This window comes from Xiphophorus hellerii, chromosome 3 (assembly GCF_003331165.1).
Source record: "Xiphophorus hellerii strain 12219 chromosome 3, Xiphophorus_hellerii-4.1, whole genome shotgun sequence".
NCBI lineage: Eukaryota > Metazoa > Chordata > Actinopteri > Cyprinodontiformes > Poeciliidae > Xiphophorus > Xiphophorus hellerii.
The window spans coordinates 21,485,381-21,607,276 of record NC_045674.1 but is presented as its reverse complement, the minus strand read 5'-3'; the positions used below and the strand labels follow the sequence as shown (position 1 = coordinate 21,607,276).

The 121,896-nt window shown below is 37.4% G+C and overlaps 5 protein-coding genes and 1 long non-coding RNA gene across 20 annotated transcripts; 2 read left to right on the top strand and 4 right to left on the bottom strand.

The window, feature by feature from the left end:
- The first annotated feature begins 397 nt into the window (after positions 1–397).
- Positions 398–15,255, top strand: mboat1 (membrane bound O-acyltransferase domain containing 1). Its single transcript, XM_032558214.1, has 13 exons — positions 398–636; positions 1,850–1,995; positions 2,156–2,233; positions 3,855–3,950; positions 7,369–7,424; positions 7,653–7,707; positions 8,640–8,832; positions 9,218–9,410; positions 9,636–9,739; positions 10,660–10,724; positions 10,833–10,965; positions 11,074–11,225; positions 12,473–15,255. Exons 1-13 carry the CDS (start codon positions 547–549, stop codon positions 12,657–12,659), a joined length of 1,548 nt encoding a protein of 515 aa, XP_032414105.1. The 5' UTR covers positions 398–546; the 3' UTR covers positions 12,660–15,255.
- Positions 9,350–44,460, bottom strand: LOC116717109 (transmembrane protein 65-like). 4 transcript variants are annotated; one of them, XM_032558217.1, is made up of 9 exons: positions 44,307–44,439; positions 44,108–44,210; positions 43,496–43,842; positions 31,969–32,013; positions 28,223–28,290; positions 27,564–27,618; positions 26,726–26,768; positions 20,277–20,382; positions 16,557–19,606 (listed from the first exon to the last, which is right to left on the bottom strand). In XM_032558217.1, exons 3-9 carry the CDS (start codon positions 43,806–43,808, stop codon positions 19,463–19,465), a joined length of 774 nt encoding a protein of 257 aa, XP_032414108.1. In that variant the 5' UTR covers positions 43,809–43,842; positions 44,108–44,210; positions 44,307–44,439; the 3' UTR covers positions 16,557–19,462. The 4 variants fall into 4 exon arrangements, with proteins under 4 accessions (XP_032414109.1, XP_032414108.1, XP_032414107.1 ...); XM_032558216.1 differs by having other exon boundaries at positions 44,118–44,210; positions 44,307–44,437; XM_032558218.1 differs by lacking the exon at positions 16,557–19,606 and adding an exon at positions 9,350–9,451 and having other exon boundaries at positions 44,118–44,460.
- Positions 44,461–45,287: 827 nt separating this feature from the next.
- Positions 45,288–91,626, bottom strand: LOC116717322 (protein MTSS 1-like). 11 transcript variants are annotated; one of them, XM_032558595.1, is made up of 18 exons: positions 91,121–91,626; positions 88,268–88,315; positions 87,829–87,890; positions 81,177–81,250; positions 62,934–63,018; positions 61,619–61,710; positions 61,349–61,423; positions 60,084–60,095; positions 54,980–55,137; positions 54,750–54,857; positions 54,517–54,614; positions 53,008–53,272; positions 51,928–52,038; positions 50,469–50,711; positions 50,075–50,281; positions 48,899–49,061; positions 48,512–48,805; positions 45,288–47,870 (listed from the first exon to the last, which is right to left on the bottom strand). In XM_032558595.1, the coding sequence occupies exons 1-18, from the start codon at positions 91,190–91,192 to the stop codon at positions 47,416–47,418; spliced, it is 2,622 nt and encodes an 873-aa protein (XP_032414486.1). In that variant the 5' UTR covers positions 91,193–91,626; the 3' UTR covers positions 45,288–47,415. The 11 variants fall into 11 exon arrangements, with proteins under 11 accessions (XP_032414486.1, XP_032414493.1, XP_032414488.1 ...); XM_032558602.1 differs by having other exon boundaries at positions 53,008–53,137; XM_032558597.1 differs by having other exon boundaries at positions 60,084–60,092.
- Positions 91,627–93,542: 1,916 nt separating this feature from the next.
- On the bottom strand, positions 93,543–98,787 carry mal2 (mal, T cell differentiation protein 2). Its single transcript, XM_032559584.1, has 4 exons — positions 98,493–98,787; positions 97,013–97,183; positions 95,030–95,230; positions 93,543–94,521 (listed from the first exon to the last, which is right to left on the bottom strand). Exons 1-4 carry the CDS (start codon positions 98,607–98,609, stop codon positions 94,450–94,452), a joined length of 561 nt encoding a protein of 186 aa, XP_032415475.1. The 5' UTR covers positions 98,610–98,787; the 3' UTR covers positions 93,543–94,449.
- Positions 95,246–97,718, top strand: LOC116717907 (uncharacterized). Its single transcript, XR_004338835.1, has 2 exons — positions 95,246–95,822; positions 97,001–97,718. It is a non-coding gene; the product is annotated as an uncharacterized LOC116717907 (long non-coding RNA).
- A 2,050-nt stretch (positions 98,788–100,837) lies between the features above and the next one.
- colec10 (collectin sub-family member 10 (C-type lectin)) lies at positions 100,838–114,619 on the bottom strand. 2 transcript variants are annotated; one of them, XM_032556457.1, is made up of 7 exons: positions 114,342–114,619; positions 111,818–111,889; positions 105,509–105,580; positions 103,063–103,116; positions 102,720–102,815; positions 102,111–102,322; positions 100,838–101,983 (listed from the first exon to the last, which is right to left on the bottom strand). In XM_032556457.1, the coding sequence occupies exons 1-7, from the start codon at positions 114,439–114,441 to the stop codon at positions 101,747–101,749; spliced, it is 843 nt and encodes a 280-aa protein (XP_032412348.1). In that variant the 5' UTR covers positions 114,442–114,619; the 3' UTR covers positions 100,838–101,746. The 2 variants fall into 2 exon arrangements, with proteins under 2 accessions (XP_032412348.1, XP_032412355.1); XM_032556464.1 differs by lacking the exon at positions 114,342–114,619 and adding an exon at positions 112,862–112,963.
- Positions 114,620–121,896: the final 7,277 nt, after the last annotated feature.

Genomic DNA, 121,896 nt, shown 5'->3' with positions numbered 1-121,896 from the left:
AATTTTAGATTTCATATTTACCTTTTTTTTGTGGGATTTCCAAGCACAAAACATAGCTTCTTATCTGTCGAAACTTGAGATAAAATTTTGTTTCCACATTACATCATTATTGTTATTTATCCTTCCTGTTGTCAGGGCTCGGAATATCACCGGAAGTCATGTTAGAGATTTACCGTTCCGTTTAAAGTAACACATAAAACGGGATAATAAGCTGTATTGTAAAAGAAACTTTGCTGATAATTATATTTAACTAAAGCGTTGCACCTCGAAGATACAGAATGTGGAAAAGGGTTCAATGGCTTTTATTTTGAAATCACTAACCAGAACAAGTGTCATCTCTTATTAAGCAGGAAAAAATAGGAGGAGGAGGAGGAGAGTCCGAGGGATTGTCTTTACTGTTAACCGGACTGGTTTGGCTTGTTACACGCCCTCTAAGGCAGAGCATGTATCTCATTCACTGACAAAATCACGGAGGTTTTTATTTTTAAAGAAGGACTGAAAGAACAGCCGCCAATTTGTTGCGCCGTGACTGAAAAACTTCACAGGATGAGCGAACGGGAGGACGCAATATTTAAAACTACCGGTTGCAAGTGGCTGCTGCCTGTCAGTGGATACTTGGGCTTATCTCTGGACCAGGTAGGACAAATCGGACTTGAGTCAAACTTTATACCTCAGAGGGACGTTTTTATGAATTAAAACTGACGACACAACATCAGTTCTCTTCTAATGTACGTCATGACGTGATATTTAATATATGGGCCGGAATCAAATCAAAACAGGTGCTGATCTGTCGAAATTAGGAAGCATAAATATCCAACCTCTTATCGCAGGCTGACGTTACAGGTAATTATGGGGCATGCCTCCAGGTTTCCTACATGGGCAGCCAGACACTAATAACATTAAAAACAAAAATACCATCAGTTTATTTTATTCTATTTTTTATATAGTGTTGTTATTTTCTCACCATATATCGTGGATCAGGGGCCAGGAGTTAATATCAAAGACTGAAAGATATAATTACTTCAGGCATGTCCTCTCCTCTGTTTTATTCATGTCCAGTGTGATCCATAATCCTGACTCTTTGTAAAATGAATACTTCTTAGATCTGGAATCTCCAACCAGTCTCCTTTTGTCTTCATATTGAATTAAATCTGTCTAGAGCCGCAAAACATAATTGACCCTTAAAAAAACCCATTTTTTTTCTTAGGGTTATGTTTTTTGTTGTCTAGTGAAGTTAAAGTCTAAAGTTAAGTGTGTTTAAAATTTGTAGGTTTTGGAACAAAGGATAAAAAACAACTTAATTGATGGATGGGTAGATGTCCTCCACAAGCCTGGTTGATCCTTAAAAGCACAATTTCCAGATGCATGAAGCTGCCATGTTCGTCTGGTAAAACAATTATATACAAATATAAACAACGTGGGTTAGTTCAGCCATCATAGGTTGACTACTATGGAAAAAGTTGTTTTCTGTGTCCTACTAGAGGAAATCACTTTGAGGTGAAATGTGTGCATGAATCCCAGAACCAAGGCAAAGGACCTTGTGATGATGTCGGCTTTAGCTGGTTGGTTAGTGTCATCCAGACTAAAACCAGACTGGCTGGCATAATTAACTCTTAGAGTACATGTAAGTGGCCACATGTATTATTGTAAAGTAGACTTTTGATGGATAGCCTATCCAATACTGCATCTAAGATAATTTTTAATACAGTGATAATGATTTGGATTTGACATATTGTGCAGCCTCATTTTCAGGGGTTTATGATGAACCCCAATTTACTGGAGCATTTGACCACTCTAGACTCATTCTTTCATTTTTTTGAACCCCTCCCTCCCACCACTCCCAATCCAGGTGAACTTCCTGGCCTGCCAGCTGTTTGCTTTGCTTGCTGCCTTCTGGTTTCGTCTCTACCTCAGTCCTAACCATGCGAGCCCCATGGTCCGGCATGCTGTCGCCACACTCCTAGGAATCGCTTTTCTCCTCTTCTGCTTCGGATGGTACGGTGTGACACTGTCCCACGCCGTCTCCCATTTATGTCCTTTTATTTACAAATCAGTCCATTCAAACATAATGATGTCATCATGAATACAGATCTGAAATTCAACACTTGTAGTCAGTTTACATATCTCCTTTGATTGTGTGTGTTCTTTCCTGCAGGTATTCTACCCATATCCTCGCTGTGGTGGCTGTTAACTATTTTCTCATCATTAAAGCTGACATCAACAATGTACACAGGCAAGGGTTTTTCTTTATACCGCTAAGTGAACTTGTCAGGACTCACCTGTCTTGTGGTTTTAGGAAAACAGCGTATCTGGACCCGACAAACATGTCTAACTTGTCATTTCGACACATGGATGGCAGATCTGCTTCCTAGAACTCTATTTTCAGAGTTGGTGTAACAGCCCTAGCTATTAAGGTTCTTGTTGATTTCAGGTTAATCTTGTCAGACTAGATCAGTCCCTCCCAGAAACCAAACCAATTACAGGTGGGCTTACTTTGGACTTACAATGATGGCAATTATCTATCTTGCAGAAAATTGTTAGAGTTGTTTTTGTCTTGCTTGAACGAAACCACTTCCTTCTATGCATTCTGACAGTGCAGTCAGTCGCGTAATCCACCACGTCAGTCGCGTTGTCGTTAAAACCTCAAGCCAACGAGGAGCACGCCAGATGCAAGGCAGCCTGATATTCCTGACTAATAAGGACAGTCTGTGTGCAAAAATTTTTGTTTTTTATGTGCTACATACATATTTTTCCATGCATCTGGCTGAATGGCTCTGCTGTTTACATTCCTCAAGCATTGTTTCAATCTTGTTTTCATGAACCAAGTCCTATGAATGAGGTAAGACAAGTTGTGTTATTCGCATGTGCAAGGAATTCCTGCCGGCAGAGTGGCAAAAAGATCAACTTTACCCTGTTGACTCTATACAAAAGCTTTTGAAACCCAAAATTGAGCTTCCCCTTCACTGGTTCAAGATAAAGTGAAAGAATACATCAAGCCAAACTTTGAACTGCCGTTACATGTTCAATATTTCAGATTGTTTTTTAAGGTTGTTGTGGAAAATGTATACATTTTCTATGATGGTTGCTTTTTTCTCTCTCCATACTTTTGGAGTTTTAAAACTTTTTATGTGACTGTGTATAAATTGCCACACAATCAAAGATCTCCAGCTGAGTTTTATCATATTTTTTTTCTCATACAATAAAGATGGAGGTTTGTAGCTGCCTCACATACATGTTTCCTGTGACTTTGGCAATATTGCTCACTGGATTCCTCAAAAGGTTTAAAAACTGTGATTTCACCCCACTGTTTAAAAGGTGAAACTGCAGATGTAAGTTTTGGGGATTTAAAATATAAAAACCTCAGAACTTCTTGATCAAAGCTTTTCTTCACATGTTTTGGTTACACCGTCCATATCAATCAAACATAATTTTTATTTTGTAAAACATTTAGAAAACCACGCCTTCCTTTCACTTGACAGTTCTCTTTACTTTGTGGTGGGTTTAAAGTTTAAATCCCAAGAAAATGCACTGAAGTTTGTGATTGAAATGGGAAACTCACAGAAATTGTATGGTGTACTCATGTGGCAATCATCGTATCCTATCCAGTAAGTTGTCAGGATTTCCTAATATTGCTCACAACTTCTTGAAAGCTTTATGAGCAAAAAAAAAAAAGATTTTCCAAGAAGTTTCAAAAAATACGCCAGCACTGAGAAATTGTGAGTCATCTAATGACTCACATGAGTCATTAGATGGTGAAAAACGCTTCAGTTACACCTATACTCATTCAACAAGGATATTCTGAATGGATTACTGCATTACTTATTTTTTCTCTCTGCCCTCACACACACCCACAGGTACTCCATGGTGACCGCTATGGGCTATCTGACAGCGTGCCACGTGAGCAGAGTCTTCATCTACAGCTACGGCATACTTTCCACGGACTTCTCCGGGTAAGGACAGAATAAATCCTCACCTGCGCTTCACCACGCCCACTCGATGACGGCGTGGTCGGACGTTCGGTTGTAGAGCTGCTCCTTTGTTATCGGTTAACATTTCCAAACAGTGAGCTTCCACTGTTGCCACATCCTTGTGTCAATATAGCAACACTGATTTGAATACAACAGGAAGCGCTGCTCACAGGTGACACTGCCCACCCGGTTAACTGTACGTTAGTGTGGTTTTTGATTTTATTCTGCGTGTTTTCTTCGTTGTGTTCAGGAATGGAATCAAACAGGAAAGTGAGATCTGATTGCCTTTTGCAGAAGATGGGAGCAGTGATCAAATCAATTCTTAATTGTATGAACCGGAGCTTTTAAGTTGGTTTCACATGAGTATTGTGAAGTGGTCCAGTCCTGGATAAATACACGCATTCAATACAAAGCACACATTAGTTGGATTTAACATCAGTTCTGCATTATGTCATTTAAAACATTAACTCCAGCATTTTCAGCATACTGTTACTTTATTTGTTTGATTGAATGAAGGGAATAGCGTACTGTGTTCCCCAGTCTTTTTGTTTAGTTGCACTGTGGATGAATTAGTTGGCAGCTTCACTTGTCCTCCATGTGACTTTGCTTCCAGTCAGGCCTGTGAGCCAGATTGTCCTACAGTCATATATTGAATTAGGGATTCAACTCAGTGTCAGGCTTTTTTTTAATAGCCAGTATGAAAGAGTGGAAATCTCGACATGTATCCACTGCCTGTCCAGATGTTCAGACATGAACAGACATGAACACATGTTCATGTGTTAGAATGGCCTAATCGGAGTCCTATCCTTTATCCAACTGAAAATATTTGGCAAAGCAATCAAATTGATCTACTTTGTTTAAAAAAACAAATGGACAAAAACATAGTTTATAGATAAGCATGTCTGTTAGTGAAGCACCCAAAATGTGGCATTGACACTGAAAACAAATGCATGCCACACATTTCAGATTTTTAATTGTAACAAAAAAAAATGTCCTTTCCACTCGTCTACTATAAACTATTTAGTTTTGGTCCCACTGAAATACATAAAATTTTGAATGTGGTAAAGGTGTAAAAGGTTAATACCTGTACAAAGCGCGGTGAAATAAAATTATGTTGTGTTTGTCTACGTTAGTGTTTTCTGCAGGGAGAAATTCTGTTTGATTTGGATTCACCTCCCAAGTTTGAGCAGACAACTATTTGCTCATGGACTTTTCCATATGCTAATAATTGTACAGTCTGCAGGTAAAACCCAGTCTGTGGGCCACAGCAGTGGAGCAGAGAGCATGCTGCTGGGTGGGACTCTGATAATGTTTCTTTTACAGCCCCTCTAGACCAACTCCTGATGAGCTGTCACTGCCAGCTACATGGCCTGCCTCCTTCCTTCTACAGCTTTCCATGCACACAATGCAGTCCACTCAGAGAGAGGAATGAGAGTGTGTTTAAGGGTGTGTTTGTGCATCAGGGGGGAGAGAGATGTTGTGTACAGTGAATGTGTGTTTGTGAATAACATGGCACCACATTCCTGTGTGTATGTGAACAAAGCAAAAGGTGTTGGAGAATTGAAGTCTTGGACATATAGCAACTGAAGCTGAGGGCAGAAAACACAGTTGTTCTGGTGCTGTAGAAACTTTAGAATGTGCTTTTTCACATTCAAGCTAAAAAGTGAAGGTAGATACTTCAGCCAAACTCCGAGGTTCAGAATAAATAGCAGTGGATTAATAAGTGACCCGATTTGCCTCTGCTGGAACAGGACGCATCAATTCACCAGAGAAGGCACTCTCTGTAGCCTCCCACAGCAAACTCCAGCTGAGAGAGTGCTTCAGTATCAGAAAATTACACTCTATCAGAACAAAATCCTGCTGTAAAGGCAGCCACACTGTTATGATTTCTGTCTTTAGAGTTGTGCTGTTATTTTGTGTACTTTTGCTGATGTTTAAGAGCACAATTCCAAAATTTCCCACAGAATCATAGAATTAAACAGTGATCTGATCCCCCTGCTCATGAGAGAAATGTGTTGTTTTGTTATAAAAGTGTCTTGGGCTGTAGTTGTAGTTGTAAAATGGCCAATATAAACATCAGGATCTTCCTACTGCCAGGCTCTGCCTCTGCAGTTCTCACAGTTTACACCAAATAATGATTTAGACAATGCTTCATAATTGTAAAAGTTGACTTCACTGACAAGTCAGTGCATAGATGTAATGAGGTTCAAAGCCTGTCATAGTACATCTGCTGTATGTAATTCCAGTGCCTTCTTGTTGAGTAGATACTAATGTGGCTGATTTGTTTTCCTTCAACTCCAAGTACTCTGTGTATCAAAGTTAGGGCCTGCTACACTTACTTGTAACCCTGCTTTAAAAATAAACTAATCTTTAGCTGTGGTAACACTTTAAAACGGTTTTATTCAGTTTACTGGGATGTATTTGTATTTAAAATGTTCAGACAGGTAAACAGGCCCACAGCATCCCAGATCCTTCCTCTTATCTAACAGTAGGTGTGTGGTGTTTTTCCACATTCTTTGTTTCATGTCAAAGCAGACATTTTTAGTTAAATCTTAAGAGTTTAAGAAGCTCCATATGTTTACATTTGTGATAGCAACATAAGGTTTGTTTTCTAGCATCACTCTAAAACAGCTGTTTGGCATGTAGATAGTGTCTGATGGTTGTTATGGAGACTAGGTAACCCGATCGACTTTTTATGACAGCTATCCAACTGGGAAATTTGGGGATTTTTTTCAACATACCATCTCATCATGCTTACTGTTCTGTGTCCAATGGTCGATAGTGTTAGGTTGGCACTCCAGACAGATTCTCTGTCCATCACAGGTCAAAGTAGAAGCAAAGTTAAATGTATTTAAAGACATACTAACTATTATGCCACATGTGTTTTTATGCCATTTTAACTCTAACCCAACCCTAATTAGAGGTTGACATTTTCTAGAATGTTCAGTCTAAGAGGATACCACTGAAAGATTAATATTTTTTAAACCTTTCCCACAGCTTGTTTGTGTAAAAGGACTGTATCTTTATGTGATCTGCATTATTTAGATGTTTTACACTTTTGGCAGCATTCCTGCAATTTTCTGTTTGAGCCTATTTTCTATATTATGCAGTTGTCTTTAGATTTTTCAAAGCTGCTTTGATATATATTTTTTTCCTCCTGCCACCCACATGTAAAACCAGTCATCCTGGCCCATTCAGCGCAGTATTTTACCATTTATTTCCCAGGTTTTAACACTGCATACAATTCTGTTCATCTTTTGCTCGGTCTGTGTTTCTATGTAATTTTATGTCTATGTTTTCATGTAATTTGTAAACTGTATTTCACAAGCTGCTTTAGAAGTGACTGAATCTCCAGAACCTAATTTATTAATATACTGGTGCTCCTCCTTTTTCTGAATAGACCTCTGATGATTGTAACCCAGAAGATAACCATGCTGGCTTTCCATCTACACGACGGTAAGACATCCGAATATATCCACAAAAATACAAACAGGAGCTCGACAAATGCTGGACAGACATGTTTTAAGTCAGTAAAAAACTCCATGGATAATAACTTTGGAGCTGTTTGAAACAGGAAAAGACATATTTGTGATGTTAGCAATAATTTAATTCTAATTTGAATGTGGCTACAGTTTATGACGGAGAGAAGCACGGATCTAGATTTGTGTTATTTTATTATTTCAGGGATGTGTAAGAAAAGTGAACAGCTGACATTGGAGCAGAAGCATGTGGCTGTACGGTAGGTTTTTCACAAAAGATTGTTTCAGTTGCTTTTGCACACACTCTCTTGTCAAGCATCAATGAAAACAATAGGAAGGAGATCTGTTTTTTAAAAACTAGAGGATTGTATCTGAACTAACACCTTGTTAAAAGAATAAAAAAACTTTTTTTTTTTCCTTTAGCAGCCAAGGACAATGACATGGCCGTGAAATCATGGTGAATAGCTTGTTCTTAAAAGCAGCATGCTGGAAACCTAGAACAGAGACATCATTTTGCATGAAACATTTGACGTTTTCCTGCATGTGAAATGACTGAATTGCTGTCATCAAACCACGCATGCCAATTACATAAAAACCAAGTAAAACCCCCCAAAATAACTCGAAACAAAAAGTGTTCCAATCACATGCATCTTCAGTTTTTGTTACTTTCTACAGTTTACAACCTGACCTTAATTCTATTTTAATGTGACCTCTGTGACCAGCAAGTAGACTGTTGTGCTATCTGAAGTGTGCCAGTGTAAGTTCAGTTCACTTTGCGATTGTTTTTGTTTTTATTTGAAATCAGCATGCACTTCGCATTTCACACTCGAGCTGAAGAAAATTCATTAGGCATTTCAAAAACTATCCCATCAACCTTTAACTGTTTCACCTACTGGCATGTTGTGGGGATTTTACGTGACAGACCAACACAAAGTAATTCATAACTGAGAAGTGGAAGGAAAATGTTGATGCTGACATGTGATGGACATTAAATTCTGCAGACTGTTGTGCGATTTTGTATTTTTGTATGCGGAAATGTTCACGTAGCACATGTATTATTATAATAGTAATTGCGCAGCATTTGACCTAAAGTGCAAAGTTAAAACATAAGCAGATTATCTGCCTAGATTTTTTATTTTTTTATTTTTTAGGAAAATATAATTTACATCAATTGAATTTGCTTTCCCTGCAGTGTGAGGCCGTCTCTTATCGAGTATCTGAGTTACAATCTGAACTTCCTGAGTGTCTTGGTCGGGCCCTGCAGCAACTACAAGGACTACATCGATTTCATAGAGGGCAAACACATCAGCTGGAGGCTAAAGCAGCACTCTGGAACATGTAACGGGCAAAATGGTTATGACAAGACGCCCGACCCATCTCCTCTTGTAAGCTCATTAACCCATATTTGACTGGCAGCCTGCTGTTGTAGCGTGAGAAAGTGTTGCTGAAATGTAAACTGAGAAAAATATTTGTTTGTTGATTTGCAATGTTTTTCCATTTAATTTTAGGAATTAAAAAATAGAGATTTGTCTTCGTATTCTTCCATAACCAGCTATTTTTTTTAGTTTAGTTTTTTTTGTCAGTGCAGTGTCTGTTTAATATTACTTTTCACATCAAACTTTGTTGTGTTTCACCCAGTATGACATGAAGAACATACACATTATTCTGTAAGCACATTATACATTAGTTTTTCAGAAAACAATAAGAAATAAACTTTAGGTGTAAAGGTGATATCCTGGACCTACATTCTTTTCCCCCTTTTTTTTCCAGAACGCAGTCTGTCGAAAGCTGCTGGTCTGCTGCGGCTGCATGTTCTTCTTCCTCGTCATCACTCGGTCGTTGCCGATTACTTACAACGTAGACGACCACTTTGTTGGCCACGCCTCCTTCCTCAGCAGGCTCACCTACGCGTTCTTCTCCATACAAGCAGCGAGACCCAAGTTCTACTTTGCCTGGACGCTTGGTAAGCTCTGCACCGCCTCTTGAGTGAACAGGGATTTAAATCTGAAACATAGACAAATACATTAGATCATGAAAGTGAGTAATATTATTGTTTATTTGAAAACTGTTCTGGCAACAGTAGTTGGAACAGTAGTGTATCCCGTCTGCTCCTAACAGCATTGTTTGATAGGTAGTTTTATTTCTTAATCCTTAATTATTTCACAAATATGTTTGTATGTGTTTTCAGCTGATGCAGTAAACAATGCAGCAGGTTATGGTTTCCTGGGGATGGATGGGAGTGGAAAACCCTGCTGGGATCTCGTCTCCAATCTCAACATCATAGGGATTGAGGTAGCCTGGGTTTTTAGTACCACATTCCATCTTTTCATTATTTAATGTGTGATGATGATGATGATACAACTTGTTAATTCGGTAACTTTTTGAACATAAGAATTGGTTTCAGGAGTTTTAGGGGGGTTATGTTTGATAATCCATGGAAGGTCAAATTAATAAACGTAGATTCAAATATATACATCTTAAACTCTGACACTTTATGGTGTAATCAAGTAGTCTCTGGCAAAATTCTGGCTGATTGTTTGGGCTCTCTTCTCAGAAACAGTGGAGCTCATTTAACTCTGGCATTGTTCTGGCACAGACTGAGCTTTTGGCCTTTGGAAGGTAGTTTTTATGCAGGTCTGGGATCACTGTGCTGTGCAATTCTGCCCTAGTGTTTGCTGTTTGACCCAAACAGCCACCCTCAGTGGAAATGAAATTGGCAATGGTGTTTAGGAATAAGTCATCATATACCAACTGCATTGATGAAAACCCCTCAAATCGACAGATGGATAGTTGGAACTTGGACACCGTTGTGTGTTCCAGCAGGACAATGATCCGAAACACATGTAAACTGGTTTTAGGAACAGAAAGCTTCTGGAATAGCCAGGAGCTCAAACATGAGGGCTCTGTGTCTGTTCCAAGGAAGCAACATATTGAAGCTCTGCTAATTCTGATGAAAAGAGGTCAAACATTCAATCAGAATGATTCTTGATGTTTGTTAAGGACTACAGTGACATCTGGTTTCTCTGCAACCTGCTAAGGGATGGCTATCCAAAAGTTAGCAGAGGTTCATGGATATATTTGATGATTTTTGTGTCATTTTCACACTGTTCATTTATTGTTTAAAAACACTGAAGTTGTATGACGAACCAGAAGCCTCAAATGGATCAATTAAAGTGCAAAATGAACGCAATACTGATGCTGATTCTTTTCAGACAGCAACCAGCTTTAAGACCTTCATAGACAACTGGAATATTCAAACAGGGATTTGGCTCAAAACGTGAGTACAGATGATAATAACACTCACACCCATTCACACTCTTCAAAGACAGAACCTAGAATAGATGTTCACTTAAGATGTGCATCTCACGTTCTACCTGTTTTTCAGGGTGTGTTATGACCGAGCTGCCAAACACCGCTTGGCATTGACTTTCATCCTGTCTGCCTTGTGGCACGGTGTTTATCCAGGCTACTACTTCACCTTCATCACTGCTATTCCCATTACCATAGCAGCAAGGGCTGTATGTAAACCTCCTTCTCTGGAATTTCAACACTGAAAGCTAAAAGAAATGAGCTACCAGAAAATTAACTTATCCTTAATTTTTTAAAAATCTGTCTCTCTGCAACAGATACGGAGGTCTATTAGGCACCACTTCATCGGCTCCAGAGTCCTGAAGCTCGGTTATGACATTGTAACTTGGGCAGCGACCCAACTAGCCATCTGCTACACTGTCATGCCTTTTCTCCTCCTTTCAGTAGAACACACTATAGTTTACTACAGGTAGGTGCTCCTTGCTGCTGCAGAGCTTCTCTCTGAATCAACAGTGCCTTGAAAAATGATTCCCCTATTGAACCTTTCCACATTTTCACACACAGGAAAAATATTAAAAAGTGTGCCATACCTATGAACTCTGACCAGCTTCTCTATCCTCATTTACCAAAAAAGCATGATGCTTCTGTGAAGTCATTGTTGCCTTCACAGAACGCCCGGTCTCCCGTTCAAATGTATTTCACTGCATTTTAACTATATTTAACAAGTAGATAACATCTGATGGCAACTGATTGCACTGGACTTTGTTTAGTGGGAGCAGAGACAGTGGGTCAGAATACATATGCATCCCACAGCAATCAGATCTGTATCTGTAAACATTTGGAAAAATCCAAGCATGAAAGTAAACGCCTGTCTTTGCACGTATTTCATATCTGAGAATTTGTTGGGTTTTTTTGCAAAAGGATGGGGAAAAAGTCTGTAATTTGTTTCTAAATTATTCAAAAACATGATGTGCTTGAATATCTGTTTCTGGAAAGCTTGGCCAAACTGTTTGGTATATGCAGTTTCAGACGCATGGATTCATTTGGTGGCTTTTCATGGTGTAGAGACTAATTTTTGTAGCAATGTTACTGTATATCTCCTAAATCAGAGTTCCAGTGCCTCTTAGGAATTTTCCACAGTGGCTCTGAAAAAGTTTGATTAAAACTGATAAAGAAACAAATGCAGGTTTTAGATACTTTTCAGTTTTTACATGGAATAATTATGTTTCATTTCTACTGCAGAATGATACTGAAAGTATCATTTTTCTTTTGATCTGTTTTTCTTGCTATTGGGATGGAAACTATGTGCAAATATCATCGTCCCATTTAAGAAGATGTTGCTTTTAGAAAACGTTAGATGTCTTTCTTTATTTTAAAATCTAAAAATAGGAATGAAATATCCATCCATCCATTTTCTTCCGCTTATCCGGGCTCGGGTCACGGGGGTAGCAGCTTAAGAAGCTGCTAGGAATGAAATATTTCTTTAAAAATGACAACACATTTCCTGTGTGGTCGATATTTATCAAAAATCATAAGTTTTCTCTTTTTTAGAAAAGGTCATGTAACATTTCCATCTCTAAACCAGTTTTATTTAGCTTTATTGAGGAAAAAATTTTCTTTTGATTGAAAATGTTCTAAAATGTTGTGCTCACACACCGGATAAATGCCAATATTTGACGAGTCATACACAGTTTCCTTTTTTTCCTTTTCCCCCAGATCTATGTACTTCCATGTCCACATCATCAGTATTCTGACTGCAGTCATCCTGCATCAGAAACATAAACCCAGAGAACCCTCTGCCACCAACAAACCGTCTCCCCCCGCCTCCTCCTCTTCCTCAGCAGCTGCGTGCTCAGCTCAGTGCCAGCCTGTTCACTCCAACAATAACGGCAAAGTAAACTGAAAGTCCCGTCCTCACGAGGTTTTTTTTAACCAGGCTCGGATCTTCCTAGGAGTGTGTTCTGCCTGCTCAAAGTGTGAAAAGTATATGCTATTTATTATTTTTGCTGCAATACAGACGATTGAGGCTGCATCTCTGATGTATGCAATAAGACCCTTCAGCCATGTTGGAGGACTGGGAGAAGCTCGGAGACCGTAAGGGCAAAGCGAAAGCTGAAGGAATATTTCTCCGATGCCACCTCTGCCACAGCGACTGCCTTCCCTCCCGCCCTCTCCACCCACATTGACACCAGCGCGCCTGCTTCAACCGCAAAAACACAGAGGTGGAAAGAGAAACGGAGCTCTCTTTCCTCTTGGTCCATTCTATCCCTCCATCCCCCTTCGACTGGTGGGACGGGAGCCAGCGCAGTGGGAGAGTGGCAAATACCAGAACCCGCACACACACACAGACTCATCTATAAACGGACACGAGGAAGCAAATATGCACATGCTCCTCCGACATGCTTGCACTCGGTCACACTCTGAAGGCACACAAAGGCCGCCCTTGTGAGTTCACAAAAGAGCGTGCAAAGAGGGCAACAGGGCTGTGGCCGCTACGCCTACTTTACTTTACCCAGAAGATGTTGTAGATTTGTGCGGGTGAGTGTGAGTGAATGGCGATTTGGCCAAAGTCACATGCCAACAGCTTCTGTCAGCGACAATGTGGGTCAGTATTACTCTCACTGCCTATAGACTGGGATGAAAACTACAGGAAATACTCAATGCAACACAATTCTGTATGTAAGTCGGTAAATCAGGAGCTTGGGTTTTTTTTTGTTGCCGCAGCAAACATGACTAGAAAAGCTGATGCATATCTGAAACAGGAGATTTAATTGTGAATCACTAGGTTAATGGATGTGATTTATCCCTTTAGGTTGCATCTCTTTCTGTTCAGAAGTAGTGTGAATTTAATAGTGACATCGTTCTTAACGTGCCTATCATGCGTTCGGGGCTGGATACCTGTAACTATGGTAGAAAGGAACTGGATAGAAAGTTGGGTTAAACTAGAAGAGACGTGCTAAGACTTTTTATGGCCAGGGCGTAAACACTGGGATCCAAGAAATGGACAATACGGAAAAGAGGACAATTTGCTTTTAAACTGATTTTCCCTGGTAGGACATGCCAATTGAACAGAGACATCTGGTGGCTGGTGGCACCATCTAGTCTGATCTTAATTAAACAGTAAGAGGATTTTAGCTGAAACGGACGAAGCACAGTTCTTTAAGCACACTTCACCTGCTAGGAATCCTAAAAATGTGTAATTCTTAAATTAATGTTCGATTTGTTTGAGTTCTGCTTCCACTTTGGCACATTTGAAACCTCGGTTTGTGTTTTGATCACAGAGGAGTTATGAGTTTGGCACTGGGGATGTGTTTGGTCCTAGTAGATCTCTGTATGACAAGAATAAAACAAAAGTGCCTTATTCCTGCTATATGGGAACTCTTTTATGACGCGATTTGCTTTTGAACAACTTTTTACCCTTTGGGCAGATGTGCATTGTGGTTGTCCTTGTTTTTGCCTGATTTAATGACTGATTTTCCCTTCTTACCCCCCTTTATGTATACATCTTTGGAGCCGAGGACTGAAAATTGATGTGTGTTTCTAAGCATCCTGTTTCCAGTAAGAATGATCCTGACAGGTCCCTCTTTCCGCCTCCCAGTAAAATCAATGATGCAGGGAATCATGGAAATTCTGGGGCGGGATCAAATTTGAACAGTCTAGCACGATTCATCCCTGGTGTCAGCAGCAAGCAGTGGGAGCCAACCCTCTGCTTCCTGCACTTTCATGAAGCAATAGAAAACGTGTTTGAGGTGTGACTGACAGGTTTTATATATTATTTTTTTAATCTGGTGAAACTCCTCCTCTCTAATGCTCTGCTCTCTGCTCCAATCAAATCAAGATTTGCATTAAAAGAATAAACCCTGCAGGGGAAATATATTCAACATTTTTAACTAAGGTTTAAATGTAATGGCTGAAAAAAAAAAATCTATTCGGTTTCTTATTAAATGTCTTCGGTATATTAATATTAATGATAATAACAATATTGATTATGTTAACCTTTAAATGCACATCAGTGCCCCGGACAGCTTATGAAGTTGCACCGATTGTGGTTTTCTGAGAGAGTTTTTAATATTTAGACGTTGGTCTGGTGATACAGTGTTAAAGGCTGATTGCATGCAGACTCATTTGAGAAATGCCGGGCATGTAAGATGAAGCTTTCCCCGAGCATGGCAACCTTTATGTTTATTGTTGCTAAAAATGACACCGTGCTGTTTTGTCTACATGTGGGTGAAGCAAGACTGGAGCAGGGAAAGGTGTGGCACATATACAATATGAGTGCGTTGTCAGAATGAGCAGCTATTTGAATGATTTAACACTGTTAATGAAGATCTGTTTTGTTTGCAGACTTCTTATCTGTATGCACTGACTGTCTGTCGATTGGTTTTATTTTCTCATGGCGCCGCTGCTCCATTTTAGTATTGTTTGTTTAGAGGAGAGTGAGTGGTTAAACATTATTCTTAAAGTGAAATAAAGTTTCAGTGAACAACGATGAAAATAAGCATCATTTTGTATCGTCTCTATTTCAGCACAAAGTCAAAATCCTCTCCACGCATTGCTTCTCCCAAGCCGGTAGCCTCCCAGGATATCCTCAGGGTGGCTCCCTCCCCGTCCCTTGTGTCGCTTCTCTTTCCCTCTTTGAAACTGTCTTGGGTAGGTGTGTGAGTGTGTGAGTGCGTGGGCGTGTGTGTGCTGTGTTTTGATCTTCCCTGCGCTTATAGAAATCTCAAAACAACCAGAGAAAACACAGAGGAGTAATCACAACAACAAACATGATCATTTCGTTTTAAAACTGCTGCATTACAAAGCTAAATAATTATTAATAGAAAAATGTATACAGTAAAACAAGACTTTATAGATAAAGCGTTTATTCTCTGTGCAAGAAAGCCCATCAGATTAAAAACAAACTAAGCTGCCTCGATTCATCTAAAATAAGCATCAAGCTGGATAATTAAGTGTGTGTGTCTGTATTAATAGTACGATCTGTTTTAGAAGCCAGATTTTCAATGATGCTTGGGTAGCTGTGTGATAAAAACCGCTGTCAAGTAGAATAACAAACAAGTTGAAATGCAAACCATTAAGACTCGACCTTGATCTGGCAAAACAGATCAATCTTTTTATCTTTATTTGCTTCTGTATTAAATAAACACTCTCACATGGTATATTGGCACCCAGACAAGATATTTTCACCTTTTTCCCCAACTTCCCGAGTTGGATAACTTTTTACTAACTGGCACTGTATGATAATGTGACTGTAATATTACTGTCCCATAGAATCATATCAGACTATATGTAGGGTTCTTTTGGAACAAACTGGGCCGATCTGAATTAAATTCTGACCTGCATAGCCGTACATTACTCGGGTACATTAATATGTGTATAGGTTTATGTCTGGTTGGTGCCCAATTGATTTTATTTTTTAGGGGAGATTTTATTACAATCCATAGAAGGGCCCAGAAAATCTTTAGGAACCACTGAGCTAGGTAACTAAACTGGCACTAGAACTTCCATGTCCTGGACCTGGAGTCTCTAAATACAGCAAAACTAGTCTCTCTTCTGATTGGCCAATTTGATTGGTAAATGTCCAATCAGTTCTAGAAGACTATCAAAACCTGTACTCCTTACTGGCATTTTACTTGAAAATTTGTGCTTTTAAATGCAAATGGATAAAATCTATACTCATACATCATCTTGATCAACTTAAAGACTCAGATTTTTGTCTTATTGTATAATTTCCCCCTCTTAATCATATTTTCTTTGTCCCTGGGACAGGATCAAGAACAGAACTCACCAGGTAAAGAAATTGATGGATTGATATTTTTCTTTTAATACATATATACACAGCAGACTTTACAGGGGAACCTTGGACATGTAAGATACGTCGTCTTAACAGAAATAAATAATTTGTATGAAAAGCTATAAAATAATCACATCTTATGTTCTTGAAAATATTTCCACTGCCCAAAATAAAATCAAATGTTTAATCAGGGTTATGCAAAAATCTTCTCTTTAAAGTAAAGTAACGGCAACTGTTACAGAATTTCCTGAAGTTAAATTGTAATGTAAGAAAATATTTTCAGCCAAATTCATTACCTTCTTTTATGGTTTACTGAAAAAAGGTATCACCCTCAGGCCATTAGACCAACCAGAAAAACATGTAGTTTAAGTTTAAAACCAAACATTTCAGAGTAAACAAGTCCACTAAGTCAGCCAGCGCACAACATAAAACAAAAATATTATTTTCTAACATGCATCATTAGTGCAGCCATTAACCATTGTGCTGTCTTTTTTTTTTTTTTGTTCTTGCTTGATACAACATTTTGGCTGATTTTAAACTAAAAACACCATATTTTAAAATGATGTATACGATCAGGGGCCACAAAAAGTATGGAGCAAAAACTCCCTCCTTTACATGTTAGAGTTCTGGCTGATTAAATTCCCTCATCATTCATATCTCACGACCAACCCGAGAGGATACACACTTATCTACGCATGCAAAATGGGAATGTATAAACTACATAAATATTTATATTTCTCTGTACATTTTGTCTATTCTTATAACTTGTCAGGATTTGTATTATACACACAGTACAAACCTGAAACAGTCATATACACTGACTGTTTATTTTGTTGTTTTAAGACAGCATTTAGTCCGTTCAATCAAGGCCAGCTCAAATCTCCTGCTTAGAAGAAAAATGCATTTTGTGCGTGAACACTCCAGATTCTGGATGTATTTTTTTTTCTTCCAGGAAAAAATAACACAATATAAATATTTAAAGAAAAATAAATAAAGTTTTTAGCAGAACTACTGTGCTGTATGAAAGTATTTACCCCCTTACAAATAGCTTCAAATATCTTCTCGTTTGGTCAAATTATTTATATCCAGTCACATTTTGAGGGATATAAATATTTGGATGCCACCTCATCCAAATCTGGTTAATATTGGTACTTTGACTAGGCTATTCCAGAATTGTCCTTTTGTTTCTTTGTTTCTTTTTTGCTTGTTTTATTTTTGAGTGGTTCTAAAGTGGACCTGCTGATGTGCTTTGGATAAATACCCCGCTATATAAAATTAAAATTTGTTTTATCTCAAGGCTACAAACCAATGGCCTGACATTCTCTGTCAAGATTCTATAGACAGTAAGGAAAAATCTTCTATTGATAGTAAAGGGGGAAAAAAATCCTGGTTCCATTAATTACAGCACGCTGCCCAGTTCCTGAAGCAGCAATGCAGCCCCAGACCATCACACTACCATCCTTAACTTTGTAAATCTTTCAAGACTGGTAAATGTTAGTGTCATCATTTCTCTTCAGTTGTTTAGATCAGGGCATGAAGTGTTGATTCTAAAGACCTAATGGTCAAATTTAACCACTCAGACACGTTTTATGTAAGTGATTTGTTGATTTTAGAAGTCTGACAGTGTCTGAGTAAATTGTCCTCAACTTTGCAAAAAAAAAAAAAAAAGTTAGTTAAAATTAATTTATGATGAGACAAGGTAGAGATGACTTATTTCACAGGAAGCAAGCTTGGTTATGATAGATTTTTACATTAAATAAATGTCATCATCATTTGAAACAACCGTCTGCCTTTACTCAGAAAAGTAAAGGCAGAATTTGACTTGTTGAAAATTAAGTACGCCAAAAAACAAAAGCTGGAAAATCTCTGTAAGGGGGCAAATATTTTTTACAGCTCTGTATTTGGTTGCTTCCTTCAATTTCAACTTACAGAGATTAACATCATGTGCAAAAAAAACAACCTGTTGAATATCTGGTTAGTTAACTTTAAGCTGAGGGAAATGATAATCGACATCAGATCAACTGCGCAGGTGGAAAACCATGAGTCGGACTGGTGAAGAGAAAACAGTCGTGCGTTGGCCAGCAGAGGGCAGCAGAGCTCAAATTATGACGGAGGTACGGGAGGAAACAGCAGGTTAGTGCAGTTAAACTCCAGGCTGTTTCTGTTCAGCTGAGGGAGATAAATGAAATAGTTTTGGAGCCATATTCGAGATAGACATAAGCTCACCTCGGTTAGCTCACCTCTTTACTTCAACACACTCTTAAAACTGCCTCTTAAAGGCTTTCCAAAGGTTGTACTTAGCTAGTGCGCATGGATTACTGCTTTAGCAAGTCATAAAAAAAACAGTGAAATTATATGAGATGTTTAACTGTAACAGAGATGTGGACTAATTTGCTGATTGGGAAACGTAAGATGTACCAAAAGCACAATGCTAACAGAAAGAAACTAAATGAGTTGACGATGATTGGATGCAAAAATATATAACAAAGCTTATGTTGGAATATGTTTAAGTAGTGTTATGTGTCTTTAAACTGGCTGCAAACTCTGCTGCTGCAATGTTTTAAACTGTCATCCAACTTTCAGTCAGCCGAGCTGCCATCTCATGATATAAAGTCTGTGCTTAATAATGAAGTGATTTAGCAGACTTAAAGTAGCGGTGAGGGTCTGTATTAGTAGGTGTTATGATCTAGCAGCCTTCCAGTCTGGACTCTTACAACACATAACCAGCCTCCTGTGCTTTCGTCAAATATATCATGTAAAATTCTCCTCAGAATACTCTGATAGTTTGGTTCTTGAGAAGTGTCTGGAGAACAGTCTGTTCTCATACACTCCAGACGGCGAGGACAGACCAGTCAGTCTCACAAACAGACAGGTTTTCTTCGGGACTACAAAGAGTATCCGTCTTGAATTGGTCAGTTTTTGCTGCTCCTTGTCGGAGCAGGTGGGATTTCATCTTTTGTCTCTGTCTGTCCTTCCTTCTTCTCATCATCGTCAGAAAAGAAAAGAAGAGGAAACATGCCGAGAATGCAGCCGATACCCACACCGATGGCTTTACCCTGCAGACAAGAGGCAAAACCTAATAAAGTGTCAAAGCAATCTACTTTGTGTCCAAAAATGGGACACTTTATAAAACTATTACAAAAATTCAGTATTAATTTATTTTCCACTTTTGTTGCATTGAATCTTAACAGTGTCTGACCAATCTAGAGTTTTTCATATTTTGTAAATCTTTTTTTACACTTTTAGGACTTTTTTGACCAAAAAAGTCAGTTTTTCTTTTTTAAGAATAAATACCGACAACATGCAATATTTTCCCCCAAACCCCCCCCTCTAAAGTATAATATTTTTGATGTGGGTGTTTCAGCCTTGACTAGATTCAAAATGAATAACACTGATTTTTATGCATTATTTTTTGAGTAATGAGAGTGAGAACCACAAACCAACACTCTTTGATTACTATATATTATACTTCGTGACTCAAAATTGTAATAAAACTGTAATTAAAAAGAATCTAAATTGTTTTTCGCTTTCACTGTATTACATCTTTTCAATATTTTCAGTCCTTTCCAAAGATAAAAGTTTTTCCATATTTTGTAAATCCTAAAGAGCCTGATTTGTTTGAAGGAGAAAAGTCCCCAAAATTTGCAATATTTTCCAAACATAAACTCTAAAGTCTAATATTTCTTGATGTGGGGGTTTTAATAAAAGGGACTTTGGCGTACAAACCGTGTGACAGCTGACCCTGGTCTGCCACATATCCGCCTGCTTCGGACTCAGCTCGGGAATCTGCATGCCGAGTCGAGATGCCAAGGCCTCCACGTAACCTGCCAGCCTAAAGAGAAGGAAAAAAGGAAACTTGAAGGATTTTGTAGTAATAATGCCATTCCCTCCTTGTAATTCTCACCGTGACCATAACCTGTCAGGAACACAGCTGGATGTCAACATGAGGAAGAAATCAGAAAAGAAGTCTGGAGAGTATTAATAAATTCATTTTGGTGTGTTGAATTACTTGGCGGAGAAAAACCTGATTGGAACAAATTAAAATATGCAAGACATAAAAATCACTCAGAACTGTTAACGGCGTTATTAGTTTCATCTGGTGTGAAGCACTAAATCATTTTGTGTTGAGATGTAAATAATGAAACTCCTACACTCAACAGGTTTTCTGTATTTATGCATCTGAAACATGGCGCTGGATGTTTATTGCTAAAATGTGTTGAGGTTGTGGAAAGAAAAAAAATAAATAAAGGTCATAGTTGATCTAGTTTGGTTATTTTTATGAAAAAATGATGAGATTTTCTCCAGAATTTTGCATTTCAGTTTTTACAATGAGTTTTCTCAACAGACAAAATATCAAGATAACAATACCTGACTGAAAACCCAAATCTCTGTCATCCTGAGCTCAGGTGTCTGTTTTGTTTTGGCTTTTGCTACCAGTCAGATGTGTCAAACACAACAACAGTCAAACACACAGGAAAAAAAGGGACACAGGTTTGTGTTCATGAGGTCCCACAATTCACATTGAGTGTCAGGACACAAATGGGAGTCTGAAGTGAAAGAGAGAGCTCTGCAGTAAAACTTATGACAAGTCAAAAATCAGGTCAAGATTTAAAACTGGGAGAAATTCCTGAATCTCAACCAGAAAAACAGTGAAACTACAGTTTAAAACTTCCAGGAATCTTTAATGAGGGACATTTCTGTCAGATGTTTAAGTAGCTGTGTGGGACGTTTATCCAGAACCTTTTAGTTGCAGGAGAATTTCGGAGGTTCTCTGCATAGAAATGTTGAAGGATTGAAGTAACTCAGAAACCGCTCAGAGAAAGGCTAGTGACAGTTAAGTCCAAGAAAATGAAATGAGTAAAAGCTATTTTCTGATCAAGCCTAACCTTTTCAGCTTAAATGTGCGATCATATGCCAACATGCATGCATACCAAAACACAGTAACAGAAACACAATAGCAGATCATTATTACCAAATTTATGGACAGCCACCATGTGTGACGGAATCTGGGCTTTAGATGCAGCAGTTTGTGTGTGAGGAAAGAAATCTGAGTGAATATTCTGACATACTGTTACTGTGGGGTTGAATCAGTGACTGGGACTAATGGATTCTCAGTTCACTGCTCACACAAATAAGCTGCAGCCGGAGCTGTCGAGCTGGAGGACTGATAGCAGCGAGCGGTGCGTCTGACAAGACGATAGCGGAGCCTCGCGGTGGCCATTGGTGCTGAGACAGGACTGTGAGAGCCACCGAGTTTCATCAAGTTATGTAGAAATATTTGAGAGATTAAATTTTAGGACTGATTTTGTACCATTTTGTTCCATAAATGCAAACTCGTTCTTTAAATCTCCACAACCCCACAACAAATCGGGCATTTTTGCACAATCAAATTCAGTCCAATACGCCACACACTTGCTTGAGCAGAAGTCAGGGGGGTAAAAGAAACGCTCAGGAGATGAAATACAACAGCAATACCTACACTGATCATGAGATGATGACATTTCCTGAATGCTTTTGCTGAGAATCATCCATCAACATGAGAGGTTGTTCACAGAAGCAAAAAGCAGCTTGAAAACTGGAGAGACTATATAATAAATCCTAATATTTCCCATTAACGGTGTTATTATCAGAGACAGAAGTGAGGGAACTGCACCTGCAGAGGTCCAAAGGTGGTTTCTAGTTGCATCATGGCTGTTCTGACATATCTCACTTGGAGTTCATTCATCCTCAGAATTTTTTCCTCAGATTAAACTCAGGTAAAATAACTGCAAGTAATGAAAACAGCATCCATACATTGATTATACATCAGCTCATCCTTGCAGGATTACAGGTAGTGATGGGTAAATGAGGCGTCATGAAGCGTTTCGACCCAGAGCAAAACTGTATTGATACTGCGTCACTGAATGCTGACACCTGCTGGACATTAAAAATCCCTACAGTCAACGTAGTTGACGGACTGATTTGATGACCTAGTCTATAAAATAAGATTTAAGTCATTGTATTTTATTGTATATTATATATTGTATTATGTCATATCTTCAGTTAAATTCAAAATATATTTGATATTCTTAGATACAGTCAATAAATAATGTGAACAGGTACCATAAAGTGAAAATTTAAGTGAACTTGTTTGGAATGAGGATGCTTGTGGACTAAAAAAAAAAAGTTTTTCCAACATTTTGAAATTTAATCTGTTACACTTTTTTTGACACAACTTCTCCTGCTGTAGAAAAAATGAAGTAAACCATACATTTATGTGAAATAATTTATAAAAAGCAACTGAGTAATTTGTAGAATGGCTGTATACCTGAGTTTATCCTAGGTGTATCTGGGACTTCATTCTCATGTTTGGCCCTATCATGCCTCAGCATTGAGGAGGTGGATTTATTTAAATAAGACAGTTCTGTCAAACATATGCAACACTTAACCTGCAGAACATAACATGAAAGTAAACTAAGAGTCAATTTCAGCTGAATTTGGATGCAGATAAATCAAGTAGAAACTGAAAAGAACCGGATGAAACAACAACGAAGTGAGAACCAATAGCTTATTTTCTGATGTAAGATCAAAATGGTCCCAAACTACAAAACCTTTCATTTGCCTTGAGGCTCCATAGTTGACGCTGTACCATAAAAGATCAAGAGTTCTTTTGGCAAATGCATCCCGCTGACAGATTTGCTTCCTTATAAACACAGTTTGTCGCGCCAGTGTAATTTCGAAACAGTTCCCGTATCGGTCATGTGACTTGCTGAAAGCAATACGCGCACCGACACGGGATTTTGTCTATGGGCTTGACGCATGTGCCGATGCATCGGTGTTGCCGGACACATCACTCATTACAGGGTTCCTGGTGCCCATCTCTAACGGTCATTGGGTAAGAGGCGACAGGTCACCAGTCCATCGGAGGGCAACACACACACTCCCACCTAAGGGCAATTTGTAGAGATCAATAACCTAACAGTGATGTCTTTGGACTGTGGGCAGAGGCTGGAGTATCCAGAGAGAACCCACAGATGCACAGAGAGAACACCATGCAGAAAGACCCCAGACCAGGATTCAAACTCAAGACCGTAATGCTGCAAGGCAATAGTGCTAACTGAGCAGGACTATTTTTTATTTATTAACTGAGCTAATCATTAAACTAGATAAGTGACATCACCAATAAAGTGTTAATATTAATATAAAAATTGTGCCATATCTTTCCCAACAATGTGCCTCCATGTCAAGATAATTTATACTTAAAGATTTTCTTCCTTTTTTTTAACTCAAAAGATAAATACTATATATCAAGGGACCAATAAACTTTAATACATAAAACATGACCACCCTTTATCAACTGCTACACAGAAATAAAATCTTAGAAATGGAACAACTTTGTTGTTTATGTATGCCACGTCATCTATCTACTTTTTGTGACTCAGAATGATAAAACATTTTCAGCATCAGGTCAGTGAGTGGATGGACTATGAAATGAAACAGAAAGTTAATGTATCTGGGTCAAGAAAGAAGCCACTGGCTCCCACTTGTTCCCCAGAGTTTACTAATGGGAGCCCTGAGTTTTCATCTCGTTTTGTCAGCCTTGGCTGAGTGCAATAATGCTTTGCTGTCTGGACTGTCTGCCCCAGAACGCCACTGATGCATTGGGTCCATAAGAAATGCAAAGAGAAAGAGAAGCTAGGAGGTAACAGGAGGCAGCATCGCTACCAATGAGCTCGAATGGTCAGAATGACTCATGAGCGAAATTATAGAGTATTAGTGGAGTAATTTCTGCCATCTGTCAATGGAAACATGCACTGAGGAGATGGAAACATGAGGTCTATACGAACAAATCAGAACATATGTGGATTAGAGTAGCACAGATTGCTCACCACAGGTCCCAACACAAATGAAAACATACAGAAACAGACAAGTCACTGTCAGAGGAAAACAGGTAATGAAGGATGTGACCACTAATTACTGACACTTGTTTCTGTTCCTGTAACTGTGGTTTAACTCAGAGTGTGAAGCTGACATAAAGTATTATTTTCATTTTCAGTGAAAACTGTTTTTACAAATCTTAAACATCATTATATTCCACAGATTATCTGCTTATTTACCAAGATAAATGTAATAAAACAGGGAGTTTAAAATCACACCAGACACTTTCTGGTTTTGCAGGTAAAAAACTGAAACCCAGCAGCTTTGTCCAAATATGCAGTATTTCATTCCATCTGTTGATTACTTCATTTAGAATAATTAAATGAAGTAATTATCCTTCAGGTGAAAGAAGTTTCAACTCATCACAAGTATGTTGACTGACAAAATGTCAACTATGACCCGTTTTACATTCAGCTAGTGACGGGTTTATCTCCACAGGGAATATTAACAGAGATTATATTTACAGTTAGTGATGCTAACCATACTTCCCAATATAAGATGCTAGACTTCTTTCTAACTGCAGAGCTGTGTAGCACCAACTGCTCTCCTTCACTCCAACACACAGAGTGTGACATCAACTCTGATCATATATTCATAATATAAATAACTGCAAATCAGTTACAACATAAATGCTGCTTAAGACACCATTGAAAAAAAAACCCAGTATCTCGTAATATGGTGCATGTCCACATTTTAGGATGCACAAAAAAACAAATAGAGCCGTAATATGTCCTGTACAAGAGAAATGAGACATGCTGTCATAATTTTTAATTCCTTTGACATAACCTGTAGGATTTTACAGTGATATTTTCAGAGCTCAGAGGGACAGCTCTGTAAATGTATCCTTTTGTTGAGAAAATGTTTGCTTTGCAAACAAATACATTTTCAATTTGTGCAGAAAGAATAGTGTTTTGTTCTTATATGCAATCTGATAAACTCAGTATTGACAGGTCAAAGGTTTATAAAATCAATGACTGGAAATTTACCACAGTATCTCTGATCACTGTAACCCCACACTTTACTGCTGGTGTAAATTGTCAGCTTACAGAATGAAAGAAACTATTGTCTTTCACATTTGTGTTTCTAAGTAAATTATGTCCAGCCATTTAAGAGCAGTAGCAAGCAGTGCAGGCAAAAGAGGAAAAATGTTAAATAGTAAGAAGTGAGGCGAAAAAGAATAAAAGAAAAAGCCATTTATAATATATTTATCTCCAATGTTTGTATGTGCAAGTTAAATGCACAGGAATCATTTTACACCTGATCAGCTATGCCATCAGTGTCTAATGACATTGAACTCAGTTGGACTTTTTTGTTCTTGGTTCAGTGGCTCAACTTGGCCCCTTTCTGAGCTGCTATTAAAGGACGAGTGACTCAGAGGAGCTAAAGTGAAGATCTTCTGTTAGTCAGAAGCCCACACTTGAAACCTGCTGTTATTGAAACAAAAGCAGCCTGTTAGGCAAATGAATTGAAGTGTTTAAAGCAGTCCACTGAGAAACTGATAAAAAGCCTTCACACTCACTGACACAAATCCATCAAAACTGGAACAGAAAAATGAACTCAGGCAGGTCCCATCAAGTCTCACCTTGACAAACTGACCACCCAAACTCTGTCTGTCATATGATTGAATGGCAGCAAAGCCGTGCCTGTCCACTGAGAGTCTCAGACAAGTCGACTAATATATCAAGCTGACAGGTATAAAATGCAACAGCATGACCCATATCCTCACATTGACTTCAACTGTTGTATTTTTTAAATAAGAATAAATAAACACAAGGAGACTGTTGATGCCTCAACCATTAATGTTTTATGATGGTGCATGGTCTAATGTTGCCTCTTGAAGGCGCTAAAAATATTAGGAAGCTCAGTTGGCATAAGGAAATGCAAACAATGAGCTTCTTACATTGATGGACCTTGACAGAGAGAAACACGAGTCTATAAGAGTTCTTCTGAAATTCTGTATCCATATCATTCTTTTTTTGGCATTCCTATTCACAAATGACCTTTTCTGAGTATACAGTAAATACTTTTTAAGTGTTTTGCATATTTCTTTTTGTGATGCATTATAAATATATTTTCTTTTCATTAGGCATGTTAAAAAAAGAATCCATATTTGTGCCATAATCTTCAAACAAAGCATAAATGTTTGCACTAGCCCTGATTAATGATGCCGTTTATACCACCTAATGCACTTAATATTTAATGAAGCTTTGTTCAGTATACTCTCATCTGTGTCGTGCGTGCATATGTACAAGTCTTACCCCAGTCCTGCCAGATCAGATACCAGGTTGCCAAGAGCAGCAGCTGCAAAAAATGCGAGGAGAGAGGAGTAATTACAGAATAGTTATACGCTGACGGCAGGTAAAAGGTGCAGCGTTTCTCCTGGCAATGTCATTAAAACATGCTAATGAAACTGAGGTTGTGAGTTCAAGATAAACAATTACTATTGATTCTCTAGACACTTTGAGAAAACAAAATATAAACCATTTCATTTTCACAAAACAAGTATCATAAAACATTCATATGGTCTAAACCTTAGGAATAATTTGAGCAAAATATTGAAATAATTTATGAAACAGATTCAAACATGAATTGAATTGTTTCTAAGCATCTAATTTTATCTCTACTAGTGCAGAAAGAAATCAACAACCTCGATTTAGAGGATGTTAAGGTGAACAAATTTGTTCTGTAGCTTTAACATTACTGTGGAAGTGAGAAATAAAGTCTGTTCCTTTGCTTGTTGTCGTCTCAGCTGCTTATGACCCTGAATGTCGAGGATTACCAAACTTGGAACAACAGAAACACAGAAACCCTCAGCGGGAAAGACAAAAGATCAGTGGATCAATTGCTGCTGTAGCAACAACTTCAAACATCAACTCCACAAAGAGATCTTAGATACTTGGATCACGACTTTGAGCGAAGGTACAATGCTATAGACAGAATATCACTATAGAAGTATCTGAGAAGTCGTCTTGTTCCCAGAACAGATCTTTCTGAAAGGGGCTAACTTTATCTAAACATATAATGTCTGATAAATTTTGAAAAAAGTTAACATTTTTATGATGAAAGAACATAAAGAAGATCAAGCAAATCTTTTACCTGCCATAGTTGAAATGCCAAGAACCACACCGATGGATAACTCAATCTGTGTGCCCTGAAAAAACAATAACACGGGTTACTGGAGGGATTATTTATTTTCTTTATAAGGTAAGCCATAAGCTTTCAGATTTGTACAGCATATCTCTGACACAACCTTAAACTTTAAATAGCTTTTTTGAATATCGTTTTAGAATAGGATGCGAAGTTTCAGTCTCAGTAAGTAGCTTAAAGAAAAATAAGGCCTTCAGGCCACATTCATTTCCTTCAGTATGAACTAACGTATAAAACTCAGGAGGATCCAAATGCAGTCCAACTTTAGGTTTACTTTTTCTCAAAAAGTGGAAAATACACAAAATATGCATTTTTATTATCATGTCTTCCATTTATATTTTTATGAGCTACATTTAGAATAAGAAATAATAAGAAAACAACTTTCTGTACCACCGTCCCCTGTGATGATCAAACACACCCCCAGAGAGAAATTCAAAAACCAACTAAAGCTCTTTTTCTGCTCACTCAGCAGGAATATGTTTGCTCAACAGAAATGTACTTACCTAACGTTAGTGAATCTGTAAACTCCATGCATCCATGCTTAGTAAACACATTGTTCATTTAAACATAAATATGCCTTGGGACTATTTAAGAAAGCCGACACTTACAGCAACAATCATGATGCAGTTGTCCAAGAATCCAAATCCTACAAAGGGGATGGCATTATGCAGCAGGACTGGGAAGCAAACAAAAAACTATTAGCAGACAAAATCTGGCACAAAGAGACACATTTGGTCATTTCAATCTTTTCCTGTATTATGCTTCAGCAGTCTTGGTCAAGTCGTAGTGACTTTGGGTACAAAACAAGAGCTGCCTGTCATCAACCAAGTTGCATTGGGCCCTTCTAATTTGTACATATCTGGAGACATTTCATACAATTGATGACTGAACGTTTTCTAGCATCTTTTCCATCTCTATTGTAAAGAAATGTGTTTATGGGACTCCAGCAAATCATATTCAGCTGAAGGAAAATCATTTAGGTTTGTTGGGCACAAAATCAAAGTAGGTTGAGATCACGGACAAAACAATATTGACATCATATATTAATATTTTGTGATTTTTATTGGAATAATGATAAAAGTGACAGTAGAAGGTATTAAGAAATGATCAATCTTTATATGTATCACTGAAAATAAGGGGAGGTGAGAGTAGAAGGCAGCAGCTGATCTGGGAAGAGGCTGAGGAGTACTGGGGAGCCAAGTAGAGTCAGGCACAGCTGCAAGTAATTAACAGGATGAGGATGAGGTGGGAGGAAGGATGCATTCACTGCCGACCGGAAAAATACAGAGCAGCCTTAAACTGTGACAGTAAACCTGCATATTCAATCCCAATGCAAGTCTGACAAAACCTCACCAAACATTTCACAAACTGCAAGTTCAACTTATCTACAGTGGAATAAGTCTTTTTAAACTGGACCTGAATTTGTTTTTCAAAAGAAAAACAAAACAGTATACTAGATGATGCAGCTTCATTGTCAGCAGGGCAAAAAATATGTTTTTGTAAGAGCACAATCCATCAATAATGCAGACAGATTCATGTTCTGAAGGCACTGTGAAATGAGATTTGAAGAGGTCACAACCCACTTTGAGTTAGCTTATTATGATTCAAGTTTAAGCGACTGTAGTTAAGGTACCTCACCCTATGAAATCCAACTGCTGAAACAATAACACCAGTAATCCACATCATCTGTACAGCTTGGCGGAGCACAGATGACACACTCTCCGTGAGGATTTTATGACTTAAAGGTTAACCTCTTCTGGTACTGTAACATATCTGCTTGTTAATTGTGTTGATGAATTTTTGGAAACATTTTTCCTTTTTATGACTGATGTGAATTGATTTCAGCTTGTGACCTTTTGTTGAATACGACCATCAGGCTGAACTTCATTCATTCCGTCCACCTTACTTTTTTTCCTGATTATCCATATTAGTAGTTTCTGGTAGAGGAGCAATCACTGAAAACTCGATATTTGATCTCTCTCACCAAATCCTTTCTAGCAGAGAAGAAATCCAGACATTAAATATGAGATTGTAGGAGATCCAAAAGGAGATTCATAATATGCAATATACATAAACATAATTCCATCATTATTTGACAGACTGATTCTTATTTCTGAAGCTAATATAATAAAAGCTTAAACATGTCATCATATTGATATTTCAACATTTTAGGTCTATTTATTGCACCCAAGTCAAGTCCTGGAGAGCTTTAATCCTGAGTTTCCACATCAGCATTCATCGCTGCAAAGGCCTGGTCACGAGACATTCATCTGATTCAGGTGTGTTGAAGAAATGAATCTAAAAGCTGCAGGACATAGGTCTAAGGTTGGACTTGGCGCTCCAAGTCCAATCTAAATCTGTTGCTGCTGTTACAAAAACAAAGAGCTCACAAAGAACTCCCTAAAGTGAAAAAAACTGATGAAAGAATCAAACACACAAAAGCCTGCTGCGGTGAATTATGATGGAAGCTGTGCCTGACGCTGATGTGTTAAGACAGCAGGTCGAATCACTGAGCTGCTCAGCAAAGTGCCTCAGCAGGGAAAAGGGTTATTTTGGCAAAGCACAACTCCAGGCATGAAGAGATATTTATCACACGGAGGAAATATATTGAGACATGAAAAATTTGTTTTTGCCCCTGCAGCTTATTGAAACAATGTTTCATTTCTCTTGAAGTGATTGAGGTAAAAACAATGAGCTGTGCAAACCTGCATATATTTACAATATGATAATATTGTGATATGTGAGGAAAAATTTAAAATTACATAAACATTTTTCTAATAATACATTATCTTCTTAAGAGATTAATTCAGCATTATGGAGATGCTCTAATAGAAGTCTTTATCTGTATGTTGGGTTTCAGTTTAATTGAAGAGCCATTGCAGATCTGAGACAACAAGTGTGGTGAGGAAAGATGGCTTTAATAAACAGAACAAATCAGAAACATTGGGACGTGGACAACCATGGGACATGGGATGACTGAACCAACTGAATATACATGTATACTAGGGTGTCTGATTACTGAATGTAGCACAATGGCTAAAGGAACAGATGAGGAACAGGTGTGGTAATGTGTGAAAGCCAGGCTCTGAGGGAAAGTATGGAGTGAATCAGGGAACATAGAAAAACAGAACACACGAATGATATGTAGATATACACCTAGCAATATCACTTAAAACAAACCTTAAATAAAATGGATCAAAATTACAAAACAAAAAAAACTCTTAAGTCCTAAAGATTGCGACACTAATTAGTATTAGAGGGGTTTCCAAGCTTTTTATCAACCAATTTAAAGGGAACAAACATGCTGCCGGGTGTTTTGGTATTGTTATGTGCTCCTTAATCAATATCCATGTTAAATGTAAAGGCTACGAGAGCATTTACAAACCATTTCATGCTTCATTTTTCAGTGAGCACAGCTTCCCAGATTTTAAAAAAGTTTAATGTTGATGGGACTGTAGATAATCTCACAAGAGATAGATGCCAAAAAACATGGAGTGGGCTCAGATTGGTATTAGGGTTGGTTTGCTGAATCTTGAAACAGGGAACCTTTAATCTTTAGAGCATAATGGAATATCAGGACTGCCAGGGCACCTTGGAATGAAGCTTGCTGCCTAGTTTCAGAAAGCTTAATCTCAGTCATAGCTCATGGATCCTTTAACAATTATCCCACAAATTCAGCTAAAAGCACCCAGTCACTGCTGAAAAAAAACATTTAACTAATCTCAAACAGCCCTTCAATTGTCCTGATTTTACCCCTACTGAGCACCTGTCTCATTTCAGAGATAGGTGATCACCAATATGTTCTCTGACAAATGTAAGATGGGCCTTTGATTTACATTTGGTCAGCAACTCTCCCATGGATTCCAATTTCTGCCAGTCTCTTTCTTACTGATGAATTATGAACACTGGCCTTACTTGGTGACACTGATGTCTGCAGAGCTTTAGAAGCTATGCAGGGTTACTTTGTGATCTTCTTGATGAGTCATCAAAGTCCTCTTGGGATAGTTTTAGTAGGCCCGCTACTCCTGGGAAGGTTTACCACTGTTTTATATCTTATCTGTTTGTTAAAAATGGCTCTCACTCTGGTTTGCTGGAGTTCCCAGGCTTCAGAAATGACGTTGTGTCTCATCTTTTCCTGAATTTATTCAGATCAATGTATAATTTGTTGCTTTTTTACATAGTTTTGCCTACTTTATGCTCTTAGAGACTTTGAAAAAAATCAGTTAATCACAATTAATTCATGATTTAACGAGGAGGCAGTTGAAGGCTGACTTAGAAGAGCTCATTATGTAAACAAATTCATAAATCACCACATTCTGCATGATCTTCAGAGGAAAGAGAGGAATAGACTTACCATATCTCAACTGGGCTGAAGTAGGTGGTGCGATTTCCAGCTGCCCTGAAAAAAGATGAATGAAAAGAAATGTTACAAAAGTATCTTGGAACATCCCAGCATGAATGATATGTTTAAAGTTCAAATGATAAAATCGATCAATAAGGACCGTCTGGACACAAAGAAAAATAGCAAGAGACGGTGGGAATAACATTTAGCAAGATGCCAGAGGAGATGGAAAGCAGTCAGAGGAAATCGGAAACAGCTTTCGATCATTGTCACTTCACCCAAGACAAACATGGGTGTGAGGACAAAGGCAATATCATTGATATTTCTGTTACCAACAAGGCCTTGGAGACAGAACCTGCTATCAGATATGACAAGTGTTTGTGAAGGAAAGTGGTGACAAACGGACACAGATAAAAGATGAGAAGACAGAAGGTTCTCTGGCCTAACTTAGCTGAAAATAAAACTAAGCTGAGAGTCTAATTACAGTTTTTATGTGCTGTGGCAATTAAGCTGAAGACAGGATGACAATAATGTCTTGTGACCTGTATATGGGCTGAGAGACTGTAGGATAAGCTCCAGGTTTATCCTGCAGACTGTGAAGGAACACATGATGAGCTATAAAACCAAAGACAATTACATGAGTTTAAGGCTGATCACACACGGCAAGATCATTTCCTTTGCAGGTTGCTTGAAATTGGATTCCCTGCCATGAGGTCAGACGATATGTAAGTTCACATAATGAAGTCTATGGCATCACTCTCCGGTCTTATTTTACCTCTGTAGGTAAGGTCAGATAGAGGGAGAGTTTATTTAAGGGAATGAAGTCAAATGAACACCCAGCAGAGTATTCCTCAGCCTCTGCTACTACAACCGAGTGTGTGAATTCACAGATACACTCGCAGTCTCCAGATGCTGTCTGCACTGATATAGGAAAGAGAGCAGATAGGAGGAAGACTATTACCGCTGAGTATCGACTGGAAGTAGCGAACTGCAACAGCCAGGTGACCAATTACAGGAAACACCAATGGGAGTTTGGCCACCGGAGCCTCCAGTTTCCCACCAGGGTGTGGTGGCATCAATCCCTTCAGCCAGCCTTCCTGTTCACATCTACCTTTCCTGCTCCATCTTCTCCACCTCCTCTCCTCATTCCTGTTCACTTCTCTCCCGACTCAAATTACAATGCTCTCATGTTGCTCTAGCAAAGACAGAGAACTGAAGGTCCATTTCAAATGTACAAACGAAGTTCATCATCTTTGCTCACATGTGCTGTTGCCTCCAGCTTCGACAGCTTGCGCAAAATGAAGTATTGCTCATTTCAAAATTCCCTCTGGAGCGTTCTTTCAGCTAATCAACTATTATCTCCGGTCGCAGGTTGTGGAAAACCCTTGCAGCTTAATAAGCATCAATTATTCCACAACAGCAGAAGAACAAATTGACACTGATGAAAGTAATTTCCACAGAGCCAGTATTGTTTTGTACCAGAAACCATAGCCAAGACTTTATTTCTCGTTTAGCAACTATTGAAGTATTAAATAAAACCTTCCTATGGTGCACCTAACCCATCAACAACATAGCTGCTGTTTCAGATTCCTAACTTTTCTCACTGATACAGAAATATACCCTCTGCTCTCTCAAATACAGCAAAAATAAGATTACATGTCTGTCCTAAAAAAAACAAGTTATTTAGTCTTAAAGTACATGATTTTCATTCTGTTGAAACATTTTACAGAACATTGTAAAGGACAATTTTCCATAATTAAAAGGAGCTTGAATTCTGCTCTAGGTTTCATCTTGCCATTCATCAACTCTAATCTGGCTGACATTGCTGTATATTGCCCCCACAGCTCCTCTTGTTCTCAGAGTATTGATTGCTTGTGGGCTTGTATCCCCAAGAGCTATTGTCCAGAGTGACTTCAAATTCAGCTGACCTGAGTGGTGAAAACATTTAATGGGCTGTGATGAGCTGCTAATCAGGAGCAGGGCAACCAGGTTTTACTCTTAACTTCAGCAGTACTACAGGACCTACAACGCCTACTGATGACAGTGTTTACAGATAAACACAAAACAGGTGCAGATTTGTTGTTTTTGATGTTTGTGTCACCAGTTTGTTTAATCCAATTATTTGTTTCACCTTCTTGTTTTATGCTTTTGCTGCTCTGTTGCTCTCTGTGTGATTCAACCACCAACACTGAACTGTATTTCTTTTGTTAAAAAAGAAAAAAAACAAAACAATGAAAAAGTCACACTTTGCTGACACTTTTCGGCCTTGACAAATGGCTCATTACAGACTTTGCTGCTTGGTACTGGTACAGCATGAAAGTGAAGTGTGAAAAGAGTTTTGGAAAATGGAGATACGTCTGAGGCAACCAAGAACCAAAGCAAGGCTCAGCTTTGATGAGTGAAACTCTGTCAGCTCACACTGAGCATCCTGCGCCTCAGTAAAAATGAAAAAATATGGGTGGTGAGATTTTCTGCCAATTCAGGTATTAGTGTCACAGAGGCAGAAACAAGAAAAGCTGCAATTGCATTTTTTATTACAAGCTATTCAAACTGGCACAATATTTCTTGTTTCTGTGTTTGTGTGTGATTCAATATTGCAAATGTGAATTTAAGAGACACCTTTGTTCTTTGTTTCAGAAATATATGGCATTTAAGAGAGTTTGATTATCTGAGATGGTGTTGTGCGAGTCCTTAAACATGCTGTATAAATTAGTGTCGCCTAATTGAAATTATATTGATGTGTGTTCGATTTTGCGTGTGTGTGTGGGCGTGTGTGTGCCAGGGTTCAAAAGAAAAGGAACAATAGAAGGTTAAAACCATCCATCAAATGCCCAGTCCCTGTTATTCCCCCTGCGATGTCGAAGACAGGAACTGGAAATTAAACACAAAAAGGATCTTGTGGACATGGCATTCACTAACAAATTTAAAATGTAAGGAAAAAATCAGCATCAAATTTGGATTTATTAGGCCTGATAGGAAGGGATGAGATATACATATAAAATTATCATAAAATGACAAATACTGACAGCCACTGTTATTAACTGAAGAAGTGGAGTCCAGACAAGCTAGATGTTGAAATGAAATTTTCTTTGATATGACTGAGCATTGAGTTGTAGTTAAGAAAAACAACTTTATTATTTTGGTGCCATTTTAGGCACCTTAAACAGAACAAAGGCAAACAGCCATCAAGTTTTAATGACCCACCTGATAAATGGCAAACTAAAGCAATGGAAAGGAGAGGCAAGTGTTATCAAAAAGCTGGCAATAGTCAACCATGTGCTGTTTTAACCTTAACATCGACTAGAGCAATTGTACTTGAACCATTTTCCCTGCTACAAAATGTGTCTCCATATTCTTATTCTGACACAATGACACTCAAAAACACAAGCAAATCCACAAAAAATTTTGTTCTACTCTTCACAATGGCAGGTGGACAAGGTGCTTCACATATACTGTTCTCAGTAGCTGCTGTCATGATCAGATAAAGGATAAAAAGTACTGCTGCTTTCAATACATTTTTTTCAGTCAAACACCATTCTTTCCCAGATCCAAACTTTCAGTCTTCAGTCTATCTTTAGCCAAATTTCAAAGTATAAATTCAGTGTATATCATCACTATGGACAAAGGTTTTATCTATTAAAAAGGGACATTGCAATTGATAAACATGAGTATTTTACCCCCTCATGTAAATGTACCAGATGAAGTCATAAGAGCTCATTTCCCCATGCAGTCCCTGGCAGGTTAGATTAAAACATCAACTCATAGTTACCACATTATCAGATATGGAATTTTAAAAAACATATTTTAAAAACTGATAGACTGAGAAGGTATCTACTGTAAGTGTGCAGTATTTAACACCTGCACAGTTTTTTTTTTCTCATGCTGTACATTTTAAATTCTGGTTTTATATTTTCACTCTTGTGTGAAAACTGCATGGTTCATCTTGCCTTTCCATTTGCTGCTGGTACACTTGAATTCAGGCTATTGTAGGCCATTTAGGTGAAGGTTATTTCTAATCTATTCTATTTTTCAATTCTCTATTTTTGTCAAACTAATCCAGATCTAGGAACAAATTGCATCTATGCTTTTCCAAACCTTGTAGGAAACCTAATAGCAAGTTTGAAGTTGTTTTTTTTTCCTCATAATTTCATCCCTGATTTTTTCCAGGTACAAAATAAAATACCATTTGCCATGTACCATACATTAAATCGGACCTGCCCGCTTTGCCAACCAGTGATTAGCAATATTACTCTTTAATCAGAAATACTCAGTAGCACTAAAGAGCTTCCAGTAAATATTATCTTCCAGCAAAAAGTACTGGACACTCATGTACTGACTGTAGCTTGATTTGGTACCGGTTTTAAAATATGGCACATTCATATTAAAGAATCTAAATCTAAAGTAAATTAAATTAATTTAGCATTGATTATTCTTGTTGTTAATTTTTTAGAATTTTCTCACTAACATCTGTGTCAAAAAGTCAAAACTTTACTTTATGAAACAATGAATAAAATCCTAGGACTAAATGTGTTTTGTCAGAGGTCAAGTTCATCTACAAAGAAAAAATAAGATGATCCATCATCGCCTTCTGACCTCAATACTGAGTGGACAGGTTCATTTAAACAAAAGCCACCTTGAATATCAAACAGCTCCTGCTCTACATAATAATACCAATACCTGAGCTTAAGCCGTGGCTCTGTCATATAATTCATTCCTCCATCTACCTAAACACTGGGGTCTGTGGACATATAGGATTGCTTAAGGTTGGCAAGACATTGAAAATCTTGTTTTTAGTCCTTATCAAGTTTTGCTTAAAGAAAGACACTAGAAGTCACCTTTAGTTAGTGTGTCTAATTAGTCCACATTTAGAGATTTTATGTGTACAAGTTTTAATCTTTCACTTTTTTTAATCACAATTTCTCTTTAGGTATTTTTCATGTCAATTTAAAATACATTTGTTCAGAGGGAACCTGGCAAACTTCTTAAAGAAACATACAAGATAAATGTAACAGTTTGAATAGTTTACTAAGATTTGGTAATAAATTGCATAGCAGGAAAAAACAGAATCTGGTCTGATCCTGGGTGAGGATGCCATACAGCAACTTTGCCTGTATTTGAACACCCAGAGTGAAAAATTATGACACAAAGCACAGCCAAATATTACTGGGTTCACAGCAAATGCTTAACACTCTTATGGACTAATTAAACAAGAAACTTGGGGATGTTTTCAACAGAAATTCTCTGAGCAAGAACTTTAAAAAATAAAATTCTTCCTTTACAATTCTAAACACTGCTAAGTGTAACATAACTGTAATAAAATTTAAAACGTTTTGGTGTGGTTTTATCACAGAAACGGCTAAACTAACAAAACCCACAGGAGAGTAACTGAGCTGACTTCCTGGTAGGTGAGTGATTTAAAAGAATCGGTCTTGTTTTTTTCTGGGAGCCAAACATGATAGCAACATCTTTATAGTGTGTGTAGATGTGTAGGAGTGTTAGTCACTTCCACATTAATGGGGAGGTAATCTGATTGTCCATCAGTCACAGTCAGTTATATGTCAGCGTACACTCTCATACTGCAGCACTGTCTCTGTGAAGTATTATGACGATAACAAAGTGTGAGCTGAGGCAGTATGGCACATGAAAATGCTCTTAGAAAAGAAGGTTATCTTGTGGAAGGAGATGAGAACTCCTTGCTTCTCTGTTCACCTCAAAAGATAAAAATTTTTTTAATCCATCTGAAGCTGTAATTTATAACAGAGAAACAATATAAAAATATCGAAACAAATGCAGAATTAATTTCTTTTACATTTCCACTGTCGCTATATGCATTCACATGCATGAAAGTGAAAAGAACGTTGAAAATAACATTAAAATGTTATTTTCAAAAGATACTTTTACTCTGACAAATGAGCCTCATCTAACCACATATTCTAATTTAATGAGTATCTCTGCAATACCTACTTTATCTAGAACTTAAACATCTTAATGTGTTGAGAAAACATTAATGCAATTAAATCAAAATGACTTCTGATAAAAGAATTTCATTATCTAGCAGTTATCAGTGATAGGGAAGAGTTGAGCTACGATTGGACTGGAGGCTTCCTTCATTTCTTTGAACTAAAATATTCATCACTTCCTCATTTCATATGAATATCCAAGTCTCAGGACTATTTGATTAGTTCTTGTTGGTACTTATTCACACACTAAGCACTTCTGAGGACTCAAACACACTAAAAGGTATTGTGTGGGTTTAGCATGGTTGATGTTTATTTTTGGGCATTTAAAAGGATGTTTAAGAAGAAATTCAATGTTATATTGATGCTAAATTTAGATGAGTTTTTTTTTACTCCAAGATTGCATCCAATTGTTCTTTGACAAATATTTTAAAGCTCAACTTTTGTTCCAATTTACCCGTCTTGATGTTGGACAAATATGTACCCACTCCAAAGAATAAAAATAAACCAAGTAAGTTTATATAAATTGATTGATGGCCTGCAATCAAAACAGTCTGAGGATCAGCATCTTCTGCAACTATTGGGTTAAATTTTGTCTGCAAAAGGTAAATAATTCAAAGTGCAAACCTCTGACAGTCTAAATGCCACCAGCTCTATATATGTGACCTTTAACACGAATAGCCTTTTTTCTGGCCTTTCTTTTCCCCAATGAACCAATCTATAGTCCTCAAAAGCCTCTGGGTTCAGGGAAGATTTGAAAAGTGGAACGTATGAAATACCACAGTTTATTTCAGTGCAAAGTAAAATGCTCAGTCTTTCCAACAGCCATATTAAAACGCAACATTTAAAATAAAGAAAAATAGTGAAGGTTTATTTAACTAATTAAATAATTAAATAATACAGTTGTATGCAGGTTTTACAACTTGTGGTTAAATCTGAAAGGTCCTGATTTAGTTTCTTAAGAAATGTAAAACATAAAATAGAAAAAAATTCTGCAGATGGATTGATTCAGATGGTGCTTTTGTCTCAAAATAAAAATGTAGAAATTATCAGATTGTCCCGATTTATGCCATAAAGCATATGTCCCAAAACTGCATCCATGTGTATGTTGATGGTTGATGCATTTAAAGACTTAAAATGGTGGGAGTTCTTTGTTATGATGCATTCACTGCACATGAAAAAGTCTACTTTTCAGTCAGAATACTCCACCTCACATGTCAGAGGTTTTGGAGGAAAACTGACTGATCCAATTTCTGCACAATTGATTGTAAAATTCAATTTATAACTATTGATTTGCACAGAACACACTCAAATTTGCCCACCATCATCATGACTCCCCCATAGCACGCCGTATTAATTCACTGTCATGTACTGAGTAATGTCAACAAGCTTCTGCTGTGTGCAGGTATCTAAGCTAAAATATAAAGTCTTGAATCTCCTGCAGCCGCTGCATGAAAAGATGAAAGATGATGGATGCTGATGAGTTTGTCAAAAAAAATGAATATCTTCCTGCCAATGCAGCAGCCACAGCGAGTCAACCAGCCCAGCAATCACTGATTCAGCTGATCTGTAGCCTGTATACATAGCAGGTAAGAGAATCCTGCAGAGTCTTTATAGCATGAAGGTGAGGACGTCAGCGAATTCCCGGCGGGCAGGGCTAAAAGGTGAAAGAGGAGGACAGGAAATGTCCTCTGCATGTTGCCACCTCAGTGACTGTTCACAAAGAGTTGTGTCTAAACATAATAATAGAAGGTTAAGTGGAAGGAAAAGTGTAGTATCAAATGGTTTATAAGGGATTAACCACAGCATGGGAGCAAAACATATACAAGACTCTGTGACCGGCTCACAGTGGTGTTGCTCACAGTAAACAGAAATAAAGGCTTGAAAACATCACTGTGTGTAATTATTTTAAATAACATGTTGCGATATATGTTGTGTTATTTTATATAACATCTTTGTGAATTAATCTACAGAAATAAAATAACTAAATAAGACAACTTTTCAATACTATTCTAGCTTTTTGATTTGTTTTGTAATAGGAAATTTAGGCTAACATTTGTAAAAATCAATGTGGTCCAAACACAATATTAAATTTTTCAAATAAAATTAATGTTGGGTTTACGCTATGTAAACCCAACATTGTTTGTGCAATGGATCTATATAAAATCTTTGTTTTATTTTTATTTGCTGAAATAAAAATAAAAATAAACCGAAAAGTAATGATGCTCATTTTGTATTTAGTTGTTTCCAATATTACATATACATTAAATCTCCTGATTGTATCTATGTATTTATTACCTTTTTTTGAAAGGCAAGATATTAAAAAATGCAGGGCACTTCCGTTACTCCTGTTCTTTGGACCCGTTTTATCAGAAAGGGTTACAGCAAGACCAAAAATAAGGCTAACACACATTCTTATCTCAGATTTCACAGCTGAATCCTGTATTTCCCGTCATCTTGGGGACTACTGAAGAGATTTCCTGTTTAGGCCGCCTTAAGTGCCCGCCAGCTTGTTCGGGTCCCCAACCACCTTGTTGCTAATCATCTTCTACTTTATCCACAGATGTTTCCAAATTCTTAACCACCCAGTTCACTGATTAGTCTGCCAAAAACACACAAGTTCTCCATGTCTTCTCTTCTTCTGCCTGGGAGTAGTTTTTGAAAACTTAGTTAAATTATTCCTGAGCTTCCTGAATTTCTTAATTATAGAAAAAAAAAAATATATATATATATATGGTGATTATAGAAGAGATTAATCTTAACGTGCAAACTAACTAATTCTGCTTTTCTTATTAAGCTAAATCGAGGTTACAACTTCAAGATTTCATGTGACTATTTAAACCAGTAAATGTGTGGATAGAGAATATTCAACCTATGTCATTCCTGTGAATTAGTTTGCCTTTGTTTCAGGTGTACGAGACTCACATGGTTATTACTTAAGGCAGTGGATATTGACACAGGTTAAATCTGCCTGTTTTCAACAACTGAAGAATGTACAGAAGAAGTGCAATCCAATACATCTGCAACTACACAGCTTGACCTTTCAAGTGCTGTTTTAAAGTGTTTTAAAACTACACGTGATACTTTGCAATATCACATTACTCTGTTTATATTCCATCGTGCATAGGCTGGGCAGGTTGTAAAAAAACAACCTGCTTTCAAGCTCTATACCCTCCCATTCTCCCTGTTTAGTTCCTGTGGAAAATTCCAAAAATGGGGATGTCACAAAGCTCGAGAAGTTTCATTTTGGTTTCATGTGATCAGAGCAAATTCTTCCACATGTTTTCTGTGTCCTTATCTTAGCTTAGCACAAAAAATAAGGGATCATTCTCATTCCACCGCACAGTTATCCACTACTTTGTGTTGGCCCATCATACAATATTCTAATAAAATACATTTAAGGTTATGTTTGCAATATGAGAAACTGAAAATGTTCAAGTGTTGTAATTTTCTGGGGATCAAGATCATAGCTTAAAAACAAACAAGTCTTGATATAAAACATAAAACAATTCATTTTCAAATTCCTGTCTGTAGGATTGTTTGTATTACATTATTTAAAGAGAGATTTAAGATTGGTCTGTAAAACCTATGAGGAAACTAATTTGCAAAACTGTGTGAGAGAATAAAACCAAGCTTCTTAGCAGCGCTGCAGAATTCATAGCAGGATTTCCATCATCATAAGAAAAATCCATCAGATTTTTTCTTATGTCCTTCTATGATATTACTGAGACCATAACAAATGCAAATATTTGAAATCTTAACTTCTGGAGTTGATCCGAGATTATGTTTCTCTTATATCTCACACTATCACTGATGTGGAACTAAAGCCTGTTAATAAATAATAAGTATGGTAAAGCACAGATGCTGTGTTTTATCCCCAGTGGGAAAGAGTGTGAACAGTTTGGGTCAGCACAGAAGCTGTAAAGCCTCTTCATCATCACTTAACTGTTTCTCCCGCTGCATTCCCCTCCTTATTGATTGACTACTTTCTCTCTGCATGTGGGAGATCCTCTGTTCTGATGCATTTCTCATGCTCCCATAATTGTATTCTTACGTTACACAGAGATGCAGTAATGCCTCCACACTGAGTGCATTGTACAATTCACTAAATGCTACCTACAAGCAACAGCATTTGAGCCTCAACATTTTTGTGCAAAACGACTTTTGGTAGCCTCACTAGAACCAGAGCCCTGAATCAAGATATATGAAATGCCAAAATTTGCAAAGCTTTATCAAGTAATGGAAACATAAACATCGGATTAAATTGCTGATTAAATAAAAAAAGAGGTTTTGCTAGAAAATTGTAAATATCAGTGACAACAAGAAAGAGTAAATGCCGGATAAAATTATAAAATTAAATAATTATTAACATTTCCTGTCAGTTACCTTGAGGCTATGGCTTTGGAGAAAAAAAACATTTATTTATTTTTTTCAGCAGATATCTCTGGGTTGCTTGAGCCCACTTCACCAGTCCACTTTAAACCTGACATTAATACTTACAGGTACTCTAGACTCCCAACAAAACAAACTGTAAAAACTGCTGCAACATGAAGGCACAAATCAAAACAAAAGGGAAAGACGCCCACATGTCCTAAGACAATGCCAGCTACTAATCATTTATCCTGCACAACAGATCAGGTCTAGAAGCACTGCCCTCCAAGCTGTTCTACCACATAATAAGCATTGCAGATTTATAAAAAGAGGCACGAGTGTAAGAGAGGTTGGTGCATTTATACCTGCTGTAAACAGAAACATCAAACAGACTGCAATCAGTCCAAAATTGATAATATATGATCACGGGTTAAATAGGTCCGTCAAAATTCAGCCACACGCACTCCAGGTTCTTATAATCTTTTTTTTTAGCTCCTCATCTATAGATCATATAACATTTATGAGAATTGGCTCTGAAAAAAAGCCTACGGTCAGCTTTAGAGCTGCATTTAAAGATTTTCCATTTCTTATGTTTAGGAATTTGACCACAGCTGAAGGCCATTCAGACCTCAATTATCCTTTAAGAGATTATAATAACCATTTTAATAAAACACCTAATTTATTTCTCCCTGCTGGGATTTAAAACTGCAGTTAATCTCAGTTCAAATTAAACAGTGTGAATCACAGAGCTAACCAGAGCTAGCTCCATGCCAACAGACATAACAGTTTCAACCCCTGCTAGACTGGCAAGTGCAAGAGCTCATGCATTTACACACAACATTTAAAGAAGTGCATCTGTCATAGACAGATTAAGGAAAAGGAAAAGCTTGAGTCATCGTCATGCATCATAATAATAGGATTCTTTTTTTCAAATATGTTGAAAACATAATATTTTACAAGCAAGTATTTTTGTCTCCAAGAGATGCAGATAGAAAATTTCACCCGAATCAATGTTACTACGTTTATTTTTTTTACTTATCCACGCACAAACAAAAACATGGATTACATTTTCAGAAATTGCACGAATATTTGTTAACAGCTGTCCACAGGTAGAGCACAAATGATTGAACCTAAAGGGCGAACTTTATCATACTGACGGTGTTGAAATGAAACACCTTGTACCTTCTGCTCCACTGTAAAACACTACCTACCTTGAGCAATGGCTATGGACTCGAACTTATGCAGCTCCCGCAGCAGACAGCTGCGTTCCGACGGATGGAGGCTGTAAATGAAGTCCTTGGCTCCGCGGGGTGAGTTGAGGGGCTCCACGGGTTCCTTCAGGGGATGTGTGCCCAAGTAGCATCGCTGCACCAGCGCGGAGAGCGGAGGCTGTGAGGCGAGCCTCCCCGGGGAGCCTGATACTACAGCGGATGGTCCGCTGCTCCTGTGTCCGGCTCTGGTCAGTCCTCTCCCGGCTGTCAAGGAGAAGGCAGGCCGCAGGACTCTCCGCAGGCAGGGAAGCATCTTAGGGATGAGGGTAGAGAAATAACCCGCAGTCCTGACGGACAACAGAGCCCACGGTTATTAGAGTAAAATTGTATTTTTCTCAACCACGTGACATTACCCGTGATTTCATTATTTATGCTACAAACTAACGTCCGCACAATGGTGGCAGAAAAACACAGCTTCTCTATCGGAGTGTCAATTCTGAACCAAATGTGAATCTGACATTTCCCACACACACTATTTACGAACCAGTATTTTAGTTTGCAACCCTCTTCCTAAGCAAAAAGCTGCATAAACCGAACTGCAACATGACTTACTGGGACGCACCTCAGTCGATGCTCCGCCGTCCGGTCCTCCAGCCTCCGCCAGGAGAAGCCCAAAAAACACGGCAACCGCTCCGGTTCATGCGCTTCACTCGCTCTTAAGAGTTTCCACACAGTGACACAGAAACCGCAAACATTAAACCGACTTGTGTAACAGTAAAATAAATCACATTTTCGGTTTCTTCGGACTAACCTCTGGCTGGCAGGATGGAGTGAGGCGGATGGGAGGGCACAGCGGGGGGCAGCGACCTCGAAAATGTTGACCAATGGCAGCGCCGCTTTCCTCCGTGCGTAACTCTGACGGCACCGTCAGACGTACGCGCCTCCGATCACAGTCTATTTGGGGACTGCTTGGGTCAGAAATTCAAAGCCTGCTGTGCTGAGGAATGTGTAAAATTTATGTAAACGGGGCAAGTTATATAGAAAATTTAGTGTCACGTTTGAAATAAAAAAGCCGTCATGTGATTACTTTTTTTTTTTTAGGATGGTTCATATTGTCAATGAAAATAAGTGCCAAAACTTTTTATGCAACTATTCACATCTCAGTCAAGATGAAAATATTGGACATTACAAGTGTAAATCAGTGTGTTCCTTTCCATACTATAACCCATGTGGGGCACTTCAATCGTTTAACCAGACCTGAGTCCACACCCAAAGGAAAAAAGATATCAGGTGGCATTATGTTTCAGAAGGAAGGCGCTCAATCATTAAAAAAAATAAAAACTAAAGTCTCCTGAGTGTGATTAACTATTTTGCTGATTGTAAACGTGCTTACAGATCTTAAATGAAAACATGTAGACGTTGGCTGAGAGCTAATAATTAATCCTTTGTAAGAGCGACTTCTGGTGGCCACAGTGTAGCATTACAAGCTTATTTTTCATCATGTTTGGTCCCTCTCCTTTGTGTGGCGGTGGTGTTTTAAGTTCTTTGGGCTGCATTCAGTGTTACTCTTTTATTTTATGTATAAAAGCTGTGTGAAAATACATCGATCAAACAAAATGTGCAAATTATTACTTCCAATATATCAGTTTTAAATTACATCTCGAGTCTAAAAAAATATAAAATGGTTCTGGGTTCAAAGATTGTCTGGCATTACATATTACGCTTTTATATCTACATGATACCCACTCAAACAAAAAAAAACCCATTAACATGCAAAACAACTGAGCCAAAGTAAGTTGATTATTTTTATTATATTTCTAAAGGTGTCACTTTATCCTGAAAAATAAACAGCATCAAAGCTTGAACTATACAGGGACAGGCAGCGAGAGGTCAACTCTCCACTGAGAAAATGAGCAAAAAACTAAACGGTCACAGATTAAACTGTAATGTTTAAAATTTCACAAACTATAAACTTCTTACTCATAGGATATACTGGCATTTGGAAATATATATTTATGCTAAGAATTTGAATATGGGAATTACAGGTTAATAGCATATTTGAGATATTTAGACAGAAATAATTGATCAGGTCATAAAATAAAATTGCCTTCAGGGAACAGCTGTCAAGTTTATGAATATTTCTGTGTTAGTCCACCATCTCTTCAGTCATGCTAAAATAACTGTACAAGCAAAAACTAAAACAATACAGACATTTTAACCAACTCACAGGAAAATGTAGTTATTTTGTACACAAAACTTATAATACTGTTGCCAATGAACTCGGTTAAACAGCTTGCGTCTCGTTAATATGTACCGTAATGTCTGCACGTCTGTTTTATATCTTTCTCACACTGGAACGGATAAGCAACCTTCTTACTCTGATATTTTTTTGGAAAGTATAAAAATAGAAATAAGATGAGAACCAAGATGGAATTAAAACACTGAAAAAGAAAATAAATTAAAAATGTGTGAGTTCCTCGACTGACCACAGCTAAACAATATTTACACTTTCATACATCTTGTAGTAGACAGTGCTTGAACTGAAACGCAAATGAATTACAGACGTGGTGCCACTAACTAGCCTCCTTAGCTTATAGTCTAACGCTACGATACGAGGATTAATCTCATATCCCAAAATCTTATCAAAGTCCTGATAAAAAAAAAGTTACTAAAATGCTACTTATACTTAATGAATTATACATTTTGATCTGATTTCCTCCTTTTGACTGAAACAATATCTGTACTATTGCAAAAGATGGAAATGTTAATCAGAAATACTTCCTTGTTAGTAGAGTAAAAGGAAACAAAAAAGTTAAAACATAGAAAAAAATGTTTAGAGCTTTTAACTGAGAATCTTTACATCAAAAATAGTTTGTCTCATTAAAAATTAATATCACTTGTTTTTATTTTTCAAACTCTTGCACATGGTTACTATAGTATAATAGTGGAGGGTCAATTAATAAACCTAACGTTTATATATGTCCTATAAATCTCAGTATGTAGACTGCAGAGCCAAAAGATATGAGAAATCAAAAACCTGCAGGAGAGTTTAACCAAAAATGTATATTAACGCAGCGGAGGCTGATGATAATTACAACCTTTTTAGACGTTTTGAAACTAAAATTGCCACTCTGAACCATCACACTCAGCCTCAATTGAGATGTGCTAAATTATTTACAAATTATAAAGACATTAAAACAAGCAAAGATTTTAAAACAAAAGATCAAATTTCTATTTATATAACCTCTTTACACTTTGCAAAGTAGCCTGCAGCAACGTGGACATGTGGTCACACAAAGTCAGTTCCTCTACTTTGCCATGGCTTCCTGGGTCGGCCATTCGGGTCCACGAGGGGCTCTGATGTGAGCTGTGCTTACGCCTCTGAGCTGTAAGTGGAAGACAGCTTGGTGTCCATCTTTCTTCATGAACAGTGGTTATTTTACCACAGGAAAAGGTCAGCTAAGTCATTTGTGCTCTCTTTTCAGAAAAATATTCACAGAAGCGCATCCTAATATTTCACACTGTTACGACACACAACATGGACCCAACCCAGCAGAAATAATAAGTGTTTTGGTTTAGAGCTTCTGTTTGATGGCCAATGAAGAATAAATCTATTCAGAGTAAACAGAAACAACCACAAGGGGGCTCTCTGATCTACTCCTGGTTATACAACGATTCTGCCTTTAACCGATCTGACGGATCAACCAAAAAGAAAAATCTACACTAAGTCAAGGTTAAATGTCTTTGAGGTGACACGATTTCACAACTATTCGTACCAGAGGTGTCTCCTATTAACACAAAAAGCTTTTTCTTTTTTTTTTAAAGCTTTTGACCAGATTCCCAAATATTTTTTTAACAGAAATTTCCATCATAAAAGCTCAAGATACTTGTGACACCAAGCTGGCAGTCGGATGATGGCGTCAGGCGATCCGTGGAGCTGAACGGTCATTGGTGAGGGTTCTTTTGAGCTTGACCCCCTTGCGGATAGCCACAAGCATGTTTCCTTCATCTTGTTCGTCCGCCTCCTCTCCACTTCCCTGGTACGGCTGGACCAGCTGGTTGGGCAGGGGAACGGTCGGAGGGTTAGTGGAGGCCTGACCGCTCCAGGACATCAAAGGAAGCGTGCCAGCTTCATCTGGTCTTACAAACGTTGAGGAATATGAGCTTTCCTCTCCTCCTCCAATCTCCTCTGAACTCCTGCTCCCATTAACTGTTCCTGACATGTCAGGCACTGTAGGGATTTTCACTGGCACGACCGGAGTACGAATGGGAATGGGGCCTCCGCCCACAGAGCCGGAGCGACGGGCGCAGGGTTTAGAGGAGGGCGTGCGACGGATTGTGGCAACTCCAGGGGTGACGATAACTGGACCATGACCTGCAGGGAGGATTACAGAGGTGGGATGAATCCTTGGCAGGTAATGAAGATACAAAGCAAATAAAAAATGCTGCTAGAAAATTGTGGTTTTAACGTGAAGCAACCTTTGTTACAGATACACAATAGAAAACAAAATGTATTTTATTGATATTTTACAATAAAACATGAAAAAAAGGATGGTCTACATGTTTTTCAAATAAAAATAAATCAAAATCTGAAAGATGTGGAGTACGATTTGTCCCACAGAGTAAATTGCTTTTTTTTTTGAGCCACCTTTTGCCTGTTAGAGGTTTTAAATCTCTCACTGCCTAATGACCACCCTCTATTTAGCTCTATTCATCTTCCTATCACCTCTGACCTGCTTCCATGACTCAAGATAAGTTACACTCAGGTGGACTCTATTACTAACTGTTTGAGTTTTATTTTAATTTTTATTTAAAATGCACAAGATATGAATCCACTGCACAGTTTTGGCAATTTTATTTGTTATTTTGCTATGTTTGTCTGTCCCTTAAATCCCAAAATATATGCCTAAGTTTGTGGTTGCAATAAGAAAATAATGTGAAAAAGTTAAGGTATAAAAGGTATAAAGCCAAAGCTATGCTAGTGAACATTTGTGATAACCTCAGAGTTATTTGTACCCGTAGAAGTAGCAGTGTATTGGCCAGCAGGCGCAGACGGATAGGTTCCTGTGTGGACCGGTGTGGAGGGATAGGCTCCCCCATGGTATGTTCCCTGTCCAGGATATGGGGTCTGTGTGATGGGCATGCCGGCTGTGGAGGCGGGCCGTTTGGTCTGGAACATGCGTCTGTAGGACTGGCCAATGTCACTGTTTCTGGGGATCGTGGAGGACTTGTCGAAGTCAGATGGCTGCTGCAGTTGCTGCTGCTCAGGCTCCTGGTCTCCAGCCATGGAAAAGTAGTCGTAATCTGAAACTGTCATGAGTAAATATGAGGAGGTTAAGTCACACTACTACAGAGTGGATTATGACACAAAATCTCCAAATAGATATTGGGGATAAACTTTACTACTTTGTGATGGTATGGTGTCTTCAGAGCAGCAGGGTGTGTTGGTCTGAGTGCTGTAGCCACTGGAGCACTGGATGGAGTCTCTGTTTGACCTCTGGGTGTCCAGCTCCAGACCCCTGGATAAGACCAGGGCCAGTTCATTTTGGGCCTCAAGATCATCAGCCTGACAAAAACAGATGAAATCAACATGTGAGAGGAAAGTCAAGACGTTAGACTGAATTGATACAGCCAAGTGCAGTGTACTAAAGCCATTAAAATAATTATGTCCAACCCACTAAAGTCATTAACGGGGAACATTAATGGTGGAGGGCTATTCACATTGTTTACGTGCCATAACTGCAACAACATTGGTCGTTGTAGGCTGATTTTGCTGTACGCTCACAGTTAATAGATGGCATTAATCAATACATGGAAATAAGTATCACCATTAAAGGTAATCGTTGAGTAATTTTGTAAAAATATGTCTGCAGTTTAAGGACATAACTAAATGTGCTCAATGGAAGCATGCAAAAAAAGCTCTTCTGGATCTAATAAAAAATGCTAATAAAAAGGGAAGCCTTACAAATTTCAGCAGCTTTTTCCCCTCATTTTTCCACTTAAGTCTTTCTGATCATTAAAAAAAACTTACATTACAAAATGATATCCAACAACAAACAGTTAACAGATTATTGACATTGACAGTTGTATTCAATGTCACCGAGACAAGACTACTGCCAGATCTGGAGAATTAAGAAATAACGTAAAGATAACCTTCCTCACAACATGAAGTAGGCCTAATGACCATAATCAAATGAAATCCAAAAACAGATGAGAAACAAATTAATTAACATCAATCAGTCTAAAACTGGTTCCAAAGTTTGAATTGATTGCTAGTTAACGCAAAACCTTGACACTAGTTGTCGAGGGTGGATCAATCTGTTATTGGGCTAACTGAGATACTCTTCAATGTAAAGCCAGTTAGAATTGAAGAGCATCCCACGTCTCTTGCAGCCAGGAGGGACTGGCTGGTGTGAATATTTTTTTCCCGTTAAAAATAAAATCATTATTTAAAAACAACATTTAAAAATAACATTTAGTTTTTACTCACTTTATATCTATTTGATATAAAAATTTGCTAACAATGTTTATAGGGACAAACATTCTTTCACAGCAAAATCAGTGGAGACAGAAACTGACCTTCATGATCCTGTTCTTCTCTTCCTGCTGGCTTGGTGTTTGTATCTGAGCAGGAGGGGGCGCTGAGATCGATGTTTGGCTTGAAGGGGGGCTGTTGCCACCATTTATGCTCCCATTATTCTCCACCCCAGCCAAAGCTTCCTTGTCTTTCCTCCTTCTCAGTGTGTTGACCATAGGCTGGTCATAAGGTCCTGGCTTTGCCCAGTCCTGTGAACAAAATTGTTTAATAATGATTTGATGTTTTAAAGTCTTAAAATGGTTCTCTTTTGATTTAAGCTTGAAAGTAAAAATAAGAAATGAAGTCTAAAATTGCCGAGCAAACTTGTGCAGTGAACAAACTGCACACAAGGAGAATGGAAATGTGTTGCTCATCAAGTTTGAGGTGATGACCAACCTTCCAGCTGGGGACTTTTGATGAAGGTACCATCGGGGACCCCAACGTGCAGTAGTTGGGATAGTCCGGCAGCAAGGCTGAGGCGGGGCGTGACCAGGAACGAGTGGGGGATGAGGTGGAGGGAGAGGGGGAGGATGGTGGAAAGAATGGGAAGGAAGTGCCTGGAGCTGAGCCCAAGCTCCCCCCATTGCTATGCAGGTAGGAGGGACTGGCTGGGCTGTAGTGGTCGAAGCCATTGGACAACTGGTGTTGATGGAAGGACAGACCAATGGTAACAGAAGCAAACAAAAGGAAAAGAAGCAATGGGATCAATAAATGAAATGGGGATCAAATAATAATAATAAAAAAACAGAAATAACTGAGGATAACTAAATGAAAGCAAAATAAGATCAATGAAAGCAAAATAAGATCAAAATCCATGTTGATTAACCAACATCAGTATAGATGAGAGTCTGAATGCTGAACTGAATAAAAAGTGGAAAAAATGATGGACAGATGGCAGTGCTGTTTGATTGGATTGTTCCAAAGTATTCATACCCTTTCCTCACAATTGCCCACATTAAAACTGCAAACTTCAATCCATTTTATTGTGATAATTTGAATTAATAATTTGTATGCCAACATATAGTAACACACAGTTGTCAAAGGGAAGGGAAATAACATGAGTTTTAATTTTTAAATTTACTAATAATAATCTGAAAAACTCTGAGATTGACTAGCGACCTGTCCAGGGTGTACCCTGCCTCTCGCAACCGCTGGAGATAGGCACCAGCAGCTCTACTGACCCCAATGGGATAAGCTTGTAAAGAAAATGGATGGATGGATGAAATCTGAAAAACTGAGAAACTCTCTTGACAGCCCAACCATTATTTGGGGACTCCACTAATGTGGTAGAAAGAGTACCAAGAAGAAAACCTGTTGCATAAAAAAGCCATACTAAGGGCCATTTGCATTTTTCTGCCACGAATGAAGGGGAATGGAAAATGGAAGGTTGAGCTCAAACATATTCCTGTTCATGCGTAAAATACAGATCTAGTTGACAATCCGAGTCAAGACCCCACAAATGCTCTCTATTTAATCTAGTATCTGACTGGGCTGAGTAAATATATCAGCAAAGTTTTATTGAAGCGTCTTTACAAGCAAAGCTGGTAGAGACATACACAAAAAAAAGTTGCAGCTGTGATTCTACAAAAAGATGCTGAAGAAAAATACCCACCAAACTTTACAAGTTAGTTGTAAAAAAAATTATAATCATGTTATTTTTAACTGAAATATCACCCACTTTGCATTGATCTAAAGAATACATTTTCAACCAAATATGCAGACGTTTGTGGTTTTAACCAGGTGATATTAATCCTTTTGCAAGCCTCTTCAGTTTCCTCAACCTTCCTACACTGAACGGAAGCGCATATCTGGCATATGAAGGTCTACGGTTCATTATACAGAAAGAGCTTTTCACCTTGTCAGTAGCATGCTGAAGTGTAGTAGCGGTAAGAGAGCAGGCAGTGCTGCAGTCACCGTGAAGCTGCCCAGTCTCTGACATCTCAGAGGAGCTGGAACTGGGACAAGGCTGTGACAGAGAGGACAGGGAGCAGCCGGCAGGAAGTGGAATGATGAGGTGGGAGAGAGAAAGAGGCATGGATGGAGGAGAAAGAATTAAAGCAAAGACATACTGACAGCTAGAAGCAAAGGCAAACTGTTTGGCAGCTGTAGTGACTTCTCCACAAGTTAGTAAGGAAAAGCACCAGGGAACAGTGCACTAGGAGAAGAGTTATATCAGCATTAGATGCAAGGCCATTAAGAGCACAATGTTAAGTGTCAGCCTCGTTAAAAAGAAGCCCAGTTAAAACCCTTCAAAAAGTTAAAGCCCCTTTTAAGTGTCCGATACTGTAACCCACAGTGAGCAAACACCAGGCCCGATTCCCAAGCCTGTACTGTATGTGGGTCAGGCATTGAGTTGCCAAACCACCTTCAGCGGATCATAAAAACTTGGAGTCCAACTAAACCGATGTGTTCTGGACTGAGGAGTTCTGGTTGCTGGCGAGCAGCACAACATTGACTAGTGCAACTGCTCTCACGGTCGATCCCAAGCCTCAAAGCCCGCACAGACAATCCCGTGGACTGACTCACACGTTATTATCTCACAACATTTGTCAGAGAGTCAGACTGAGGCGATATAGACATACTCCTAATGTATGTAAAACATACAGGCAACACAGCAGCATATAATTTAACTATGATTCATTTAATAAAAAATAAAACTGAGCGTATTCTGAGGGTTTTAAGTTTAGCCAAACCACAGTCTGTCACAGTGGTGGATTTTTTTTCATAGCAAGATGGTTCTGACCCGTTTTACACTGGGCTAGAAAGGAAGCAAACTAATTTTCTGCACATTTATGATACAATAATAGAACTAAAATGACTTCACATACTTACCACGGCCAGACAACTGTCTGTCTAAAGGAGACTGACTCTCAGTAGGGAGCTGGATTGAATATCTGAACAAATATGGGTATTTCTTTTTTTGTCCCCATCTTACCTTTGTTTCAGCTGGCATCGGTGAAGAGGATTTGGACGATGCATTTTGGTCCTGCGATGAAGAAATGAAGCCAGAGTCGTGGGAAGAGATGCTAGAGAGGCGAACCGGGGCCTGCAGGGGTAACGTTGAGCTGCGGTATCGATGGCAGGGGTGATGATGGTGAAAGAGGTGATGCGAGGAGGAGGAGGAAGAAGAGGAGGAAGGAGAGTGAGAGTGAGAGCCACTGGAACCCCTGGAGTCACTACTGTTAACGCTGTTCAGACTACTGTGAAAGGGGAAGGAGGATGGTACAAAGGGAGGACCAGTGGGAGAAGTTTAGCAGCGGCAAGGAGAGTTAAAGACAGTCAAGTTCACCAGAAGCCATGGGTTTAGGAGGAAGGGTTGAGTGGAGGGTGGATAAGAGGGGAAACAGGGAAGAGATGAAAGGCAGAGGATAACGGGGAATGTGGAGGAGACAGGGTGGGAAACGATTAACACGACACAAAATGATGCAGCAAGCAGTGACCGAAGCCAATTTAAACAAACCAATGTAAAAAATAAAAAAATCATAATGAATACAGAACACACAAAATACTCAGATGCAGAACAAATTCAAGGACTACTTATCATTTCAATTTAGATTACACATCACTGTCGATAATAAAAAGTGAAAAAGTTTCCTCCAGTCGTTGAAACAAGTATAAAATCTACAAAATACGCAAGACATTGACTACCTACAAGGATTCTTTAAAAAAAACTGAAAGAAATTCAAAAAAATATATAAAAATAAAATAAATAAATAAATAAATCGCTGCTTTATTACTTGAACTCACTTAGGAAAATCATAATGTTGCTCCTGTTTATTTGAAAAATAGGAATAGTAGCACATACAGTGTATGTCAGTGTCAGATGTATATCCCTTTGATACATGTGGTATTCTTTTTGATTTTATATTCAAATAAATATAAATAGAAAATCTATCTAGAATTAAAATTCACTCATAACCTAAGAATTGATTGTCCAAGAATAACAGGATAGATAAAAAGTGACAACAGGAACGCAGACAGTAGATTTCTGACTGTAAACCAGAGCAGTTGTACAAAAACCATTAGAGAAAGCAAAGGACAGCGAACAAAAGACATAGTCTGAACAGCTAACTCCCCGACCCCCAAGTCATTCTGCCTAGTATTGGTGTTATTCTCATTGAGTGATCAATAAGAGTGCAACAAAATAATCAGACTTTTTCCCAGCTCATCCTGGCCACTAGGTGTCAGCCATGGTTTGGAAAACTGTCAGTTTCAATGCCTTCATCATTTCTGATTTGGATAAAAAGATTTTCAGGCTTTTAGAGAAATGCAATAATGAGGTAAATGTACACTTGACAGATGTACTGAGCTTCCTCTTACAGAAACTAAAGTATTTTTGACCATTTCATATTTCTGTACTCATTTCACACAGTGTTTCTTGGATGCAGGAGGTTAAAGTGTACTCTACTTTTAAAACATGAAGGTCAAAACTGCATAAACATACCTGCACATGCTAGATTTCCTGGACATAGTAGTACTCGGGGAAGAAGGTGGTGTTTGATAAGACCAGCCATAGTCTGAGCCCTTCAGGTCTGAGATCACCTAAAAGTAATAATTAATTATTCATATTAACAGAAATAGCAAATTTTACAAACTTATTTAACCTGACTGTAAACAAGTGCAAAACAAAGAGTAAAGATGATAAGATTTCAAGATTTTAGGCTTCCCCCCTCATACCTGTTCACTAGCAGGAGGAAGTTTATGTGGGTCAGAGGTCAGGGCCTTGAGGTCCTCAGAGATGGTCTGGAGATGGGTAACCTCTGCCAACATGGAGATCTCCTCATCCTAAAAGCATCAAACACATGCAAAGCAGAAACCCATAAACAGATCGTATTTTATCCGGTCATAGACAGTTACATTAAGCAGTTATGATAAGCAAAACAAGAGTTTGCCTCTTTTTTACTCACCACTACAGGCTGCAGCAAGGCTACAAAACAGCAAAATCTTTGTCTCTCCTCAATGAGAGCCTTCCTCAAAGCTTGCTTCTCTGTTTCTTCCAGAAGGATGTATTTATCACTCACATCCTGCATGGCACTGTTCAGCTGGGGCTGGAAATCGCCACGGCCTTCACAAGCAAACAGAATACAAATACACAAAAATACACTAGTCATTACATAAGGCATGGGACCAGGAAAACAAATAACACATCACTACTTATCATGCAATAACATGCACTGAATAAGGAAAACAATATGATTTTGCACATAAGAAGGAAGTTAGTGAATATTTTTTGGTGGCATGTCAAATGATGCTATGTAAAATGTCCCACTATTTTGGGTATCACCTCAGCATGAAGAGCACCTCTTCTTACTGAAGCACCTCCTGGCTCTTGTTCAAGGAGGGCCAAAGGTTATCTTCTTCAGACTAATCGGTTGTCTGTAGGCTACTACTACAATATACTCAAAGGTTGGAGTCATTTAATACATTTTTACCTTCCTCTTTCATACACTGAAATTTCTGAAAGTGTTTTGAAAGAAACGACTAAAGACTTCTATCACAACAAAAGAGCAAAGCACCAATAACACCATCTGGCCCTCCGGCTGTCTGTGTGAGTTTCAATATAAATATGCAAATCCAGAGTAGGACATTATAATTCCAAGGTTATCTTGACGTGCAGCCTTGCATGTCTTCTTGCTGTGAGTCCAAGTAAAAATGTGTGTCTAGGATTTGCGAGTGTGTTTGTGTGCATGGTTTAAAGACAGGATGCCCTGAAGCCAAATCAGGCCCTCTTGAGTTCTTAAAGGAGGCAGGAAGGTTGGCGACTGCCTGTGACCGTATGATGCACTGTGGATCTCAAAGGCATTATCTAACCACTAAAGATACAGTTACACAAAAACATGTTTTGACTTTAATACATCAAGGTCTGTGGTCTCTGTCTGCTCATATGTCTGGGCTGAGATAAATTGCTGCCTTTCAATGACATTTGTTGTAATTTCCTACATATGACATGTAAGTGGTGCATAAAGAGGGGTTTATGCACCATAAAACATACAATATTCAGTGCTTGTTCCCCTACAGATTCCTTCTGTCTGTATTTGCCACAAATGTTTCTAATTAAGCAGGTTTTGATAGTAGATTCCTATCCTAACCTATATGCTCATATGTGAAAAAGTAATCCCCACTTTACACTTAAAAAACATTTACACCTATGATTGATAACTGTCAGTCATGTAGTATCAAGAAATCACTTAAATAAAACTTGTCTGACAACATGAAGTAGGCTAACATGACTGGAAAAGCAAACACATAATGCTTTAAATTAAAGAAATTCAAGGAGAAATGAAAATCACAGTCAATAGTGAATAAAGTGTCAAAAAGCACTGTATGGTCAATGGGTACTTAATGCAGCAGGACAATAATCCAAAGCACAGCAAAAGGTCCACCAAAAAATGTTTTTAAGAAGTAAAAGTCTGAACCTAAATCCGACTGAGATAATGCAGGTCAACCAAGTAATATCTTTAGGTGATCATTAGTGCTCTTACCACAAGTGGCCATGTTTGTTTTAGTTGTCCTATTGTCCATTAATAAATTAAATAACAAAAAAGTATATGCTTAGCTTTTCTCTGATATTAAATATTTGTTTGATCTTAAACAAACACTATCTGAAAAGAGAAAAAAGAGAACAGTATTTGCCTCTGAGAGGGCAAATACTTTTTTACAGCACTGTAGGACTCTATGTACTTTTCTGTCTCCATCTAAATAAATCAACAATAGCTTGCAACATGACTACAAGCACTGTTATAATGTTGTTATAATGAAATGTATAGCATCCAGACCTCAATCCAAGCACAGTGATTTTAATGCTAATGTGAGTTATGCAATCATTTTAAATAGTAGTGGTCTATGGGGCAATAAATTAAATGTAGCTTAACTAGAAAGTCCAACCTTCAGCATGTTTTTCGGTCTTGTATTGATCCAAAGGGAAATTTTGACCAGACAATTATATTGTGCAACGGTATGACTGAATCTGAACAGGCCTCACTCATTAGTCTGTTTTCCACAGCAGGACCTACCTCATTACCGTTGTCCCTACAGGCAAAATCTTTTTCCATCCTGTTGCCTTGGACATTATTTATAAGTTGGTTTGACATCTCAAATACTCTTGTAATCAGTAATTATAAACAGCTCCTCTACCATTACTGTAATGTAATGTGAAGGCCGTCTGTAATGTGGATCTACAAAGTAAAATATCCAACAGCTGAAACTACAAAAAGCAAATTAACCACTTTAAAAATACTTTTTATATGCAAGTACAACACATATGCTCTGACTCGAAGTAGGCTAAGCTATAAAGTTCATGTAAAGTTGAGGACAAAATGACAGAAAGCAACTCTTCCGCCTTCAAGTTGACATTTCTTATCATAACTCAAACAGCATCAATTGTGCTTTTGCCTCAAAAAAAATTAAAATGGAAAGAAATATTTGCTTTATTCCATTCAGTCCTAGAGCAGCCTGGGAAAGCTTCATCTTATTACATCAAAATCTGCAATAATCTACCAACATGCAAGGACATAGCTAAATTGGTTGTTTTGTACCAATTTAGCTATGTAAAGGTATGTAAAGAAGCTGTCACTGGGTGTTCTATGTAAACAAACTGGGAACATTTCATGTCTGCTTTGATTTTCAATTATTTTCTATAATCTGCTGCTAGTCTACTGTAAAGAACTACAACAATGTGACACCAATAAATCTTACCCAAAAGCTTGAGGTTAATCAGAATTATATCGGTTTGATCATAAGTTACCAATGGTGATATGTCATTGGAGTCAGACGATCAGAATACTGATGAGAACTACAATCAATAGAAATAGGATGTCATTTTAGAAAATAACATTTCCCTAAATAAATGATATCTGGGAATTTAACTTTATTATTATTATTATTAATAATTATTCCTAAATGAAAGTAGGAATGAAATGCCAAAATATGGGTATAAAATGTGGATACCAATTAGCAAAGAGGCGAATTGACTAAGAGTTGCTTTGGACTATAACCCACCAAGTTAGACTGAAGATTAGAAAGTTTCAGTCATTTCACCACAAACTACAAGCTTGTAATCCACAATACGGATCTTAAGGGCACAATTAGAATATTTTACTTTAACAGATTTACAACTTCAAAACAATCTGCTAGTCTTTAAAACATATTACTGAAAAACATGTTTACATTATTTTATCTCAATAAAAGATGATCAATTATCAAGATTGTTTACTTTAAATGAGGCAGCCTGAAATGGTAAGCTAATGATATGGAAACAGATCCAGAATGATAGAAACATATGTAGTAACCTCCACAAACTATTAGCAAAAAGTCAGTCAAAATATAAAAACAATTCAAGCATTTAGGAGTTTGACTAAATCTTAGCCGTCTTTACCAGCTTCAACTTATCTGACTAGAGCGGTTGAACTGTCCCTCATTCTGCACACATGTTGCTACATGTGTGCAGACACAAATGGGATTAACTGCTCCAGCTTTCACATGGTCAATGATTAAATTAGGTTGTAATTTTAGACTTTTTCTGAGTGCTGCTGGGCTTTTGGGTCAGAAAAACACTCTCATGAGACAGATAAGAAAACATCAGATCTTGTGTAACGCGTGGTATTTTTATGAGAAAGTAAATTATTACAGCTAAAAGTTAGATAAAGTATAGTGCAAGTATTTATCTACTGAGATCAATAAGGCAAATTAGGTAACAGAAAAACATTACAGAGAATTTGTAATGTTCTCTGACAGTTAACCTGATTATTAAAAATTTAGTAGATTGATGATTTTATAGTGGCCCAGTTAAGCGCTCTTTGAGATGAAACATAGCGGTCACCTCTGAGTGGTAGTGGAAAGCTAATAAGAAGAGAAAGTATGTAGTCTTGTGTTGTCTTTAGTCAAAAGCCGGAGTTCAAGCTCTTGACAGCTGTGAAGCTTGGACATGAAGGTTAATCAGATTGAGCATACCAAGTCAAAGATTATGTCAGCTTTAACAAAGCCAAGAAGGTTTGCAAAAGCTTACTGAGCCCTGAAAGCTGCAAGTTTCTACTAGTCTGTATTTTATTTAAGATCTATTCAGGATGCCTAAACAAGTTTACATGTCAATGTCCCATATTTTTTCAGACTCAAATTTCTAAAAATCTTTATCCATTCAAAATATTTAAATTTTAGAAAAGTTTTATGTCATTCTACAAATACTTCTGAAGTTGTCAGGCTTTAAATTTGCAACCTTGATAGACTGATGGATTAAGGCTGGGCAAATGGTAGATGGATGGACAACCTAGATGGATGAGTGATGGTGGATGAATAGGCAAAACTTTGAGTCAGTGGGATGATGAGTAGTAAGGACATACAAAAAAATCTTTCATACTCCATTTTCTTTTCCCATTCAGATCTAAATAACGCATAACTCAAATTCCATTTTTTTTTTCCAGAGTTGGAACCCTGTGTATTTAACAATGTAACAGAGGTTTGGGCCAATGGGGGAATTCCTCTCACAATTTTAACAAAATACACTGCAAATGCTTCAAAGGCTATGACTGAAATGTATTTTTTTATTTGTTAATGTCAGTATTACCATAAGTACAGATCTGTTTAAGCATTATGTATGTAACTTATGTAGATCTTAGCTGGATAAACAATTTGTGTAGAGCATATTTCTGAAAGTCGAAGTTTTCTTTTTTAATCACACTTTTTCAGGTTCTTAAAACGAAAAAGCAACTTACTCCAAACTAAAAGTAATGAATGGGATGGCACAAAAAAGTAGAGCAGTGAAAGCTGAAAAGAAATCCTTAATTATTGTTTCTATAATCTACACTACACTCTACACTAAAAAGAAGATTGACACTCTAAATAGGACAAATGTGTTGCTAGAGTCTCTAATGAGTAGCTACAGCTTGTATATAAAAAACAAGAATGCATGACAGAAAAGAAAGTAAGGCCTACATTAGTCACCTACCAATAAAACCAAGACACTTAATAAATTGTAGCACAAGCAACTACTTAAATATTGTCTATAAAGTGACTTACCATGATTGTCTGCTGCAGTGCAGCATTAAGAGAAGAATATCAACCATGGGTGGGCAGGGAGAGAAAAAGATCCACATGAACTGAGAAACTGCCAGCTAAACACTAATCAATGCGTTGCCTATGCATGTCTAAAACATTGTTTAAGGATTCAAACATGAGAAAATGTCTTTGTAACGAAAAATGTAGCGTAAAAGCTATCACAGATAAACAGATAGAATATGCTATCTGTTTTGATAGCATATTCTCAGATACTATCAAAACAGATATTACGGTAAATCATTTGCATTGTCTTTAGCAAATCAATAGTCTTGCAATGATGCAATACTTGGAGCTATCCTGACAGGCTCATTCATCTACACTTCAAAAGATGGGAATGCAAAAACAGAAATGAGTTCCCCTCTTTGCTTTACTTAAGGTAGCTAACATGTCTGAAAAAAAACAAACAACAAAAATACAAAAAACTAATTTGAAAATCAAAGCAAATCTATAAACATGCCACATCGATAGCCAGCCAATGTCTTTTTATGTACAGCACTATTTTCCATTTAGGTGAGCAAGTATGTATAACCTGAGCCAAGAGGACTGCACTGCCCTCTCGCAGTGTTGACCAAGTAAGGCAATGTTCAGCCTTACTAGAGCTGCACAACTTACTCAGTAGGAAAGCACTTGTTCAAAACACATGCTGCTAAACAGAGAACTGAACCCCAAATGATACATATTTCTCATTAAAATAGACAAAATAGATCAATAAAGTTTTCTCTCCACAGATTATTTTTCAGCACAATTTTCTTGGTATGTTCTAAATTCTTAACAGATTTTACATTCACAAGCTGTTACATTGAAATAAATGTATCTATTGCAGTATTACAATCATAAGTCTCAAGAAACAGTAGCTCACATATAAAACCAGTGGGACAGACATAGATGAGTAACAGCTTTTTCCCTTGTGACCTCTTACAAGCTACTTCACAACAGCTACCAGGCTAAATGTTTAAAGAAGACAAATTCACCAAGAGGTCAATGGAAAAACAAGCGTCACGTCTGGCTAGGCTAACAACAACATACAGCCTAAGGCAAAAACAGCAGCTTCGTTTCAATAAACATACCTGCTGTTGAACTACTGCTGCATAGTTTAATAGTTTTATGTTTTCAGGCTTGATAATAAATCATCCACGACTAAAAAACATTTAACAAGATGTATGCCTGACGGCACACATGGACTACCACGTCAAATGCAAATGGCTTCACAAAAAGCTTTTTCTCACCTTTCTTTGCTTTTTTCTGAAGTTTTAACGTGTCCGAGGACTTCTTCTTGATTTCCTGTCGAGCTCGTTTGTACTCTGTTACAAACAGACCAATTAACAGAGGTCAATCAACTGCTTTATTGAACATTTAGCACAATTTAAATGACCAGATATTTTGTGTAAGAGCAGAGCACTAGTGAATAGATAAATATAAATTGTGAACTGAAGTGATAAAACTGGCAACAATTTACTTTGAGAAAGAGTTTGTGCGATTATACAAGTTCACCTCACCTTTTGCATGGTCTTTGTCTAAAGTGTTGACACCTCTTTTCCACTCCTCCATCTGTTCCTGCAGAGGGTTAATCAGACCCTCCAGAAAGCACCTGTGAAACGACAAGTTTCTCCCTTTTAATCTGAGGTCAGCCAGATTAGTTCAATTTACATGCAAATGAACCCCTTGAGTTTTCATTACATTTCTGCCCTTTGGATGTCTATTTGGCAGGGAATGCCATGTACTCGTACTAAAGCAACAAGCTCTTGCGAAACAGAGCTATGTCATGAAGAACAAAGGCCAAACAAGATCGTCCACTTTTTCCCCCACATACATTACCTCGAAGATTTTTTCATGCAAAGACACACTTTTGCGTTCTGCCCCCTTTATTCCTATACCCCTAAATACAATCCAGTCATCAAATAAAGTTCACCTGTGTAAAATTTCATCTGTGTTGCTGCAGCTGTTTTGTGAAAGCCTCCAAGGTCTCCAGCTATTTTTGCAAAGAAAAGTTGACCTTTGAAAACCATTTAACATTTTTCCTCCACTTCACAATTATTTACAACTGTCTGATGCTCTATACCAAAATGGAAATAAAATGCATACGTACGACAGCAGTATATTTATCATCCAATTTAAGTGAAAGCAGACTGTCAAGCTTGAAAAATGCACAAACATAAAGTCTGGTTTATTTATGTGGCATGTAATCTCACGTCAATCATTGACATAGACAAACCGGGAGGGAGAAAAAACACAGACTGTGAGAAAAGAGTCTGCAAGTGTCTGATTGTGCGACACAGGGGGAAGTACTAAGCCTGTGCAGTTATGTCTGTCAATCATTACCCAAGCATGAACGTCTTCCTAGACACATTTGTAAAGTGTGTGAAATGTGGACAGCTGGAGCCTTAGCGAGTCGAGCTAAAATTAGACTTCTCCGTCTTGCAGACATCTCCACAAAGTGTGTGTCAGTGGGTGGTTGTTGATGGCAGCCCCCACGTGTATGGCCCCTGCTATGGAGATCCAAATGGAATCTCTACAGAAATGCCAAGTGAAATTAAAGAGCCTCTTGTCTGGGATGTGTGTGGTAATGGGAGGGGTCAAGGCAGAAAGCTGTGCTGGGTCCATCTTTCCTTTAATATTATAGATGCGTATGCATCCAAGTAAATAGACTTTTTCTCAGCATTCCACAACAAGGGTCACGGTCACCCACACACCCAAAACATTAAAACACAAAAGGCCAGGAGAAAGAGCAGTCAACACTTTTTGAAGAATAACTTTGGCCAAAGAGCAATATGTGTTCAAAAGAACAACATTTCAGTGTGTCATTTTCCTTACATGGAGAACTGTTTGAGTTTCGCCTCTATGCTGCGATGCCTCATGCACATCCTGGTCAATGCAGACCCGATGTCTCTGGTGCCACCTGGAACAGAAACGAATATGATGAATAAACTTGATTTCAGAGCAAAAAAACAGTTTCATATAGATGCATCTAAAAAAAAAAAATCTGATTATCATTGAAAGCTTTATTGCAGTAATTTCAGCTTAAAAATCATGTTCCATTGAGACACAAAGTGATATTTCAGAAATGTATTTGTTCAAGTTGTTGTATTATGACTTACAGAGAATGAACATATTAAATTATGTTTCTCCAAAGATAAAAATAATACAAATAAAACAAAGGTTTCTAACGCCAACTGCTACATTATCAAATAACTGCTGACTATTGAATGCATTCAACAGTCATACAACAAAAAGACCATAGATAATAGAAACGCTTGGTTACAAATTGCTGCATGCAAGCAAATTACTGGAAAGTTGAGAGGAAGGAAAATGTGGGAAAAAAGTTTCACAAGCAACTTGGATACCAGCAGTTATACATCGCTACAAAATAGATGGTCGAAATGACATGTCACACTTTTAGTCATTGTCACTAAAGGTGACCTGAAAAAAACAGATATAAGCAAGTTTTAGAAGTACTCAAACAGAAAAACATTTTAGAAATGTCATAACACAAAAATCAACAGAGCAGAGTTTGCAGCAAGTTGATCAGACAGAGTTACGGTTGGAGCTATTAAAAAAAGAGGAAATGAAAAAAACAATGTATTATATTTTGAGATAATTCATTTTTAATGAGTATAAAAGTCAGTTTGATTTGTACAGCAAACACTTTATTTTTAAAGACCTGCAAATGCATTTATTTTGATAATCTTTAAATTAGGGAAACAGAAAACCTGACCTCAATTTAGCATGAAACATAGACTTATGAATTACTTTATTAGCTTCCTGTGGGAAAAGACAGACAGGAAATTGTTGTCTGTTCTGAACGGTTGTTGTTTGTCACAAGATAAATAGTAATAAGATGCAGTGCACAAAAGGCTACTGATGGTATTGACAAAACAACCTTCTCCACTGCTGGGAGAGAAACATAAAAAAATATCAAGGACTTAAGAAAAAATTAATGAACATTCACTATCATTCATCCACCTTACAAATTATGCAACCAAGAGCTTTTTTTTTTTTTTTTTAAATCAAGTAGCTTATATTCACAGTTGAGAACAAATAAGAAGTGGGCAAAATGTGCATTTTCCTCCTCACAGAATAAATGGTCATCCGCTGGCAGTGGTGAAACGTTGATTGACAGAGCTATTGTCTAGATGTTCAGCATGAATCAATAGCTTCTCTGTGGGACCCCTGTCTGTATGTTTATTTCTCTGTGTGTCAGAGTCCATATAGAGTCGAGAGGTCTGGAGAAACCTTGAATTACTGAACTGTTGACATTCTGCACTCTGCTTCATAAACAGGGAGATACTCTCTACTGTGGGGGTGTGTACTTGTGTGTCTGTGGCATCTTATGGAGTGTAAAATTTTCAGCAGAGTGAGCTATCCAGCTGTCTGCACAGCTCTACAGCGTGAAGAGATACATGCATAGCTGTCACTCACTCAGCCACTCCCACCCACGTTACTAACTCCAAGAGACAATTGGCTTGCAACACATACAAGAAGCTGCTGCCATCACCACCAACACTCACACACACATTCTGCAGCTACAACTTGATAAGGATGGCTTCAAATTGTGAGCGACATTTCAGGTTCCTCAACAAACCGACTACTGAGATTGCGTGAGATGTTTTTAGCCACCCTGTCTGGACTGTGTAAATATAATTATAGTAATGAACATACCATCACGAAGTGTTGAATTTCCCAACTGGCAAGTTGAGGTGCGAAAAGAATTCCTAACGTACGTACATTAATGTAAAACAGAGGGAGTTGTTTGAAAAAACAGCTCTGGTTTCAGTTCTGTCTAAACAGTGAATGTTTTTATAACCGATACAACATGGGCTTACTGGTGTGTTACTGCAGCAATAAAACTGTATGCATAGTTGGTATAGTAGCAGTGGGATATGAATGAACTTCTTGTGAAAGAGCTTGTTTTCACACAATCCAAATCCATTTTGTTCTTCTGTTTTGTTCACCTTTTCAAGAGTTTCTAATTTCTAAATAACAGACTAAGACTGTGGCCAAGTACAGCACAAAAACTGGCTTAAAGAGTATTAAATCTTTCAAGATGGCAAATTAAAACTTTGTTATACTGTTCAACTACATTTAATATCCTGTAAGGGCCACTGAGCTCAGTATTAATCCCTTTTCTGTTTTATGAAGTCTTCCTTTTCGCAAGCTTGCTTTTACAGAAGGCGTGGCTAGTATAAGGGCCTCACTGTTGCACAACACCAAAATGTTCATTCACTCCAGCGGTGAATTGCTCGGTTATAATACTCAACCATCCATGTGGCCACGTCTCCCTCGCTGGGAGTTCTTGTTGTTTCTGTGGGTGTGGCCGCTTCATGAGACACTTCCACAGAGACGCCACAAACAATTTTAAAGGGTTCAGACCAAAGTCATTAAGGATAAAAAATGGTTAAATTAATTAGATACATAATAGATTAATAAATTTACCACTAAATATTCTAGATTTAATATGAAGACAAATAAATTCCAAGATATCATTTTGGGCAAGGTCATTAATGTGCGGTGTGAGCATCTGCTGGTGTCCAACAAGCCAAGTATTAAATTACAATAAAATGCCCGTTCACAACACTTGTTGGAATATATTAGCCAACAATTATTTAATTACAAACTGTCTTAGTGATTAGATCTGTCACAATAAATTTTGTTGAACGATAAATTGGACCAGAACTTATCACAATAAACCATAATGTTGTTTATAGACCATTTTCAATCAATATAGTGGTAGTAATATAATACTGCAGGAACATCCTCTCAAAGATCAATAATCTTTGGGCGTGCCGCGATGGCGTAGGGGATCGCGCGACCCATGTTTGGAGGCCTTGAGTCCTTGACGCAGCCGTCGCGGGTTCGACTTCCCCCTTTCCTGTCAGCCTACTTTCATATAAGGGACACTAGAGCCCTCAAAAGACTCCCTGGAGGGGTAACAAAAAAAAAGAAAGATCAATAATCTTTAAATTGTAATGAACGTTTAACAATGGAACTGGAAGACTTTTTAAATACATAAAACAGAAGCAACAACTAAAATGAATTATGAAGCATTCAAAAAATAAAGCTAGTTGAAACATATGCAGCAGACTGAACTTGTCATCCAGTTTTTGGTAGAAAGAGGGAGAAAAGAGAAAAATGATAAATCAAGTTCAGATATTATCAAGCTCATTTTAATTGATCCTGCTATTAATTGATTAATTGCTTTTCGAGACAGGCTTATTTGCAACATGAATATTGCGATGAAGATAAATTTGATAAAATCACAAATAGTACAACTCTCTGATCTACTAATACTATTCTATCTACTATGGAGATTTTTTATTTTATTTTTTATTACTTGTCACTATTGGAATCCAGAAAATAAGTATATGAATACTTGCACTTTAAATAGATGTCTTTACATTTAGCGACTTATATGTAAATTTGAGAAGAAATCTGGTCAAAAAAAAAAGCAAATAGTCAAAATGATGAATGCTTCTTCACATGTACAAATAAAAACCAAAGTAACCCACAAATGTGTAAAGAAAGAGAAAGTGTGCTGCTAGTACTTGCTACATGTAGATCGGGGACGTTGGCCACAACCAACTCTGTTGGTTGGCCACAGATGGCTGCTGTTAACTATGGGCCGGTGGTTAAGAAGATAAGAGACTGAGGATTATATACAGCTGGATACACAAATAAAATATACACTCCCCCAGCTGGACAGAGGTATGGAGATCTGGTGAGCAGTTAATTACAGAGCTGAAGAAAACATAAGTAACCTTCACACTAAGCCACCAAACTTTAAAAATATGTTTAATTCTTCTTTAATTCTCCTTTTACTCGAACAGAAACCAAACCGCAATGACTGAAAACTTTTTCATGAAAATGTTTATGTACTGGGCACGTCACCACATCATTTCTTTTTTACTTATTTCAAAGGGGCCATAACTCTATACACAAACAAGGTCATGGGGTCGTTGGAGAAGGAAAAAGCCCACATCCTCACAGGTTCCTCACCGTACTTAACAGTGATCCTAAGCAGCTTTTCCATATCCTTACACAGTTTTAGAAGTTTAAATAACATCTTAAAGTAAATATTCATTCAGTGGTTGTATTCAGATGAATATTTGGTTGCAAACTTGCTTTCAGACTGCTCTTTCTAAAAACACCAATCACAGGTCTGAACCATTTCTAACTGTCATACTCCATAGTCTTCTCTGGCACTAGGTGGTACAACAACGTACCATTGTTTCTCATGACCTGGAGATACATGAATGGGGAAAAACAAGGTGAAAGTCCAAAGCCAGTTATTGTCCAATTGTCACTGCTGCACCCTACTCTCGCTGTCTCACACGTGAATCATATTTTAGTTTACTCATTTACGTCAACACAATCAGTAAACACGTGGTGGATTACAGAGTTTTTGTTTGAATCAGTAAAGGAAATGCATAACACAAATACACTCAGAGGGTTCTAGCTGAGCAGTTGCCGTGCCCAGATTGGTCCACCCACACAACACAGACACGGGCTTTGCTTCTCATTCACTCCATCATTCTGATATGTTGCTGTTATATCAAATGACAATGGAAGGAGTTAAGATGAACCACATAGATATCGCTTGACACTGTCCGGCACACTGACAATATATTCCTTTAGCTGTGCCCTGACTTCCTTGGACACTAAACTTACCTCCTCATTTCATCTGTATCTGCTGACAGAGAGTCAGCTAGTCTGTCTAGTGTTGCCTACCCACACACACAAACACACACAACAGACAGCAAGTCTAGCCTCAACAAGCACAGACACATGCAGCGTGTGGGCGTGCAAACACACATGCACCTGCTATAGTGTGACGAGTGCTGACGTTAAAAAGCTCTGCACTGACTTCAGTCCCCAACAGCTGCCATGCAAAAACAGGACAAAAGAAACGATGAGGCCGTCTTTTATAAATATGCTGTGCAGTATTTGAAGACAGTATGGAGTAGGCAATGTGTGTGTTCTTTTATGGATCTCAGATAGCACTGAGATGGCAACGTCATAGAAGTATAACGTTGCAATAATTTTGGTAAATACGTTCATCACAGCCACTCCACCATACCTCAGGTTTAGCATCTTCATCCAAGACCTACATTAAATGTAGACACAGAACACTGAAAATGGCCTTCAAAAACGGAATACGCTTTTTCTGCAGTTCACCTAACATATCACATCTTATTAATTTACTCTCTCCAGGTTGTTGTTTATAATACAATATTGCACACATTGATACTGTAATGACAGTTGTGATTCGCTATATTGTGCATTTCTGGTTTCAAAGAATAACTATCAACAGTCCATTGATTATGGGACAGAAAAACATCACGGCTTTACGACAAGCATGAGACACACCAGCTTACAAATAAGGCACCTAATTGTTATTAATACTCCAAAAAATGTTTGTCTTTAGAAAAAAAGTTGTTTTTTTTCCAGAAAAAAACCCCCACGTTCTTTTGTGAGGTTGTTGCACTTTGTGGAGTCACAAATGGAGTAAAAGATGTTGACGGATGTTTATGTTCACACTGATACTGACTGTGTAACATCAAAAGAAACAGCTCCATTACAGAAACATCTTCCAGTAGCGACAGTGAGTTTCTGGCTCATTATTAACCCAGCTTCTCCGTCCCCAGGAAAAATGTATTAAATTTCTTTAAATGTCACAATCTTTCTTTGACAGAAGTGACTATAATATTTTGCTCTCACTCCTCTTGTATAACTCGTCAGCAAAATCCCTTTAAATTTTTTAGACTTTTCCAGATATACTTGATTCAAAATGTAGTGAATCAAGCTAAGGTGCAAAGTTTAGCTGTTATCACAAAGTAACCAATTATATTTTTCTCAGAGACTGTTGCAGTAGGAAGAGTTACCGCTGAGCATCTGGTCAACAGTTTTCTGGCCATCGTCAGCATTGCTAATGCAGTCGTGTTCAATATTTTCATCCTTGATTGCACACCTTCGACCTCACAAGAAAAGAGAGAATCACAAGAATCATTAAAGTGACTCTTGTTCTATAAAAAGTTGTCAGGCATAGTTGAAGTGCAAATCTATGCTAATTGGCCAAATGTCTCAACTACATGGCAAAAATTTGCTTTACTTTCAGAGGTAAACTTGCAGTGAATAAAATGTTTGAATACTTTTATGTCTGGCCTTTCTGTGCTTCATTCTTTTCTCTGTTTATGTTTAGTTTTCTGTCTCCTCCCAATAACATCTAAGTATTCTGCTCCCAACCATCGTCCTTGATATATGAAGAAAGTGTTTTCACAGTGTCTCAGTTAATCCAGTCAATAAGCAGTTGCCTAGTTCAATGAGCGGTCAAAGTCAAGACCAAAATAAACCTCAGACTGACGCAGACTATATGCCATGGGAAAGTTCATGGTGATAACAGGAAACTTGTCTTTAAAGATGTCCTATTGAGTGACATGTTAGCAAAAATGTTTTATATATTCAAACTTACTGTTTTAATATGGAGTGATAGAGATACATAATACAAATATTTTAGCTACTAGGCAGCAAGAGGAGTCTATAAATGCTTGAAATACTAGACAAAAAATTTAAAACCTAAAAAGATTCAGTAATGAGCCTATAAATAAGAGTCTTTATTCCTCAATAGAGTGTGCTAGGGTCAGCCTACATGTATCTGTTTGCCCAGAATCTGACCAGTTAAAGACAGCAAGGGGGGATTAAGCGTGTCATGAGATGGCCAGAGAGAGAAAAAGAGAGTGAATAAAAGAATAGATTACCCCTGAGACCTTTCTTGCTCTTTTCTGGGCTTCGGTGCCCCACTTTCTAACTAATCTTCCTTTTTTGGTGTGACACATATTCTAAACACAGACACACAAAAAGAATTGACTAAGACCTCTAGCAATGAACTAAATTGGCTTGTTATTTTGGTACTGACATTGTTATTTATGGTACCTCTAACAGTGAGCAGTTTCTACTGCAAGCATGTGGTCGGGACGTGCGAAAAGTCTTACGCCACAGTTAATCATTGACAATGAAGAGGACAGACGTTTATGTTTTCATTGCAAAAGTTTGAATAAACTTAAGTCTGAGTCACGCTTGTACAACAGACTACACTCAAAGTTCAGATGAAAGGGCAGTAATACTTTTTGGAAAAAATGTGTGTGGTAAAATTTTCAAGAAGAAATCTGTTTGATTCAACAATCCTCGAGAATAAAAACCCCAAATCTTTGTCTTTACAAAGCTGAAAAACAGAAAAAACAAAAGACAGGTAATTCAGGTTAGAAGGGTGGAGTGGTTAATTACAACCTTGTAAGGTTGTAGTTAACCTTACAAGGATATGCTTTTTTTATGCTTTTTTTCTTTAAAGAAGCATAATGCTGTACATTGGCTTCATTAGACACATATACAGTATACGGAAGCCAAGGTATGACCCTTTCCTAATTAACAAAGTGATCAAAAGCAAACCAGCATGGCATTCACAAAGAACAATTCTTCAAATAATGCAAAAAAATTAACATGAATTAACAATAAATCTGTACATTTTCCCCAATCCACCTACACGTCAAGGACTGTATATTAAACATTTATACCTTAAATATGAAAATTTCATATTAGCTTAATTAATTGTCTAGATAAATCAGTCTGGTCTGACAAGACAAAATCAATCCTCAAAACCACATCAACTGCTTAGACGCACAAACAAGTTACACAATATTGTTATGAATACATTCACCTTGATTTTGTCTGCAAGCACGAGGTAATGATGCATGACATTAAGGAAATGATAACAAGGAAGAAAAACAACAACTGATCATAAATAAATCCAAAATGTTGAAGTTAAAGATAAAAAAACTAATAAATAATCGAATCAAAACAGTTAAGATATTAGGTAAGTTATCAGATTTCAGATGACTATAAGTCGTGTTAGGTTTTAAGAAATGTTGATAGAATGAGAGAAAAGGCATTACTCGCTTTAAATTTGTAGCAAAACAATGAAGCATTGGCAAATTAAAAAGCAATTTTGTATTCTTTCATGACAACACTAGTGCAAACTGGAAAGCACTCTGACATGTTGTTAACATAGACATGAAAGAAATGAGAAACTTTCCTTAGCACTTGCACAAAACTAAACAGGACTTTTGTCCTCGCTGTGTGAGCAGGCCTGTGACCTTTCCTTTCCCTACAGTGAGACTGAGAGGTCTGTGGTCTGTGGGATACTGGTGATAATTTAAACCAGAGGCGAGCTACACAGACTCAACTGTTTGTCAGTGCAACACAACACTGCCTTGTTTGCAATAATGACCACCAGATTATATCCCCTATGTGTATGTCACAGGCTATGCATGTTTCTGTACTTGTGTGTGTGTGTGCTCACACGCATAAGAGCCCCATCATAAACTCAGAATTTGTGAAAGGACTTTTTCCAATCCAGTGTCAGTTCATATCAATCTTCACAATTAAACACACACACTTCACACAAACACATCATTAATGCTGCAGTTTATGGTGTTTTGACTTTAGAAACTCAACCTTCTAAGTAATCTGAATTTTAACAGCGGTTACTCATGTAAACACATAATGGGTCCATTATTTTACACACCTAACCAGTGTTTGGTATAGGATATGAGGCATTTGGAAAAATTAAAAATAAAAATTTCATTACAGGCACAGAGGCAGAAACACATTGAATATGTACCATAATGGTGGAGGGATCAAGTCTGAATCTTGAATTCAAGACACATTTGAATTGGGACTCAAGACTCGTACTCTTAAGATTTGGCATGGAGTTGTGTCTTGTGAACAATTTTTTATTTGATTTGACTTTTTAAGTGGTGAAAATAACCTGCAGCTCGGACAGAGGTGCACACATTCTTGTGGATTGTTTGTGTTAATAGTCATGGATGTTCACATACTGTGGGCTAATGGTTAATAATCTATTGAGGTTTGTTGAACCATTATAATAGCGACCATACGCATGGCACTGGACGGAGCACTACTGGGCCATTTTACAACAAAATACACCCATCTTCCTGGCTGTTAAACTGTGTTGTAATACATGACTGGTGACATAAAATAAAAGCACTTCCTTCAAAAAACAAAATTAACAGGAAACACTAAATGAAGAATTTATGATGGTCTACAATCATTGTGTTTCAAACTAAGAAGAATAATATACTCTAAAGTCAATACAGTACAGTATGCAGAAAATCAAAACTAGCTCATCAAAATAAAAGCACTTCCTTCTCAAGTCATTCAGAATATAAATACTTGATGTTTGCCTTTTACATGGATAAATGTACTTGTGATCATCTCTAACTCATAGCACTATGATGCAAATTCTCCAGTAACTTGAGGAAGAGTTTGTTTATTAGCAATACTAAACAGTATTGCATCTGTAATAGACGGTTCGCTACAAGATTAAAAAAAAAAATAACGATATCTTGCTACTTTAGGTCACAATGTTCATCTGTTAAACCAAATCAGTATTTCCCCAACCCTGGTTTTCACGGCACACTAACCTGAATGTTTTAGATGTTCCCCTTCTTCAACACACCCCATTCTGACTGCAATTCAGCAAAACCCTGTTAATCAGCCATCAATTGAAATCATGTGTGCTGAAGCAGGGGAATACCTAAAACTTGCAGAGCAGTGTGCCTTGAGGTCCAGGGTTGAAAAACACTGATCCAAATGTCCCTCTTTTACTCCGTTTAGTTATCATTCATCTCTCCGAGTTGTGTGACAGAGATTATATTTCTGTTTCTTGTTACAACTTGATGCGTTTCTCTTTTTTCTCATGCTGTTCCCTTCACCCACCTTTACATCTTTTGTTTTGTCTTTGTGGGGATTTTACGCTGCATAGAGAGTACTTAATCTTGAAGAGAAATTAGCACAGTGCTGCTATCACAAAGTGGCTGAATGCACCTGGTTTCAACAGTATGGCAGCAACAGGAGTTAAGGCTGGACATATTAAAAGGAAAGTTCTAGGAGGCAGACAAACAAATTGATAAACTGCAAGAGGAAAAGGGGGAAGAAATAGTGATTACTGAAAGAGACCAACAATCCTTAAATAACTTTTATTTATTTATTTATTTTTTTACAAAAAACTGGCCCAACTACTAAAAATAAAGCCACTCTAGGTGGTTAACAGTGACTTGTAAAGAGGATAACTTTACATGTCACATATTGTGAGTAAGTAAAAACACTCCCCTGAACAAAAGCAGACTGTAGACTGGTCTATGAGTTTGACACCCACCAACAAAAGAGACAGAAGCTAGACACAAAAGGAACTAGACACAAAGATAATATCCTAACGTAAACAAACTAGTACACGCACACCCAGAAGTTGGATGCAAATGTTATCTGAGATAACACCTACACACACTTCCAACACTTGTGTGTTTAAAGAAAACTTGTCCGCAGAGCAGACGAGTCAGAGCTGTCCCCGTTTTACCAGGAACACACGTCAGCAAACAGTAAAAATGTTATCAAGAAATGTTGCAACAGACAACAAATCTCTGGTGGTGAGTTATATGTTCATTCTGAAGAAAGAAACAAACGGAAGCAAACTTCTCATTGGACTACAATGCCAAGGACTCAAGACTGAAGTTAATTTGCCAGAGAAATGTGTTTTGAATTTGGCTTTGCATGCATGTCAGACGATTCAGAGTTCACTCGTCTAACCAGATTTATGTTTAAACAAAAGCAGGAGAGCAAATAGCACTGACACCTGCAAACACACACGTACAAAAACACACTCAGAATTCACTGGAACTTTGAGTGAGACAAATATTAAATGTACCTGGTATGGCTCTAAAACACCCTCACTCAAACAGATCTCGCACTGTCTTCAATAAAGTTATCTGGAAAAAATATTTAATAAATATCATTGAGCTGCCTAGCTATAAATTGTGTCAAAACACTGCTATAGTATAAATGATCTAACATAAGCTATTGATTTAAATATGAGTGAGGAGTATGGAATCTATTTCTGGTCTATGTTTCTTTGAAGATTATGTTCCCACAAATGCTTTCTTTCTGCAATTGGTTTATAAAACCAAGCTGTAAATATTCAAATAAACTCAGTTTTACAAGTTGTGTATTTGACCCCAGAAACTGTCATTTTTGTGACTGCAATGATCTGTAAGAAATCCAGGATAAGATTCCTAGTCAACAGTCAACAGCAGCAGAGGTGTGTTGACTGAAAGGCACTGAGCTTGTGTAGGAGACAGGATGTTGGTCTGGCCTAGACAGAAGATTGGAATTATGCACAGCCATGGCTAGTCTTGGACCCAAACTGGAAAAAGAGAACAGAGCAGTCTCACATAGAGAGCTCACTAAGTTCAGACGAAGGCTGCTCTATAGCAGAGGCCGAGCATAAACTGGGAGCACCAAAGAGGAAAAAGGCTGACTTTTTCAAAAGAGATGTATCGTGCTTTGACTGTGGTTTACAGTATAGGCTGTGCTTACAGAAATATACATTTCTTTATATATGTATAAAGAAAGCAAGTCATAAATCAAGTCTTATTTTCAATAGAGGCCGTCTTTTAAAACTACTATACATTAATCACAATTTCACCCTTTCTTAGGTTTTGTTTTAGTAAAGCTTCTGATCAACCTTCAGGCATTATGTGCACTGAATAGTAAAAAAGATAGTTGTTGTATAGATTAGTTATCTAAATCTGTACAAAAAAGAGGCATGGATAACACATTCCACATGTCACACATTGTGCCCAGAAACCACCAGACATTACTAGATTTTTGGAAGATAAGTCTTGAAAGACATCTGTTATTTACGACCTCTTTTCCCTGGGGAAGTACTTAAGGGAGTAAAGGTATTACCAGCTTTTATCATCTACAGCTTAGGAAATTTATTAAATGTCTTTTGCTTTTTCTGTTAAGAAAAGTCATTTTTTAATATTTTGATGTTCTCACAACTGGGTCACACCACTAGCGGTACCATTTAAGTTCTTGGCATGCAGACTCATGAATACCCAGAAGCCATAACCAAATTATCAGCTGATTTCATCAAAATTCAGAGAGCCTGGACCAGGTCAACCCATCTTCATACTGTGCCCTACTTTATACCACAAACACACTAAAACACATCTGTTGAAGAACTAAAAGCCGCTGCTACAGTACCTGCTTCACCAAGTGTGTCCTAGTGCAAAATGACTGCCATCCTGATTCCCACATGCACATGATGGAGATAACATCATGTCCTCACAAATGTTTAACATAAATTCACTTTTGTATTCACTTGCATTGAAAAAGGCAATCAGATGATATTCATCGGCAGCTGATATGAGAGATGGCAGATTTTTGCCATTTATAGAGGCGAGAAATATGTGAGAAAAATTGTTTTACTTATAGAAGAGACCCGAGAAGCCCCCCCCATCTAATACCTGCTTGTTGTTTGTTACTCTGTAACCACAACACAGGCGACTTATCTTCTGAACAATAAGTCCCTGAAACTACTATTAAATTAAGCAGATATGTTTGTATGATTGTTTATAACCAAACTGCATAAATGTATGTTTAATTATTTTAACACTAACAGGAATAATTCTTGGAAATATTTAGTTGGAAGTTGGAAATATTTAATTTTATGCATTGTTCTTAGAATAAGTTTACTTGAGTTTATTATGAAGTGGAATCTCATACTTGCCCATGTCTTGTTGATTATTATACACACTCATATTAACCTTAAGATCAATTTATACATTTTTGTGCCACTACTTGCATCCCTAATCCTCAGCCTCTGACTCTCCATGTACCATTACTGTAGAGTTCAAGTTTCTTAGTTTAGGTAATTGGTTTTAGTAAACTGCCTCTGCACATTTTGCTGCCACTGTTAATAGAAAACAGGTCTTGAGAGTTGGCTTTATGTTACAAGGAGAATTTGAATACAATAAATCCAGCTAGCTAAAATAAAGCTGTGTGGAACAAATAAAAAGAAAAAAAACACATCCGATTTTAAATGAAAATCCTATACACTAATGGCAGGGCAAACAGTCATTCTAGCAGCTGCTGAATGTTATTTTCTATCCGAACAGACCCAGCGTGCTTCTACATGCTGCCTGTGTGGCAGGTGTATATTTCATTACTACAAACTCAGACATGTCTAAAGAGAGTCTTCCCTGCAGCTGCTAAAGGAGCCACTGGCATTAATACTACCAGAGACGAACACCTAATATTCTCAGCACACACAGAGAAGTTCATGCACAGGCAATTTTCAAAAAAAAGCTGCCAACCCACATGCGACACGAGGCCTTTTTTATGACTGTTAATAAACTATTATGGCTTGGGTGGTGTGAGAAAATCTGAACAGGCTGTGTGTGAACATGAATCTGTGGTTTAGCATCCAACTGTTGGAGAGCACCAGATTTAATGATGCTGCAATTAGCCTATTGTTTTGCATAGTTTAATATAAATTAAGTAAAGTAATTGGAAGGAAATGGGACATGATTTGCAGTAAATTTATTTAAATCTGAAAAATCCCCCCACACAAACATACCTCTAAAAGTCTTCTAGGTCAATACTAGCCTACCTGTGTGCAATTCAGTGTCAGCATTAATACTCTCATTCTTTGTAGGTCTTCTGCTGAGTACAGAATAATCACTCAAACTTCATTCCCCTCACACTCTCATGTTGAACTGAATACTACAGGTTTGTTTTGTGGATACGCATCCAAGAATACACAGAAAATTAGGTAAACAGACAACTGGCACACAGAACATAAAGACACAATGCTGTTACACAAAGAAGGAAACTATGACGTGTCTGTAACTCGATAGAGAACAGAAAGAAAGAAGGGGATTCACACAGAAAATGAACTGTTGCTTGATGAAACAAGAGAGGATTATTCACTTCTGAAGCTGGTCTTTCGTGATGTTCTCATGTCCATGTTATCTCTTTTTCATGGCTTCAATGGAGCCTTGTCCTGTTTTTCATCCAGCAAGCTTCAAGATTTCAGAGGAAAGGAAAATAGAAGGAAATATATTGACAAGTTTAGTCTGTAATTTGTCTGCATGTGCTTGTTACAACATCAAAAGTAAAGAAAATAATTTTTTTAAAAGAAAGAAAAGAGGTTTGGTAATTCATTGGCTGCTTAAAAACATCTTTGTAGCTCAAGCACTCAGAGCATGAAAGAGTGAATCCTTCAGTTTCTATTTCAACTTGATGATTTTTATGGCCCCAAACTAAGCTTTGAATATACAGTATTTACATTCATGCAGCAAATCCTAATAACAATATAAGGTTGGACCCTGTTCATTATTGCTACCTCTTTTTTAAAATAAGAGCAAAAAACAAAAGAGTTCTAATTTCCAACACATTTCACATGCGTTGGAAATTTGACTTGGAAGTCCAATTTTAGCAGTTCCAAGTCCTCAAAGTCCAGCATTATTACATTTACAAAGATTAAAAACAAAATTTCAACATGACAATGTACAAAATTATGTTTGTAATGGTGTGGCTTTAAATATAAAATCTGAAGAGATAAAAAAGAGGAAGTGGATCAGTCATAAGAAAAAAATACAAAACTATGACTGATATAGATATTAAAAGTTATCATGTAGACAATGGGATGGGGAATATTCTAGAACTGCAAAAATTTACTTCATTTTTTTTTGGTTTGTCAATACTTATCCAGAAAAAGAAAACCCAAGTCAAAATCCCATTCCTGTTTAGACAGCTTTGGAAACATGGAAGCAGACATGGTCTCTCAATTGAAGTTTAGTCTAACAATGTAATTAAACCATCACATCTTAAGTTGCAATAATCACTTTACCTACTTAGAGAAGCATAGTCGTTTTGTCTAAACAGGTTCTGTTTCCTTTCAGTGCGAATTTAGCAAAGTCCTGAAAACAGCTTCGTCTGTCTCTCAAAGATTTGAACAGTCAAAGTCATTGTTCCATTCTGCCAGATTTATGAGTATCCTTCTAAAGTCAGGCTAAAAACATGCTAATTCAGTAAAGCAGACACATGAGTTGAAAATTAAATCAAATAATTTGTCCTATCCCAACTGTTACCTTGTTTGAAGACACTAACAACTCTGTAGGTCCACAATAAGTAAACCTGCTCTGTATATTTTTGTTGACATTTTTGTCCCCTTCTCCTTACTGCTACCTTGTACAGTTATGTCATTTAGATTCTTTTTAACTTAGAAGTTGCAAAAGAAACTTCATTTCTTATCTCAACATTTTGCTTGTTTTTCATTTCATTGAATTATTTTCCTTTCCAGATTAATGGCAGAAAGGAAAATGTTTTAGTTGCAACAACCTGGCTTTTTAACGACAAGGATGTCATCTTAAAGCCACTGTATTCGAACATAATACCGTACATAATATTTTAGTGTTTTCCAAAACTGGTTTGCATATAATATAAATGCATATTTAAAACATATATATTTTATATAAAATGTATATACACAAGAAAGAAAAAAGTAAAGAAGGTGAAAGGAAAAGTATTTAGAAAGAGAGGCATATGGTTACTCTTTTCTCTAATAGGTGTTCTCCTACATTCCCACCTTCCTTTTAAGGTTTTGGTTTGTTTTACAACACTGATTTTAGCCTCTATACTTAACTGCACAAAGATAACTCAGAGAATTTAAGTTGACGTGTACTATAAACATTTAAAAGGATTAAAAGTTTAAAAGTATGCTCTGGTGCTCCAACTCCTGACATACAGGCCTATCCAATCAGCATTATATTGTGCTTAAAAAAATGTCCAATCCATTTTGAAAACAGATCAAGTAACCAAAGCTCAGCAACTATGCAGCAGAAACTGTTAAAATAAAGAAAAGCTAAAGGAAGAAAAATGGTGTTCAAAAGAATTTAGTCTGAAACAAAAGGAAAATTAGGAAAAGATAAGTATACAATGAAGAGTAAACAGTAGGTAAGATTTCCTCAAAAGTCTGCAGAAAAAGCAGCCTGGATATACCAAAGTACACCTCAGTGTACTTCAGACCAGATTTGAACAATTTGAATGAATGGAAAGTTGAAACCCAGAGAATACAAAATCAATTAAACAGATGGTTTGAGAAAAATCAAGTCTGCTTTGTAAAACAGAACGGGTCAAAAGGTTTGTGGTTGAGCTTTGAACATGGATTATACTGCAGAAGTATTTGTTGATTAAAGAAGACCCCTGTTGGTGCGTTTACTTAAAAATGGAAAGGTTGTAAATTATGTTCATTTGTGTTTGAATTCAGACTACTTACTGCATAATAGACATGTCAAAAGTTTTGTTTTGAAACTTAGTAACTTTACTCTAATGAGATATCATAAAGTCTACAGGTCTGAATCTTTATAAGGCACCATTAATGTTAATTTCTCAAGGAAATAAAACTATTTACAAAAACTGGCGAAAGGTCAGTTTCTTGATTAAGGGCTTTAATAACATTCACTGGGTGAGCTGGTTACTTTTACGGCTACATTTATTGATGTTACAGAAGATAAACTGCTGTTGGCTTTTTACTCTCGCTCTTTAAACATTTACCTTTGAGCTCCAAACCACTGATTTCAATGCCAGGTGAAGAGTAGAAACAAGGATAAGACTTGAAAGAACACAGACACAGCAAAATATAGAAGAAAAAAGATTTGAAAAAAATGGCAGGAATTAAAATGCATCTCAATATAATTCCTCAGCAGCCTCTTGGTAATCATGACTTGCTAAAAGAAGATTGTCTCAGTACTATAATCAATGTAGATACAGAAACAGACTCTTTGAATTCAAAGTTATCAATGGCAGTATAAAGAGCTGATAAACTGAAAAACAAGAGTACTGTATATGCAAACATGTTTTTAATCTTAATTACTGCAGGCATACCTGATCTCTTCACTGAGCTGAACAATGAGAATTATAACATAAAACATATCCTCAGTTTTGTAAATACAGCACCTTGCAGTCAAGCTTGTTTAGAAAAATATCATTAATTCTTAGTGTGCTTTTTGAACATCTATGCAATTTTTTATTCTTCTGAATCACTAAACTGCACGATCCTTACTAAACCACATTCTCATTTTTAACTTTTTAAATTTAAAGTAATAAATGTAACTTTTTGTCAGATTGAAGCTCATAAATTAGGTAAATGGCTCATAAATTTCCTAAGAAACATGAACAAATGGCACCTTAGCTCTATTTTGAAGTAGTAGAAGTTGGTTATTAAAATCCAAACCTACAGCCTTTCTGAGCCATCTAATCACAACATAAAGAAACAAAAGTCAGAACATTTTGGGTTTAAAACCACCTCCCACATCAATTTAGATTACATTAAGAGGATTGACATGCGCTGCAGAAACCTGCATAAGCTAAAAGAGCTTGTTGTAATACGGCTGCACACACCCACATGAAGATAAATACCTGCCGTGCATAAATGTTGAAAATCGTAGCTCATTATCTATCCTTGCTTCTTAAATCTAAATAAAGCCTGAGCCGCAGTGCACCAAATGGCAAGGGCTGTGTGATACTGCTGAACGAAAGAAAAAGACTGCAAGTCAAAGTCAGGGAGAAAAGGGCAGAGGAAAAGTGATGCAAGGCTTCTCAGCTAACTGATCTGGACTCTTTTACAAAAACCTGTATAATCTAAGAGGGCGAAGGAGAGGATGATCACTCCCTGCACTTCCCCACCTCCCTTCAGCTCGTTTCTCTCCTCCATCACTCTCACTCCTGTGATTGAGGTAATGAATGTGTGTGTCTGTTTCAGCTCCTATTAATAGGACAGTGCGTGGCTGGAAGTGTCCAAGCTAGGGAAAGATGAGATCTGTTACTCTACCACTTTCCCACTCTCACACATTCAGAATGAAAACAGAGCAGCAGCAGAGAGCCCAGATGTAGAAGAGGTGGGGGGTTGGGCTACAGAAAGTGGAAAAAAGGTGAGCAGAGGTCAAACGCAGAGCCAACAAGAGAGCTTCAAACAGCGTACTGATGGATTTATTAGCCACACAATACAGCCAATGAGCCACAGACATTCCAAACACCGTAGGGTGAAGAGCTGGAGTCCAACATAATGCAGTTGCAAAGACAAACAGAGTGACATAGCTGTCAAACATTTTGAGTTAACTACATTACAGAGACTATTCCTACCTCTTGAGTTGGTAGCCAGGTCGGCCACTTTCTGGAAAGCATCCAGGAAAATAGTGACGGCCACCGCTGTCGCCCTAAGATGGGAAAACAGATTCATGAGGCAAACATTACTTTCCTCACCCAATTTACGAGAATGGACGATAACTTTTGTTGGCCATCTTGAGGTTCGAGATTTTTCCTGAACAGCCAGTCTTGTCCAGGCTGTTTCTTTTATTTTTCTTTTTTCTATCCCATAAAGCGCACCCAGGCTGCCACACAGCCGCCCTTGCTGCCGCTTTGGCACTTCAGTCAATGAAACGTCAGACTGGGTTGGTCTGATATTTTGCATACTAAGGAGAGATACAAGCAAGTCTTGGTATCTCTAGGGCTTGCTAGTAGAGGTTGGTTATTTTAAAAAAGAAACTACAAGGAGAAGGCTAAATTAGCAAACATGCTAATAAGAAAAGCGAACAGGAAGATGAGGGCTGAAAAACTCAAGAAATTTTTTTTTTTTAATCGGTGCAAAATGCTGTCAAATGTGCAAAATTAACAGATATTTTGAGTGGTGGAGGGGCCAATGTCAGTGACAAGTCAGGATCAAGGGTTACTGTAGGCCACCTGCTTCCATGAACGTTCACCACTGTTGCATGTTTTCTCCATTTGTGGATAATAACCCCCATTGTGAATAGGTGGAATCCCAATGCCCTAGAAAGAGCTTTGTAACATTTCCCAAAGTCCTGGTTGCTAATAAATTAGTTTCTTGTCTGTTCTTGAATTTCTTTTGATCAGGTGCATCATATGTTGTATTCTGAGCTGTTTTCACCAACATAATGTAATCTGACCTGGGATTGACTCATGAAATTGAGCCAAGAGAATGTGATTAATCAACGTAAACAGATGATTTACCAAGGGTAGTAATTATAATTTCACACAGGGCCAGGTTGAATCAGATAGCTTTGTTCCCTTTATAAATGAAATCCCAACTCAAAAGCCATTTTTTGCATTTAAACAGGTTACATTCAAGTGTGGCAAAAAAGTCAAAACAAACCATCTTTAAGGTTGTAAATATCTTTTCATAGAGGTGCATTAATGAGCTGAACTTTATCGAACATGAGACCTGAAGAATAAAAATCCAAAGCTGTTTTTATGAAATGTTTTGAAATTTATGTTTTTATGTGAATAAGACACATTACACAAGTGTAACCGTAAAACATGTACAGGCAGTTGGTTTCTGTAAAGTAAATATCAAGGCTGATGTTTTCACAACTGAACAACATGTACTGTAATACACGTGTTTTATCTACAGGTTGAACATGCCCTGCTGACTGAAGAATGTCTCTGTAATTACGCTGAGTTTGCCTCACTTCCAGGTCAATGAAGGGATCAGTGTGGGATCAACTCTGTTGAGTCCTGCATTGAAATAAAAAGGGCGTAAAGTGACTGCCAAACTGACCTAATTTTCCATCATCTTATTATTTAGTAAATGAGAAAATACTGAACGTGCACAGAGACAGACGAGAGGGTCAAGACCGGTTAACCGTATAAATCAGTCAACAACTAGTGAAAGATTATGATTTTGTTTTAAAATGACCCCCATCTTACTCAACTGGCTTCTTGTTTAAGTACCTGCAGGATCAGCTATTATGCAAGTTCATAACTTGCTGCTTTTTAGCAATCAAGGCAATTGGTTAACCTCCAAAATGCTGGTCTAGTTTAGGAACAGCAGACAGTGCAGGATTATGACCACAAGTATGAAGATGAAAGAAGCTTAGTGTGCACAGGAGCATGAACATGATATATGAGCTCCCCGCTACGGAGACTAGGCCGCTTGTATGTGATGCATACCACACAAAGTAACACAATTGTCAAGAATTTTTCCAAAGTTTGTTCACTCACACAGGCTCTTTTGTTCTAATGCCGAGTGGGTAATTTGCAAACACTTGTTATTCTATGTGCCAACAGAAAACCCCCCATAAACGACTTGGGAATTTCCATCACCATTACACGCTGGCATCAGGTAAATATAAAATAAGGGTAGGATTTCAATTCTGAAGAGACTAAAGACTGTTTTCGCTTTACCTGAATATTTAATTTGTTTGAAAAGCATTTTTTATATATATACACGACAGAATGATTCGGGTGATTTTCAGCTTGTATTTTCAGAAGATGCAGGAAAAGATTTCTGTGTTCAGGTTATCACAAAGCAGCCTTTCACAACCTGGAACTCAATGAGAAAAGCGAACCAAAAGCTGGGTTAGCCCAAATATTCTTCCACAGAACAATCTTTTCCTTTTCACTCAGAAACCTAATGCAGTATTGGTTAACAGGCGGTGTTTTGTGGGAGAGCTGACCAGAAGATCCATGGGTGTGTCCTGCAAATGGAAAAAGAAACACACGCACAGGCACACGCAGATGCCTTTCTATTTAAAGCCCCACACAGGCACCATAACAGCCTCTGATATCTGGCTCCACTTATTTATTACATGCACTTACTGGTCTATGGATAATATTTTTCAGGTGCTTGAAGCCAAATCACGTTCACCAAAGATTAAATCATTAACTAAAAGTGGATTTGTGTGATAAGTTGCTTAAAACCTGCTTTCAGTACAACTGAATGCAAAATGTTAAGGAACAATGATTGCAATCTGCTAATACTTGCGGCAATAATAATGATTAGTTTAACATTTCAACTGGGGATGAACAAATGGTACATTTGTTACTTATTTTCTTGTGCAGGCAAAAATTCAGCATCCTTGTTTTAGCTCTGAGTCATGTGGCTATCATTTCTTTCCTTTACAGGTGCACTGCTAAAGTTCCTTGAAATCTGTCAATTACAACAAATTTCAACATATTTTATTTGAATTTTATCATAAGCTAACATAAGAGGGTTCAAACTTTGAAGTGGAAGAAAAGTGAAACATGGTTTTGAGGGGCTGTTTTTACTAATGGGAACCTGAATTGTATTCGAACTCACTGAGGTAGTACTTTACAGAGACACCTACTGCAGTAGATACAGCAACATGTCTTTTTGGGTATGTCTCCACCAGCTTTGCTCATCTAGATGCTTATTATCATCTTATTTGCATAACAGCTCAAGCTCAGTGAGACTGGATGTATAGTGCTTTCCAGAACTGCCATGTATTTAGCTCCATTATTTTTCCTATAAAATCTACTCATGTTTAAGACAGACCTAAACTTGAACTTCTTATGACTTTGTTCTGGTTATTCTTCTACAAAGTCCAGATTTGCTGAGTGCACAACCAACAACTATTCCTGTTTACACATTGTCCCACCCGAGCTGTGGGCCTCTGCACCTAAAAGGTTGTTCCAAAGTGTTTTTTTATAGTCAATTCCCTACGCTGTGGGAGATTGAGGCGCTGACTTATGACCCATCTCTTGTGACATTTCCACAACTTCATCCATGAGCAGTTCTTTGGACTTTGTAATGCCATTAATTCATTAATGTTCTCTAACTGTTCTCTGGTTTCACAAAACTGCTCCACTTATACTGAGCGTAAATTACACACAGGTGGATTCTCTCTACTAAATATAAGACTTCAGAAAACAATTCACTGAGTTTTATTTAGAAGTATCAGAGCAAAGGGAGAGTATAGATTGTTTATGACATAAATACTACCAAAAACACCTTGACGTTTGTAGTTGCTAAGCAACAAAAAGTAAAACATCTCAAAGGGTGTGAATGCTTTTCTAAGGCACTGTATTTACAGCAAGAACTTAAGCTACGAGCCATATTCCAACAAGGATCTGACTGCTACCACTGGTTTTAAAATCTGTACACACCCCTTCTATAAGTCAAGACAAATGACTTTAACATATCTATTCCACAAGGCCTTGGCCAGGCCAATCTGAACTCCCTGCAGAGAACGCCACAGTACAGCAGAGTACTCTTTACGACAATGATACATTCAGTCCTGCTGCTCTCATCTATTCTCAGAGAAGCTGAAGTTGGAATGTGACTCTAGTAAATGTGAATCATAGAAAGAGGTTGAGTTGGTTGAACTTGTCTCAGAAACATAATATGCAGGACTTATCACACAGTAAGTACTTAGTGTTTAAGGTATCCTTGTACAGCAAGAACCCCCTCTAAAGTCTGCATCAGATATAAAACACAAAATTTAGATCAGAACTTAAGACATTTGAAATATTCCCTTTAGTGCTTCAGGACTGTATGAACTTGTAGCTCAACTAATACAACTGCATCAACCACACAAAAAAAGCAGATTTACAGAGAAATTACCTAATGTTAAAGCATGTGTCAGAGGGATCCATTTCCATTACCAGAAAACACATTTATTTATTTTTAAGGAAATGAAACCCCACCAAACTGTCACTACACTGTAATTGGCTCATATGCTGGCTGCTTTGTAAAGGGAGCAGAGGGGCTTAATTACAGAGTAGACTGCCTTTGGCTGCAATACACCCAATGACATATGCTTCTACCACTACTAGCTGGTAACTTATCCAGACCAAGATGAGAAGGTGGGTGTGTTTGTGTTTTACTACATGCATGTGTTAGTTGCTCAGAATAGTCCACTTTCCAAACAGATTACAGAGGTCTGTCAATTGGGGGTTTAAGGAAAACAGAAAAGTGTAAAAAATGACTGGAAGCAGGTCTAAAAATGGACAGAAATGATCTTACATGTTGGTTTCCATGACATGTTGGCATACACAGCATAAAGGAAGCAAAATTTCAACACACAGCCTAATACCATAACCACTGCTCTGTTGGGACCAGGTCACAGGCTGTACTTCACCTGGAAAAGTCTAGTCTAAATATGCCACAGAACAGTCATCTTTCCATGAATGACATTCAGTGTAAAGCAGGAAGTAAACATTTCTGAAAGCACTCATTGAGTGATTCTGGGAGAACACAGAGTGCATTTAAATGCAGTGGTTTATACTGTTCCTACACATAATGTGGCTGATTTGTTTTTGTGTGGATATGGACTCTTAAAATAACAACGTGTATTTTTGTTTTTAACACATAGAAACGGTAGGTGGGACCCGCTAAGGATTATTCCGAGTTGCACCTTTTACCAAATCTACATTATTAACAAATATCTGGAGGGAAGCATTTGAAGCAGTAGGGAAACTGGATCTATATGAAACTGTACCTATATGAATGCATTAAAGACAATTATTCTGAGCTATTTATGAGAGAGCTATTAACCATTAAGTTGCAAAGACGGTCAGAAGGGGTAACTGCAGACAATTTAATTCTCATACATAGCCCCTTTATAACTTGTTTGGAAAGCAAAACACATGTGGACAAAAATGACACCAACTGTAATGCAGCTCCATATTGCTATAGCTCACACTTAGTTTTCCCTGGGGAGGTCAGAAAATTTGTTTGTTTTTTAACACTCACCTGATGACCAAACTTTAACATGGTACTTTTAAAACTGCCAGTCATTAGCAACAGGCTAACAAATACTCCTTGGACCTTTTGGAAGGCAGGGTCACATATTTGACCCCCGAATGATGGAGAGAGTCGAATAACATTTCAGCAATAATCAACCTTAACAGAGAGGTAAACAGAACAATGAGACACCAAGTGCACTCAGGCGATTACTATTGTGTCACTGAACCTTTATACAGCTGTCAGTAAGTGTCAGCATGAGGACACATGGACACCTACACCGCTGGGGAAATGCCATGCACAGTTAATCAAAGAATAATTAAAACCATGGGATGTCTGTATCTGCCGTTCTTGTTGAACAAAGAGCTTTCATTTTAGTTGTCATAAGTTGTTTGTCTTCTGACACGTGGCCACTTAAACCCAACTAGGAGAGGTGACTGCCGTTTACAAGGACTTGAAACGATTAATCCTGAAGTTTTATACATTTACAGTCTTTAGAAGATGAATTAAATAAGACAAAAGTGATCGAAGTTTACATAAGGATGCTCCAATTAGCATTGGGAAAGAAAGCATTTCTGTAAACATAATTGTTGTTATTAAAGGCTACATGGCTACAGTAAAAGCGCAGATTAGGTACAAAATCAGTTGCAAAATTTGGTTTCTGGTTAGGAGGCATATGGTTCAACTGATTTGATTGCTACGGCACCGAAGGAATGTCTCTGGACAAAACTGTAACATATGCTGCATATTTTTCAGGATTTTAACAAAACAAATGAATTACTTTTATAATTTTAGTTCCTTTTAACATTTTGTTCAAGGTTATACATAATTTCCCCAAATGAAAAAAGAAAATTTAATCTGTTAGGCATGTAAGATGTGCATGAGCTCCACTGATATGATTGGTAAAAGGAGGGCTGAAACGGCTTCTGGCAACAATTCACTATGAGGTCAAGTTACTACAGAATGTGGTTGATTATAATAAATGTGGATAACATCTCTCCACACATATCTACCATTTTATCAGTTGTTTATAAAAATTTAGATTTTGTTTTACATATAGGCTTCTTCCTTTGTTAAAAGTCTATATTACTACACATAATGAAGAAAAAACAGACCAAATTGTTCCACAAATTAAAATATCCAAACAAGAACCTGCATTGCTGAAATTAATAGATTTTTTTTTAAAGTGATTTCTGCTCCTATGTAGTTTAAGATATATTTTATGTTTTGCTTATTATTAAGACTTGAACAAACATTCAAACATGTAATATGTGCACATTACCACACACTCACCTGAGCTGTGACTGCAGTTTTCCTGCCTTGGTGATAAAATCTTCCCAGATAGGGCAGCTGCTCTGTGGGAACAGAGATAAAAAAAACGACATGATGCAATTTCACTGTCAGAACAGATTTTCTTTTTCTCACAGTTATGAACATAACAGCTTAAAACCTATGGCCCAATCCTGATGCTTGGCCTCACCTGAGCAGAGTTAACGCCAGCTTGGGTTTTCTCATGAACACAGCCCTGTTGAGTCATTTCTAACATTACGTTTTAATAATACTTGCAATTAGATCTGATTGTTTCATGATTTTAAGATATCAAGCTACAATTTGTTTACAAAAAATTGTAAAATCTAGTACTATAGTTTTAAACTGTTTCCTGAAAACTATGTTTAATTTACTTCAATTAAAGTCAGACTTATGCCATTTTTAAGAGTAAAATAGAGATTACCATCATGTCCTCCTTGCGTGTTAGGCTGCAAAATGGGTCATGGGCCTCCTTTGGAAACAATCCAAAACAATGAGTGCACTAATGCAATGGTATAATGAGTCCAGGTCCAGATGGGACAGGTTTTTTTTTCTTCAAAATTTCTGGACTAAAAAAAGCAGATGAAGAGCTCTGTACCCAAACAGTTGCAGAGAACAAGGCCAAATGAATGAGAAAGAGAAGGCTAACAAGTTTGTAAGCAGGAGAGAAAGCTCCCTAAAGTATCTGTGCATTTTGTCACTGCTTTGGAACTAGTATCAGGGGCCTGAGGAATGTCATATTGTACTGTCAAACATAACACCCAACAATTAAGTCGACTCATTTGACCCACGGTCCAAATTTCTTCGTATTACATAATCACTGCACCTTTTGGTGCATTTCTACCGCAAACTTTCACATTTTGCATGGCTCCAATCCTTCACGCTATTTATTTTAAACTAACATCCTTTTAATACAGTCACTTCTAAGCTTCACTTTGACTTCCTACACTTTTCCTATTACTTGTTGACAGACTAGACCTTGAAGAAGTTCAGGCTATTAAACATAAGGTCACCTAACAGGCTGCACAATGTTCTGGAGTTTCAATGTCAAATTTGTACATGAATAAGCAAACAGTAAGTTTGACCATTCAGTAATTTGGATTTTCTCCTGAAGTAGCTTGTACAAAGTGTTTTTCGAAAATGAATAAGACATGCAACAAGATATGTTCCTGTGCTGACTTGTGCAAAGTTGTACATTTATGACCCTTATTTTCTTATCTGCCTGAGCTACTAGGAATTATCACTGTACTGTGTCCCTTTTCATGTTGGCACCAAGGAGCTACCAGTCACTACAAATGCAAAGTTTTTGTTATGAAACCTTGTAAATTTTTGTACTTCTACAAAGAACTAAAATTTATTTGTTTTTTTATCCATACCCTTTGAAATCTATTGCATTACAACAAAAACCCTGCATGTATCTAATGGGATGTTATGTGATAGACCAGACAAGATTACAATCAGCCACCCCAGAATAAATTCTTTGCAACACTACCCTTTGCTACTATTAGCTCCTAGAAGGTCTTTGGAGCCGTTTGTACTAGCTTCGAACATCTGCAGACTGAAGGTTTTACCCATTTCTTTTTACAAAATTGTTCAAACACAGGTTCAACAGGTAAGCATCGCTGGTAGGTAATTTTCTAGGGTTGCCACAAATTGGACTTGGGCTTTGACTGGGAAATTCTAACATATTTCATCGAAGCTTCAGAGTCGTTTTCCTGTTGGATGGTTAGAATCTGCACTAGCCTTCAGTATTTTGCAGCTTCCAACTGATTGTCTTCCAGGAATGAGCTCCATCAGTCTTCCTACTAGTTTTGACCAGATTCTCTTTCCCAGCTTAAAAGCATCTTCACAGCATGATGCTGCCACCGCTATGTTCCATTGTTTTGAGAGTGCAGTGTTTGCTTCTATCAAACAATAACATTTATATATAGGCCAAAAAAGTTCACATTTAGTCTCACTGGACCATAGCACCATCTTCCAGTGTCCACTTCTTCTGCTAGTCAGTCTAAGCGGACCTACAGGTCTTTGTAGGTCTGCACCTATGCCAAACTCTCTTTTCATTTTCAGATGAATGATTGAACTGTGATGTGCTCACTGAGATGTTTTTCCTATAACCACACCACAAAACTGGTGTGTTCCTTGATCTTCATGATCCCATCTGTTGACAATTTTAGAACAAACCTCTGAGTTTAAAATAAGTTTGTCAGACTAAGATTAAATTACACCCAGGTGGACTCAATTAACTAATTAGCTGACTGGAGAAGGCAGTTGAGTGTACCACAGAACACAAATGGATGCCACAAGTTTCAGATGCTTGTTTGTCAATAGATTAGAAAACCATGCATTGTACATTTTTACTTTATATGCACTACTTTCTGACGCAGTCGCATAAATCCCAATAGAATACATTGAGTTTTGTGGATATAGCACGATTTAAAAAAGGGAAAAGTGCAGATAGTGTGAATACTGCTACTAAATGTAATGCAGTTCCTGCTCACAAAAACCACTTCAAGCTGAAATATAGAAAGCCAGTGTAACCTGCAAAAATACATTCTCCTATCAGTTGTACCATAAAATCTATGAATGAACATTTGAATACTTCATATGAAGACAAAAATACTCTCAGTATTTGCATGTCCTCACTACTATCTGACACCATGTTACCAGTAAGATACAGAGAGGGACAAGCAGGGCGGTATGGGACACTGAGAGGTGCTGAATACCTCAGCTGTATTCATAACAAACTCCTTCACTCCAGCAGACCCAGAGGCTGGACATTTGACCCCAGCATGTCAAAGTCTTCCTATCTTGTGGGTAATTTTCTGCCCATATAGCTACATTCCAGCGTGCCTTCAGGCAAAATACAACAGCTGGGGAGGGTGTAAATGGTCTCACAGTGCTCTGTCAAGAATACCATCAAAAGTTATATGGCCCAATTCTGACTGTCCTAGTTGGACATAAGTGATGGCTGCTGTATTTATTTCAAGTTGGATCAAAAAGGTATCCAATGTTATACCTGGAGCACAGTCAAAACATACTGCAATTACTGTTAGAAAGAATAATAGCTTTACTCAACTCTAATCCAAAAAAGTATATTTTAGTTCAACTCAAATCTGTAACTACCTCTCTTACCACGAGTAGTAAACTTAGCTGGTTTTTCACTAAGTGTCTGCTGGTACATCAGTTTAAGATAAAACAATTTAGTTCAGGCGGCTTGGGGGATTTTTTTTGCTTTACGTTAACACTAATTGTGCTCTTAAAAGTTTCTTTAACTTACTTTCATGTCTCCAATGACTGTGTGGAAGAGTCCTCCGAGAGCGCTGCATTCCTTCTCGATAACAGCCTCCATTTTTCAGGACCAGCTCCAGTGGTCAGTCCTGACTCCGCCAGTCGCCTCCGCTGCCCAAGGGAGCCAAAACTTCCCAAAAACTCCGAACAAGGAGGACCAAGCGAGCAATTAAAAATGTCTACTGCGAGAAAACTGAGAAAAATCAGTTTTTACCGCAGTCACGTGTGTTTAAAAACACAGTCCAGTCCTGCTCTGGGGCAGCGCTTAAAATCAAAAGAAGCTGTTTGGAAAAAAAGAGAAATTTAAACCCCATTTTTCCCTCCACGACGCCTCGTTTATATCCATGACTGGACTGGGAATTCAATCTGTACCAAGCTGATAATGAATGAATCTAATCCAAAATGCTCCTACGGTAATGCTTTTCTGTATCCCGACAGGTAAGTAAACACCCACTGGGCTCACTCTCTCTCTGTGCTTCCAAAACGGAGAACATTGTGACAGTCAAGCTTTCCCAATTTATAAATGTACACCCGATAGACAGTATTCGTCAAAATAAAAGCTCCTCGAACATTTAAATGAGCTTTGGTGCCTGGTTACAACGATTTGAAACACTACCAAATGCTTAGAATCGGGTACATGTATACTTATATGTTAAATCTAAATACAGTCATAAATGTAAACACAATTTGCTTGATATGTTCCATAGATTCATCACGTGATACTGTCTTACTGTGAAAGTTTATTCATACACATCCGGTTTGTCATCCGCACGTGAAGAAAACATGCACGTACATCAAATTGGTTATATTCTGGCAAAGTTCTGGCAAGAACCAAAGGCATATAGATGCAACCTAACTAGCTAATATTTTGAGTGATGGACTTGTTTTGTTTTTAAGTTAACACAGAAATATAAAACTATATGTACTTATTTTCTTAGCATTGACTTAAAAAAATATCCAGAATTCAGTTCTATAATTCTATTTAAAAAGCGAGGATTTGCTGTTGCATGGGAAAGGGAAACAATTGATAAAAACCGGAGCTTGCGTCTTAACAAATTTACTGAAGAAAAAGGAGGTCACCTAGTGGCCTAAATAAAAATTACACCATTCAGCCGCTTGAGTTGGGTCCCCTCAGCTTACAGGGCAAAGTTGTGAAATTGCAAGTCTGTTTCATTACTTTCACAGAGGGGACACGCCTACATTCTTATAAAAGTCTACACCACCGTTTTGAAATACATTATTTTACACTTCTGTAAAATAAGAATGAAACAATGACAATACATTTTCCCACCTGTGATGTGACATCCCCATACAATTAGACTTTTAAAAAAAAAGTCCTTTTGAAGATAAGAAAATAAGAAACTAACCTGATTGCAAAAGTAATACATACCCTTAAACTTATATATGTTGAAGTATTTTTTGACACATTCTATTTGGTAAGAGATTGAATCAGTGTGCCATATATTGATTTGACAATATTTGCCTACGCAGTAAATGTTCTTCAAACCCTTTAGACTGGGGGATGTCTCTTGTCAACAGATTCTTCAAGTGACCCTCCTCCCCTCTATTCTGTCCAAATTAGTTCTCAATTCAGCTCCTAAGAAATAATAAATAACAGATAAAACAACCTAAGCAATTTGTTGTCCTTCATCGATAAAAAATAGTTTTTTGGTTTCACCAAGCTGACATTTTTCCAAACTCTACAATCACCCTGGTAAAGATGAGCTCATATAAATCGAATGGATCTTTTATTCGATCCACTAGTTTTATTGCAGTAGTACCATGTCAATATAGAAATTTCCAGCCATTGATTTGAGTAAAATTACTGGATTAGCAGTTTTTAACCAGATCACCAGTGCCACAATCACTGGCTTTTCAAACAGTTCCTTAAAAATTGTATAGTATTTCTCATTCTATGCTCTACTTTTTAAATCGATTAGAAATTCTGTGAACGTGAGACTTTTACACTATGACTTACGTTTTCCTTTGGGTGTAAATATGTGACACAGAAGCCCACAAGTACAGCTGAATAGGTGGAATGTGGACCAGTGTTCCTGAGTACATATATGACTAATGTACTGGTTTAGCTTAAGTTTTTTTTGTAGCATGTTTCTGTTCAAATTAGGATGTTTGATTATTCAACTGTGATGCTAATTTATTAGATACACGTGTTTTTTTTCTAGATTCCATATGAATCTAAGTTATGTGCTGTTTGTAGAATATAAAAACAAAGGAGTGGGAAAAGTCAGGAGTATTACTTGGTTTTGTCATTGCCAGAAAGAAAACTCGATAGTTCACTTCTAATAAAATTTTGGCATTCTAAAAGCTCATATGAGTAGAATTTATAATCTTATTTCTGTTGGTTACTCCATGTTAACATATCTATACTATACCCAATAATAAACCACATGCAAGGCTTTATATCTTTTATTTCTTTAGTTCCAAAATGCATTTCTGTTTTCAAAAGTAGCACTAGTCAAAACAAATGTTTAATCTAAAACTCTCATAAATTAATAGTCCAAACAACAGTGCACAATAAATGATTATGAATCATGTGGCATTTAGAATTAGTTAGATAATAATAATACAAAGTTAAATATAAACACCAAATACTAATACAAGGCTTTTGAGAACATACTTAACAAAATGATCAACACAGACAGATGTTTGAAATATTTTACCCTTTTTTGTGTGTTTTTCTTGCTGAAAGGATTACATGATTAATTTATGATAAACTACCAGATTCGCAGATTAACCTAGTTTAATTTCTAACCCTGACATTTATATATGACAACGTTTGATTCAGTGTGTTTGTTATAATACTGAGAAGAAAAACATTTATTCTCAAGTTTAGTGAGAATATCTGACAGTCCTCAAAGCAATGTCCAGTGATATCATAAAATGTAGCTAAAATATGTTTTAAAAGCAAAGTGGGCTTTTAAATTCCATGAGTAAAAAAAAAAAAAAATCATGCATTGTTTTCATCTTTTAAAATGCTAAATTAAAGTACAAAGCCCTCTCAGTTCCCTTGCTAATTTCCATTGTGTTTTGTCTGAAGGACTCTTGACTGAACTTATGTAAGACCTGTCCGCATGGGGTGTCAAAGAATTTTTTTCCAATAAAGAAATGTCTTCATTTTTGCTTGATGTAGGCTTTGCTATCTGACAAAAAGGTCATATTAGGAAGATAATAAATGATGTGCTTCACTGAACAAAAGAGGACGTCGATGAATTACTGAATGGTTGGGTTGTTTTTGTCTGTCAGACATGCTGACATCATAATGCAGATGTAGATGCAGATGTATGTTCATTCTGCTGGTCACTTCCTCCATCTCTTGAATCCCATCACCATGCTGCCGCCGTAGCAAAGAGTTACTACAAAGGCAAATATCTGGGACAAAGGAAAAAACACAAGTAAGCCAAGAAAAAACAAACTTTAAACTATATCTTATATGGTAAACATAAATAGTGCAAGTAAAAAGATAAACTTTAAAATAATTAATACATTCTCAATAAAACTCAGACTGGCATTTAGAAAATACATAATTTTGATCATTAAACAGGAAACCATTAGTCTGAGTTAATGTCAGACAGCTAAAATTAAAAAGGCTTATGTGCCTTTTTATATAATATGCAGGCTGAGAACTATAATTATTTTTAAATATCAACACTGTTAAATTTTTCACTCACTGACAAAGAAAACCATACCCTTAAATAATTACCCTAAATTACCCTAATATTTACATAGCTTTCTCTCAAACCTCTTAATAAATAATATATGCTTTATTGTCAACCAAATGTAAATCTGCATCTTTACTATTTTACTGCAGCTCATCAGATTGTGAAACTTATAATTAAGAAGTTCATTTTATAACTGATTTATGTTAAAATGAACTGACCGTGGCTGCCACATTAATGCTGTACTCCCTGTAGCTCAGCATTGTGAAAATGTTGCCCCGAGGATAGGTTATGCACAGGACTGAGTCAGTGCTGTTTGGTAGTAACTTGATGTGAGCTCCCCCATTCGCTGCTGTTGTTGCCGCCTCCAACACAAATGCAGCAAAGTAGAACAGCAGAGCTAGAAAGTGGTAGAAGACATCCTGAGAAAGAGAAGGGAAATTTATGTGAAATAATTGGAGTAAAATGTTGAAAACTTATATTTTAGCCATGAATATCTTCAGGAATGAACTGAGTTCATTTTTATATAAACATTTGTAATATATTAATTCTGAATACAGCACCCATGTTCAAGAATAAGTCAATATTTATGCCGCTTGGACACTGCTGAGTCCAATTTATTTTTTTCAAAGACAGAGCCTTTTGAATTATCTTGCAACTAAAAGAGAAAAGATACAACTGAGATCAAATCAGAAAAACAAAATACAAGAAAGGTCAGACAAAGACGCCTAAAAGAGATGAAAGAGAGAGGGAAGAATGAGACAGGGTGTGTCTGAAGAAGGAGGGTTAATGAGAGTTTGTTTTTGACTACTGTGAGCGTGGCTGGACAAGAAGGAGCCCTTTGTTGTGTTTCAGTGTGAGCTCATCATCCATGTCACTCATTGTTCTGCTGAAAACAAACAACCCTACACTCCCAGCTACTTCTTGGAGCGGGGCGTGGAGCCGAAGGAAAGGCTAGCTCTGTCTGAGAGTCCAGACTTAACCCAGATGTGAGGCCACTTACAGTGATATAACGTAAGAACACCATGCTTTCTCACTCCTTGATGTATTTTATTTTTGACAGAAATAATCTATTTTTATATTGTACATCCAGTTTGGTGACTGTATGCAACAGGCTACCTGAAAAAACCTGGAAAGATGTGAAATATGCTTTCTGTGCCAGGCCTTTTGCAACCTGTTTGATGCATTTTTGTAGACTTCATAAATGTAAACAGAGTTTTTATGACTTTGCTAAATTAGATCATAATAGTAGAATATGATTATTCAGGTTTTTATTGCGACTTTGACAGAAAAGGTTCCAACAATGCTCTGACACAGGACCCATCCTTCTGTTACCAGTTGCAGTTTGAAATTTAATTTCAAACTGGTTCACTGCTCATCTTGCTGTTATGTGTAAACTCTAAATCAAGTAATAATTGAGGGGAAAGAAGCAAAAATAAAAACCTTCAAAGATCTTCAGAAAGCCTCAGGAAACATTGTTACTCTTGAGTTTAATATAGTTTAATATCATGTCGCTTGATGAGTTGTTTGATGTCCTCTCAGTTTTGCCACTCAATCACATCTCTGCCTTAAAAGCACCAATCAACATGATTGAATGAAGTGGCTTTTGAGACTACCCGTTTCAAATCTTAGATCGTTTCCCCAATGGTGCTTTGCAACACTAGCTTACCATGCTTTCATAAAATGTAACAATATAAGATAAGATAAGATAAGATAAGATAAATCTTTATTGTCATTGTCACAAGGACAACGAAATTCAAAGGGTGCCATCAGTCGGTGCACATGCCCAAAAACAAAAAATAACTGTCTCACAATTCACACACAACGCAATATAAATCTCATTCTCCTCTTTAAATATCTTAATGGCCAGTTTGAATACTTATTAGCTTTTACACTACATCTGGTGGGACTAAAGCTTGGTTCTTGAATCAAAGAGAGAGCTTACCATAAGTAATATAATAGTTTACTCATACTGTTATATTTACAGTTGATGACCAAAATATTTGTGTGACATCTGAATATCTATCTAAAGGTTTCGTTTACTTGCAGGAAGTTCTGAAATGCATGCAATATTTAACTTGCACAGATGAGGTGGTAGGCATGTCGTGTGATTAAGGACAAAAAGAGAAATGACAAGCAGGAGACACAAATAGGTTGAGTTTTACTTGTTTTTTTTCTTTTTCTTTTTTAAGTGCGCCACTTACCAAGAAGTTCCAGTCTGTGTTGATACGGTCAGCCAAACCAGTGACGAGCAGAGTGAGGTAAAAAGAGGAGAGGAAGAAGGAGGTGACGGACACAAACATCACCCAGCCCTGCAGCAGAGGCACGGGCACGTTGGAAGAGGCCACCAGGATCCATACCAGAGCACCGAATAACTAGGAATAGAAAGAAATATCATTAGAAAAACTCTCCAAAGTGGTGATTTTGTTTAGATGTGATGCCCTTGTCGTTCTTTTGGATTGGTTTTTGGAAAAAAAAAAAAGTTCCTTTACACTGTTTTTTTTAAACTTTTTATACCGAAGATTTACATAAAAGGAGAAATGTTCAACTTTTTAAACACAGTATGCGTTATTGCAAGATAGTTGTTAGCTTAATTATTAATAAAGTAGGTTGGGCTGCCATAAGTTGATAACACTCCAAACAATTAGCATGAAAAATGAATGAATCTTCTTCAGTGAAGACAAGGTGTGTGCATACTGTAGCATGAGGTCAGTTTGTAATCACTGGATTTTTGCCAGGATTGTTTTAGGAGTTGGATATTTGAGTTGAGATATACACTTTTGCCTATTTTATCTAGGTTGTGTGAAACAATGTTGATTTTTTTCCTTTAAAAATACAACCTTGTGCCGTGCATTTTTCTATTGAGCCTCCTTTATTACAATTCCCCTAAATAAATTCTGAGGCAAGCCATTGCCTTTTTGAGTCACCTTTTTAATAAAGTCAACTATTCTGTGGAGCTCTCAGAGGTTTGTTTTTAATCCATTAAAGAAGAACAGCATAATAAAGACCAAGAACACAGCAGACAGATGTTGGATACAGTTGTGGCTGAAAACACTTAATGCTGAGGCTGAGTATTCCCTTCCTCCAGGAAAATGGCCCTAAACATACAGCTGGAGCTACAGTTGGATGGTTTTAGATTAAAGTACATTCATAATTGAATGCCAGTGTTTCCACCCATAGGCCTATAAAAGCCTTCAGTAGTAAAGGTGTTTCCAGTTAATAGTAAAATTTTCCTAATGATTATTGGTTATATATAAAGTCAATGCAGAGGTCACCTTGCAGGTCAAAGGGCATTATAGTGCAGGGACAAACCAGAACCAATGCTTTGCCATAGCCGTCATAATTACAGGAGTAAGGCGAATGATGATAACAAAAGTAGTCAGCGCAATAGCAATAAAATACATGTCTAAAAGCATGAACTACCCTGTTATTATAGCTGCCAGTCAGATTTATCTTCAAAGCAATAAGTCTCACCTACGGCTATCATGGACAACTGGTTTGTTTTGCTTATAACTCTGACACCAAGCAATTTCTCAGAACCGAATAAAAAGGTATTAGATTGCTCTTAACGTCTATTTTCAATAGTCAGCAATACATTTCTAAAGAAATAACAACTATTCACACACTGGATAACTATGTGTACATATACAACCCGAAACAACCTTTTGCAAAAATATTACTTACTATTTCCAAACAGACAAGGACTCCAGTGTAGGTCCTCAACACCTCCAGTCCCAAAGGTAACGAAATAGTTGACGTTGGAAAGGAGGTGGCGGCGGGGTTTGCGGCTGGTTCCGACATCTCTTTATCTGTCTTCTATCTGTCTCCCCTTCTCCTCTCCTCTGGCTCTCACTCGGTCCACACTCAGGGGGAAAAAAAGAGGAAAACTCGCCGCTGAACAAAAGATGGGAGAAGGGGGAGAAATTCCTCTGGAGTCATGTATCCCCCGAACAGGTCGGACAGGTGCAGCGGCCACTCCTTGGAAAGCGATGATGCATTCAAGGAAGGCAGGGAAGTTTCTAGATCCAGAAAGCCGTCTTTTAACTTCATGCCCGAAACCAGAAAAAAAAAAGCCTTTAAGCTTATTATTATTTTTTTATTATTTTATTTAAAATAGGTTCAGATAAACTCAGAATAATATCAACTTATTGATTTTCACACCTGGACTACTAATCCAGCATTTAAATGGAATGTAGTTACTCTGTTGAAGTAATTACATTGCTTCCATTTCTTCATACCTAACATAAATTTCACAATAAATTTTGTGAGCAAATAACTAAGTTAATTATTTGGTTAATTCCACACCCACTATCTCAACACAGGACAATACTGCTTTAATATTGTAAAGGCTTGCTGCCTTCACCTGCTGATCTTTTCTCCAACTCCAAGTGAAGGCAGCAGTTTCCAGTTGGAACACTTTATTCTCTTAGTGAACTATTACATCGGCCCCAGATCTAACTTTCCCCCTCTAAATCCTGCTTGACGTTAAATTACATGAAAGCTGAGAGACAATGAGAGAGATCTGCTTAAACTTCAACATGCAGAAGCAGTGTGAAGCACAGACATGTTGTAAGTAAATAAGTTTGAGGGCTGAGCTTTGGGAAGAGTATTGATTGGAAACAGACTACACTTGTTCATGCATTTACAGTAAGGAAAATGTATTTTATGAAAAGAATGAATTTTTTTATGATTCATTGTATTCTTTGAAAAGAAAAGGGAGGAGTACTGTTGAGAATAGCAGCGTTCTATCTTAAGTCACAGTTAATGATTATCTAGGTTATGTGAGACAGTGTTGATATAACCTCTGAAAGGGCACGGCTCGTTTTCGTGTGGAAACCTATTCAAATTAATTCAACCTCCTAGTTAGCCTGTAGAAGGCCTGTGAGTTTCTATGTTATTCGCTCTTTTTATATAGGCTTTAACCCATTAGGAGAATTTTAAGTGACATATTTGAGGCTGTTGTGCTTATAGACGAAACACATTTAGCTCAGTGCCTCTCCAAAAGCCCCACTTCAAATACAAAAGCTGTGCAAAATATTCTTTGGACCTAAACTGTTACCTCTTTACATATTGTCAAATGCCAAATGGATCACAGTATTGAATGCAAAAATAAGATGGAGTCACATGTAAAAGTATGCCAAACCCTGATGAAGCACATTTTGAAAGTCAAGGTTTGCATAGAGGTCACCTAAAGTTAAAATCATCTTACTGTACAAAGGTATCAGTCAGGAGATTGGCACAAAAACATTACAGCAGTTAAGGTAGTCATCTATTCATTATTAAAATTCAAATTTCTCTATAACTAAGAAGCCAACAAACAAACAAACAAACAAAAAAACACGATGGAAAACGATCAAGAAGGCCGTCAAGAGGCTGACAGAAACTAAAAGAGCTGTAATATTTTTGGTAAGTGCAATTTGGGAATGGGGTTGCCATTGTACAGAATTTTGTCAAATATATGGGGCTACCTGAAGAGAAATGTTAACAAAATCTCTGCCCTCAATCTCATAGAACTACAGAATCTTTGCAAGGTGAAGTGAGCAAATGTCTTCAAATGAAGACTAATATACACATGACAAATAAAATGTTCTTTAAGCAAGTACTTGCAGTACCAGTTTTCTGACAGAAGATTTTTTTTTACTTACCCTGAAATTTTAAAGCGTTCGTGATAACTCTGATGATCTTTCCAGAGCTATAGAGGAGAAATACCTACAGCATCACAGATCCAACCCCATATTCAAATTAGTGTTTTTATTTATATTAGTACTTTCCGGCCATCCGGAGAGTTTCTTGCTAAAAGGTTTAATCTTTGTTTCATCTCAGCACATGATTTGAAATTAAATTCGAGTAGTGTTTAGCAAAATTTTCATGTTAACGTTAGTACTTCTTGAGCAAAAAAGGTCTTTCTGTTGAATTAAACATTGCAATTATTTGCTCTTAAGACAATGGGTCTTTGTGTCACACATCATATACTTCACAGGAAAATAGAAAATAGCAGAAAACTGAGTACAAATTTATTGACACCTTAATAAAGTCAAACTCTGCTTTATTTATTTGACTACAATTATTAAGGTTCCAAAGATCTATAATGACACTTATTTAAAAGTACAAATTTCTCATACAACTCATGTGATGCTATCATTATTAAAATATGTGTATCTGTGCATTACAAAGTAAAACCCAGAAGAAGACAAAATCTTTCCATCAGTTCTGGCCACCTGCTGATGTGTGTGAGACTTGTCCAGGTCTTGCTGTAAAATCTTGGTAGAAGCAGAATGCTGCTTAGATTTTGTTATTAACAGCCCCTGGCCATCATCAACCAACAACAGTCATTGTTGTCATACATTGGATGTTATGGGTCAGGTGTTGAAACTTGATAAATTAGCTTTTAATTTCCTTTTTGGATGTGGTTGTTTTGACAGACTGCCTTTTTCTGCTTGCATATGTTGAACTCAGTTATCTTGTGCTTTACTGTTACACTTGATTTTAAAGCAGGAATAAAGACCAACCTTTAGTTGTAGCTGTGCTGTCCCTTAGGAGACTAAACAGGATACAGCAGCTCTTGAATGAAGCAGTGTATGAATGTAAAGTTAGTTGAAAAATTTCCATGTTTGTATTAAATGTATCCCTTACCTTTTGATGCCAGACAGAATGTAAATTACACATAATTAAAACATGACGACAGCACTAAAAACTATTAACAATTATGACATTTGAAAAGAAATCTCCATACTGAATGCATATTTTCCTGTCTAACAATAAAGTAAATGTTTTATTGAGTTGCATATTTCAGATAATGTTATTAAAAGTGACTGAATTTGTCTCAGCACTTCTTTCAATCCCGCTTTAAGCAAGGGCAACTCTTTGCTATCACTTTCTGTATCTGTGGACAAAAACAGCAAACTAGTTATATTGATATTCCTTAATTTTAAATGTCATTATGAAGCGGAAGCAGCCGTTCCTCCTCTGCCTCTTCTCCTGCTCTTTGGGAACTCACAGATGAAGAACAGGGGAGTTTCACACTCCACTTTAGTCCATGTCCCAGTGCTGAGCAGCTCCACGCAGCTGACGTTGGTGGCTGGAGATGATGTGGAATATAGCTGCTCTTCCTGGCTCCAAACCGCAAACTCCCGCAGAGGGGTGGAGTCTGCATAAATATAACTTCCAGTTCCATCCTTAAAAAAAAAAAAAAAAAAAAAAAAAAATCTTCTTGTAATTTAGCAATCCACACAAAATAAAATGTGCCGTCTTTAAAAGTAGCATCACTGTCACTGTTTCTACCTGGAGGTCCTAAACACTTACTGTGTCTTTGCTCTGAGCCTGCACTCCCATATAAACCCTTGTCAGCCCTGCCTGACTGATGTAGTCTGCCATGAGCCGGTAGATGTTGTTAGTTTTTGGCATGGCCAGCATGCCTCCCCTTAGCTTGCAGTTCATGGAAGCCTCTCTGAACTTCTTGGGCTCCTTCACAAGCAGGTAATATCTGTCCTCTGTCTCCTTCAAGCCCAGCACAACTGAACAGGAAAGATTTTCAGAATAATTTGAGTCAATTTAGGAATGAATAATTTATTTTAGTATAATTTATAATTCTCAAAGGTGATAAATTTACTCAAATAATAGTAAGTCTTCACACATTATATAGCAAATAATTGTAAATCCTCAGACAGTGATGTGGAGGGATACCGGGAATGTTTTCATCAAATCCACCTATACTGTTTTAGGACACATTAAATTAGTACTCCATACAGGAGAAAGCATTTGCATTTTGTCAAGATTTGATTGAACCCCATGGCAAGGTTATGCTTGTAAAAACAAAAATACCTAATGCAGAAATCACATGGGAAGATGGTTTAACTTTATCTTAGCATTTCTCTCAATATGTTTGGCTAAAAGTTCTCACTGACAACTCACCGTTCTTCACAAACCTAACAGTGTTCCTCAGCTTCCCTACATTCTCATCAAGCTGTCCAACCACCTTCCTGTACCTCCCACAGTCACACGTTGCACCTGATAGATAAAACAAGCATTATCACAACTTACTGTGTTTTATCAAATAATTGTAATAACTAATCTGCTGCCTCAAGTATATAATTGATCATTTTTGTCAGAAGGTAAAAAATAGATATATAAGAAGGGAAGACTGTAGAGTATGAAAGTATCTAATAGAAATACTAATTGAAGTCCAGAATATTTAAAATTAAATTTACACACAAACATGATCGAAATAAAGGGTGTCTGTTTGAATTTTTCTCACCAGTTTGTCCTTTGAGCCCGACTGGTCCATCAAAACCTTTAAGACCTTTGTCACCTGAAGATTGATAAAAATCACAAATGCGCAGCCATTTTAAAGAAATTGTGCTTTGTGACAGTATTCCTACCCCATTGAACATTTTCTGTTATGTGTGTTATAGTTCTATATTTGAAAAACATACCTGACTTTCAACAATTTTCTGAAAACAAATCTGAAATGTGTTGCATGAATTAGTGTTAATTCCCCCCTGAGTCTACACTTAGATCCTCTATTGAATATAGCTCTTTGTTCAGCCTTTATATCAACTCTGATCAGCTTCCCTGATGCTGCTGAAGAAATCATGTCCACAACATAATGCTACTAGCCAGCTACAAACATATTTTAATGTAGGAATAGTTCACTCAGGGTGATGGGCAGCCAGTGTACAACAAACACACAGTAATTGCAGATATGCCCAGAGATTCAACATCGGCCTCTTCTAAACCAAAAATCTCCTTCCATGTTTGCCGTGTCCCTAACATAACTTGTGACAATCTTAAAACAGCCTTCCTTTGACTTTATTTTTGTAATGTCTTGGCACTGTCCTGTCAACAGAACCTTGCACCTAAGTTGTTGATTTCTGCTACTCCTGCATATTTTGATTATTTCTAAAGACAACAGGTTACACTGGATTGTATCTTAAGATATCAGCATCAAGAGGGCCGCAGCTGTTTTATAAGAAAAAACATTGACTGTGTATCATTAATCTTCCACTTCCCTATATGCCCGACTATGTGTTGGTGTAGCACAAATAAAAAAGACAATAAAATACACTGAATTTGTAAAGTAACAAAATATATATATAAAAAATTCAATCAATATTTAAAAAACAAACGAACATAGGGCTTATGTGGTATTTCAATTTCACCAGCAGATGGCAGGGTCATTCTTAAAACTCACTGCTCACCCTTGCAGATTCACCTTGGTCAGGAACCAACCCACTGCACCTTACGTTACAATAGTTCAAATACAATCTACAGCTCTTAAACACAAATTTAAACTTTTCAAATTTGTGTTTGAAAAGTTCAAATAGAAACAATAGAAACAATAGAATTGTTTTGTTTCTATTGTTAATGTCTATTCACTCATGTTGCAGCTTCACAGTGGAAATTAACCCAAGTGGCAGTTGTAAGGTTTGGGGAAGTGATTTGCTGTTCAAACATAACAATGGCCTAATTATGGATGAGGAACAGAAGAGTGACATGTGACACCTGCACAGCTCCGATTGGGCTGGGGTGGAAAGGTTACAGTTTGAACCTCCTGGCATAAATACAATGAACTCATAAGATTTAAACTTTCACTTATGTTTATATTCCAGCAATATCTACTAATGTTATATCCAGGAATATAAAGAAATAAATGGTGTCTTGATGTTGTTAGTTATAATATTGTCATTAGTTTCTTTTGCGCAAACACAACGAGAAGTTAAATATATAGTATTACAGCAAATAAAATCATTGCCTACTGATGTACTGCTATAAGGCATCATGACTTGGGTAATAACATGAGTTAACCCTATACAGATGTGGAAATTCACCGCATTTAATGGCTCTGTGAGGGTGTATTAACATGCCATAAAACAGTAGTTCAGTTTTAGTTTTGAACCCTGCTGCACTTGGCATTATCCCGAGTCTATTTTGTTTTCCCCCAGGTGTTTTATGAGCTCTGGGCTTCCAGTCTCATTGTTAATCCAAAGTTGTGACCTCACTCCTTCTGTGAGAAGGCTGATGCAGAGTCACTTTCCTGTAAGAGTATTAAACATGATGAACACATGGAACGCTGCATGTACGGAGAGGCAGGAGAACTCGACTGCCTATAAAAACTGGAATAAAGACACCGTGGTCAATGAATGAGCCTGACATCATACTGCAGGGAAGATGGTTTTCTGTCTTTTGATGTCATAAAGCTTACCCTTTCGCTTAGGTTAGCTTCATGTGGACCATTTGTCCTTTTAAATTAGCTAATGAACCATTTAAAGCTACATATTAATTCTGTTTAAGGTTTTAAACTAATTAAATGTTCCAACATGTGAAAGGATTTTCTGCTTTCTTGTTTTTATTTTATTAGCGTAGAGAAGTCATCAAAGCTCAAAGGGTTTCGTCTTCAGGGTATTTCTAAGATTTCAAGGACAGTTAGGATGTCACAAATATACTTTCCCAAAGTTTCACTATGCTGAAACTTTGGGGACTTTTACAGTGAATGGCTATAAAACCTGAAAATAATTTGTCATCAGATATTTTTTTTCTTCTTTAGATTGCTTAAAGACAAACACATGTTTGAGTTTCTGATTAAAGTAAACACTAAATATGACTAATGACACTAAGCTTTGTGTCTTTACAAAAGCATTAAACAGAAGACTAAAAGAGGGAATTGACAGACATTGGCATGGAATTAAAATGATTAATTGAACCTTTCTCTCCAGTCGGGCCCATTTTTCCTGTGGGACCTATTTCTCCTTTAAGACCTGGTTCACCTGGCACACCTGAGCGAGGAAAAAGGAACAATAAATTAGGATAATTAGGGATTTAAGAAACTGACAAGACATAAAATGGCATTAACTAATTTAAATTTTGGTCTGTAATCCAATTGTTCTCAGTCGCTTCATCTTCAGACCCCTCAAAAATAATAGTGGAAAATATTGGTGACACAGAACTTCAAACAACTCTACTAAAAGTAAGTTGATTAAAAAAAGGTTAGAATGGCAATACAAATGTTCAACTATCAATATGTTTTTATTTATTTTAAGAACTGATTCTGATTCTTTTAAACATTTATGGAATAAGTAAGCTTTGTAGCTGTCATTCATGCTATGTACTTTGATTTCTGAAAGGAAACTTGAACAACCTTGAATAATTAATAAAACACTGTTTCACAATTGAACTTTAGTTTTCCTCTTTTTTTGTATGATATTATGGAATTGCATTTGAACAAGTAGAATGTAGGAACAAGTAGTATGGGATATACTACTGCATCACCCCCCAAAACCTTGGGGTACAGTGTTATAAACCTTCTTCATATACACAAAACCCTTATGGGCCAAACAAACACCCAGTACTTTCTTGAGGGTAATGATCTGGGCCACTGTTTTACAGTCAAGATAAAAGCAGCATTGCACCTCATTAATCTGAGGTCCATGAGATTATAAAGAGGCATGCCAATCATGACAGCTGTACTATGTCCAATGCCTACATCCACACCTGGCATTTGTTGAGCTTTTTAACTCCCTTAAGCATCTCTGCCAAGGTGATGGAACTGCCTTCACCCAAGTCTTCAGACTCTGCTTCCTTAAGGGAGACCAAATTGAGGAGATTCTCAAAGTGGTTCTTCCATTGTGTCTGCACACCCTCCCCAAAGCCAAAACTGCTTGGGTCGGTCGCGTTTTTCCCTTTCTGAGACGCCAAATGGTTTTCCAGAACTTTCGTGGAACCAAACAAAAGTCTGTCAAATAAAACATTGCAATGAAGTTTGTGGTTGAAACAGAACATTTATGTGAAAAAGCTCAAGGTCTGTGAATACTTTTTGCAAGATACTAAAGACCTTGTAATTGTCCCCATGGCTTTGCATATAGTGAACAGAAATTAGAATGTAGGATAGAATAAGATAAAAAAAGAGAACCTGTGGTAGTGAGAGCGTTTGTGTGGGAATCATACAGAGCAGACAGAGGTGTTCTGCCAGCTCTTGAACTAGTGTTTCCTCAGGAAACTATTCAACTGGAAACTGATGGTGTTTCAAGCACTAAGTGATGTTCTGAAGAGGCCAGATTGTTATTGGAAGGATTTGCAACACACACACACACATAGGCACACAGCCTCTGTGTGTGCACGCACACACACACACGCCCACACACCCCTACACCCCCCCGCATGCACAGAAGTGTGTCTTTTTTGTCTTCACGGGAACTTTGATTTGACTTCAATTGTTTTTTTCATTCATTTCTATAACCCAACCTGACCCCGAAGTTAGCATTTCTACGCATATTAGGACTTTGCATTGACTTCCTTTCATTTTAGTAACTGCATTTATGCTTTACCCAGAAAGAGCAGTGGTTCCTCACAACAGAGTACTTGTTGGAAAAATTGGCTTTACAAGGTGAGAAATGCTTAAACACACTCACACACATGCAAATAAAAGATGTCCAGCTAGCCTTATAAGAACTACAATGGTGTGAAAAAGTGTCTGCCCCCTTCCTGATTTCCTATTATTCTATATGTTTTCCACACTTGAGATGTTCAGAACATCAACTACAGTTTTTAAATGAAGGTGTTGATCATAAAGGGAAACATAAATCAAAACCTACATAGCTCTGTGTGAAAAATGATTACCCCCTAAACCTCATAACTGTTTGGGGCCACTCTTACCAGCAACAATTGGAATCAAGCATTTACGATAACTAGGAGTGAATCTTTTACAGTGCTGTGCAGGATTTCGGCCTGCTTATTTTTGCAGCATTGTTGTAATTCAGCCACATTGTATTGTTTTCCAGCATGTACAGACGTTTTAAGGTCATGCCACAGCGTCTCAGTAGGATTAAGGTAGAACTTTGATTATGCCACTCCATAGTCTTCATTGCATGTTTCTTCAGTCATCCAGAGGTGGAGTTGCTGGTGTCCTTCTGCAGAACCCAAGTTGGTTTCAGTCTGAGGTCACGAAAACAGATGGTCGACATTTTCCTTCAGGATTTTCATGGTTCATTTACCACAACATGTCTTCCAGGTCCAGAAGCGGCTAAACAGAACCAGAACATCATGCTACAAACACCATATTTTACTGTTGGTATGATGTTTATTTTTTGAAATGTGTTACTTTCACGCTAGATGTAATGGGACACATATCTTCCAAAGAGATCAACTGTTGACTCGTCAGTCCACAGAATGTTTTCCTAAAACATTGGGGATCATCAAGAAGTGTTCTGGAAAAAAATTAAATGTGCCTTAATGTTCTTTTTTTGCTCAGCAGGATATTTTGTTTGTCTTGGGACACTGCCATGCAGGCCATTTTTGCCCGGTCTCTTTCTTAAGTTGGAGGCATGAACTTTGCCCTTAACTGAGGTAAGTGAGGCCTGCAGTTCTCTGGATGTTGTTGTGGGTGTTTTATAACTTCTTGGATAAGTCGTCGCTGAGCTTTTGAGATAATTTTGGTCCGCTGGCCACTCCTGAGAGGTTTCACCACCGTGCCATGTTTTCGCCATTTGTGGATAACAGCTTTCCCTGTGGTTTGGTGGAGTCGTAAACCTTTGGAAGTGGCTTTGTAACCCTTTCCAGACAGATAAATCTCAATTACTTTCTTTCTCATTTGCTCTTGAATTTTTGTTTTTGGATTTCTGCATAATGTTTACCTTTTCAGGATTGTTTGGTGAACTTCACTTTGTCAGACAGTTCTCAATCCTTGTTCTCAATCAAAACATTTAAGTGATATCTTGATTGAGAACAGTGTGGCAATGATCAAGTCTGTATGTGGCTAGAGACTGTGAACTCTGGTGTGACAAACCACAGTTAAATTTTGTTTAAACAGGGAGGGCAATCACTTTTTCACACAGCGCCTTGTAGGTTTTAGTTCCTTGGGGGAGATTATTCCCATAATAATAAACATCTTCATTCAAAAACTGCATTTTGGTTTTGCTTGTCTTGCCGTTGACATATATTTCAGTTCGTATGATGTTCTGAAACGCTTAAGTGTGAAAAACATGCACAAAAATAGAAAATCAGGAAGGCGATAAACATCTTTTCACTCCAGAGTATCCACTGAGAAAGCATTTCATATCTAATCAGAACCTTAACCTTAACTGATTCTGTTTACTTTTATAATCTGATGTTCACAAATATTCATGTCCCAACAAGATTCTTGACGTCTTGATTAAAAAGTTCCAAAACTATTCTCCATCTCCACTGTCGCACTTTCCCACAATTTAATGCTCTTGTTTTTGAGAAGTTTTCACAAATTTTGCATCACATTCTGCTTGAATCATTTGTCAAAATGCTTTGCAGGCAGCCTCACAGAGAAAATGTTTTCACAGTCGTGAGCAGAGAGCTCACTGTGAGAAGCGATTATGTGTTTTTGTCTTTTGCGAGAGGAAGAAACTGATTTTGGCTCCTCTCTCTCCTCATTCCCTCTGTGTCTATAACATCTGATTAATGTTGTTTTGGCAGTGTGTACGCTCGCCAGTTAAACGGTCTGTGTGAGCGTCCAGATAACAGGCCTTTGTATCACTGCAGTCACACTTTATAATGGCCAACTCCTCAAACTGGTTTAACGACTGGTCTCTCCAGCTGCTGGCGGATAAAAGAGGTGAAGGGTGCAATTCCCAAAGGAAACGTGCAACTCGACACATTTTAAACAGCATTAGGCAGCTTAAAAATATTCAAACATCAGAAATAGAAGAAATTAAATATGCTAAGTTATTAGCTATTGTTTTCATACTAGATGGGAAAATATTGTACTACGTGGGTGCATGTTTCCATTTAACTTACGGACAAACGCTGCTAAATCCAGTAAGAATAAAGCTAACAGCTTTTTGATGCTAATACGTTTGGACAAACAAATAGTTTTTGTTACCCTTCAGAGCATTGAGAGTCATGGATTCCCTTTTAAGCTTCCAAAATTAAGCAACTGTTTCCTGTAACACTGCCTAAATTAAGACTGGGAATACATGCGTCATCTATTGCGCTGCCGACATGGTGTACTAACAAAATCATTGTAAAGACCTGCTTTCATGGCTGTCAGTAAGTGTACGGACAGAAAAACCATAATGACAGGTTGTGAATAATGTCCGTAAAGTTGAAAAGTTGAAAAAGGTTCTTGTGTACTTCTCATACCTTCTCGGTGTGTTCTCAGTTCTCACACACATGCGCTCCGTGCTACAGAGAGAAATATTTCATTGCTTTGTGTCAGGACACAGAGTAAATACAACTCTGAAAGTTGCGTCTTTAAGTTTGCCTTTTGTGTGTACATACAAGACACAAAGCAGTTGAAACCAGATGGCTACATGCAAGACTTTTTTCTACTGTCTGACATTAAATCAGTCAATGATGATTACTCAAATTGTTTCCGTATTGCTAAATACCAAAATAACAAGAGAGCATTTTTTTAAACAGAATTTTTAAAACACCTTCATCGGATCCAGAAGCATAGAGTACTTATGCAGTACTCAGTGGAATTGTCTGTTCTTTTCGTTTGGGTCAAACATTTGCACATGCTTCCTTTTGGCCAATTCCTGACAGAGCTGGTGTAACTGACTCAAGTTTGTCAGAGACTTTGAGTTTTTTGTCCATTTGAAAGAAGCGTTTGTGACCAAACTTTAATCATCTGTCGGATTTCTTAAGATGCTTCTTAATTATTTCCACATAATGTTCTCTCCTATTTCGCGCAGCGCACCAGTTCCTCAGGTTGCAAAACACCCACAAAACTTGATGCTGGATTTCACAGCTTGAATGGTGTTTTCAGGGCTTTAGTATTCCTTCACTCTCCTTCCAAGTAGAATGTGGGCTGTCTTAATCTGCAAAGATTAAGATAATTATTCCTGTGTGCATTTGAAAAAATCTGATCCATATTTATTCATTTTTGCTTTTATAGTAATAGCTTCTTCCCCTCTGAGTGGTCTTTCCTATCATGTCAGTACATGATTTGTTTTAGTGTCAGTAATAACACTTTTTTCTTTTACCAGCTTCAGCCAGTTTCTTCACAAGGCCTTTTACTTGTGTTCTGGGGTTGATTCACACATTTCCCACCAAAGCATGTTCACCTCTGGGGCCCAGAACCTATCTCCCTCCTGGACAGTATAATGGCTAGACATTAGACATTCCCTTACTGTTCTTTTTTATCTATAGTGGTTTGAACAGAAAAATGTGGCACCTTAAGGCATCTGGAAGTTGTAACAAGATGAACCAGAGATGTGAAGGTCTATGAGTTTTTTCCAGATGTCTTGGGTTAGTTCTTTTCTTTTCACCCTACTAGAGAGCTGTTTGTTTGAGAGCTTGGTACTATTGATCTTAAATAATAATTAGAAGCCAGCACAGTCAGATGATGACATCTTTCACAAAGTGTTTAAAGTTAGAGACTCTTAGGGCAAATAAACTTCTGACTTTGAGGAAAGTAATGAAACAAGTCTTTAATAAGCTTGCTTTTAAATTATTTAGAAAATGGAATCAATTTTGGTAATTCTAATTAGCCTAAAATGGCTAGAATAAAAGACCTCGCTCGTTTTATAAAGTGGGAGCAATTGTCTGGTTTTAAGTAATTCCTGAGTATTTATATTTATGGCTTGTTACTTAGGAAACAATATTAACATTTCATGTGAAAACCATTGTCAGTGCTGGAAGATTCCTAGTAAAAAACAACAAACCCCTCCCCCCCAAATTTGATCTTTCTCTGGCAACATACAAAACAGTGCAGGAAGCAGATTCTTGTTTACTTCCCCTTTTTGTCCTTCAGTCCTCTGACCTTTACTAAATGTTAAATGTAAACAAATAAAAAACCCATATATGTCTTTGTACAGTTAGATTTTCATATATTCAAACTGAAATCCAAATATTTCAACAGGGAAGTGAGCTACTTAGTGATTTAACTAAAAATAGGACAATTCTAATTTTGGCCAGAAAAAGAATATATAGTGGTGCTGCTGCCCATTGTGAATATTATGTTTTTTTCCCCATGCATGTAAAAAAAAAGGCTCAAAAAATAAAATCATTATACGCATGTGAGTGCGTGACTGATATTTTTGTACCTGCCAATCCTGGTGGTCCATTCTTCCCAAGCTTTCCCTCTTCTCCCTGCTCTCCATCATCACCTTGATCTCCTGGATTTCAACAAAGAAAACTGAGCTGACATGAATTCATTTTTTTCCCAGTGTTGAGCTATTAGGAGGATGACACATTATGCAATAACACATGCACTAGGCCAAGAAAACATTCAGTTAATTTCTTTGGTTCATTACATTTGTGTATGAATCCCTGTGCAGGTATTGTCACAAGTCTCTCAACAAACTGCACCACATACTATTTTAATATATAGTTTCTGCCAAGACATTTTTAACAGCAGTGCTATCATTGTGTTAAAATGCAATAGCTTTTCACAGTGAAAAAAACTACTGAGATCTCTGAGAAATGCTGTTGGCAGGCCACTGATGAAAAAAAAATACTTGGAAGGAAATCAGAGCAAAATCTATTTGCTGAAGGTATATCATTTTCAACTGAGACCATTAAAATACCAAATTTATATGTGGTTAAGGTGTGCTATCAAACTGAGGTTCTTCATGTCAAATTTACTGAACTTTGCAAAGTATTCACAACCTTTTTTTCATTTTTCATGTTACATTTCAGTGTATTTTATCTGGATTTTTGTGACAAAACAACACAAAGTAAGGCACAATTGTGAAATAGGAAGAAAATGGGCGATGGACTTTGAAATCTAAAAAGTGTGGGTTGCATTTTATTTACCCTCTTGATACCTCTGAGTAAAATAAAATACTCTCGAAATCACTCTCCTGTCCATTCTTGTGTAATGAAATTTCAGGATCATTACAGCAATTAAGCCTCAGAGGTTTCCTAGGAAACATTTAGAGAGCAGCCATCACAACAGACAGATCTGGGATAAAGTTAAAGTTTAAAACAGAGTTAGGTTGTAAAACAACATCCCAGAATTTGAAAATCTCATGGCTCAACCCAGCTTCTGAGAATTAAAAAGGTTCTACTTCCAACCTACCAAAACATGGCCTAAGAAGAGTATTAATCAGAAAAAAAGCAAATACTGCAAATTGTCCTGAACACACCTTTGCCACTACTTGACATGGTGTCGGCAGCATTGTACTGTCGCATTGCTTTTCCTCAGCAGTGACAGGTAAGCTGGTCAGAGGTGGAAGACTGATGGAGCTAAATAGAGGGATAACTTAGAAGAGGTTGGACAATGATGCAAAACATACAGTCAGTGCTACAATGGAATAGTTAGGATCAGTGTGTTAGAATGGTCCATTCAAAGTTCGAACCTAAAACAAACAGAAAACTTTATATTAATATCTACCATGCAGTCTGATTGGTAGTAAAAAAAAAGAATGGGTAAATTTTTTTTCACAGGTTTTCACAAAAAAAATGAGCAGTGTTGGTCAACCACATAAAATCCCTTTAAAATATATTTTAAATATATTTAAATATTTTACATTTTGCAAAGGGTAAAGGAACATACATACTTTTTGTTGGTAATGAGACAATATTCCAACATTCAGAAAATGTGAATGTAATTCTAACTCTGTCAAAAATGTGATTTTCATTTTAAATCTTCTTTTATAAAGTTAACATTTTCATATCAACACTGTCCAAGCGCTGACAAAATTATTTTAGTATGTAGTCTGCTACCAGTAAAAGCAATAAAAAGTGAGTTGGATTTTTTTCCTTTCTAGTTATGCTTTAAATAAATAAGACATTTTTTGGGTTGTATGGAACACAGAAAAATGCATGTCCAACGCCCACTCAGCTATTCAGTGGGAGACTGACCTTGTGGTCACTCGTATCTGGATGAGTCTTGTACAAATAATCAGTTCACCCTAGTGGCAGCTGTCTAAATACACACTGACTCCATGGGACTTTCTAGCCTTTAGATAGAAGTCAGGGGAAGGTTGTGAAAGTGCATGTGATGATACAGTTGCCTCTTTTCTGATCTTTGTCACCACCATGTTACACTAGAGAGTGAGTTTGCAAAAGTGCAAATATTAAACATAATTGTCCAAAAGAGCACAAAATGTAATAAATGGCCTTTTAACATTTTTTAGATTTTTACAGCATGGATTGAGAAAAATCTGGCTGGCTTTCACTTTAGCCGGAGCTGCAGGCTACGTTTTTTGTTTGTGGAAAAAGGCCTGAAAAAAAGAAAAGAAACTGAAGCTCAACTTTGAATTTTATAAGCTCTGTCTGTCTGAAACAGCAGGATAGCAAGCTACTGGATGTTGTAAAATGGAAAACACACATGGGAAGGCATTCCCTTCAAGTCAATCGGTATGCAGACAGCCAGCCTGTAAACTACAGGATATTTAAAGCGTGGTGTGTTTATCATCTGCTCAGTAAACCCTAAAATGTTTCAGGGGTTACTCTACAGGAGATATCTGTATGTTTTAAAAAATAAAAATAAAAATGTTTTAAAAGTATGAGCAAATATTGCTTGAATCCAAGAGCTGCTTTTGTTTTCTCCCCGCATTTCCTAAAAAGTAATTAAAAAGCTAGTCTAAGTGATATGATGTGCAGGTTTATATCTTAACCTACCTTTAGCTCCGGGTATGAGGGAGTTGGTGCAGACTTCTGGAGAAGCAAAAATGTAGCAGAAACCAGAAAGAAATGCAAAGAGCCTAAACAGACGAGACATCGCCAAACGAGACTGCAGATTAGTGAAGATGATCCTGATTATTTGGTTTGTTTTAACAACCAGAAGGCAGTATTGTGCCCTGGATAAGAAGGTATGTTAGAAAAAATACCTCCTACTGCAGAGAAGAGAGCTGGATATTGGTTTATAGAGCAAGCAGAAGCACTAAAGCACAAGCACATCCACACTGGTGGATAGAGGCTTATCAGTGACTTGTCAAAACATCAAATAACACAGAGCAGAACTCTGCATTCCTCTGTTTGTCTGCCCAGCCTGTACTTAAAAAAATTCAGACAATAAAGCAGAATCATAAATCAAAGCATATTTCATAAGATTTGTAAACAGTTTATTCCATAAAATTATAGCATAGAAACATAGCATAAAACTGATGATTAGTTACAGTTCATGTAGAATGTTTGATGGTATGAATATTTATAGATAGAGTTATGTGCTTCAGTTTTATTTAATTATGTATAAGGTGCCCAAACAATTACTTTCACAGTTAACCAAACATTTCTTACAAATCAAAATTATTGCAAAAATGATAAATATTTTTTAAAAACTTTTCTAACAAGGGATTTTACAGAAAAAGAATCATGAGAAGATTTTTGTGTGTTTCTCCAGATAACGATTTATGTAGCATCAAATCTGGCAGCAAACAAAATAAAGAGATGTATTATTAAAGCTACAGTATGCAACCTTTATAAAAAATATGTATCTATTTTTACATATTTGTTAAAACTGTTACTTTGTCATAATATGGTGTGAGGCAGAGCATCTGTGAAAAAACCCCCAAAACAAACAAACTCCTCTGCCTTGTCCCACTGGTCCCAGTACTAACTGCAGAGATAGGTCTCTTGGTCAGAAAGAACCAATCAGAAACAGGAGGAGTGTTTTAGCACTGTCAATCATGCTTGTGTATGTACCGCTCACACTCTCATCCATGCTCTCTGCTGCAAGGATGCGGCATTCGTGACTATTATCCTGTTATGAATGCTCATGCTAGCTATCATGGTCACAGAGGACAGCGTTTGAACTGTTTTCCAGTAAAGAGTTGCTTCTCTGCCATACAGTGTGTACACAAGTGTGATAAACAGCACTACAACCTTCCTCCTGGCTCTGATTAGTTGTATTTGACCAGGAGTGGTGCATTTTTGCAGATCACTATAATAGCTCAGAGAGGAGGAGGACATTGATTTTCTCATAGATTATCTGTCACATACCATACTGTCATGACATAGCGATAGTATTAAAAAACATTTTAAAAAACATGTTTTTTAACATATTTGCCTCAGGTCTCCTCCAGCACTTAACACTGCTGGATAGACATCAAAAGGGGCCGATCAGGCAGTCAGAAAAACACCCTTTAGATTCAGACTTTTCAGTGGCAGAAATGTCAACAACTTGTTATCATTCTTGTCATTGTGTCTATCTCACGACAGGGACTGCTTTCACTTAGAACATTTTGACATGGTCAGACAATATTTATATCAAAATGTTATTCATTTATTATTTAAAAGCTTAATGAAAAGTCAAATAAGCAATCTACTTGGAAATTGTTTGGACTTAATCCTAAAAGACAGCGAGGGTATCTTAAAAGTCACACGATGACAATTGAAATCTGTGAAAGTCTGTGTATAACAGAGTTAAAAATTATAATAGGGGCGTGCCGTGGTGGCGTAGCGGTTAGCGCGACCCGTATTTGGAGGCCTTGAGTCCTCGACGCGGCCGTCGCGGGTTCGACTCCTGGACCCGACGACATTTGCCGCATGTCTTCCCCCCTCTCCTTCCCCGTTTCCTGTCAGTCTACTGTCATATAAGGGACACTAGAGCCCACAAAAAGACCCCCTTGAGGGGTAAAAAAAGAAAAATTATAATAGATAGTTGATAATATGCTCTAAAATGTTTAACACAATATAAAGTCACACAGAACTTTGTTCACACAAAGTAGTGAATAAAAAAATGTAACGAACACAAGGAGTTAAAATTTGCTAGCAGAACATTTTATTGTAACCACAGGATCAAGTGATAATTTACTTACTTCAGTTGTCAGCTGTTTTAGTTTTTGTTGGTCTTAATAAACTCAATGGAGGCTCAGAGGGTGTAGTCATAAACAAGCAAAGACCCAAATCCAATGAAAAAAAACCCCAGCACAAGTCCAACAGAGCTCCCCTTTCTTGGTAACTGAACAGATTAATTTAGATTAAGGGCTTGCATTTTTTTTTTTTTTTTGCAGTGGAAATGCACATATTGCTTTTATAGGCAATATCTAATTAGAACTTCTAGTAAAGGACTTCTGCTGGTAAATAATTTTCTAACTTAAGCCTGTTTTGTGTGCTGAAAAGATTACATTTTAGCCCTTGCACATCCATGTTGAAAATCTTCTCAGACTGCAAAGATTCTTTATGATCTGTTAAAGACAAGAACAAACAGTAACCACAGTCTCTCTGTCAGAGACCAGCATCTAATCTAAAGTGTTACCGAGACAGAGGAGGGAACATAAGCTACACTGCCCATCCGTCACAGTAAACATGAACCCACATGCCGACATCTATTATCATTTTTTGACTCACTGGATGCTTGAAGACCCATGCTGCACAGCTTCTAATCACTGCAGCCATGAGCCAATTTCAAAAACTATTTTTCTCCCAAGTGTTAACATTATGATACAGGAATGGTGAGACATATTTCAAATATTTGTTTTGTATCAGGCTAAGCTAAGCATCTGCTGAGCACATACATGAATCTTGGTTGAAATAAAGACACTCTTTTAAGTAAACAGCTTTTTAAAAAAACATCCCTTTGTCAACAGGAAAAGTTTAGTCTGAAAATGCGATGCACAGCTCCACAGGCCTACGGTCATTACTCAAAATGAGTCTCTTTGTGAGGAAATAAGAAAATCAAAGAAACAGATGTGGTCCACCTGTGTTACATCACTAAAGGACACTAATATGAGAAAGACTCCAAGTATCCTACAAATGCAAAGCAACACATGCTTTCTATTTATTCAAGGAGAACAAATATGAAGCACGTGTTTCCTCGAATACAGAAGAGACAAAGAATATTAATGCTAGATTTTAGATCGTAGATAGAAGATGAAAAATATTAATACAGTCTGATGCAAAAGAATACAGCTCAACACAGAACCTTGTCTACTGGATGCTACGGTGTATTAAGTTACAATAAACATACATATTATTCACAATGAGGTCTTGGACGCATAGATAGAACAGCGCCTAGGAGAGCAAGGAAAAAGACCAGAGAAGTCATTGAGACTAATCAATCATAAAATTAGACAATGGGAGACAGGACTCTTCTTCCTTGGATCTCTTAGGAACCCCATCAGACAGAAAATTTGCTGAGGGCATCTGCTTGATCAGTTCCTTACAGGACATCGAAGGACTGATAATACTGAAAGGCTCTTAACTGAAAAGGAGATTTATTTTAATTGGGCCACTGCTCCACCGGAGGAAAGTATTTGTGCAAAACTAAAACCTTCAGTAAGGAGGAGGGAAGTTATGATTTGCTGCTTCTATTAAAGGGTGGCCTGTCTTAGAGTTATTTTCATTTGGAGACTAAAAGCACTCAGATATATCCAGTATTAGCTGAGAAATATAACCAGATATTCCGACTTACAGCCAAGTTATAAAGCTGCACTCCTCAAAGCAATGCGCCTGATTCACTTTGGACAGAACACAGTCATTAATCAGTCCTCATTGCTGATTGGGATGTTTGTTTCTCTTGGGTTATCTTTGAAAAGCATTTCAAACCAAACACACATGTCCTTTATTTTACAGACTTGCTATGAGTGACAGAACTTGTCAGCAGTTTCTTTTGGCCTCTGCCACCATTTACTCCAAGCTATGAACTTATGTTGTTTTTATGCTGAAGAATGTGTTGATGTTAGTTTTGCATAAATGCTTTTTTTTTATGGCTTTGGATTTTCTTTTCTTTTGCAAACAAGAGACAAACGTGGAAGCCTGGTTTGTTTTTCTACTTGCTTTTTGTTCAAAATTGCCAGTGCAAATCTCATCATAAGCAACCACAAATATAGTGCATAATAGAAACTATATGTAGAGCCACTTGTACAGTGGTTCATATAGGGCTTTGTTTGTCCACAGTTCACGAGTGTAAAATACAGAAGGATATTTCTTCCAACATTGTAGTCACCATACATACAGCTGAACTTTTAAATAAATGTTTCAGTTGTGGACCATTTTTCATCTGACGTTTTGCTGTAAGATTCTTCGCATAGCACAATTCCCTCACCCTATGTTTTCATTAAGAGATTCTTGTTGACACGAGAGAGTAATACAAAGTACCACATAATTGAGCAGTGGAGGGAAAATGATGTACTGGTTTCAAAGTTTGATCAAAATCTGAAAATTGAAACCCCTTAATAAAATCCAATGCAAAAGAAAGTAACATCATTAGTAAATACAATCAATGTGTGTATAACATTTAATTTCACAACGTATTGTTCGGCCATCTGACTATGGAAAAAGTATGGCCAAACCGTAAACACTGTCATCCACACAAAACAAAGAGGTCATCTAGACAGAAAAACAAACAAAAAAAAAGCTAAGCAGCCAATAATAAATTCGCTAAAACTCATTTTTAGAAAAAAATAAAATGAAAATCACTCACTGAGAAAACTATCAAGCATGCAGATGGAGTGAATGATTATTTAAGGTCAGGTCCAGATTTTAATTTTGACATTAAACCGTTGAAGCAATTATTGTGTTATTCTAGTGTTTTAGGATAAATAACTGTTTGTTGGAGAACAGTGTGAGGAAAGGGGCGTCTGTGAATCCGGGTGGAGGATTAGTTCCTCCCAGTAGTGGGTTAGTTTTCACCTTGCACCTGCAGCTGAAGAGGGAAGAGCTGAGTAGGGGAAAGGTTACTGTGTGATTTGGGCGGGGCAGTCTCTTTATAAAAACTGTCCTTGGGGTCAACATATCTGATCACTTTGGGTGTTTGGCTGTCAGATATTCTAAGAAAATGTGATCCCAAAGATATATCTTTGTATTCAGTGAATGTGATCAATTTTACCTCGCTGACTCTTTTAGGGGAGATTTACTGGTTCTTGACACAGTCTACAAATCTGATCTTAATGAAAAAGTGATGAGAGAAATGTAATTGCAGAAAGAAGCAAACAATCTTGCTCGAAGTTCACCACAAGACATTTAAGAGATGCAGCAAACGTGTGGAAGAAGGTGATCTAATCAGGTCACTACAACAAGGATCTTTTGCTAACTGCAAAAGATACGAATAGATGGATAAAATATCAGTTTTAGGAAGCTTCTCTGATTTTTTTTGTAAAAAATATTGAACAATGTATCATCTCCTCTTCACTAGAAAGCACATCTTTGTGTTGGCAATGTGGGTACATTTCAGAGACTGTAACTACTTTCTGGGGGTTATTTGTTGCCTGACTAACATTTGGCAACAGGAGATATTGGAGAAAATAAATCTGATGATAAAATGTTAAGACTTCTGAAATTCACTGCTGATGGATACTGCTGCAGACAGAAAAAGCAAAACAATGTACCTACAGATAACTAAAATCTCCCATAAAATCTAACGAGTCTTTCTTGTTAATGTGTTTTGAACTTTCTCTGTTACATTACTTGAAGGAAGGTCTGGAAAATGTAGCAATACTCAAAATATGTGTGTCTAGCATGCACACAAGCACACCGAACCCTGTTATCCTGAGGGCTAATTGTTTACATGTGGTTCAGGACTGCATTCTCTAATTAAGAGAGTGATTCACACTCCTGGATTGAGGGTTGACTCTGAAGCGGTAACCACAAAACAACCGTTGGCTAGTGGTCCACGCTGAAAGTGCAATTCGTATTTAAAAGCACCAGTAGTAGCACAAACTGCCCACATGTGTGTTAATGACAAATCAGTCAACAGCGACTTCAGCACATAAAACATTTATGTAACCTCTGGTGCGAACCGCACTCATTTACTGTAGAGGGTGTACGTCATGATTGGCTAGCCAGGCCTGAACTCCCTGGTATTTACCAGTACATAGATCCCTTTCTCAGAAAAGTAGCATGTAGACGCACAAAACGCAATTGTAACAACCAAAGTCGTGCCCTGCGTGATGGATCTCTTAGCTGTTAACGATTTCACTTTCCAGAGAAAGTAACTCGGTTGATATTCATCATGACCAAATGGTTCTCACCAGGAATCAATTAAAGTCGTGTTTCAGTTATCTTCAGCACATCAGTGCTGGTGTGGGTGGTCTGAGCAATCAAAAGTGCTCTCAATAATAAACACCAAGTCTGAAATGACAGTAATGTGAACTGGCAAAATTCTCAGGATAGATTTAAAAAAAAAAAACCTACTATGATGTTTAGAAGGAGATGCGTAGATTTTTCTTTTCTGCACTAGAAGCCTTTATTGACAATAACCAGACAGGAAAAGGGCAGAGAGGAAAATGGGGAAGACATGGAGCAAAGTTCTCAGGGTCGGGAATCTACCCCAGGATGGTTACGTTGATGAGCTCTGTATGTGGGACGCTTGCTCTGCGTCTACACTATGAGGCACCCGTGGCATACAGTGCTATGAAAAATATTATTATTATTATTATTTTTTTTTTTTTTTGCTTCACTTAATGTTTTCAGGTTATTAATCAAATTGTATGTCCATGAAAGATACAAATCTCTAAGGTGGATGTGTGAGATAAGAAGAAAACTGTTCAATCCATCTTAGTCCAATGTGGAAAAATTAATTGTCCCACTCACTATGTTAAATAGAATAGAATAGAATAGAATAGAATAGAATAGAATAGAATAGAATAGAATAGAATAGAATAGAATAGAATAGAATAGAATAGAATAGAATAATCTTCCAACAAAAAATACTTGACTCGGGGACTCACACCTAAAAGACAACTTAAAGAGATTAACTAACTTAACAGTCATGTTTCCTGACTATTGAGGGAAGCCAGATTACCTGGAGGGAACCCACACAGTAAGAACATGCAGACTCTATGCAGAAAGACTCCATGGATCCAGGATCTTCTTTCTGCGAGGCAACACTGCTACTAACTGTGTCACTACATGTGAAACCCAACTGAAGTATGTATTTATTTTACTTCTATTTGAAAAGGCAGAAGTTTTGTTGTTATTGCTAATGTTTTGTGGCAAATGTCAATGTTTGCGCATTCTGTTGCCTGGATAGTCGCACCCATGGTCAATCGCTCCTCAGAGGGGCTGACTGATGTAGCTTTATTTTATAGGTTCTGTTTTATGTTGGATTATACTTATAATATATTAACTGAAGCCTCTGTGGTATTTTAAAGCTGTAACTTAGCTAATTATTTTAGTTAGACAAAGTTCCAGCTTTCTCAAACAATGGTAAAAAAGAACAAGATACAAAGACTTGATGTGAATCTTGACCTGTCTAAATGATGTCAGCAGCCTTTAGGCAGATGAACTTTTCTGT

Coding starts and splice junctions, on each gene's coding strand:
- colec10 (XM_032556457.1), bottom strand. CDS start 114,441: ATGTCTCGTCTGTTTAGGCTCTTTGCATTTCTTTCTGGTTTCTGCTAC. Junction 111,890..114,341: donor CCTCATACCCGGAGCTAAAG/GTAGGTTAAGAT, acceptor GTTGAAATCCAG/GAGATCAAGGTGATGATGGA. Junction 102,323..102,719: donor TGTTAGGTTTGTGAAGAACG/GTGAGTTGTCAG, acceptor TTTCCTGTTCAG/TTGTGCTGGGCTTGAAGGAG.
- mal2 (XM_032559584.1), bottom strand. CDS start 98,609: ATGTCGGAACCAGCCGCAAACCCCGCCGCCACCTCCTTTCCAACGTCA. Junction 95,231..97,012: donor ACACAGACTGGAACTTCTTG/GTAAGTGGCGCA, acceptor TCTCTTTCTCAG/GATGTCTTCTACCACTTTCT. Junction 94,522..95,029: donor GCATTAATGTGGCAGCCACG/GTCAGTTCATTT, acceptor CCTTTGTCCCAG/ATATTTGCCTTTGTAGTAAC.
- mboat1 (XM_032558214.1), top strand. CDS start 547: ATGAGCGAACGGGAGGACGCAATATTTAAAACTACCGGTTGCAAGTGG. Junction 7,708..8,639: donor CAGAAGCATGTGGCTGTACG/GTAGGTTTTTCA, acceptor CTTTCCCTGCAG/TGTGAGGCCGTCTCTTATCG. Junction 10,725..10,832: donor ACAGGGATTTGGCTCAAAAC/GTGAGTACAGAT, acceptor CCTGTTTTTCAG/GGTGTGTTATGACCGAGCTG.
- LOC116717109 (XM_032558217.1), bottom strand. CDS start 43,808: ATGCTTCCCTGCCTGCGGAGAGTCCTGCGGCCTGCCTTCTCCTTGACA. Junction 26,769..27,563: donor TGGCATTTCAACTATGGCAG/GTAAAAGATTTG, acceptor CATTTTTTGCAG/CTGCTGCTCTTGGCAACCTG. Junction 19,607..20,276: donor CCAGGGTCAGCTGTCACACG/GTTTGTACGCCA, acceptor TCTTGTCTGCAG/GGTAAAGCCATCGGTGTGGG.
- LOC116717322 (XM_032558595.1), bottom strand. CDS start 91,192: ATGGAGGCTGTTATCGAGAAGGAATGCAGCGCTCTCGGAGGACTCTTC. Junction 88,316..91,120: donor CAGTCATTGGAGACATGAAA/GTAAGTTAAAGA, acceptor TTGTTTCCAAAG/GAGGCCCATGACCCATTTTG. Junction 48,806..48,898: donor CACCATACCATCACAAAGTA/GTAAAGTTTATC, acceptor TACTCATGACAG/TTTCAGATTACGACTACTTT.